General features: G+C 32.2%; 9 protein-coding genes across 11 annotated transcripts; 7 read left to right on the top strand and 2 right to left on the bottom strand.

The window, feature by feature from the left end:
- The first annotated feature begins 4716 nt into the window (after positions 1-4716).
- On the top strand, positions 4717-6917 carry LOC134695942 (uncharacterized). Its single transcript, XM_063557432.1, has one exon. It carries the CDS (start codon positions 4740-4742, stop codon positions 6744-6746), a length of 2007 nt encoding a protein of 668 aa, XP_063413502.1. The 5' UTR covers positions 4717-4739; the 3' UTR covers positions 6747-6917.
- An 8474-nt stretch (positions 6918-15391) lies between these two features.
- LOC134698101 (uncharacterized) lies at positions 15392-17125 on the top strand. The gene is made up of 2 exons (XM_063560393.1): positions 15392-16196; positions 16374-17125. Exons 1-2 carry the CDS (start codon positions 15392-15394, stop codon positions 17123-17125), a joined length of 1557 nt encoding a protein of 518 aa, XP_063416463.1.
- A 5606-nt stretch (positions 17126-22731) lies between these two features.
- On the top strand, positions 22732-24567 carry LOC134698100 (E3 ubiquitin-protein ligase TRIM33-like). The gene has a single exon (XM_063560392.1). The coding sequence runs from the start codon at positions 22732-22734 to the stop codon at positions 24565-24567; it is 1836 nt and encodes a 611-aa protein (XP_063416462.1).
- Positions 24568-43743: 19176 nt separating this feature from the next.
- Positions 43744-56449, top strand: LOC134696615 (uncharacterized). Its single transcript, XM_063558482.1, has 5 exons — positions 43744-43961; positions 47517-47746; positions 48235-48442; positions 50137-50241; positions 54501-56449. Exons 1-5 carry the CDS (start codon positions 43784-43786, stop codon positions 56318-56320), a joined length of 2541 nt encoding a protein of 846 aa, XP_063414552.1. The 5' UTR covers positions 43744-43783; the 3' UTR covers positions 56321-56449.
- A 236-nt stretch (positions 56450-56685) lies between these two features.
- On the top strand, positions 56686-57486 carry LOC134698099 (serine/threonine-protein phosphatase 6 regulatory ankyrin repeat subunit B-like). The gene has a single exon (XM_063560391.1). The coding sequence runs from the start codon at positions 56686-56688 to the stop codon at positions 57484-57486; it is 801 nt and encodes a 266-aa protein (XP_063416461.1).
- Positions 57487-71286: 13800 nt separating this feature from the next.
- On the bottom strand, positions 71287-74633 carry LOC134698098 (E3 ubiquitin-protein ligase TRIM33-like). Its single transcript, XM_063560390.1, has 2 exons — positions 72891-74633; positions 71287-71358 (listed from the first exon to the last, which is right to left on the bottom strand). The coding sequence occupies exons 1-2, from the start codon at positions 74631-74633 to the stop codon at positions 71287-71289; spliced, it is 1815 nt and encodes a 604-aa protein (XP_063416460.1).
- A 1075-nt stretch (positions 74634-75708) lies between these two features.
- Positions 75709-82273, top strand: LOC134697295 (uncharacterized). The gene is made up of 7 exons (XM_063559473.1): positions 75709-75864; positions 76559-76622; positions 77077-77176; positions 79007-79078; positions 79907-80155; positions 81334-81429; positions 82105-82273. The coding sequence occupies exons 1-7, from the start codon at positions 75794-75796 to the stop codon at positions 82110-82112; spliced, it is 660 nt and encodes a 219-aa protein (XP_063415543.1). The 5' UTR covers positions 75709-75793; the 3' UTR covers positions 82113-82273.
- Positions 82274-83655: 1382 nt separating this feature from the next.
- Positions 83656-120400, bottom strand: LOC134697294 (pre-mRNA cleavage complex 2 protein Pcf11-like). 3 transcript variants are annotated; one of them, XM_063559470.1, is made up of 15 exons: positions 120108-120400; positions 111267-111395; positions 104257-104439; positions 101481-101651; positions 99439-100868; positions 95231-98421; positions 94403-94462; positions 93020-93219; positions 92223-92290; positions 91521-91704; positions 89699-89741; positions 88808-88932; positions 88092-88184; positions 87141-87176; positions 83656-86562 (listed from the first exon to the last, which is right to left on the bottom strand). In XM_063559470.1, exons 1-15 carry the CDS (start codon positions 120255-120257, stop codon positions 86347-86349), a joined length of 6279 nt encoding a protein of 2092 aa, XP_063415540.1. In that variant the 5' UTR covers positions 120258-120400; the 3' UTR covers positions 83656-86346. The 3 variants fall into 3 exon arrangements, with proteins under 3 accessions (XP_063415540.1, XP_063415541.1, XP_063415542.1); XM_063559471.1 differs by having other exon boundaries at positions 101490-101651; XM_063559472.1 differs by lacking the exons at positions 83656-86562; positions 87141-87176; positions 88092-88184; ... (1 more) ...; positions 89699-89741; positions 91521-91704 and having other exon boundaries at positions 92219-92290.
- A 6255-nt stretch (positions 120401-126655) lies between these two features.
- On the top strand, positions 126656-134870 carry LOC134697416 (ras-related protein Rab-30-like). The gene is made up of 5 exons (XM_063559679.1): positions 126656-126828; positions 128092-128179; positions 128787-128870; positions 129840-130023; positions 130568-134870. Exons 2-5 carry the CDS (start codon positions 128093-128095, stop codon positions 130819-130821), a joined length of 609 nt encoding a protein of 202 aa, XP_063415749.1. The 5' UTR covers positions 126656-126828; position 128092; the 3' UTR covers positions 130822-134870.
- The last annotated feature ends 9309 nt before the right edge of the window (positions 134871-144179 follow it).

The following is a 144179-nucleotide window of genomic DNA, read 5'->3' as shown; positions in this document are numbered from 1 at the left end:
TTAGCTTCATTTTGTCTAGTACTTATGAGTGCGATCTGTGCAATTCCATCATACAAGTTTAAAGTTTTAGTAGGATAATTAATGTTAGCTTTATTATATTCCAAAAAGTCATTTCCAATTATTAAAGAGTGTTGAATTCTATCAATTATGTAAAAATTCTGGTAAACAATTGGCTCTTTATCAAATTTAAGTGGAAGTTTTACTTGTCCTTTAACAGAAATGCCTTCACCGCCTACACCATAAACATTGTTTATACTTGACAAATTAACTCTTATTTTAGTTTTATCTAGTTTATTGAATAAGTAACTTGAAATACAGGATACAGCAGCTCCTGTGTCAATCAATCCTTTTGTTTTAATTCCTAATATATCAACATTTACAGTGTTTCCTTCAATATTAGTCATTAAATTTATATAGATATTTTCTCTCTTCTTCTTGTGTGGTTTCTGTCTAGTTTTAAAGCTTTTAGTTTTTACCACATTTCTATAAGATTTAGTGAAACAAACTCTTGCCAAATGTCCTATTTTTTTACAATTAAAGCATTCTTTATTTCTTGCTTTACATTTATGGTTTTTATGGTAATATGACATACCACAATATTTACAAGCATAATTTTGCTTTGTCATCCTATTGACTCTGCTATTTCTATATGCATTTACCTGTGGCATCTGATCTTTTATTTTCAAATTTAATGTATTAATTTTCTCAGTTATTTTATCTAGATCTTTATTTTGCTTTATTACATTTAGATTTGAGCAATCAGAATCTTTTATTGTTTTACGTACGTTAGCACATTTTTCAGCTATTATTGCCGCTTGCTTTAATTCATTCAGATTTTTCGGGTTACTCAAAGTTATGCTAGTATTTAATTTAGGAAGTAATCCCTTTTTACCCATGATGAATTCTAAATTTTCAGGTATTTCTAAATCCTTTGCAATTATTCTTAGTCTGTCGAAAAATTCTAAAACAGATTCGTTTTCCTTTTGTTTTACATCTAATTCAATATCGTCTTCATCTCTTGAAAAACGTTCAACTAAACCTATTTCTAAATTTTCTGTACTATTTTGAAAATTTTCATTTAAACCATCAAACCAAACTTTAGCTGATTCTTTCAAATAAAACGGCAAGTAATGACAAGCATATTCATTTGCTATAGAATTAATTTTGATCCATTTTCTAAAGTATAGTAACCAATTTGACGGGTTACCCGAACCATTGTACATAGGAGGTGTTATAATGTTAAAATAATTAAAATGTACATTACCATGTGGTTCAGCCATGTTGTTCTCTTGATATTATTATGTTTTCATTTTCTTTTCTTTAGTTGTCCATCAGTTGACTGCAAGTTGTAATTTGTCGAACTGTGCCGAAGTCCATCTTTACATGTTGTTCATTGTTGTAGGTACCGATGATTTTACCACTCGTCTCCACCAAAATATATTATGCGGGAACTTGGTCCCGACTTTGTGATTCGTGTTGTCGTCTTTCTTTCATGGTTTTATCGATTCTTTTTGCGGGGAACTGCTCACTTAGATGTTACATTGTTTGGGAACTAGTTTGGACTCGGCATGACAACGGGACCTTTAAAAGACAATCCAGTCTGCTAACTACATTTTATTCTGGTTCACAGTCTAGTCATATATTTACAATAGTTACAATAAAGATTACATAAGTTTTCCATCATAGTTATACATCAAATATTTCGCGATATCAATCGAACGATAATACAAAAACCGACAATAGTATACGCGCCATAAATGAACAGTCGTGTAATCTGTTATCTCCCCTTATTTCGTTTACTTATAATATTCAATCAAATATCAAATTAAGAATTGTATTTTCAAAAGTTATCTATACGAATAAGTTAATTCCTTTTTTATATGTTAAGAATATTTTATACAAATCATTTACCTAAATTTTATGTCAAACTTTGTCTCCTATTTATTTAAACTGTACCACGATTTTACTTGTGAATGTGATTAAAATTACTTTACTGGAAAACATCTTTTAATTGTTTAAACTCGTTTCTGCTTAAGTTTAAAAGATAAACTATTAAACAAATTTAACATTTTTACTAACCTTTAAAAGACAATCCAGTCTGCTAACTACATTTTATTCTGGTTCACAGTCTAGTGAACCAAATAGTTTTGCACGACTTTATATAGCAGACTGGACTTAATTTGACACGTAATATTTTGTTACTCATTACAATAGCTTTCTCTGATCTCTTTTAATAAACAATGGATTTTTGTCGGTTAAAGGCAGAATTACTTAATCTTAATTGTTCAAGTCTATTAATTTTAAAAGTATATACAATTATCTTTATGCCTTCGAAGCTGACACATTTATCAATTAGCTGGGGGACATTTTTGAGACAACGTTATCAAAAATGCTTAAAAGATTAAACACTTTACATTTATATTTTTAGGAAATTGTTCTATAAACAAGTTAAACTTTCTTTAATTTATTTTATTTACGTTTATTTTTCTGTCATTTAATTTTACAATTAAATGACAAATATTCTCTTAACTTCTGTGCAATTCTTCAATTATTCACCAACGCTTTACTTGTAATTTATTTATAAATCTATCTTTAAGTATCACGCATTTTTGCATCATTATACATGCAACGGATATGGACGGACGCCTAACGGATAAGAACAGACGTCTCACGGACATGAACGGATTGAAAAAAAGTTATCCGTAAGGCGTCCGTTCGAGCTATCCGGTAAGGTGTGACCGAGGCTAAAAACATTCACTTTACGAAATATACTGTTGAAACTGACTTCTTCGAACTCATTCGGTTCAAAGGGAACTTGCTTTAATTAATCTTACAACCCAATTGATTTAGATTTACAACAACAATACACAAACATTGCCATTAAATTAGAATAACAAAACTGTCTTAAACAACAGTAAGATGTGAGCCTTTATTTATTGTAGAGGACATCATTGTCACATTGATGTGAGGAATAAGAATAGAAGCCTTGTTTCTATGTTTATCAAGATCATATTGGTGCCATGGAATTTATACATCATAAATTGTCTTCTAAAAAGTATGATCAATGAGAAATTATCACTGATTAATTTTCAATTACAGCACTACCATCCAAGAGTATAATTACAGATTAATTTTCAATTACAGCACTATGAACCAAGAGTAACTACAGATTATTTTCGATTACTGCACTATGAACCCAAAAAAAATTTATTTGTACAAGAAGAAAGACATTTAAATATTAGAAAACTGAGAAAATCACACTTCTCTTCATCTTTCAATCAACATAAGAGAGACGAAAGATATCAAAGGGACATTCAAACTCATATTTAAAAAAAAAATGACAACGCCATGGTTAAAAAAGAAAAAAAAGACAAACAGGTAAACATAAGTAAGCAAAACACAACATCGAAAATTTTAGACTGAGCAACACGAACCCCATCAAAAACTGGGGGTGATCTCAGGTGTTCCAGAAGGGTAAGTAGATCCTGCTCCACATGAAGTCCCAGTTGTGGTACCCATGTCAGTACAAACCCGGTAATATGTCTCAATCAGTAGGTGGTATTGTAGTTTGAAACGCATTCGATATCATCAATCCAACTAAGGGATATAATTTATTCAAAAGGGATGACGTTAATTGGTTCAAATTCCAACGAATAAAGCACATAGGATATTTTCATGGGATAATTTGCAGTAATGAATTTTCATTAAATTTTGCAAGCAATATATTTAACAAGTAATTTATTACAAGTAATACACATGTAGTATGGTAACTTGATCATACTTTTCTAATACAAAGAAACAACTCATCTATGAATAACATATCTTTTTAAAAGAAAAAAAGTAATAACCAATGAAAACGCAAATGATGGAGTAAGTATAGTTATCAAAGGTACCAGGGTACCGTTTCACAAAGCCGTCGTAAGTCTACGTGTCATCGTAAGTCCATCGTAAATAAATCGTAGGATTAACAGCCGTTTTTATTTTTAGCCAGGATTATAATTTAGTACGCTAGACGCGCGTTTCGTCTACATAAGATTCATCAGTGACGCTCATATCAAAATATTTATTAAGCCAAACAAGTACAAAGTTGAAGAGCAAATAGTCCTTTTTTCGATGTTTATACATTCCCCGAGACATTTGTTTATGAAGAGTGAAGAGTGTGTTCTTTTTTTGTGCTGTTATAAACAAGTTCCAGGTTAAAGGAGGATTTATCACCATATAACTATTTTAATCCCGCTTCATTCTTTGCGTTTCTTTTCAAAGTTTTAAGTCAGAAGCCTGTTATTCTTCAGTGGTTGTCATTTGTGGCTGTGTTACTTTTTTGTTTTTCGTTTATTATTTCGTAAATGAATTAAGCCGTTGTTTTTCCCGTTTGAATTGTCCTACATTTGTCATTCCATGGCCTTTCATATCTGACTATTTGGTATGATTTTTGCTCATTGTTTAAGGCCGTACACTGAACTATATAGCTTTTAATTTCTATGGCTTTTGTTTAATTATTGTTTCATTGACAAATTATACCATTGTGTTTTTTTAAATATTCATACTTAATGGAAACCCATTTTCAAAATTTTCATCAGCTATGAGACGGCGAGCCTATTAGAAAAGGTATTACTTGTGACACGTCTAATAGATCAATAACTAACCACACTAATATGTGTCCACACTTGTTTATCTAAAGGGGGACAACTATTAATGGGAACATTGATAATACAAGGAAGTCATGAATTACCTGTGAAATGGCTACGGTAGGACAGATCAATAAACAAGATGTTTGCACGTGTCCTATTTGTTTAGAAACACTAAAGTCACCGAAAAGTTTACCATGTTTACATACCTTTTGTGAAACATGCATTGGTGAGTTTATCTTATCCACTGAACAACGCACAGAACAAAGACTTTCGAATTATCCTTGTCCCGTTTGTAGGACAGTTGTTACACCCACCAACCCAAAAGACGAAGCATCGCAATGGGCAGCATCACTCCCAAATAATTTTACAATTTCGTCATTAATGGATAATTCAAAGAGCGTCAAACAGGAATGTCATCTCTGTCAAAGGCGAGACAAAATTTCCGAGGCAACACAATGGTGTCGAGATTGCTTCGAAGCGTTGTGTGAGGAATGCTTGCAGCTTCACGGTCTTATGAAACTGTTTGCTGATCATAAAATTGTGCTCATTGAAGAAATTGATACTTTTGTTTCCGTAGAGGAGCCTGATTTAAGCATGATATCCGATTTGTGTCCAGTTCACACCTCAAAAGTTTTGGAAGCCTTCTGCTTTGACCATCAAGAGCTTTGTTGTGTGTTTTGCCTAACTTTACAACATAGAAAATGTGAAAAAGTCCAAGTAATTGAAGATATAAATCACTCGAAAAAGGACATGATAAAAGCGCTTATGTCTGATGTAGTTGATTTTAAAGTGAAAGTAGAAACAATTATAAAAGAAAAAAGAGTTGAAAAAGAAAAACTTGACGCTGCCTTCATCGGAATAGAGGAACAGGCCAAGAAATTTATTGAATCACTAAAGGATAAACTTGACAACTTATTGAATGTGTTTATTAAGGAGCTGGACATAACTCGAGAGGATTCGGAACATGCATTTGATAACAAACTGAAATCGCTTCAAAAACTTTCAAATTATTTTGATAAGCTACAGTGTACAACAAAAACAGTCCAGGATCATGGTACATTAAACCACATGTTTATCCATTACGAAACATCAAAAACGAAATTAAAGTCGGCCTTAACAGAAGCAAGTATGATTTTGAATGTAAGTTCGATTCGTACAGCTAGATTAGATAAAAGTAAAAAGCTGGATCAAGTTCAAAGGGCAAATGATCTTGGTGTGCTTAAATTAACAAGAACAATTCCAAAAGAAATGAACACATATATAAAACAACTATTTCCAACCAATAGTTCTCTTCATTCAAAAACACTTCCTTATAGTAGTTTTGACAGTATTATTTTGAAACACATTAAAACTATAGATATAAATGGTTTCGATGTTTATGGAGGCGTTTTCGTGTCAGATAACGTAATTGTTTTCGGTGGAAAGGCAGATGAATCGGCTGGAAAAGTAAAGGCTATTGGTATCTGGAACGAGAAAATAATTGACGAATGTTCTTTATCAACCATTGTTAAACGACTAACTTTTGATGTCGAAAGCAAGTCCCTGTTTATTTCATGCAGTGACTCAAAAATACTTCGTTTAAAGTTTGCCTCACTGTTTAATTCTAAAATTACAATTAAAGATGGCAGTCATTTCAACGGAGGTCTATGCATATTGGATAGAGCATTATATGCTATTGTCGAAACAACTATATCAAAACTAAGCTTAGAGAATTTACAAAAGCCTTTAGAAGTTTGTTTTGCTACCAACACATGTTGTTTAAATATCAACGGACTTGAAATTGATTCGAAAAACCATCGTTTCCTTTACACTTCAGCGAAGTATGAAGTTGTGTGCATATCGTTGGACGGAAAAGACATTTTCAAATATAAAGATGACTATATGAAGGAAACAAGAAGTTTATCTGTTCATCCAAATGGAATTATATGTGTAGGAGATTTATCTGGACAGATTCATCTAATATCAGAAGACGGACAAAAAAGACGAACCATATTGAATAGCTGCCACAAACTGCAAGCTGTTCATGATTTATGTTTTGACGAGTCCAGTTCTCGTATGGCTGTTTTTGGACCTGGTTATATAGAGCTGTACGATGTCTGCACAGGAAGTGGATAACCAATTTCGAGTTTGATCAAGGAGACATTCATTAGAAATACAAACGCTGTCGTTTCAGTTCTATACGAAATTTGACAAAAGTTGAAAACATTTAATCAGAATAAATGAAAACTTCTTTGGGAAGGTATTAAAAGAATTTAAAAATAATAAAAATTGTTAGTTTAATCTCGAACGAGCTCCAATAATTTTATGAATAGGACTGGTCTATATCAATAAAACTAGACATGATATATATTTGTCAATGATACAGCAAACCAACGACCCTAAAACAAGACATATACATATTATTAGTTACATGGTGTATTAGTGACCCAATACTATATATATATGGGGTCAGTAAATGTGACCTCTTTTTAATTAGCCTTTTTACATACTGGGTTTGTACGAATATGAGCAACATGACGGGTGCCAAATGTGGAGAAGGATCTGCTTTTCCTTCCGGAGACCCTGAGATAATCTCCAGTTTGTGGCGAGGTTCGTTTTGCTCTGTCTTTTTAGCTCACCTGGCCCGAAGGGCCAAGTGAGCTTTTCTCATCACTTGGCGTCCGTCGTCCGGCGTTAGCTTTTACAAAAACCTTCTCCTCTGAAACTTCTGGGCCAAATTTAACCAAACTTGGCCACAATCATTATTGGGGTATCTAGTTTAAAAAATGAGGCCGATGACCCGGCCAACCAACCAAGATGGCCGCCATGGCTAAAAATGGAACATAGGGGTAAAATGCAGGTTTTTGGCTTATAACTAAAAAAATTAAAGCAAAAATAAATGTTCATCAGGTTAATAATTCAAAACCAAAAGCATTTAGAGCAAATCTGACAGGAAGTGAAATTGTTGATCAGGTCAAGATCTATCTGCCCTGGAATTTTCAGATGAATTTGATAACCGGTTGTTCGGTTGCTTCCCCTGAATTGGTAATTTTAAGGAAATTTTGCTGTTTTTATGCCCCACCTACGATAGTAGAGGGGCATTATGTTTTCTGGTCTGTGCGTCCGTTCGTCTGTCTGTCCGTCTGTTCGTTCGTCCGTCTGTCCCGCTTCAGGTTAAAGTTTTTGGTCAAGGTAATTTTTGATGAAGCTGAAGTATAATCAACTTGAAACTTAGTGCACATGTTCCTTTTTATATGATCATTCTAATTTTAAAGCCAAAGTAAACTTTTGACCCCAATTTCACGGTCCACTGAACATAGAAAAGTGCGAGGTTCAGTTTAAAGTTTTTGGTCAAGGTAGTTTTTGATGAAGTTGAAGTCCAATCAACCTGAAACTTAGTACACATGTGTTCTATGATATGATCTTTCTAATTATTAATTGCAATGTCTAATTATATTGTTTACCCATTTTCATGGTCCATTGAACATGGAAAATGATAGTGCGAGTGGGGCATCCGTGTACTTTGAACACATTCTTGTTTGTTATTATCTTGAATATTATTATAGATAGAGATAAATTGTAAACAGCAATAATGTACAGTAAAATAAGATCTAAAAATAAGTCAACTTGACCAAAATGGTCAGTTGACTACTTTATGAGTTATTGCCCTTTATAGTATTTTTTTTACCATTTTTCGTAAATCTTGGTAATCTTTTAGAAAAATCTTCTCCTCTGAAACTACTGGGCCAAATTAAACCAAACTTAGCCAAAATCATCATTGGGGTATTTAGTTTAAAAAATGTGTCCGGTGACCGGTGACCCAGCCAACCAACCAAGATGGCTGCCATGGCTGAAAATAGAACACAGGGGTAAAATGCAGTTTTTAGCTTATAACTCAAGAACCAAAGCATAAAGAGCAAATCTGACATGGGTAAAATTGTTAATCAGGTCAACATCTATCTGCCCTGGAATTTTCAGATGAATCGGATAACCCGTTGTTGGGTTACTTCCCCTGAATTGGCAATTTTAAGGAAATTTTGCTGTTTTTTGTTATTATCTTGAATATTGTTATAGATAGAGATAAAATGTAAACAGCAATAATGTGCAGCAAAGTAAGACCTAAAAAAAGTCAACATGACCAAAATGGTCCCCTAAGGAGTTATTGCCCTTCATAGTCCATTTTTAACAATTTTCATAAAATTTGTAGATTTTCACTATCATTTTCCACTGAAACTACTGGGCCAAGTTCATTATGAATAGAAATAATTGTAAGCAGCAAGAATGTTTAGTAAAGTAAGATCTACAAACACATCACCATCACCAAAACACAATTTTGTCATGAATCCATCTGGTCCTTTGTTTAATATTTACATAGAACAAGGTGAGCGACACAGGCTCTTTAGAGCCTCTAGTTTATGTTGTGTTTTGTGTTTGTCTTTAGGTACTTTTCTTTAACCATGGTGTGGTCAATATATTGTCGACTTTAAATAAAAATTTAAATATCCCTCGTCTCTCTATTACTAAAATGAATTCGAGATAAACCGGGTTGAAAGTGTAATTTTTTGTAATCATATGAAATGATACCAAAGACATTCATGTTCTACCTAATATTTTGGTTAGCGGAGTTTTCGAAAAAAAAAAAAAAATTCCCCTGGTGGTCATTTCTATTGCGAATTACTAAAATTGTGTTGATCCTTCCCCAAAATGTGGTGGTCAAATCCCTAAGACCACCAATAATCGAAAACTCTGGGTAAGTAACCTATAAATACCGCGCCGACAATACAAGTACAAATGAAGTATAGGAGTAGTCCTCCCCCCCCCCAAAATAAGAAGTAAAATTACGGATTTTATTAGTGAACAAGTGTCTATTTAAAATAAGGATATGTGATATGATTGTCAATGATACAACTACTTAGTAACTAGTATCCGATCACTAGAAAACTACAATTTAGTATCTGATCAAATTCAAATGAAGTGGTCACTGGATGTCAGCAATTTTTGGTAATCGTACGACATTCAACAATGAGAAAACCCATAACTATAGTGAACTTCAAAAGTCATTCATATGAAAAATATTAAACAATTCACTTTAAAAACTGGAGACCTAACTAATTACAAAACAACTTACGAAAAACAGGTATGACAGACAATGAACCAACGACAACCACTAAAATACTTGGCGAGTTACACAAATAATATAAGGGTTAAACTTTTTTGCCGCGATCCCGCCCTAACATAGGACACCAGTTCCGCAAACTTCATTTAATTGCAGATCATATTTCAACACCAAATATGAATAGACAACAACAAAGACCGTAACAAACACAAAAGATTTCAGATAAGACATGCAGAGAATATAACTATGGCTTGGGTCACATAAATTCTTTAGCATCCGATAATTTTTTCATCAGTGTCGAGACAATTTTCAATATATTATCATGCAGTGTCTCTGGAAAGCAAACAAATTTATACGATTTTTTTTTTTTTTTTTTTCAAACATTATCTAAAATATTTTTTCTCTCTCACTGCTAATCAGTTGGAACAGTTTTTTATAGGTAAATTCCGATTACCAACTTACACAAAGCACTCATTATTGTTTAAGCAATTTAGTAAATCAAAACCTATGCATGCACCTATAAGCCTCAATATTATAAACACAACCACAAGACTTTCCAATATGTACTATTGGAAACCACGCAAAACAATCTATATTTACAGTATCAATGATTTATGATGAAAATACTTCAGTGAGACAGCAAAAACTTTAAACATATAGATCTCAACCTCATTCTATATATCAAAGTACGGTCTTCAATACGGAGGCTTGGCTAACACCGAACAGCAAGTTTTAAAGGACCCAAAAAGGACAAGTGTGAAACCATTCAAACGGAAAAACCAACGGTCTAACATATATAAAAAAACGACAATTACTGAACATTAGGTTCCTGTCTTATGACAGGTGCAAACTAAGGCAGCGGGTTAAAACGTTTGAATATGTACCAACCTTCACCTCTATTTGAAACAATAGTGTAAGATCACAACATATAGAAAGACACACTATAAAATATCAAATCAATTTATATTTATATATTGAGGTATCAATACGTAAAATATGGCATGCTTAAACCGTTAGAAGTCTAGACAAAATAATTCAACTGAAAATATTTTCTCTCGTTTCCTTAGAAAAGGCTGGATTAAATCTCAAATTTGGGATTCACTATCTAGACCTCAGGACAGGATGAGTAATTTAAAAGAGACCACAGATCTGTAATTAATAATGATGTTTTCAAATGACAAAAACAATAGGACATTCTGGTTGAGAAAGGAGTTTGAACATGTGACTTAATTGGTATTTTAAAAATATAAACAATTGATAAACTTAGATCATGATGTGGAGGATAATTTTTATAGTTAGTTTTATTTTTTCTATTTTGAGTATTGGAAGATTTTTCTCTCGATTGCCCATTTTGCAATTTTAGTATCATTTTGTTACTGTTTCAATAAAACATCTGCGCCTCAAATAATATTTTGTACTCAAACTTCTCAAAATTTGACACCAAGCCTTATTTAAAGTGTCGAAGTGCGATTTGACAAACGACTCGATTTGTAACTCGTACTTTTGACTCAAACTTAAACTTGACACATAACTCGAACTTAAACTTGACACATAACTCGAACTTAAACTTGACACATAACTCGAACTTAAACTCGAAATTAAAGTTTACGAGAAAATAGATGAAGAACAATCTGATTAAAATATAATAGATCTCGGATTTATTTCGTTATTATACATACATATGAAACTGTTACAGACCATATGAGTATTTCTATACTTCGACAAGCCAAATATCGAAGAATATATATACATATACAACTATTTTATATTGTGATATGCAATTTACGAATAGCTCCTGTGTCACGGCGTTTTATATATTTAAATATTGTCAAATTTTAAAGAACTATTGATTTTTTTTTTTTTTTTTTGTGTCAAAACTCGACGGTCTGGTAAAGTGCAATGATATATACAGCAGGTGCTGTATCCCTTTTCGTAGATGTAAACTCCTCTGGTATATCATACCTTGTCCTTAGGCCTTTACTTTTCTTGTATTTGTCGTTTTACGTTTGTCATTTCGGGGCCTTTAATAGCTGACTAAATGCGATATTGGCTTTGCTTATTGTTGAAGGCATTATTATACAGTTATTATTGTCTGTATCATTTTGGTCTGTTGTGGAGAGTTGTCACATTGGCACTCATACCACATCTTCTTCTTTTATATTTTCACTTAATGATATATTAAGGATGTTATTATCTATATGGAAAAATATCAGAGGCAAGTGATTGCCCCCAAAAATAAGAAACATGGAAATCTCAAAATTGATATTTGCCGTTTGCATTTTAGCTAATATACAATTTTATTCTGCATGGAAAACCATTTTCATATTTCATCAGCTATTAGAAGGCTAGCTTTTTAGAAAAGTGTTTACTTGAAACATTACAAATCGAACAATATTACTACACTGTGTCTAAACCACACCGGCGAAATTTGTTCGGACTCGATGGTATCTAACATCCGGCACAATGACGGAACATTAATAGACAGAAGAAAGCTAGGTTTCTCCTTATTTTCTTATTTTTTATATGATATCGAAGAATATATATACATATACAACTATTTTATATTGTGATATGCAATATTTTCTACAACCGTTCTATATTAACGGAGAAATAAGTAAAAATGCACGTCAAAATGACGAATTGAGTGAACCATGCCTCGAAATTGTTTAAATTCTCGTTAAATTGTTCACATTGTACGTAAAGAAAGGTACGAGAAGATAGATACTGACACGGAGATTGCAAAACTTGTTTTTATGAACATCTCAATACTTGTATTTCTGAGTATGGAACGAAAGAAATGGGTCATGTCAAAATGGAACTGGCCGGTTTCGTCAATGTTTACCACCCGGTTTGGTCATAGATTTCACAATGCATAACCCGGTTTGGTCAAATAAAAAAAAAATAATAATCGCATTGCATTACAATTGATAATTTAACTTCAGTGTTAAAAAGGATTGTTGTTATCGGGTCGTTGGAAAACAAGTTCTTTCACAGGACAACGGCTTATTATTTATATGATTAGCATCAGATTCAAATAAATAATAAGCAAACACTAGAATTCCTACTCCTATAGAACAAATATAATTTTAATTTTACTTTGCATTCAAAAATTTTTAACAGCAAAATACATACAAGCATTAGCCTTTCAAAAAGGGCTAGTCGACTCTTAGCTGATGAAAATGGAAAATGCTCTCGCTTTGTAGATTAATTCATTTACTAGAATAGCCACGTGCATTAATCAACAAATTTTACCACACACGTGAGGTCACACGTTATGAAGTAGTATATATCGTTTAACGTTGTTGTTTACTCCAGAAGATTCGACTATTTATAGATAAAAGTTACCTGTGTAAAATCTAATTGCTAAAATAGAGAGGATAAATCCGATACTCTACGGGATTGAAGGACATTAACAAGGTTTGAATTGCCCTAACCAATCAATAAACTTTGATTATTCACGTCTCGTAATATCTTCCAATCAGGTAGCAAGAAAAATTCACGCACTAACTGTCCAACGTTCAATTCTTAATATCGCGATAATAAATGAAGGTTATAACGCAAATTGAGGTTAAAGCTCTCAAATATGCGTTTCCTATATGAATTATGGAAAAATATTTTTAAACTTGAAATTAGAGTTAAACTTTACGGTCTTAAAAAGTCGAAACACACAATTGATATGTGATTTTCTCGTACAATAGGATGGATACCACCTTTAGAAGTAATCTAATCATTCTATGTATGTAAGAAGATAAGACAAATGTACATATGCATGCAAAATCGACATGGAAAAATGAATGTTTATAGGAAGAAAAGGATTACAACTACCATGCATCAAAGGTGGAGTCGCGGGGGGGGGGGGGGTGCAATCTATACGTCTTCTAGATTCGTCACTTATATTATAAAGTGTATATCGAATTAAAATATTGTAAGAAATAAAAAATAAACATTCTCATTGATATTTTTAAACAAGCGACACTGAGTGATTCGAATTCATAGCGTTTTGAACTACATGTATTTGTATAAAGCTGCATATGTCAAAAGTTAGAAGGTTTGACTGTAACATATACAAGTATGGAACACAGATCTAACGATTTTTTCCCTATTTGCCATATGTCCACTGCCCTTGCCCTTGACCTCATTTCTATATTATTTTTCCTTCTGCCACAGACCTTCACCATAAATTGAATTGTGACCATTTAAGCATTTGTGACAAGTCAGTGCGTACACTTAAATATAAATAATATGTCTTATTTCTTTAATTAAAAACAAACGCCAGTGAAGTTGTTTGCTTTGTCCGATTCGGTTCGTGAAATTTGAAATTTTCAGTTGTTAAACCGTGTTTTTTTCTTAAATTTAAGAACGGTGTAATTTTGTTTGGAATTCTTGATTTTTTTAGCTCACTTGACCCAACAGGAAAAGTATTATTTTTTTCATCACTTGGCACCGGTCGATCGTTGTTCATTATCTTTCAATACATTTTTTTACATAAATTTTCACATCTTAAACTACTAGGCTGCATTTAACAAACCTTATTTAAAATCATATGTCTTTTTTAATTATAATTAGGGTATCTAGTTTTAAAAAGTTTACTGTGACCCCGCTTGTCAACCAAGATGGCCTTCATGGCTAAAAAATAAACAAAGGGGGGCATGCAAGTGCATGATGTCAATCATTTAAAAAAAAGCCGTAAACATAGACAATTCGAAAGGGCCAGATGATTATCTTCAAAATCTTGAGCTCTACCATTTGTCCATTTACTATAAAATTCTCACATTAGTTCTTAAAGGATTTATTGCATTGCCCTTAAATGACGAATTTGAAGTTCCTTTTATCAATTTCTATCTATTTTTTTTAAACATATATATAAAAGTCATATAGGAAAAATGACTTAGGAAGTCAAGAAGAGATACAAATAAATCGACTTGGCCGATATCCTAATAAAACTTTTGACCTTTAATTAAGAGATTTTTTTCATTTCATTGCGTTTTTACGCGCCCGTCAAAATTTTGACAGGACGTATTATTGTATACATCAGTCCGTCCGTCTGTCCTTCCTTCCATCCGTCCGTTCCTCCATCTATCAGTCATTCTGTCCGTCCGTCCGTCTTAGACTCTATCCGTCTGTCCGTCTAACATGTCGCACCGTAACTTGAGAACAGCTTATCTAGTTTTCATGAAACTTAATAAAGTTATTTCTTGAAATGGTCAAACGATCTGTAAACCTTTTAATGAAAATCAAATGTAATCTTTTTGAGTTACAGAACTTTGTAAGTAAAACAGGAGTGTGGTTTTTTTTAACATGTCGCGCCATATCTCAAAACGATTTATCATTTTAACACTTGTTTATATAAAGGGAGACAATTAATGAAATTAAGGAAGTAAATTACCTGTGAAATGGCTACGGTAGGGCAGATCAATGAACATGATGTTTTCACGTGTCCTATTTGTTTAGAAACACTAAAGTCGCCGAAAGTTTACCATGTTTACATACCTTTTGTGAAACATGCATTGGTGAGTTCATTTTATCCACTGAACAACGCGCAGAACAAAAACTTTCCAACTACCCCTGTCCTGTATGTAGGAAAGTTGTTATACCCAACAACCCAGAAGACGAATCATCGCAATGGGCAGCATTACTCCCACATAATTTTACAATTTCGTCATTAATGGATAACTCAAAGAGCGCCAAACAGGAATGTCATCTCTGTCAAAGGCGAGACAAAATTTCCGAGGCAACACAATGGTGTCGAGATTGCATGGAAGCGTTGTGTGAGGAATGCTTGCAGCTTCACGGTTTTATGAAACTGTTTGTTGATCATAGAGTTGTTCGAATTGATGAAATGAATTTCCCATCAATCGTAGAGGAGCCTGATTTAAGTATGATATCCGATTCATGCCCAGTCCACACGTCGAAAGTTTTGGAAGCTTTCTGTTTTGACCATCAACAACTTTGTTGTATTCTTTGCATAACTTTACATCATAGAAAATGCGAACACGTGCAAGCTATTGAAGAAATGCAAAACCTTAAAAATGACAAAATAAGCGTGCTCTTGTCTGAAGTAAACGATATTAAAGCGAAAGTTGAAAAGGTAATGAAAGAAAAGAATGATGAAAAAGAAAAAAATGACACTTCTTTTACAGAAATTGAAGCAGAAGCTAACCAATTTATTTTATCACTCAAAGATCAGCTAGACAGCCTGTTGGCTGCATTTATTAAGAAATTGGGCATAACTCGTGAGGAATCAGAAAATGCTTTCCAGAACAAAGTGAAAACCTTTGAAAAACTTTCAAATTATTTTGAAAAGTTACATTGTACAACAAAAACTGTTGAGGAACATGGCACATTAAACCAAATGTTTATTCATTTTGAAAAATCAAAAGCCGAATTAAAGTCAGTGTTGACAGAAGCAAGTTCAGTTATGAATACAAGTTCTATATCTGAAGCTAGATTAGTTAAAAATGCTAAACTAGGTGAAGTTGAAAATATTGATGGTCTTATTGAGCTAAGCTCCATTAAAACAATTCCAGTCGAAATGAGCGCATATATAAAACAATTATTTCCAACAGATAGTTCTGTTCTTTCGAAAACTTCTCCTGCAATTTGTTTTGAAAATGTTATTATTAAACATAATAAAACAATTGATTTAGATGGTTTCAATATATTTGGAGGCGTTTTTGCGTCAGATGAAGTAATTGTCGTAGGCAGCAAATGTGAAGAATCAATTGGGAAATTAAAGGCTATTAATATCTTGAACGAAAGAATTGTTGACGAACATACTTTTTCAACAGTTGTTAAACGACTAGCATTTGATTTCGAATCCGAATCCCTGTTTGTATCATGCTACGGATCAAAGTTGAGTCGTTTAAAATTTGTCGATGCATTTAATTCTGAAATGAAAATTAAAGATAACAATCATAGAAATGGAGGTATTTGCATATCTGATGGAGTTTTATATGTCATCGTCAATAAAACTGTAAAGAAAATAAGCTTAGAAAATCTACAACAGCCATTAGAGATGTGTTTTCAAACTAATACAGATTGTTATCACCTCAACGGACTTGAAATTGATTCCAAGAACAATCGTCTTCTGTACACATCAGAAAATTATGAAGTAGTGTGTACATCGTTTGACGGTAGCGAAATATTCAAGTACAAAGACGAGTATATGAAGAAAACTACTAGTTTATGTGTTCATTTAACAGGAATTATACTTATAGGAGATGAATCTGGACAGGTGCATCTAATATCAGAAGACGGGGAACGAAGACGAACCGTTTTGAATAGCTGTGACAAATTGAAAACTGTTCGTGATCTTTGCCTTGACAAGTCCTGTACACGTTTGGCTGTTGTTGGACCCGGTCATATAGAACTTTATGACGTACGTGCTGGAAGTGGATAGCAGTCATAACGTTAGGTCAGGTATGAATCCGCGGAACAGGCTGCTGATGCATAAGCTGACTTTTTGTTGGGCACTTTTGGAGCTAGTAAGACATTTCTATCAAGTAGGCAAAGTATTTAGAAATACAAACATTTCCATTTAAGTTATAAAAAACATTTCAGAAAGGTCAGAAATGTAACCAGAAAAGAAAGCACGTTTCGTAACAATATAATTATGAAGAAATTTTGTATTTTAAATAATTAGTTGATGTTTTAATCTGGATTGATCTTGATTTATTTTATTTCTATATGTCGATATAGGTAAACAGAGATGTGTGTATGTCAAACAGCTACTTTAAAGCAAAACATAACGTAATACGGTATTCAACAATGAGTGATTTCTTCATAAACATGATAAATATACGAAATATTACATATATTAGAATAAGTATTCACTTTCATAATTTGATACATTATGAAATCGTCGTTTTTATTAGCCCACCTATCCTGAAAGGTGAAAGTGAGCTTTTCTCATCACTTGGCGTCCGTCGTCCGTAAACTTTTACAAAATCTTCTCCTCTAAAACTTCTGGGCCAAATTTAACAAAACTTGGCCACAATCATCCTTGGGGTATATAGTGTAAAACGTGTGTCCTGTGACCCGGTCAACTAACCAAGATGGCCGCCATGGCTAAAAATAGAACATAGGGATAAAATGTATATTTTGGCTTATATCTTTGAAACCAAAGCATTTAGAGCAAATCTGACATGATGTAAAATATTTGATCAGGTCTATATCTATCTGCCCTGAAATTTTCAGACGAATCATACAACCTCTTGTTTGGTTGCTGCTCCTGAATTGGTAATTTAAGGAAATTTTGCAGTTTTTGGTTATTATCTTGAATACTCTTATGGATAGGGGTTATTTGTAAACGGCAATAATGTTCAACAAAGTAAGATCTACAAATAACTCAACATGACCAAAATTGTCAGTCAAACCCTTAAGGAGTTATTGCCCTTTATAGTCATTTTTTAACAACTTTTCGTCATTTTTTGCAACTTGTACAAAAATCTTCTCCACTGAAATTACTGGGCCAAATTTAACCAAACTTGGTTACAATCATCAATGTGGTATATAGTTTTAAAAATGTGTCCAATGACCCCGCCTACCAAACAAAATGGCCGACATGGCTAAATTAGAACATAGGGGTAAAATGCAGTTTTGCTTCATATCTTTGAAACTAAGGCATTTAGGGCAAATCTGTCAGGATATAAATATTCATTAGAATAGGATATATCATCTCACAAATTTTCAGATGAATCCGACAACCAGTTTATGCATGGGTTGCTGCCCTAAAATTGGTAATTTTAATGAAATTTTGCAGTTTCTGGTTATTATCTTGAATATTATTATAAATAAAGATAAACTGTAAACAGCAATAATGTTCAGTAAAGTAAGATATACAAATGAGTCAACATGACCAAAATTGTCAGAGGACCCCTAAAGGAGTTATTGCCCTTTATAGTCAATATTAAACAACTTTTCGTCATTTTTTGTAACTTGTACAAAAATCTTCTTTTCTGAAACTATGGGCTAAATTTAACCAAACTTGGCCACAATCATTACTATAGGGTTTCTTTTAAAAAAAAAAGTGTCTAATGACCCCGCCTACCAGCAAAGATGGCCGACATCAGTAAATACAGGTGAGCGACACAGGCTCTTGAGAGCCTCTAGTTTTTTTGTGATATGAATTTTAATTCCTATGAAATAACAGTTCCGATTGAACAAATGTCGCACCGGAATAAATGTATTGTTAATTACTAGTAATAGACAACGGGACAGCACGTCGTCAATAAAAGTATAAGAAAAGACAGATACAAAAAACCACTTAACGGTCTTTAACAGTGGATAAATGTCTTCACCTGTTCCATAAGCTTTGCATAAACTTTATTGATAACCGAATATTTTGATTTCGATACCAATTTAATTATATGAGCAGACAAAAACAAATGAAGACAGTAACATACACAACATATTCACTAATAGAGCTAGACATGACGGATGTGACTTAACTTTCATATAACTTTTTACAACTGAATGGGTTGTTTAGCTAACGATATAATTTAGATCAGCAAATTTGTCTCTTGTGTTTTGAAAATGTTGTCGTGTGACAAAAATGAAATGCTACGAAATAAGTTTTTTCAAACATTATATTTGGATAGAAAATATTCTTCTTTTTCATTTTAATAGTTGTATTATAGAAAAAAAAAGTACAAAGATAGCAGAGGGACAGTCAAACTAATAGATCGAAAATAAACTGACAACGCCTTAGCTAAAAAAGAAATCATAGAAAACTAAAGACTAAGTAACCCCAACCCAACCAAAAACTGGGGATGAACTCAAGTGCTCCGGAAGGGTAAGCAGATCCTGCTCCACATGTGGCGTCCGCCGTTTTGACCATGCAATTACAAACCCAGTAAACAGTTTAATTAGTAGTTAGTAAGATACTGATGACTCATGTATTTTTAAAACAAAATGTAATTCAGTGTAATAATTAGTGATGCATGGTCATCTGCACATACTGCGTCGGCTAGCAAATTGTTAAAACAATCATAAAATTTCACAATAGGTACTTTTAAAAACATCGCAAACATTTGTTAAATTTTAAAAAATAGTTTAAAAGGTTGGTGTGGGTTATACGTCAGTGAGAAAGCAACACACAACAAATATAAATTTAACTCTCAACATACAGTCTTCATCTTTAGACAGGTGTCCTTGCAATATGACGAGAAATATATCTTGTTGTGTATGGGTTCAATTTTCCGGCATCGGCCTGAAATATGACACAATTATTGTTCGATTTAGGAAATGAGATATAGTTTAAAAAAAGAAGTAAATGTTCCATTATACTATGAAGGTCTTTATATCAACATTTTGTTAAGAGTTGAATGCTTCTTTTTGTAACTTCATTGGGGTGTAAAAGCGTTGACCGAAGTACATTTTGTATGAAGCGCGGAAGCGCTTCATTCTAAAAATGTGCGCACGGTCAACGCTTTTACAACCCTATGATGTTACAAAAGAAGCATTCAATATTTATGATTACATTTTTTAGCTAGGATCATGAAAACACGATTTTTATGAAGTTTTTATTTAATTAACCTGTGCACTTTATTGACGGACCTCGTGTTATCATGAATGATAAGTTTTATTGTGTAATGCAATTGCTTAAGGATTAACACGTGGTGTGCAGTTAGCCAATCAGAATAACGTATTATAATGAAACATACATCTAATTATTTTCAGATACTCAACGTTTTCGCAATGTTTAATACATTGACGGTTTTATTTGGCTGGGTTATGTTAGCTACAAAGTTGGGGTCAATCAGAAACTATCAATCGAAGAAATACGGACAACAATTGCAAAAAAAGGACTGCCAAAAAAAAAAAACCCACTCCACAAAACATTACAAAAAAAACTTCAGATTGAGCTATATGAATCCTAATGTACTCAGGGCACCGGAAGGTTCAGCAGTTCCTGTTACTTCTGTTGTCCGATAGTGCATATCTAATGATGATCGATGCATTATAAAATAGTGAATATATGTGAATCTTGTCTAATCTTCCATAAATACATTTTTTTTAACATGTTAAATTGAAATATTGTTTCAAAAATTAACTCTTATCGAAATGTGTAGAGCCGAAAAAGATTGAGACTTTTCATCGGTTTAACTTGAACTCTCACTATCTAATATACACTCGTTGAAATGGGATATTTACACAAAAACATCAAAATTGCTTTACTAAACAAGATAATCAAATATTGTCTCATTTGCAAAACCATTAAAAGACGACTCTAGTCTCACCAAATTCCGTATGAAAAAGAAATGCACGCAGATAATAGGGATTATAACTCTTTGAGTTATTTGTGTCGTTGAGGTGCTGTCACATAGACGTCAAACCCACATCTCAATCACAATTTTCATTAGGATCCAAGTGTGACTAATGTTAACTGAAGCCGTTTAAGTGCTATCAATTACAGGATTACCTTCATCTTCGCCGATTATTCTCTTTATTCTTTATATTTTGGCACCCAGTTAAAGTCGTTTTGTTCGATCTAAGAACATTCTCTATAAAGAAAGAAATGACGCATTAATGTCTTTCTTCAAATTCTAATGAGACCATTATAAAATGCCTTTCAATTTAATATATGAACCCGTCTTCCTATATTTTTAAAATATTGATAGCACGTTTGACAACAGAAAAAAGGAGTTTATTAGTACAAAATGAAAGACATTTGAATATACGAAAACTGAGGAAAACACATTGCTTTTCATTTTTCAATCTACAAAAAGTAAAATCACAAAAATACTGAACTCAGAGGAAAATCCAATCGGAAAGTCCATAATCACATGGCAAAATCAAATGACAAAACACATAAAAAACGAATGGACAAGAACTGTCATATTCCTGAATTGGTACAGGCATTTTCAAATGTATATTAAACCTGGATTTATGGCGCTTAACCTCTCACTTTGTTGACAGTCTCATTAAATTCCGTTATATGTACAATGATGCGTGAACTAAACAGACATAATAAATAATATAGTCAAAATATGTGTACAACAGTCATCATCGTGTTACAATTTTAAAAGGAAGAACTTAACAAAACACAAAACCATCTATCTACAAACACATTCATTGATTCGAGAAAGAGAGGCGAAATATGCCAAAGGGACTTTCAAACTCATAGGTCGAACATACACTAGCAACGCCATCGCTGAAATAAGAAGAAAAAAACCAGACAAACAATAGTACACAAAACACAACATAAAAAAAAACTGAGCGACACGAACAAAACAAAAAACTGGTGGTGATCTGAAATGCTCCGTAAGGGTAGGCAAAATCAGCTCTACATGTGACATCCGTCGTGGTGTTTATGTTAGTACAAATTATGTAATAAGCCTAAATCAGAAGGTCACATTAGATGGGATTGTAGTTACAACATTTGGAATATATCGATAATCCGCTATCATCAATCTGAAGGAGGTAATAATTATATACAAAAGACCTATTTCGTAGATGTAAACTTCTCTGATACTTACCGTACCTTGTTCTTATGCTTTTACTTTTCCTGTATTGATCGTTTTACATTTGTCATTTCAGGCCCTTTAATAGCTGACTATATGCGGTATTGGCTTTGCTTATTGTTGAAGGCATTACATTGACCTATAATTATTATTGTCTGTGTCGTTTTGGTCTGTTGTGGAGAGTTGTCACATTGGCACTCATGCCACATCTTCTTTTATATTTGCACTTGATGTTATATTAAGCATGTTATTATCTATATTGGAAAGAAATCAGAAGCAAGTGATTCCCTACAAGAAAACAGAAACAGGAAAATCTAAAAATTGATATTTGCTGTTTGCATTTTAGCTATCAACTATACAATTTTATTCTGCATGGAAAACCATTTTCATATTACATCAGCTATAAGACGGCTAGCTTTTTAGAAAAGTTATTACTTGAAACAACAAATCGAACACTATTACTATCCGCACTGATCTGTGTCCACACTTGTTTATATAAAGGAGACAATTAATGAAATTTAGGAAGTAAATTACCTGTGAAATGGCTACGGTAGGGCAGATCCATGTACATGATGTTTTCATGTGTCCTATTTGTTTAGAAACACTAAAGTCACCGAAAAGTTTACCATGTTTACATACCTTTTGTGAAACATGCATTGGTGAATTTATTTTATCGACTGAACAACGCGCAGAACAAAAACTTTCCAACTACCGCTGTCCTATTTGTAGGACAGTTGTTACACCCAACAACCCAGGAGACGAAGCATCACAATGGGCAGCATCACTCCCTCATAATTTTAAAATTTCGTCATTAATGGATAACTCAAAGCGTGTCAAACGGAATTGTCATCTCTGTAAAAGGCGAGACAAAATTTCCGAGGCAACACAATGGTGTCGAGATTGCATGGAAGCGTTGTGTGAGGAATGCTTGCAATTCCACGGCATTATGAAGCTTTCTGCTCACCACAAAATTGTGAAGATTGAAGAAATGGACACTGCCTCTTCCGGTGTAGACGAGCCAAATCTCAGTATGATATCCGATTCGTGTCCAGTTCACACTTCAAAAGTTTTGGAAGCTTTCTGTTTTGAACATCAAGAACTTTGTTGTCTTCTTTGCCTTACTTTACATCATAGAAAATGCGAACACGTGCAAGCTATTGAAGAAATGCAAAACCTGAAAAATGTCAAAATGAGCATGCTCTTGTCTGAAGTAAATGCCATAAAAGTGAAAGTTGAAAAGGTAATGAAAGAAAAGAATGGTGAAAAAGAAAAACTTGACATTTCTTTTACCGAAATTGAAGCAGAGGCCAACCAAATTATTTCAACATTAAAAGATAAACTAGACAGTTTGCTAGCTTTGTTTATAAAGGGACTGAACATGTCTCGTGAGGAATCGGAAGACGCATTCGAGAACAAACTGAAAACATTTGAAAAACTTTCAAAATATTTTGATAAGTTAGAGTGTACAACAAAAAAGGTCAAGGAGCATGGCACATTAAACCAAATGTTTATCCATTTTGAAAAATCAAAAATCGAAATAAAGTCTGTTTTGACGGGAGCAAGTTCAGTTTTAAATACAAGTTCGATTTCTGAAGCTAGATTAGTTAAAAGTGCAAAACTAGATCAAGTTGAAAATATCGATGGTCTTTTTGAGCTCGAATCAATAAAAACAATTCTAGTCGACCATAACGCGTTTGTCAAACAGTTATTTCCATCAGGAAGTTCTGTTCTTTCCAAAACAGATCCTCTAAGCAGTTTTGACTGTATTTTGTTAAAACACATTAAGACTATAGCTTTAAAAGGTTTTGATGTATATGGAGGCGTTTTTGTGTCAGATGAAGTAATTGTCGCTGGTGGAATAGTGGAAGGGTTTGTTGGAAAAATACAGGCTATAAATATTTTGGATAAACGAATTGTTGACGAATATATTTTGCCGACATTAGTTAAAAGACTTGCATTCGATTTCGAAAGCGAGTCCCTGTTTCTTTCTTGCTACGGATCAAACATGTATCGTTTCAAATTTTTCAATGCATTTCACTCTGAAATGAACATTGAAGATAACAATCAAAGAAATGGAGGCATATGTATATCTGAGGGAACATTATATGTAATAGTTGAAGAAACTGTCCAAAAAACAAGCCTTAAAAATGTACAACCATTTAAGAAGTGTTTTGAAACTAACACAAGTTGTCGTAACCTCAACGGACTTGAAATTGATTCTAAGAATAATCATCTGCTATACACCTCGGACAATTCTGAAGTAGTGTGTACATCGTTTGATGGAGATGAAATTTTCAAGTACAAAAATGAGTTCATGGAGGAAACAACAAGTGTATCTGTTCATTTATCATATTTGTATGCGATGAAACTGGACTAATTCGCATAATATCAAAAGACGGGCAGCAAAGTCGAACTGTCCTGAATTGTTGCGCCAAACTGAAAAAGGTTCGTGATCTTTGTTTTGACAAGTCCTGTACACGTTTGGCAGTTTTTGGACGTGGTTATATAGAACTTTATGATGTGTGTGCTTGAATTGGGTAGCAATCATAACAGTAGGTCAGATATGAATCCTCGGAACAGGCTACTGATACATGAACTGACTTTTTGTTGCGCACTTTGGGAGCTAGTCAGACATTTTTATCAAGTAGACAGAGTATTTAGAAATACAAACATTTTTATTTAAAGTCATAAGAAACGAGTGACCGATGAAAAATAATGTTCTTCCAATTCTTGAACCAATGCATATAAACATCATAAACTTAGTCTTCTGTGCTCGAATTTATCCTTTTTTTCGTGTAAATTTCGTATAATCGTCAATTTTTTTTTCAATCGGTCAGTGCTGTTGTGAAAATATGGCAGGTAATTAAAGTTCGTGTTTTGAAGCCGAAGTTTAACGATTGTCACCTGTTTGTCAACAATTGACGAAAAATAAACAAAAAAGCATGGAAATTGAGCACGTGTTTAACATGTAAATTCAGATAATAGTTTATTTTAAGGACATCCATGCGTATTGTGGTCACCGGATTTTTACGAGATGGGTCACACTGAGGTCACCTTGCATACGGAAAATATGTCGGAGGAATTGCTTGCTGGAAGGAAGCAATTCAAATAAGTAAACTTCTCCTAAATATGAATAAATTAAAGAATTTTCTTGAGAAAAAGGTATTTGTACATAAGTTTTATAATGAAAACTATCCATTGAGTTATAAACAACATATGCATTATTTTTTTATTATTTGAGGTTTCTTATGACTTTAAGTTCTAAAAAACATTTCAGAAAAGTTCACAAATTTTACCAGAAAAGAAAGCTTTTTCTGAACAATATAAAAATGAAAAAAAAACAATGTGTTTTAGATAATAAGTTGATAGTTTAATCTGGACTAATCTTGATTTATTTTATTTATATATGTCGATATGAGTAAAATGCGATGTGGTGTATATGTCAATGAAACAGCAACTCTAAAACAAAAAGCATAACGTCAAACGGTATTCAACAATGACTGATTTTCTTCATAATCATACGAAATATAAATGTATTAGTATTCACTTTCGTCATTTAATTCTTTATGAGATGGCCGTTATTTCTGTGGTATAAATTCCGAAGGAAGATATTTCCTATGAAATAAGTTCCGCCGTAAGAAATTTCACACCGGAACAAATGTTTTGTTATATAATCCCGATGTCAATAGGACTGCACGTCGCCAATAAACGTAGAAGAAAAGACCAAAACAAAAAACACATAAACGGTCTTTAACAGTAGATAATTGTCATCACCTGTTCCATAAGCTTTGCAAGTACTTTATCGAAAATCGAAAATTTTGATTTCAATACCAATTAAATATAAGCAGACAAAAAACGAATAAAGACAGTAACATGCATGGAATATTCCCTAATAGAACGAGACAAGAAGTTATGGTCTAACTTTTGAATAAATCTTAATGAGTTATTTACTTCCGATATAATTTAGATCAGCAATTTTGTCTCCAGTGTTTTGCTGTCCGTATTGATATGTGTTTCTTTATTTTTCATTGGCTAGAAAAATAGGTGGATGGTTTAGATCTCACAAAACATGTTTATCCCCGTCGCATTGTTTCGCCTGTCCCAAGTCAGGAGCCTCTGGCCTTCGTTAGTCTTGTCTTTTTTTTTAATTTAATAAAAAAAATCCAGTAAATAATCCATTGATATTGAAGTTATACTATTGAAAAACGGCTCAATGAGAAATATATATGATTTCTTCCAAGGTTTTCGCAATATTTAACAAAATTAGAATAGATGGTTTTATTAGGATCTGATATATGTTAGCGATATAGTTTGGGTCAAGTTTTATTTTATTGATTTAAAACATACGCCATTTTTTTAGCATTCTTTAATGTTGACTGCTGACATTCACACATTGAGTGACATGTGTGTATATGTTGTGTTCAAGTTATAATTTTGTACAAATTATTATTTGTATTTTGACTTTGTACAAATTGTAATTTGTACAAAAATGCCTTTTTGACGAAAATTCACTTATAACTAGTATAATTATTTATAATAAGGATTTTGTTGATAAAAAGCATTGATACACACCACCATAGAATTGTTACTAAATGACTACACAGTACACCTATTCTGCCAAATACAAAAATAGTTCTTCATCATTCTTTTGAGACAGTAAGTGAATGATGGCATCGGGACTTCCATCATTTGAATCTCACATGTAATTCTTCAACACTTTGCAACGGCTGATTTATGTGAGGTCAATTGCTGTAAACGCTGCTAAAGCTATATATCCCAGGTTTTATTATTTACACTTTTGAGTCATTTGCTCAGTTGATGTACTAGTAATAGTGTAAACATGAGCAGAAGTGTTGATAAGAAGGAGACATTTTTCCAAAATGTTTTGAAGCTAGCAGGGAATCATACACGAAAGAACGACCGTGTGAAAACCAAGTACACGCATAATTGGTTTATAGTTAAATTGAGATTGACATTGTCATTCCTATCATTCTTGCCAAGAAGCGTGCGCTGAATGAACAATAGACCCAAGACTAATATCTTACCAAGAAAACAAAACAGTAAGTTGACTATCAGAACTTGTTGTTTTGGGTTAAGATTTATGACCCCTTCTGTGGCCTGTGAATAAAGAAATTTTCAAACTGCAATAGTATCAAAATGTGTTCAAACCAATCCTCGAAATATTTGCGACATAATTGTTGAATCTTGAGATTTTCGGTACCAAATTGGAACAGCTGAGAAAGAATTTAACAGGATATTTATGTTTAAAAGTTAAATTGAAGCTCTGAAAAACCAGCAACGGTTCCTGGTCTTCAATTTTTGTTATGTAAAGCAGTTTAAGAGCATTAAAAAAAACCAGAATGTCGGGGATATCTTTCATGTAAATGCATAGATGGATACAGCATTTTTCAATATAAATGTGATTATCAAAAGATGTTGTGCTATTCCGGATACCATAATTCACTTACCTGCTGAAAACGAATGATAAAGAACTACTTTAGTGTTGATACATATGGTATACTGTGTGGTCACTTAATAGCTATTTTGAAGTGAGTATCAATGCTTTTTCCACCAAAATAAATATCTTAAATTCTTGTAATAAGTTTATTAAGGCGGTTGATTTTGTCAGCTGAGTCTTTTGTGGCCCTCACATTATGTTTTTTCTTCAATTGTTGACAACAGTATGGTTGTTTATAGTGTTTGCTTACATCGACTTTATTTAACCAGGGGTGGATAGTTGTCTCATTGGAATTCATATCACATCTCCTTGTTTTTTTTAAATTATATTAGTAGGGAAGCTATTCATTTGCATTATGCAGAGACAATATTCGTACAGCACTACGCTATAGGTAAATACATTATGAATAATCGCCGTGCATTACACTGAGTAAATTCTAATTAAATTTTATTAGGTAAATTTTTAAAGCATCGAACATGATACATTCTGATAAGGTCGCCTTTGGTACTTTCTTCTATACCATTAATTTTACACCAGTTAACTAAACGCATTACACTATAAACATTGCTAAAGCATTTCCCTATACACAATGTTATTGTATAACAATACTGGGTATGTTCCTGTCGTAATTGCACTAGATTAGTCGATCTCAAAAGTATCATATTAGATGTATCCTTTGTACTTTTGGGATATCATGCTATTAATTTCAACGGCTCGTATCTCAAAAACGAAAACGGTTACCCCCTTTTTTTATTTCATTTTCTGGTGTAATTTGACAAGAAGAATTCATATGTGAAATTTTTAAAAAAAATCCATTGTGTAGTTTAATAACGTACACTTCGCCTTATGTGAATTTTTGTCAAATTTTATATAAATTGTAATTTGTACAGGCACTTTTTGTACAAATTACAATTTATACAAAGTCAAAATACAAATTATAATTTGTACATTTTGTTTTGTAAACTATAATTTGTACAAAATCATAACTTGTATACAACATATATATAGTTGAAAGTTTTAACTAGACATATGTGTGTCCTGCGAATATGCAACCTAACTGTATTTACACCAAATATTAGAACTGCGATGTTGATCAACAACACCAACTAGTACGCCTGTGTTTTGTCTTTCAGAAGCAAATTTTCTTATCAATTTAGTTATTGTTTTAAATGATCGAAGATACTCAGAATTCTAATGGTTGTTGAACATTTTCTAAACTTAGTTTTTGAACAGTGTTAGAAACGATTGCATACAGTTTGCTATCAGATATCAATATACCTTCATTATTATAATCGTGATCTTTAATGTTCATTATAGATTTTTAAAAATGTATTGACAAAGTTTAAACGATATAACTTTGATCCGTAGCAAGAATCAAACAGGTACTGGTTTTCAAAATCATGTGATAGTCGTTTCACTTTTGCCAAAACAGAACATTCGTCAACAATTCCTTCCTTCAAGATGTTAATAGCCTTTAGCTATCCAACTGATTCTTCCACTTTTCTTAGAAACCACCACTATTTCATCTGACACGATCACGCCTCCATATACATTGAAACCATTTAAATCTATAGTTTTGATGTGTTTCAAAACAATACTGTCGAAGTTACTGAAGGGGTGTATTTTCGAAAGAAAAGAACTGTCTGATGGAAATAATTGTTTGATAAATGCGTTCCGTTCATTTGTAATTGTTCTGGTTAAATCAATCAAACCAAGACGTACAACTGACAGTTTCAATCTGATCCAGTTTTGCATCTTAAACACGTTCAGCTTCAGCAATCGAAGTTGTATTCAAAATTAAACTTGCTTTGGTCAAAACTGATTTGAATTCGGCTTTTAACTTTTCGAGATGGATAAAAATTTGGTTCAAAGTACAGTAAAACCTGTATAAACCAGCCAGCTATGGAACTTTGAACAACGGTTGGTTTGGACAGTGAGACGGTGTATTCAGGTTTCCGTTTTGACCGGAAGTTAATGACTTGTGACGTCCGATATATTACATGTAAATGTTCTGTCTAAATGTTTATTAAATAAACTGATTCATACAAAACGTAATAACGCAATAACTTTGAACTATCGTTGTTTTGAATCTTATTATTCATTGTCTATAGAAATTCAAGAATCTGGTTGTTCCTAGAATTTAAAATATTATGTTGACCTTTGTTTTTTTACATATCCTCGTATGTCAAGACAATAACAATTAAAACCAATGAGTAAACAAAGACTGACAAAACTAAAGGACATTTACATCAACAGTTAAAAATTATAATTAAGAAACAACACGAACTCCACTAAAATCCGGGAGTGAAAACAGGTGATCCGGAAGGGTAAGTATTTCAGATATGATTTCTGACACACTTTTGTCATAATGGCCAATCAGCTCATGATGGCGACCGTAAACTTTCTTGAGTGATGACCTTAATTTGATTAATTCATAGCCCTGTCTTTGTCTAATCAGGAACATATAAATTGGCGGCATGGATGATTTATTTAGCAGTTTCGATAGTTTTTATTTGCTCCTAAACAGTTTTTTGTTTTAATCTGTGGTTGATCAAAATAATTTGAAAGTGATTTCAGTTTGTTCTCAAACTCGTGTTCCAAATCCTCTAGAGTTATGTTCAGTTCATTAAAAAACATAACCAACAAGCTGTAGTAATAAAATAAATATATTGGCCTGAACTCCAATTCCTGTGAAGGCAGTGTCAACTTTTTCTTTATGAACAATCTTCTCTTTTGTCATTGTTTCTACTTTCACTTAAGCATCAGTCACTTCAGACAAAATTGCTTTTATCTTGTCCTTTTATGAAGTGTTTTATATCTTCTTGCACTTTTTCACATTCCATGTGTTGTATTAGAATTCACAATTAACTCTTACAGAATATGAGAGCCGTATATCGTCGAAACAAATGTTAGAAACTGTTTCATGTTCAGAATTGTGTTATCAACTTTCTGATTTCAATTTTTTTAGTAAATATATAATGATGCAAGCTCGATGATATAAATTAAAGCTTTAATAGTAAAATTCTAATGAGTTATTTTGTAAATCATATCATTGTAGGAGATATGTGTGGCAACACTCAATACAGCTTGAGTTCTCTCCTAAGATGTAAAATTCTAATGAGTTATTTAGTTAATCAGATCATTGTAGGAGATATGTGTAGCAACACTCAATACAACTTGAGTTCTCCTCCCAGATAATACCTTATGAAGTTGTTTGACTTGCTTATATGCTCTATAATACGTTTGCAAAATCTACAAACAGATCAATCAATTGTAGATCTGCTTCGGTAAAATACTAGCAGCTGCATAAAGTAAAATTTGTTCTTCATTGCGACCAGTTTCACAGTTCATTTTAACTGGACTCGAAAATTCGACACGATTCCTTATTTAGAAAGGGGTGAATTCGTCCAAACTATAAACATATGTTTTAGCTGAATTTGATTTTAATTTTGGACGATTTTATATTTATTTAAGCTACACTAAAGTTTTAGATGGAAATATAACCGTTTGAATATGATTTATCGTAGTCTAATAGCACATATAAGTACACGGAAATCGACTGACAAATACAATAAAAAACCGATAACGAAGTAGATAAGAAATTCTGGAAACAATAGTAATTTTACCAAAATTTTAAAATTACAGAAATTCGGGATTTTTAGAAATGATAAGATAAATTCTTGGTCTGGGAATGAAAAAAAACAAACAATAACTCACCTGTATATTTAAAAACGGGTATAGTGCAAAAAAAATGATAAAAATCAAATTGTAGACCTGAAAAGGTTAGGATTATGAACATTTTCGTATGAAATATCAAATATATATACTAGTATGTATATATTGTTTTCGATATTCTAATAATCTAATTGACTTAATTATTCTGCATTAAAGAAGAGATACGTCTAATTTCCTTTACTTAAAAATATGTCATAATTTTATAATTTTCAACTAATTTCTGAATTAAACGTCAGTTTTACAAAACCTGCACCGTACGATTTTGTGACGCAGGGCAAAAAAATCAAAGTTAAATCATTATTCTTTCATTTAAAGAAGAAATTAGCCGTATCTTAGGTGGGTGCATTAAAGTCATCAATTTGACACTCGTCTATTATTAGTAACATTATAACGACCCACTGGCATGAAAATACGGATTTTTTGTGTTATCAAAATTTGCTGTTACAAAATATTAGAAATTATTATAAATTAAGGAATGTATCTCCCTCATGCAAAGCTCTGATTCCTTTCACGGATTTGGCTATACTTTTTGGACCTTTTGGATTATAGCTCTTCATCTTTTTTTATAAGCTTTGGATTTCAAATATTTTGGTCACGAGCATCACTGAAGAGACATGAATTGTCGAAATGCTCATCTGGTGCAAGAAAATTGGTACCGTTAATTTTACTACACAATTTTTTATTCATTTTTTTTTTTTTTTTGCTTTTTATGCAGTTAATTATTTCATCTTCATCTATCTGCGTCGGCCTCAGAATTTTAACATAAACTCAAGATAACCAATAGATACAATTAAACACATGCCAAATTTATACATTCAAGCTTAGTGGCAGGATTGAAACAAAATAAAAACCTAAAACATCTTTCATCTCATCATTTATTGACGCGTCTTTACAATATGGCAAAATCGTTGGAGTCTAACACAATGTGAGTGGTTTCGAACTATTTCCCATGTCGTACTTTATCTATTTAATTTAAGAGGGAATACATATATCTTTTATTAACACACATGTTATCAAATGACAAAACATCAGGATATGACGATAAACTCATCATAGATATTACACTAAAAATTATGTATGGATACATCTTCATTTCGATTCTAATTTTGACCATCGTTGTCAATATAATTGAATTTGATGTGAAAGTGAGAGGGTCAGCTAGCCATAAAACCCAGTTCAATCCAACTTTTTCTACATAACAATGACTCTACAAAGTCAGGAAAATGATAGTTGTTATCCATTCGATTGATGTGTTTGAGCTTTTGGTTTAGCCAGAGTTCAGAGTTTTTGTGATTTTACTTTTAACTATTGTGCGTCTTGGGAGGGTTTTTTTCTAACTTGTCCAATTTCATTTTCTTTCAAATTTTATTTTGGTTCTGTTTCATCAAAACATCTGTGCATCACAACACTCTTAAAGGGGCACTAGCTACGAAATATATAATAAAATTCAATATTTTATTTTGTTTGCTAAATCATTAATGAAATGCAAATAGCGAAATAATAATTCGTTTTTAGCAGCCAGTATGGTTCAATTTTGTCAAAATAAGCTAAAAAAATTTATTATGAATTATTCACTTGCAAGTGAATTACTCGACCTCATTGAATCCGTATTAATTTGAACTTTAATTTAACTCCTTAGCTTGAGATGGATAACACATAAATTGTATGTGTAAAGTTATTTAAAGGAAATAATGTCAACATTGAAAGACAATAACAATCAAAACCAATTCGAGTAAGCGAAGACTTAAAGTGAAATAAAGGTAAATGATTTGAGTGACTGATTCGATCCACAAAAAAAACATTATTATACTGTTGAAAACGATGATAAACATTTATTTTTGTATAATAATCCAACAGCATGAGTTTGCTAAATCTATTCATATCTACATTTATGCTTACATCGCTTATATGGCTTCGAATGGATTTAAAGGTCAACTCGATAATTAGTTACTTCGCTTCTTGACTAAATAAAGGCAACAGTACTATACCGCTGTTCGAAATTCATAAATCGATTGAGAACAAAAAAACAAACCCGGGTTACAAACTTAAACTAAGGGAAACACATCAAATATAAGAGGAGAACTAATACACAACACAACAATAAAATGTAACACACACAGAAACGAACTATAATATAACAATGGCCATTTTTTCTGACTTTGTACAATTGATTGAACCTGGTTTTGTGGCTAGTAAAACCTCGCGCTTTTTTTGGCAACGTTAAATATAGCATAGAATGACAACATTACATGACAAGACTACAGTACAAATAAATACAAGAACATTCAGGACACAGAATACACAAATAAACATTGCAATGGGCCATTTCGAAATTCCAGGTACGGTACCATGCTTATCATTTAATACACCGTACGTGCGTTTCGTCTATATTAGAATCACCAGTGACGCTCTGATCGTCAAAAATAGTAAAGAAATCAAAACAAGTACAGAAGATCATTAGAGACCCAAAATTGTAAAAAGTTGTGCCAAATACGGCTAAGGTAATCTATGCCGGGGATAAGAAAATCCTTATTACTAGTATATAAAATAATGCTTACAGTAAGTTTATTAACATGACCATATAATTGATGTTCATGTCAACACCGCAGTGGTGACTTACCACAGAAAAAAATAAACACGTAAAACAAAAAACAAAATCACATAAAACATTTGTAAAACAGTGTAACATAAACTTGCATTGTCACCTACAGAATAACATTACGATATAAAACAACGTCACAGATAAAAGTGACGCCACGATGATTTTCCAAAAGTTTAATAAAGTTCAAAATCAGGTTTGTAATTATGGCATTTAGTGTATGATACAACAATAACAATTTAACTAATATAGTATTGTATTATCTAGCTATCTAGGTATATTTTTTTTATAAACAAAACTACAAAACAAATAAATCGTATACGTTAATTTTCCCCAAACTAAAAAACATTAAACGAAGTTACGTATTTTCGTGCCCGTTCACCTTCTTAAGTTATCTGCTTATTAATAATAGTTTGGATAAAAGTTTTGCATTGTTATAGAATTATAAATCAAATATGAGAATTTGATTAAAATCGGTGAACAATTGATTTATAACATACCAAAACATATATCCAAATCACAATAATTCTGAAAGACACAGATAACAAAGAACTTACTCGGTGATAAATATCAAAATTTTGTGTGTATTTTAGTCTAGACACCATTTTATCAATTATCGAGATGACCTCTAAATTCTGCCGACAGTCAAATAACCCGATATAAACATAGACATAAATATAAATAGATAACGACCTCGTGAAATTAGATATAGGTCCATTTGATTTCACATTATTTTTTAGTGGATCAAATCAGTCTACGAAATGGTTCACCTTTGTTTCTCTTTCAATGTTGACATTCTTTTCTTTTTAATGACGGAACACGACGTATGTATGCGTAATCAATCTCTGTTTAATGGGCTGAATAGAAAGTCACATAACCATGAATTTCATGAGGTCATCAGCGGTACTTCTTATTGTCATTCATAGTTTTCCTCAAAACCAAATAGGCTGCTTAAACAATGATTATTTAATTATTTACTTATTATTATTTATTTAATAAATATGGTAATTAAATAGATGATTTTTACAATATATAAAATGATCATAAAAATAACTCTGCTACATTACTATTGTTTGAACCAAACGAAACCATATCTTTTTTTATATCTCGTAACTAGTGCTCCTTTAAATTGGAATCCAACTCAAATGCGAACTCATACTCAACATATGACCCTAACTCGAATGTACATTGTATGACTCGAAACAGAGGTCGAACTCGGTGCAATTTTTAGCTTTTGGTCGACCTTACTTCAACTTGAACTCTAATTCTATCATCATGGTTAGACACATTATTGACCGATCTCAGCAAACATGTTTAAGAAAGACATGGTGAACGTTTAGATTATACGATTGTTAGATTATAAACCTGGTATCTTTGAATAACTATTATTCGTGTGTTTCTCTGTTCTATATATATGTTCTCCCATTTATTTTTATTGTAGTCCTGTCATGTAATGTTGTTATTTTAATGTAACTTGTAACATTGCCATAACAGCGCGAGGTTTTGTTAGCCACACAACCAGGTTCAACCCATCATTTTTTCTTCTTAAAATGTCCTATACCGAGTCAGAATAATGGCCATTGTTATATTATAGTTGGTTTATGTGTGAGCACTAATGTTTTGCCCGCCCTAATCTGTTTTTTCAAAATCAAAGAACTATAATTCAAATAGTTTCTAAGATGATTTATATAATTTACGTTCCTATTTTTCTAATTATTTGTACTATAAATTAATGACACGCGTAAATATATATAATGCAGATATATTTGTTTAACTATGTATATTCAATGCCAATATAGTCATATAGATACACGTTTATAACTATGGACAAGTACAACAAACATGAAATTTTTATATTTGTCAAAACACTGGTCAAAGTTTTACTATTATTTTAGAACAGAAATGCTATATCAATTTGGAATGATATATCCTCTCTATAAAAAATTATATATGAAATATAACACTTGTATACTGAAATTAACTTCTTCCTCGCTAGAATTGTTAGTAACCCCTTGATTAAAAAATCTCTCAATATGTAGTTATGTTTGCAGTTCCACCTTTTTTTATTATTTAAGGTTTTTTTATATTCTGAGTCTCATCTGCAAGTGTACCTCATTCAGCACCACGTTTTCCCAATTAGTAAGATTATGAAATTCTGTTATGATCTAATTGTTCTTGTTTCGGCCTTATTTGGTTTCGAATATCTCAAGACTATGTGTCTGTTCAATTTCCAACATTACGCTGAATAATTAACTTAGATTCAGATTATATATATTTCTATTTTTAAATGAATTTGAATCGATTTTTTCATTTTAAGAGGGGAGATAATTTCAAGTTTTAATAGTGAATCACGTATACCAGGTAAACATTTGTGCTTACTGATTATTGCACCACACGAGAAAGACGATTTCCCTGTACAATGCTGTACATGTGTCTGTAAGTTTTTCAACTTTTTATTGGCTTCTCTGATAGTTTTTTGTTCATTCTTTGTCATAACTTATTTTAATTTCATATACAAGATATATGTGTTGTTAGGTATTTAACTGTACAAAGATAATTCATTTAAATCAATAAAGCGTAGAATTGCATTTATAACCATGATATACACACATGTATAAATAAGAACGAGTATGCACCATAGCATACCAGATTAGTATGATGAATGAAATCCTTCCAAGGGTCAGTTTGAAGGACATTATCGGTTATTTATGTGTGTATAAAGTCACAAAGAAATATGTACGCTGATCATGTCGGCTACAACTTCCGTTGAGTGTAGTTTTCTTGTTTTTATTGCGTTTAAATGAACTCATCATTGATACTAAATGAGTGAAATGTTGTATGCCAGAGGCCCATTTTATCTACAAAAATAAAACTCTTCACTGACACTTCAGGAAAAACAAAAACTAAAAAGGCAAAAAAAGTACGTTGTTGTAGAGAATTGAATACACAACAGTTCTAAGCGTTTTGACAAATACAGGCAAGGTAATCTATTCCTTAGGTTACAAAAACCTCAGTATTCCCAAATTCTAAGTTATGTAAGCATGTTTTCATGACCATATCAATGATAATTGATGTCAACATAGAAGTGCAGGCAGATAGTAACAAGATTACAAGGAAAAAATTAAGAATTTTTAAACCAAAAAAAAAAACGCCAAAGGAAAAACCAAAACATCAAGTGTTTGTATTACCTGTAAAAAACAAAAGGATTAAAGATTGTTAATGACATCTATACTTAAGTCATTTTAAGAATTCAAAATAAACGTGTCCGAAATTAGTAGAAATACAGTACCAAACGCTAAAAAAACTAAAATAGTATAAGGCTTCCAAGTTTACTGCAACAGATTAAATTTTTGAAATTTTTTGTTCATTATCTACTCATCAAGGTTGCTCCCAAATGTCAAACTTTTAAAAATCTAAAACTTATATAAAGCTGAGAGATGTACAGTTGCAATATCCTAAACAATAAATGCTAATTATCATTGGGCCAGGTGAGCTCTTCTCATCCCTTTGCTTTTGTCGTCCGCCACCACCTGTTGTTATTTAAATTTTACAATAATATTCAACACTGAAACTCAAATTATCCTTGATGTATCTAGTTTAAGACCAACATGTACTACATTGCTAAAATAGTCAAAATTGTTCGACAACTTTATAAGAAGTTGACGCCCTCAAATATTTGACTTTTTTTAATATTTGACTTTTATCTTGAAACATATGATACAAGTAGATAGAGAAAAACTTTAAAAGCAAAAGTTATCACGATTCAAAAATAAGAATAACATTGCAGAAATTGTTTTTGAGAAACATAGGCTCTTTAAGTTCAATTTGTGATTATTAAGTATGATAATGTTTTCCTTTTAAATATACCAACTTCCGTTAAAGGTAAATGATGAAGTGAATTATATGTATCTGCAGATCAACTCGTCATATATACCAGGATTAAAATTTTATAATTACACCAGACGCGCGTTTCATCTCAAAAAGACTCATTAGTGACGCTCGAATCAAAATATGTTTAAAGGACCAAATTAAGTACGAAGATGAAGAGCATTGTGGACCAAAAATTCCTAAAAGTTTTGCCAAATACAGCTAAGGTAATCTATTCCTGAGGTAGAAAAGCCTTAGTGTTTTCAAAAATTCAAAGTTTTGTTAACAGTTAATTCAAATGATAAACATATCAATGATAACTCAAGTCAACACAGCAGTGCTGACTACTGGGCTTGTGATACCCTCGGGGAAATAAACCTCTACCAACGGTGGCATTACATACCATAAAGCTTTATTGTCGAGTCGTTGGTTTGTATTTTTCTAAAATAAAAACAAAGTCACAAAACTACTTAAATTTAGATCAATTTTCATCTTTTTTCTTACTTGAAGAAAAATTATTTTCATTTGCAATATTTAAATAATAAATAAACCTGATATCATATGTTTGTTATAAGAAAAGTATAAGTGCGAATGGGAATTCCCTTCGTACCTTCTAATAACAATCAAATATTTTACTTCATGTTCTGTTTTATGAATCAAAGAAGAATACGGATCAGGCAACAGTCAAAGATCAAACAACACATGATTTCAACAAATAAATTCACGAGGTGTTACCAAATAGGTTACATCCACATTTATTTCTCATTAGAAGTAAAATTTAACAATCCTACCATTACAGGGTAGTACAACAATAGACTATAGGGTTAATTCAGTAAACTATCCCATTGACTTTAATGCTAATCTATGTCTTGAATTAAATTTATACCTGATTTACCTTCAGAAATTAGAAAAAATTATATATCATTCATGAAAGAACAAATGTAGCCCTATCTTTTGCAACAATAAATTCATAGGGTCATGCGGCATTTATTGGGCATTCATATGGCCTTGTTTACAAATACTGTAGATTCGCACTTAATTCCTTTACTGACCCCCATTACTTTTCAACCCTGTAGTAAAATAAAATAGTACATTCAGCAATTTATTTTTCAACTCTAGTGTTGATTCATGTATCAAAAAATATTTATTACAAATAAAGGCAACAGTAGTATACCGCTGTTCAAAACTCATAAATCCATGGACAAAAAACAAAATCGGGGTAACAAACCAAAACCGAGCGAAACGCATTAAATATAAGAGGAGAACAACGACACAACACCGAAACGCAACACACACAGAAACTGACCAATCATCAGACAAAACACCACGAGAATAACAAATATAACATGAAAACCAAATACATGAATTTGGGATAGACAAGTACCGTGCCACGTCTTATCTCAATATCTCAAAAATAAGAGAAAACACAATGGACTCAACGTTTAAATGCAACACACAGAGAAACGAACAATAATATAACAATGACCATCTTCCTGACTTGGTACAGGACACTTTTAAAGGGGAATAAAAGTGATGGGTTAAACCTGGTTTTATGGCATGCCAAAAACTTTATCTACCAATCAGAAGAGCACATGACTTCAGTTTTATACAGAAAGCTCTCCCCTTATTGGGCAGTCCCTGATGACGTATATTTATTTCCTGAATTTACCCTTATAAGGGACTTTTTAGCAGCTTTTACCTCTTTTTTTTTTATAATCATGTAATGTAGCCAATTTTCAAGTTCCAGTTTCAATACAACATTCATAAAATATGCTGAACTTGTAGAGATAATGCAAAATATATACTACAGCCCATACTGCGGCCAATGTATATTTGGTATATAAAGTTGCATATTGGCTGTTTGTAAAATAATGGTGTAAAATTCCGTATAGCGGGTTATTTTCGCGGGGTGCAAATTTTCGCTTATTTTCGCGGACAGAACTTAATCGCCAAAATAAATTCCGCCAAATTAAAAGTGTTCATACAAAGGTATTAATAAAAGTTTTTAATCCGCCAAAACAATAACCGCCAAAATATTTCGTATACCTTGTTCAATGAAAATCGCGAAATCTACACCCGCGAAAATAACCCGCTATACGGTACTATGTTCAATAAATATGAATTGTTTCCTGTGTATGCTTTGACCAGCATTGCATGTACATCAAAAAACTTAAGTTTTGGTGTACTCTTATTTTAATTTTGCCTTATATGGAAGTTTTTAATTAAATACCCTGAAAAGACCACAAAACACTTTTCAAAGGCTTTTTCAAGCAGTTTCATTAAAAAAACAATTATGTTTCATTTAACTAAATCTGTATTTTAATTACTTGTAAAGTTCACAAAATGTCATTGACAATCACTCTGCAGAAATTCCTGTTACCCCAACATCAGGATGGTTTCTTTGCTAAAACTAGACAGCCAGAACTGAAGTAAAAAAATTGCCAAATATGAAAAAATATGACTGGGTATCACCAATCTTTGTATTTAGAAGATTAAACTAACAATTTAGAATATTTAAAAGCAATCATTTAATATAGTAATACAAACATTTCAACACTAGTTCCATAAATGAAGGGCATGTAATCATAAAAAGTTGTGTAGTATTTTTTTTTAAAATAAAGAAAAGCAATGCGTTATGTAAAAATAAATGAATATCTTAATGCGGTCAGAAAATTCGAATGTTAAAATGTTTTGTAAAGTACTTATTTACAACTTAACACAGCTTAACAAATACACTGTCAAAGGGAGGTAATTCTGATTTTCCATAAGATTTTACACATTATGACAAGAAATATGTGCAAAATGTGATGTAAAATGGGGAGAATATTTATGCCTTTTATTGATATCATAACCCTGAAGTATAATTTCTATTGTTTCTTTCAATCTGGATACAAAAACCTGATTTTTACTATATACCCCATGCTTCCTCTCACAATACACTCAGTACATCTTGGATAGCCGAGTTAAACATCGAAATTGGAGTAATTAACAACTTCAAAGGATTCCAACATGCTTCCATTACATTAATATACAAATGAAATGAGTTTTGTGATTTTTGTGTGGCCTTGCACAAGTACAGTGACAGAATGCATGTCTTGAATTAAATTTATACCTGATTCACCTTCAGAAATTTCATATATCATTCATGAAAGTACAAATGTAGCCTTATCTATTTCACCAATTAAAACATAGGGTCATGCTGCATTTTTTGGGCATTCACATGACCTTGTTTACAAACACTGTAGATTCGTACTGAAATTCGGATTTCAGTTTAATATATAAAGCCTTCCCTTAAATAGGCGGTCCCTGATGACGTATATTTATTTACTGAATTTACCCCTTAAGCGTTCTGTTATATTTAGAATAAACCAAGCATGCGTATCATCAAATGCTTAAAAAAGTATGCTGTGACTTCTTATTGACAACACATATGTTGTATTTAGAGGTAGATTTTTGGAACAAATTATCGGCATTCCTTTGGAAAAGAACTGTGCGTCTCTCCTATTCGACCTTTTCTTATTTTCATATGAGTTAGTGCTACTTGTCAAAAACAAGAAAATAAGAGTAGCCAGATCATTTAATTTCACATTCAGATATCCTGATAATGTATGTGTTTTCCATTAACAATCCAAACTCTTCTGCTTTGGTTCTATTAATTATATCCCCGAGAACTGGAAATTTTAGAAACTACAGACACGTCTTCATATTCCTCGAGCATTTGTAGACATATTCCTCGAATTTTGTATCAACGGTTATCTCACTACATGAATCTATGACAATCGAGAGGATTCTAATTTTTAAATTATAAATTTCTTTCAACTTGGGAGCAATATACACGAAGCGACTAAGCATAAATCAATGAGAGAGTGAGGATATTCAATTTTATTTAGATTGTTGTACCTCCGAGCTTCCTTAATTTATAAACAAAAAATCATCTTTTGTTCACCACGTGTATGATGACTTTAGTTATTAATATTTAATATTTATAGATCTATAATTGTAGAATAATGCCCACTTGAGTTGATGACTACATCAAAAGAATGGACTCCGTTTTATCCACATCATTAGCTGTAGTACTGATCATAATAACAACACTGTTCTTAACGGGATGGATCAGGATGTTTTCGACATGGTGTCATACAAGTCTTGTGAGTGTAATGAAAATAATGGAGGGTTTATTTAAACTGTGCGTTTATGCAAAATGCAACACAAACAAGCTTGAGCTGCTTCTAGTAACCCGAAAAAGAAAAGAACATTATTTTCCTCAGCTAAAACACTTTCTGCAGTACTAGCTTTGTGATATTTTGTTTGATTATTTTCGTTGTATTTTGGACAGCATTTTTTATTTTACAATTTTAGATAATGCAAACATACAAATTTAAACATGAAAATGACAATTGATTTCTGAATTTAAATTATTAACTTCAAGCGCGTATATTATATACTTATATATTGAAAATTCTTACTAATGGTTTTCAAATCTGGAGTATGAATCATGTTTTTGGATGCTTAATGCGAGAATAGATGATATGTTATCAGTCATAAAGCATTTATGATGTTGATAGGCGTATTCACTATAATATGAAAAATATGTAATTATTATATATAATGATGAAAGTGAGTTTCTTAATAATTGAGAGATTTAAATTATATAAAATGAATTTTAAATGAACAGTGAAAACATGTACATTTGAAAAAAAATATATAATTTATATCATATTTTCATAAACATTGTACAAGACCAAGTGAATGAAAATTTTGTTTTGAAATGCCGGTTATTTCATTAATCTAATTGTTTTGTTACTTTCTTGGGCAAATGTTATCAGCGTGTCTACATGCTTGTGAGTGCAATATATGTTCTACGTGGGACTATATTCCCCAATATTCATGCAATAACCCTTTTATTAATTAGCCATATATTATTTGAAAATAAAAATTGGTTCAAACTAAGATTTTGTCGTTGATGACATCATGAATTTTGAAGATTTATTGCACTAGTGAAATATTGGAATTAATTGCACTAGTGAAATATTGGAATTTATTGCACTAGTGAATTATTGGAATTTATTGCACTAGTGAATTATTGGAATTTATTGCACTAGTGAAATATTGGAATTTATTGCACTAGTGAATTATTGGAATTTATTGCACTAGTGAAAATTTATTACACTAGTGAAATATTGGAATTTATTGCACTAGTGAAATATTGGAATTTATAACACTAGTGAAATATTGGAATTTATTACACTAGTCTAGTGAAATATTGGAATTTATTGCACTAGTGAAATATTGGAATTTATTGCACGCTAACTTTTGGTTACTTTCTGTGGGAAATATTATATTGCTATATAATATTATAGGGTTATTATAACTGTTTCTCTAATTCTATGGAAATTTATCCCTTTCCGAACCCATTGTATAAAAAAAAATTATCAACGTGTGGTTGCTGGTGATCTCAAAAGATCATTGGATGATTTTAAGAGTCATGACCTTTTTAGCTAACTGGATGAATCAAAATTTGACAACAGGTGTTAATGAAATTGACAACTTCGTGCAATGTGAAAGGCACTCGAAGGGGATTTTCAGTTAACAAAAAAAGAAAATGTCTTTTTAATCATTAGAGAAACAGATTCTTACATAGTTACTCGTGGATTATCGGATTTATCCAATCTCGATAGTTAATTTATAAATTTTAAAGTCCTCGCCGAGGCGGCTCGGACTTTAAAATTGATAAATTAACTATCTCGATTGGATAAATCCGATAATCCACTGGTATCAATGTAAGAATCTATATTTATAAGTTCTAACAAAATAAGATACGATTTTTTCTGTAGACGTCATTTGTCTTTTTTTTAGGTTTATTCAAGGAATTATTTTAGACAACTGAATCGTGCAGAAAATTCATTAACAGAGAATGAAGATAATTTTTTACGAATGTTTCGACTTATGAGTAATGTTGCACCAAAAGCAGTGCGAGATTTGTTCAACCAACATTACAAGCCATCATCGCTTATAGCTACACTTGCAAGAGACAAAGCTAAGATTACAAACCACCTTTTAAATCGTCATATCATCAGTAGGAAACAAATGGATCTACTTTATCCGACATCAGGTATGTAATATAAACCTGCAATGCTTTATGGAAGTTACAAAACTCAAAGTTTAGACATTTAATTTCAATCAAGCTAGATAAGATATACGACGATTTGGTATGAGTGACAATGAGACAAATCTATCATCCAAGTCACAATTTGTAAAAGTAAAACATTATAGGTCACATTACTACAGATATAACACAGTTAAGACGAACACGCATGACGTTTATCTTTATAACCAAAGGGCACAATACTAACAAACGGTAATGAAATAACAGTGCAATGTGATAATATATTCACTACAAAGTGGCCGTGTTTACCATGTATTAATACGTTTGACTTGACTTTATGCAACAGAAGCAACAATTTATAAAGAATGGGAAAATGTTGTTTAATGACAAACATCAGTCACGTATTTTACTGAAGTTTAAAACGGTTGAGATAACATCGTAATCAATATAAACTTATTTGTAATTAACTTTGGTTTTTATCAAGGTAATAGGGTAATCATCATAAGTGGTTGACTTTTTCTATTATGAAAATCATTAATAAAATGTATGTTATTGTGATGAGACGTGACAGATACTTTGAAAAATATCACACATAATGCCTTTTCCGAAACCCGGTGTTTATTTCGGATATGTCTTATTAATACGTTAATGACATACCGTCGTCTTATTAGAGACCTACTAGAGATTGAGTTTTGTTCTAAATGACTGTTTTGCAACCATTCATTCCTTATTTGAAGATTTAACACATGATTTGCATTTTTTGTTACATTAAGTTGATGACCTCATTATCCTGCGTATGTATCTAGTAACATGGAATCACAAGCTCTGTCTTTAAATGAGATTAATAAAGAAACCAGTTTTAGCAACGTAGAATTTTGTTTTCATCTTTTCCTCACTGGCTTTTATCAACTGTATGATCTAGGTATCTAATTTGGCAAAATATATTATAGTTCGAGCTACATTTGACCACAATCACAAACTTTGCACTACCCTCTTAATGAGAGACGAATAGCACCAGAGGGAATTTCAATCTCATCAGTCGAAAATAAAACAAAACATATAATGGCTAAAAAGAATAAAACCAATAAATCAACAGAAGTACACAACATATAATAAAGAAAACTAAAGACTGAGCAACACGAACCACACAAAAACTGGAGGTGATCGAAGGTGCTCCTCCGGAAAGGTAATCAGATCCTTCTCCACATGTAACTCCATTCGTGTTGTTCATATAAATACAAACCCAGAATTGGTCTAATTCGATAGGTCACATAAATGCATTTAACAGAGTCATCACATCATTTAGTGACAAAACATCATCTCTATATATATATATGGATGTGCGTTTGAATATACTTTTTCACTTTTTTGGTCTTTTGGAAAATGTTGTTTGTGCTGTTTTTAGACCCTTCTACAACGAAATTTGTTTGACATGCACACGTAAAAAAATTGCGGTTTTTATCCAACGCAATCATAGGTTTGAACGTGGTTTTCAATTTAGACTCATTTATATTTTTCCGTTTGGGCTTGTATCATATTTTCTCTCCGGTTTATATGATCCGTTCATCCTATATTGACTCTTAAGTCTATCTAAAAATGAGGGTACTTTTTCTAAAAATGAGGGTACTTTTTATATGACCTTTCAAATGCCGTTTCAATCCCTAACATCACTGAAGAGACATTTATTGTCGAAATCCGGATCTAGTGTACTAAAAATATATTGACACCGTGTGTTTGTGGCATAACATCGTGGCCACAAGTTAAAAAAAAAATTCTGTTTAGTAGTTAATTTATATTAAGATCCATTTTTTTACATCTTGTGATCAATTTTATTTAGCAATCGCCAATGGCAGGCAGCAGGGTTAAAGAACATCAGTTGTTCGACCTGTTAGTCAAATGCGTTTTGTTTAAATATACTTTTTCACTTTTTTGGTCTTTTGGAAAATGTTGTTTGTGCTGTTTTTAGACCCTTCTACAACGAAATTTGTTTTACATGCACACGTATAAAAATTGCAGTTTTTATCCAACGCAATCATAGGTTTGAACGTAGTTTTCAATTTAGACTGGTTTATATTTTTTCGTTTGGGCTTGTATCATTTTTTCCCTCCGGTTTATATGATCCGTTCATCCTATATTGACGCTTAAGTCTATCTAAAAATGAGGGTACTTTTTCTAAAAATGAGGGAATTTTTTATATGACCTTCCAAATGTCGTTTCGATCCCTAACATCACTGAAGAGACATTTATTGCAAAATCCGGATCTGGTGTACAAAAAATATATTGACACCGTGTGTTTGTGGCATAACATTTGGCCACAAGTTAAAAAAAAAAATTCTGTTTAGTATTAAATTTATATTAAGATCCATTTTGTTACATAATGTGATCAATTTTATTTAGCAATCGCCAATGGCAGGCAGCAGGGTTAAAGAACATCAGTTTTTCGACCTGTTAGTCAAATGAGTTTTGTTGAAATATACTATTTCACTGGTCTTTTGAAAAATGTTGTTTGTGCTGTTTTTAGACCCTTCTACAACGAAATTTGTTTTACATGCACATGTATAAAAATTGCGGTTTTTATCCAACGCAATCATAGATTTGAACGTAGTTTTCAATTTAGACTCGTATATATGGATGTGTATATACAGCTCGTCTAGACATCAACCCAACAATGTTAGATCTGTAAATTTGATTTCGCATTATTTTTTCCCTCCCCCCACCCCGGGATTCGAACCATGCTACTGAGATATCGTAACACCAAATCGCCTGCACTGTAGCCGTCCTGCTAGACAACACGACCACCTGGGCTTCATAAAAAAATCGGTGGCCGGATGTTACCTTTCCACGTCAGTTTTAATCTAGCGTCATACTACAGTACATGATATATAAGGCGTGAAGATGTTATTCTTACAGATCAGCTACATTATCTATAGTAAAGGATCCTACAAATTAATGTAAGATACAGTCACAGAAAATAATTATATTTATAAGGACGTCTGAGTCAGTGACAACTCTACAACAGATTTAGCCATTGGATCACCAGCAGTGATGGTGAAACATGGCTGTGTACATTATGTATATACAACTCGTCTAAATATCAACCAAACGGGATTCGAACACATGCTACTGACATAAAGTGATACCAAATCGCCTGTACTGCAGCTGTCCCGATGTGGATGTGTATATATAGAGAGCGGAAAGTATACTGCTAACATTTTCCTGTATGAAATCATCTTCAGATGAATAAAGAAACATGTCAGACGAAGGGATGCACAATTGGTTCCCATGATATTGCCGATTGTTTGACTAAAACACGTCCTTTAAACGTATAAATATGTTGTCAATAAAGTAATCAAGCATCTTGATACTGTGAGATTTAGAGATATTTTTTTTGTATGAATCAAAGAGATATTTTACAAAGTGGGTCATGTGATAAGTGATCGTCATAAGTTTCTGAGTGGCTTACTGCACGTTAGAGATGCGTCTTAAAAAGCTCCTGTTAACGTATTTATTTAATTTTAAATGTGATCTCTTAAGTCTTTATAATTCTATTCTCCATTGTAGGCATAACATCATCAGAAAATTACGATATTACACTAATGATATGCTTATTGAGGAACATGACAAATATCTTGCAACCATGCCTTGGCTATGACAAACTACCACCAGTTACAGAAACCAGCGATGGAGCAGATTTGGCTAGAATTAAATACTATAGAAATTTTATGGCCCATACTGAAACAGACGAATTATCCAATGAAGACTTCAACACGATGTGGATTTGTATAACTAAGGTAAAATGTTAGAACAGATTTACATCGTGTATATTATTTAAAGTATAGTAATTATTAATATATTCCGTTTCAAAGTTTGTTTTTTTGTTTCTATGATTGTATATGATTGTATCTGTATGTATTCAACTCTAGTTGCACATGTTAATATGACGGATTGTTTTTAAATAAAGCATATTATAGTGTTGTGTTGTATTGTATTGTATAGTTTAGTCAAATGACATTTTGTCCTCTCCTTTCAGAAAGGTCATTTAAATAAACCCCCAATCAATTTAAAAGTAAAAGAAAACTAAAAAATATAAAACAGTCAAAATGATAAATCCAAAATAAATATATATCTGCTTAGTTGCCAGTGTTGGTGGTGCTTGCATGATTTATAAAATACCTTTCTTAAGTTTCCCTTTACTAAATATAGAGAATGTGTATTTACTAAGATGCAAACTTTCTCAGCCAAACTTATCCTAACTTGATGTGTTTCTCTATTTTATTAGGCAATCATCAGGATTGGTGGAGTGAAATACAAACCAAAATTTGAGGATTTGAGTCAGATAAATCTCAACAGAGACATTTTAACTTATATTCGGCAAGATCTGTGTGAACTTCGTGGCGAAATTTCTAATCAAATAGGGACATTGAAATCACAAACAGCTATAACTCAAACTTCCATAACTCTACTTCACAGTAAATGCAGTGCACAAGGTAATAAGTTGTCTTAGATTGTGCTCAAATGAAATCTAATTTGTCTTTGATATCAATCCGTAATTTTTGTCGAAGATATTACGTTTGAAATATTTTGTCTTTGACAGAAAATATTTTAAAATGTCAGTTATTTATATGGCAGCAGTAATTTTTATAATCTTAAACAAAATTATTAATTATGTATAAATACATCTACATCATTTCTTGATAGAAATAAGACAATGTGACATTTTCCTCTTATGTAAGTCCGGTTTTAGGAAAACGACTAATCACGAGTCAATCGTTTTTGTATGCACTGGCATTAAAATTGGTGCATCTCATTTCGATTAACCATCCCTTTATAATCATTATCCATTAACTTGTCGCAAATGAAAAGCGTACATATGTTTTGCGACTTTACAACTAAAATGTCAACTAGTTGTGGGTAAATCAGTTAATAATATAAATTATTTGAACTCATTTCTGATATTGAAACTTATTGTTTAAGCATATTAAGCTGAGGCTCATCTATATCCCCCAAAAGACTTCAGGTTTTACGTGAAGTACGGAACGTTTTTCCTAGAAAGAAATATTTCAAAAATGTTTCCTTGATTACACTCATATTTATTTAAAATTGGATGTTGAAGAATGTATCAGCTTGGATGCAATATCGCATGAAACAAGCATTTTATGAAAATTTATGGCAATTAATACAATATATTGCAAATACTCAGTAATTGCTCTTCGATTGAAAATACAAGGCTCACTTGTCATACCTAAAGACATTTATTTCCCGATATACGTTTATAATACTTTTTCATTTTTCATTTAGGGCAATTGAAGGTACTTTAAGATTGTTTCTAGTACTCTCTTTTGCCACTTGTTTATTTCTATTAAAACTATTAATTAAGTTAATTGTACATTGCAATCTAGTGTTATAGTACAACTAACGACTGCACAGAATTTAAATTAAGAAAAGAGTGAATGAAAGTAATGTTATTCTATATTGTAAAAGAATAGAAATGTAAAAACAAATCATATGAAACCTAAAATTAAAAAAAAAAATTATGCATATGTTTTTTTATAACAAAATGGATAATTTTCATTATTAAACTTATATAAATATACTTTTTTCTACAGAAAATTCTTTAATTTGTCCACATTTAGAAGAAGAAGTTAACGTTTTCTAATTGCTTGCTACCAGGAAGCAATTCACCGACATATTTTCCTTATGCAAAGTAAATTTAGAGTGAACCTGCTCGTAAAAAAATCCGGTGTTCGCAATACGCATGGATCTGTCACTGAAATTAACTATTATCTGATTGTACATGTAAAACACGTGCTCAATCTCCATGTTTTTTGTTGAATGTTTACTATAAGGTGACAATCGGTAAACCTCGGAGACAAAACACTGCATTTAATGAGCTGCCATATTTGTTAAATCATAACAGACATTGAGAATAAAATAATTGACGGTTATACGATATATTTGCGCACAAAATGATAAAATCGTGCCAAGAAAGCTAAGTTTATGATATATACATGCATTGTTTTAAGAATTGGATAACCATTTTTTTTCACCAGTAACTCGTTTCACCAAAAAAATGACTTTAATTGTAGTTTAGCAATAAGTTTGTCAGGTTTATAATATTTTGTGGACCTTTTATTTACATGAAATGTTTGTCGAAAATGCTTTTAAAACGATTCTATTCCAGGTAAAGACATGAAGTTGATAACCAAAAAAGTTACCACGCAGATAGAAGATTTGGCCTTAGAAATAAAGAAGTATGAAGACGATACTATTCCAAAGAATATAAGGGGTATAATATTTATATTTTTTAATCTCGTTTGCTAAAATTGCATACGTAAATTAAAATATTGTTTGTATGCACATTGAACGACAAATTTATGTGACGTATAAAACTTTCTGACGTCAGACACTCAAATCAATGAATGTGTTTCTTAGATAGTAGATGATTTTGTGTTCTGTTAAATTGTTCCTTTTAAAATTGTTATACGATGATGACTGATGTACCCATGTTTTGACTATTTTATTTATTGTGTCTGTTTATTTAACGCAACAATGTAAATATAACGAAATTTGATGAGACTGTCATTAAAGTGAGAGGGTTAGCGCTATAGAACCAGGTTTAATCCACCATTTTCTACAAAATGCATGTACCAAGTCAGGAATATGGCAATTCTTGTCCATTCGTTTTTGATACGTTTTGTTATTTGATTTTGCCATGTGATTATCGACTTTCCGAATTGATTTTCCTCTAAGTTCAGTATTTTTGTGATTTTACTTTTTTCGTATCTTGAACGATTCCCCGATAAAGAAACACAGGATGGTTCGTATCATAATCTTTCCCCTGATAAAGAAACACAAGGATGACTTTGTATCATGATCTTTTTGTCGATACACAAACATAAGGATGACTTTAAATAGAGTGTATTATAGACAAAACGATTGTATAGAGGAAAATACCAAAGTGATATTAAAAACTTACGATGTAATATAAGTACAAGAGTTACTAACCCTTTCAAGAATCCGGATGTTGTGGATGCTTTATCCTCTTTGCATTACAAATATGTCGTTGTTCCAGCAGATAAAGCCTCCAATAATATTGTCTTCATATGTAAAAAACATATTTTGCAATGTTTCACAACAGAGCTTGGAATAAATAAAACTACTGGTAACCCTACATATTCTTTAACATCATTTACCAAGGACGAAATTTTACAAAATCATAAATCTGTCCTTCTTTCTTTTGGTATCAACATCAAAGAAACCCAAGACAATTTACCTTCATTATACTGGATACCTAAATTACACAAAACTCCATATAAAGAACGATACATACAAAATGTTCGATTAAACATATTTCTCAAGTACTGACAAGTATTCTTCTACAGTTAAAGATGGGTTTCAAAAATATTGTGATGAGATATATTCTACCAGTGGTGTTAACCACCAGATGTGGATTCTCAAAAATTAGAAAGATCTACTGCTTAATCTTCGATCACAATGTTTGCAATTTTGCAGCAACATAAAGACTTTTGATTTTTCTACGCTATACACTGCTATTCCCCATGCTCAGTTGAAAGATCGACTTCACCATCTCATAAAAAAGAGCTTTTTCTATAAAAAATGGGAATCTTAGATACAAATTTCTTGTTTTGGGTTACAATAATTCATATTTTGTGAAGAATCACACTGAATCTTCCAGAAAATATACTGAAGATGATATTATCAAAATGCTGGACTTTTTGATCGACAGGATATTAGTTGATTTTGGAGGATTTATATTTCAACAGATAGTCGGTATTCTAATGGGTACTAATTGTGCACCCCTGCTGGCCGATTTGTTTTTGTACTCGTATGAAGCAGAATTCATTCAAACCTTCTAAAAGACAAAAAGAAAAAGCACCTTACGAAATTCTTTAATTTTACTTTCCGATATATTGATGATGTTCTATCATTGAATAACCCATGTTTCAGCCAATACTTACATCTCATATATCGTAGCGAACTTGAAATTAAGGATACTACTGATACTAGACGGACTGCTTCATACCTTGATCTTTTCCTCAATATTGACGCAGATAGACCACTTCACACGAACATCTATGATAAACGGGACGATTTCACCTTCCAAATTATCAATTTCCCATTTCGCAGCAGTAACATACCCTCTGCCCCTTCGTATGGTGTTTACATCTCACAATTGAAACGTTATTCTTGTGCTTGTTCCACTATACGGACTTCATATACAGGAGTGTGCTCCTTACAAAGAAACTGCTCCAACAAAGTTATGAGGAGGACAGATTAAAATTGACACTCCGTAAATTTTATGGACACCATCACGAATTAGTTGATCCATACGATGTGTCTTTGACCAAACTAGCTAAGGACATTTTTACCACATGGTAGATTGTGGTTTGTCATTACGTCGTCTAATCTTTTAATTACCGAACGTGACTTATTCCCGATTGTGACTGTTTTGCTGAGTGTGAATTTGCATTTCTATAAGAGGTGTCCTTATCTATTCAAAATTCATGTATTTAGTTTGATGTTATATTTGTAATTCTCATCAGATTTTGTCAAATTTGTTGACGTCTTTTCTATTATATTCATGTGTTATGGTAAAGAAAATTAATCACCGCCTTTATTTATTAGATTTGCTTTTGTTGAACGTAATCTATACGATGTTTTACGTTTGAAGTTAAATTCAAAACAAATCGGACATATATATGATATAGTTAATTGCTATTAATAAGTATTGCAATGTGCATTGTATTTAAATGTAATATTAGTATTTAGTTCACTTACAATCTTAAATCAATCATAATTCTATCTTATTTTTGAGATATAGTTTTTCATATATGTCGTCATTTTTGTGCTGTTTTAGAAATTCAAATGTGATGTAATTTTTGAGTCTTTTCACCACTTCGTATGTGACGTCATTTTTATGACTTTTTGCGTTAAGGCCTGGACTAAATAGGGTGTGTCTATTTTCTGTGTTGGTCTTTGTATCATGTATCCAGGTTTTGTTTTCTGTAATTAGTTAAAACTTCAGTTTTATCATGTATATCTTTTATATTCATTTGATAAAATTTACTGTTTGCAATAGCATAAATTGTTCTAAATAATAAGGATGTTCTTGTCCCAAGCAGAAAACCCTAGCCGTATTTGGCACAACCTTTTTCAATTTTTGATCCTCAGTGCTGTACAACTTTGTACTTTTTTTGACACTCGAACTTTTATATCTGGGAGTCACTGGTAAGTCTTGTGTGGACGTATTGAATTTTAAACCTGAGGTCTTTTGTTATCTATTATTCATGTGTTTCTTTGTCTAATACGTTCTCCTATTTATTTGTATTGTAGTCCTGTAATATTAAGTTGTTGTCATTTTAATGTTATACTTAACATTGCCATTAAAGTGCGAGGTTTGGCATGCCACAAAATCAGGTTCAACCCACCATTTTCTTCTTTAAAAATGACCTGTACCAAGTCAGGAAAATGGCCATTGTTATATCATGTTCGTTTCTGTGTGTGTAACATTTTAACGTTGTATTTCCCTTGTGTCTTTTGTTTTCTCCAGATTTGAGTGTGAATTCACATTACTATAAGACGTATCACGGTTCTTTTCTATCCCAAATTCATGTATTTGGTTTTGATGTTATATTTATTATTCTCATCTGATTTTGTCTAATGCTTAGTCCGTTTCTGTGTGTGTTATATTTTAATGTTGTGTCGTTGTTCTCCTCTCTATATTTAATGCGTTTCCCTCAGTTTAAGTTTGTTACCCCGATTTAGTTTTTTGTCCATAGATTTACGAGTTTTGAACAGCGGTATACTACTGTTGCCTTTATTTATGGTAAACTGACACGAAATTGCTAAATACGAAAAATAAAAAGGCAAAAACTGATCCACAAAGCATTCTTTAAAACGAAAAACTGAACAAGAGGAATCCCATCAAATTATTTGGGTGAACACAGGTTATGAAGCTTAATGATTACACACTCTTGTTCATGTGGTAAAAGTTTGGTTTCATTAGACTAAGTTTCATTCGGAAATTGTAATTGTGTAATTTTCCATTTGAATGCATTTATATGGCCTTTACAAATGTACATAAATCAATTTATATGTTTCGCTCATTATGATGTTTTAGATTTATAGCTGGATTAAAAGATGTGTCGGTGATGGTCTGAATTTGCTCTTTATAAAAAGCACGATGATATACAGAATTTACCTTACTGACTTTCATGTTTTACATTTGATATCAAAACATTGAATTAATGTATAATGGGTTATGAGACAAATATCCATCTAAGATTAAATGATAAGGTCAGGTCACATTACGGCCTTAACCAATAACGAACACCCGTAAAACACCCTTAGATGTTAATCCATTAAACAAATGTATAAGTTTAAGCATTTTGGTAATTTTACTATGAAAGTCAATCCCACTTCAATATTCTTTCAAATATAATACTAAGGTTATCAAACTAGTTCATGAAATTTCAATGTAATACACTTTATAATATTATAGATAATCTATGTCATTTTTAATAGCTCAACATCAACAATATTTAGATGAATGGAAAAAGGACGACCACATGTTTGTCGTCACCAAGGCTACAAAGTACGTGAAGTCGTTTCTGAAATATAAAAGAAAAAACGTTGTTGTTGTCACTGGTAGCTCGGGAACTGGCAAGTCGTCAATCATTCATCATATTGCGTTAGAATTATGTTTTAAGTATGGATACGAAGTTATACCGTTTGTAACAGGACCGCAAGATATTATCAACTTTCGAGACCCAACAACGAAACAAGTTTTTGTTGTTGATGATATTTGTGGCAAAGAAGCAATAAATGTGAGTTTAGTGGAGCTGTGGAGAGATCATTCGGGAAAATTAGCAAAAATTTTCGAAGTTAACGAAGAAGGTAAAAACAATCTATCGTGCACACAAATGTCATCTCCAAAATTATTGGTATCCTGTAGATTACACTTATACAGAGATGTTCACGTTAAATTGTTAAAGTTGACACTTTTTAAACGAAGCCAATGCAATTTGCTGTCAACAGAGCTTCGCTTGTCAAATGCAGAAAAAATGAGAATGGTGAAACGATACATTCCAGGCAAAATGTGCTACTCCTGGGGTCGGGAAACGTTCGATTTCTTTCCCTTGCTGTGTAAATTGGCAGTTAGGAAAAATTCTGATGAAATAAAGAAACTATTTTTGTCACCTGTTGACACTATCAAAGATGATTTAACACAATTTATAACGTGGCAGAATAATTATCAGCTATGTGCTTTAGTTTTGTGCATCTTATTTTTGAATGGTTTCAATCCAGATTGGCTAAAATTGGAATACGCACCTATCTTAGAAAGAGACAAGATAAAGAATGTAGTGGACGAATGTGGCATAAATATTAATTTAGAAAGGGAAAGGGAATGTTTACAGTGTTGTTTTGAATCTTTAGAGTTGACATACTTAAAAAAGTTTGGAAATATGTATATAATGATACATGATAAAATAAATGAAATTGCAGCCTTCCTGTATGGGCAATATCTTAAAGAATGCTTCATCAAATATGCGCCAACATCATTTGTTCGCGATCACTACAGATTTCAATCATTTGAAAGAAAAGAAAATAACAAAATAATAATGTTGTCGGAAAACATGGAGGGAGAGTATTTGAATAGACTGATTCGAGATATGAAGCATGGTCACATCGTAAGCACATTAAGTAATAAGAATTTAGTAATTGACACGATTCGAGCAGAAATTATAAAAGCTTTCCAGCATGATCCTGATGTAAGGCTAGCAATGAAACAACATTCATCTTCTATGTATTCAGTACCAATTATGGAAGCCGCAGCTCAAGGTTTTGCTGACATAGTGAAGGTTCTGATTGATTTAAAATATGTAGAATGCGATGTCAATTTCAGTAATTGGTGTTGGGCAACACCTTTATTTGCGGCCTGTGAAGGAGGGCACACTGCTGTAGTAAAACTTTTACTTGAAAACGGTGCTAAATTTTATGGTTATGGTGAACATGGTTGGTCTCTTTTACAGGTGTCCTGTTCAAAGGGGCACATAGGAGTGGTGGAACTTTTGCTTCAAAAAAGTTTTGGATTCTTTAAAAAAAAGAAAAAGAAACGATCTAACCGTGTTACAGCTTATGCAGCAAGAGAAAAAATAGGAAACTATCTAAATTTATCAAAGGTTGACGATCAAGGACGCTCTACATTGTTTTTGGCTTGTAAAGAAGGCCATACAAATATTGTTAAACTATTGCTGGATAGGAATGCTGATCCCTTAAAATCTAACGATCGTGGACAGTCACCGTTGATGTCTGCATGTAAAAAAAAGGTCATCAAAATATAGTGGAATTGCTACTTAAAAAGAATGTTAATGTAAATAAAAAAAGAAAAGATGGACGTGCAGCATTACACTTTGCATGTAAAGGGGGTTATTCAGCAGTTGTAAAACTTTTAATTGAATACAAGGCCAATGTTTCCCAAAGTGGTTGGGCTGGGCAGTCACCTTTGTATGAAGCTTGTGAAGGGGGAAACATAGACGTGGTAACAATACTCCTTAAACACAATGCAGATGTCACACAGAGTGCAAAATATGGGAAGACGCCATTGTATGCGGCTTGTAAAGGAGGACACCCATGCATAGTAAAAGAGTTGCTAGAAAATAAGGCTGACATTTTTCAGAGCGATAAATTTGGGAAGTCGCCATTATACATGGCTTGTCAAACAGGAAACAACGATACAGTACATCTTTTACTTGAAAAGGGTGCAAATGTAAATCAGTGTGACCAACGAAATCAATCTCCCTTTTTTGTTGCATGTGGTAAAGGGTATCTAGACATCGCAAAGTTGTTGCTGAAGACAATTAACTCAATTTCTATATGTGATGTACATGGCCAGACACCCTTACATGTTGCTTGCGAAGGCGGGCATATTGATATAGTTGAGCTTTTACTTGATAAAGGAGCAAACATAAACCAGCAAGGTCGGACTAAACAGACTCCAATTTATTTTGCATGTTCTAAAGGACATATTGATGTAGTGAACGTGTTATTGAACAATAATGCCGATGTTTTAATCCGCAATAAGTATAAACGGTCACCGTTGTATGTGGCTTGTGAAATGGGATATACATACATTGTACAACTTTTACTACAACACTGTGCTGACGTTTTAGGATGTGACAAATTTGGAATGTCACCTTTGCATACTGCTTGCAAGGGTGGCCATGAGGAAATAGTGAAATTATTATTACAGAAAAACGTTGATATTGATCAATGTGATAGTTATGGGCAGTCACCATTGCATATAGCGTGTAGAGGAAACAATAGTCAACATGACCCTCTTGAATTAATTTTATACGATGAAAGTTATACAGATATTGTACATATTTTATTAGAAATGCATGCTGATGTTACATTATGTGACAATCAGGGCTTTACGCCTTTGAAAATTGCGAAAAAATATGGAAACGTTGAAACAGCACGCCTTTTAAATCAAAAACGATTGCAATAGAAATACACAAATTCAACATGTCGAGCTGTATCAATCAAAGAAAATGTTACACAAAAAAAGAAAAGAGTAAAACTTTGCACATTTATTTCTTATCTCAAATTGGTATTCAATTGCAAACACTAATTTACTATGATCAAGAGATTTATTGTTTTCGTGAACCATTGAGTTGAATGTATGATGCAGCTGTGTTTTGATTGTAATCATTTCTAATTAGAGGCCTTATAATTTATGTTTCTGTATGTTTGTATTCTGTTCCTATACTTGCGTGGTCTGGAGATGAATGACGATTTATTGTGTGAGAAAGTCATGTAAGTAGAAAAGGCCTTTTCGATGATAAAAGCGGGTGAATGTTGAGATGTTGGAGACTTGAAGATAGTTAGTGATAGAGAATGGATGTGTTTCCATATAGAACAATGTAATTAAATGAAAGTGTATATATAGAAACTTGTATATAATAAATATGTATATATATGAAAATTAGTTTTTAAAGCCAGTGCCTTCGAATACCTCCGTCACAATACAAGTTAAGGTTACAGTACGTTACATTAATAATACATACCATACTCATATGAAAAGTCGTATTCATTCTTCGGACAGATTGTCAACGTTACAAAAATGGTTACTTATCGAATAATTACTTTTAATCATCGTTTATATAGAGAATAATACATGGCAAAATCCGTATCATATGTCGTATCATCCCGAGACATCAATATCAGCCCGAGGGCCTTTAGGCCCGAGGGATGATATTGGTCGAGGGTGATACGGCATGTGATACGGATTTTGCCATGTATTATACGCTTTATCATATATTTCAACAGAAGAGTTTTATATTATATGAACTGTTTTCTGATCCATAGCACTGGGTTACCTTCAGTTCTGCTTTTGTCTTGTTTCAAAGCTTTAAAATAACTGCTCAATTATTTATACGAAGGTTACCTTACAATCTGTTGTTTTGAAAATATTTTGTTTATTATTGTATTATTGAGTGTTTTGTATTTTTTATAGTATTTAATGTGCCAAAAAAATTGTTGTAAAACTTGATGTTCGTGACGTCACATACAATATGAAAACTTGATGTTCGTGACGTTACATACCAAACAATGACGTCATTTAAAAAATTGACCTATTTTTAGAAAAAAAAATCTTTTTTTTTTTTTAATATTTTTAAATATTTTTTTTTTTATTTTTTTTTTTGTAGAAAAAAAATTCTTTTAAAAGCAAAAAAAACTCCAAAAGAACTGACTTTAGTTTAAAAAAAAAAAAAAAAAAAAAAAAGGTATGCGATACGGGTTTTACCATGCGATACGGGGTATGCGATACGGGTTTAGCCATGCGATACGGGGTATGCGATACAGGGTAGGTGATACAGACTGGACAAAAGAACCTTTATTAGATATACAAAATAGCTGTATTTTGTACTAAATATATGATAAATTCCTTTAAATCACTTCTGAAATTCAGAATTCGGAAAATAAATCTATAACTAATCGATGCAAGTACTCATCTGAATTAAAAAATTGTTTATAGAACTCAAAGGAACTACTAGACAGGTATAACTTTGATTTTGATATATTAACAACTGTCATCCATTTTAAGTCAATAGACAGTCGGACAGTATTTATTTATCTTAACTCGACCATTAAAACGAAAACATTCATTACAAGTGTGCTTTAAAGTAAAGTATAAAGTTTAAATGTTCATTTAATACATTACACTTTTCTTTGGCGAGCTTTCCTATCACTTTGTTATAATATAGCTTTTTAAGATAAAGTAATGTCACGTCCAGTCTTCCTGAAATGTTTATATCGAAACGTTAGCTAAAATATAATCGTTCACAGTCATTACTGTCTTTATCCTGATGTACTTATTTTTCTTTGTTTCGGTCTTTCCTTTTTCTCTAAAATGTCATATTCAGTTTATGCAAAATACAAATTAAAAAGGTTAATTTCCGAAAACGTCATTCATTTCAAATATACCATTTAAAGAAATCGTAATGGAGCATAGATAGATCAGCAATTGTAATGGTCATGTGAGAAAAAAAGTTTCTTGTTTCGGGATATCATGAAATTGTTCAATTCAATAAGTACATTATGATTATACGAAAACCTTACATAGTCTTAAAGCGCGATTAAAACGTAACAAATACTCATCTGTTTCAAACTATCAATCATCAACAAAAATGTTTGACCCTGTCCTAAGTCAGGAATCTGATGTACAGTAGTTGTCGTTTGTTAATGTAATTTATAGGTGTTTCTCGTATCTCGTTTTTTTATATAGATTAAACCGTTGGTTTCCCCCCATTTGAATGGTTTTACACTAGTAATTTTTGGGCCCTTTATGGCTTGTTCGGTGTGAGCCAAGGCTCCGTGTCGAAGGCCGTACATTGACCTATAATGGTTTACTTTTTTAAATTGTTATTTGGATGGAGAGTTGTCTCATTGGCACTCACACCACATTTTCCTATATCTATTTGACTGTAACATATGACTTAGCCAACATCCAAGTTTTCTCTTTGTTTTTGAAAAAATTATTATTAGCGGAAAAAAGTAAAATCACAAAAATACTGAACTCAGAGGAAAATCAATTCGGAAAGTCCATAACCACATGGCAAAATCAAAAAGCATCAAAAACGAATGGACAAGAACTGTCATATTCCTGACTTGGTACAGTCATTTGGAAGAGGGTGAATATTTATAATAAGTTTGTCAATAGAAGAATTGTTTTTAATGTCGGATGTATAATTCGTTTACTTTTTCATACTTACAGCGATTTACTTCTCAATATAATATAAGAATAGTTATAAGTAGAATGCCAGTTTTTTACGATTTTAGGGTTTTGTCCCACTTTTATTTAAAAACTCCGGGAAAAAAACTGACATAATAATACCAACAACCAAATAGCGACAGCGGATAAAAAAACAGATATTGCACAAAAATGCACTGTAAAAAGAGAGTCAAGATCACTGAGTGACAGCCTCAGTTTTATAACTGAACTATCTGTAATTTTGTACAAATAGAATTCATATATATCTTCTATAACCTTTCATATTCGTCAAGCACAAAGACATTTACATTTATGTGTTTATAAATATTTTCAACCAAACTGCATTGGTAATATTTTGACATGATGCTCGACCGCATTCAATAAAGGAGATTGTAGGTTTTTAAAGACATCTAATCTATATAATACATCCAAAAGTGGAAAAAAAACAAAGGAGTGTACCAAATATTTTGATATTAGCATGATAAGTACCGATTATCGGGTTATCTGCATGTTGATATCGTAAAATATCAGCTGCGAGACATAATATGAAGCTTTTTGTCGAGTGAGCGTAGCGAACGAGATCAAAAAGCCTTCATTTAATGTCAATCAGCTGATATTTTACAATATCAATATGCAGATAATCTGATAATTGATTTATATGGGCTATATTTCCGTGTTTCGGAAGTGTTTTCTTTGGTTCACCAGTACACAAAAGATGACTTGATAAGTTGGGGTCAAAGTTATTAACGTCGGTTCAAACATTATGACGTCGCCGATATGTCCGGGTCAAAGTTATTAAGGCCGGGTCAACGTATTTGACGTCACACATGATACGGAATAATATTAAGAGCTGAACAGAGTGATATAGACAGTGGAACGACCGATAATAATACCTTTTCACATACTAGCCTTCGATGTTGGACTGATTTTAGTATTATGTCCGCCATTTTGAATTTTCCCGTAAGAGAGACATTTTTTTCAAATGCCTCCCTATCTGAAATAAAAGAGTAATAGTTAAGGAAGGTCTATGCCAAATTTCATGCTTGAAGCAGGATGTGCACAATTTCTCACAAAGCCTCCGTACTATAATTGGCACATTACAATACTCTTAAAACCTGTTTTCTTTTTCTATTTGGTGTATTCTTTCATTAAGAGCAAATATAGCTTCCTCAACTGATTCTGCATCCAAAGTTTTGTTTGTTTCCTCGATTTTAAACTTTGATTCAGATTTCGATTTGTTCAAATGAATAAACATTTGATTCAACGAGCCATGATCTTGTACAGATTTGGTTATGTTCATCAATGACACAATGCTACCCAGTAAATTTTCGACAGGTTTCAACGTTTCTTTGGAAACACATTTATGTTTATCGCCTGTTATACTGAGCTCATCTAAAAATTATACATTTTGTCGATGCCCACGGCGATGTTTAGTCTTGTGGATTGTTTGTCATATCAACTGATTTATTAACAGGACACTTGAAAGTGTATGCCCTGTTCGACGTTTTGTTGATAGAATAAACTCACCGATACATATTTCACAAACACTGTGTGAACAAGGTATTTATTTAGGAGATTTATATCGGACAAGTGAACATATCAGTTAAATGTATACCCGTTTCCATAATTGATTTGATAGCATAGATAAAAGACTTCAACACACATAACAACTTATCTACCTTAAATGTCAATATAACATTTTCTAGGCTAGGCAAAATACATTTTGAGATGCATAAATATATATTTAGATTGTACTTTAATATAATAAAAGAAACTACAGCTAAAAGCAGAGTCTGTGCAAATTGTACCAGAAAGAGTTAATCTTTTTATCCGGTCCGAATCAAAGAACTAGTATCGATGGTGAGCTTTAAATAATCTCTGTTATATACAGTATATCAAAGCATACAATAAACAGGTTAGTGTGTAGTTTACCCTTGAATTCCACCGAGTATTTTATTTGTTTTTATTAAAATGTCATATATTGATTAGCAGTTGAAAAAAGTTTATTTAACACGTACAGTATTTAAAATAATCAATACCTATTCAAACAAACTGACGTACTTGTAGGAGAAATGTTTAACAAAGTGGTAGACATATGCTTATTTTAATAACATTTATGCAGGAAAATGCGATTCAAAACAAATAAAAAAATATGTTATCTACTTTTGAATAGAATATTTAATTTTAATTCAAAATAACATAAAACATCTAAATCCAGTTTTGTATTGATGAAAAATTAGAGTAGTATTCTACATTATTGCATAGCAATATTATAATAATATTTCCCACAGAAATTAACCAAAGGTTAGCGTGCATTAAATTACACCTAACTGCGACTAAGCTTCGCGAAAGGTCGTGCGACATAATCAGTCAAACAAACTTTATTAGATTAATGCTCTAAGGAACGATCATTTTCATTGGTCAATTCAAACCTTTGAAAATAGAACACACGTACTATAACGTTGAATGGACTGATTTATATTCACGTAGCTGGTCAAGGTCGTTTAAAGCTTCCATCGTCGTATTCGCATACATCAATTCTAGCTTTTATAAATGTGTATGTGAAATTCATTGGTTTTATAATTTTCTGCAATTGGTAGTAAAGTTTAAACTTTAAAATCTTAACAGTTAAAATATTCAATTTAAATGTCTCCTTTAAATCAAGGGACGACATCAAAAGTTCAATAAAAAAAATAATCAATTCACATATTTTTTCATTGACTCCCACAAATTGTTGCTCCTGCCTTTTCTTTTACTCAATTGACTGGATTAATTAACGTTGAACTTGAAAAATGAATCAAACACTTTTCATATTCTTTGACAAGTTTTAGGTATAACTATTCGACATAGGAAAGTGATTTTTTTTTTCTGATTCCGTTTACTTGAAGAAAATAAAATCCCGAAATAGTAAGTGAATTCATATAATGTAACCAACCACGCTTTGTTATGAAAAAAACGGAGATGGCCAATCATGACACAGGGGGTGATTAAATGTAGTTTATAAACTCCAACGATATACTTGAGGTTTTGCTATTCTCGGTAGAAAAACGAACGCAAATTATATATTGTAAATATTAAACCGTTGGTTTTCCATTTTGCATGGTTTTACAATAGTAATTTGGGGCCCTTTATAGCTTGTTGTTCAGTGTGAGCCAACGCTTCGTGTTGAAGGCCGTACATTGAGCTAAAATGGTTTACTTTTATAAATGTTTTTTGATGGAGAGTTGTCTCATTGGCACTCACACCCCTTCTTCCTATATCTATGTAAATAGAAACAACTCTCCACAAGAGACCAAAATGACACAGATGCTAGTATTTACAACTATAGGATTATACGGCTTTCAATAATGAGCAAAGCCCATACCGCATAGTCCCCGAAATGACAATGTAAAACAATTCAAACGAGAATTGTTCCTTATAAACTAAGACATTTCTCACAAGTATTAATTTAGTAATAAGTTCCACACATACAAAAGAAATACTCCTCGCCGATGTAACATTTCAATTTATTACAACAACATGCCCTCACTGAATTCATTCAGGTGCACAAATGATACAATTAAAGTTATTTCGTTTTTATCTTTGGGGGACAATTTCCTCCGTTTATGGTACGCTTATAGCTACTGTGTGTATGTTTTATAGCATGCAAATAATAAAAGCGGAATGTCAGTGCAACCCCTCATTAATTATTGTAATGGATCAGTATTATGAGATACTTATTATTAGTGACAACGACATTGTTAGGATTATAACCTATCGTCAGTATGAAAGAAATCAAAAGTGGTTCATATATTCATCCGTATAAAAGCGGCACATGTATTTTATTTTATCCTTATATTTCTCATCATGCCGGGTTCGAGATAATTGAGTTGCTGCATGCATAAAGAACTATTACTTAAAACAAATTATCAGTATAATATTTCGACCCCACTATTTGAAGTTAACAAAACATTTATTTAATTCTTTTGACCAAAGGTTTGTTAACTATACAAATCATTGTTTTTACGTTCGTAGTAACATAGTAAATTCCATTGTCGGTCACCTGTGTCAATTCACGTGCACACTGACTACATTGTTGATGTATTTAAATCTTTCGGCCGATGCAATGAGACGTAACAAGTTGTTTGTTTGTGATACGTCAGAATGTTATCAATGAACTATCAAACGCTTAAGTTAACTGCATTTGAGTATATATCATTGCACTAGTGTAATAAATCTTAAAAATTCATGACGTCATCAACAACAAAATCTTAGTTTACACCAATTTAGATATTAAAATATTATATTGCTTTACAATAAAAGGGTTATTGGATTAATATTTGGGAATATTGTCCGTCGTAGAAACTATATTGCACTCGCAATTTCGTGCAATATAAAACTCTAATCAGGACAATATTCCCCTATAATCATGTAATAACCTTACATTATAGTGACTGGATCGAATCACAATTCCTTATTATACAAATTGTTAGTAAATACTGGTATTTTGAAAGTTTTAAAAATGCACATGTGTAAAGAAGTTTCTTAAAAATTATGAAATGGGTATCAACTTTGTTTAAACTAAAGAATTGAAAAAAAGTATGTCTATATCTGGTACTGGTGGCCTGGTTAGATTCAATATTCAATTCGTATTCAATTCAAAATTTTATTGCCATAAAACTACATATTTATAGTACATAACAAAATGAAAAATAAAAAAAACAAAACAAAACAGTCGCGGGTCACTCGAATGTTTGACTCCGAACTAATAGTATAAAAAGAAGGTACGATTTATTGCGTGTCATTTGCCATTTGCTTTTAAAATTTTTCAGTGTCATTATAAGTTCGGTTCAAGTAAACAACGTTTTTCGTATAATTTTATACTAAAATTGTTCGGCGAATTTAAACCAGCATGTCGCTGGTTCCTATACTGTTCGAATGGGCTCGAATCAATATAGTTTGCTCTTGTTGGAAGCCGGCAAGGCGCATATCCAGCAGGGCCAAGCGTTTTCGTTCAGGTTGAATAGCCATCCTCTTTAAATGGCAGATGGTATGTTTTTCCAAACTTTCATTCCCACCGAATTGTTTTCTTCTAAATAAATCGAAAATATGTTGCACGACGAACGTACCAATGTCGTACGACAGACAATTAAAGTTGTGTCAGACAATCATGCAACTGTATCAGGACTGCCTTGCGACAATCGAGAGATTGTCGTTCGACAGTCGTGTGACAGTTGTAGGATTGGTTTATGTTGGTATACACGAACAATGTGTTTATCGCTCTACTGTCGAAGGACTTTGGTGAAGCACTCTATCGGTAATGGAGACACTGATGAATGCAAAAATATAGCTAAGTATATAAACATTTGTTTTTTACATAGAATATAAGTGTGAAATTTTTGTTTGCTGCTTATAATGTAAAATGATTACTGATATTTTTTACTCCCCCTTGGAACACATATACTTTGATACTTGTGTAGTATTTATTTTAGTTAAGATTATTTAAATGTTATTCTTTGTTGTATCTATGCTATTAATGATTATGTTCATAATTGAGCTTTCTTTAATAAAATATAACGTATTTCGTATTTCGTATTTCTGTTATCCGTTTCCGCTCATTTAAGTGTCCTTCTTATTATGCTGAACATTTTTTTGTTTTATGCTAAAAAATGTAGCATCAACTTTCAATGATAATAACTCTGATATAAAAATCAGTTGAAACTTTCAGTTATGGTTGACTATCTATATTAGTTAAATAATAAACGAAGTATGTGTCTATCAAATTATAACACTGACATTTGAGCATTAATTTTGTAGTTTGTTCACATGTTTTATCGGATTGAAATACACAAAAAATGTTGTTAAAATCGGGAAAAAATGCCTGATATGATTAGTTTCAATAAGAATTTTCCAACCTTTAGAAAATGACAATAGATATGAAATCAAGTATGAAGGAGAAGTTGGACTGATGCTCGCTGCCCAGTATAGCACCAACCTTATCAATTTGTAAATTCGTTGGCATTAAAAATGTTCTGACACCGGACTCGGACTTCTTTTAACCTAAATTTTTCTGTGCGTATTGTTGCGTGTTTGTTTTTTTCATTGGGCAGAGGTATTTAAGGGGTGAGATCTAAAAACATGTTTAACCCCGGCGCATTTTCGCGCCTGTCCAAATTCATTAGCCTCTGACCTTTGTTAGTCTTGAATGATTTTTTATTTTTGTTTCTTTTATATATTTCGAAGTTAAGTATGACGTCCATTGTCACTAAACTAGTATATATTTTTGTTTAGAGGCTAGCTGATGCATGCATAAGGGTGTGTATTTTCTTGCTGCATTGAAAGCCAATTGATGGCCTTCGGCTGTTGGTATGCGCATGTGCATGAATGTAGATGTTGGTTTTTTTCTGTTCTGATGAAATTATAGTGATTGTTGTGGATTCATACCTATTCCTATAGTCTATTGTGAGTTGGAGTACTTAAATAGTATAAACTATATTCATTATATGTAAGTTAAAGCCAAAACGATATATCAGTGGACAGTTTTGTATATATATAAGAATGGATCCTATGAGTAAAGAATTGGCGGAGCAGTACGTCGAAGAGGCAATGACTTCAATCCGTTTAAGCCGATATTCACGAAGAAAGACCCGTGAGTAATTTTGATAACTCTATTATTGGAAGTACATCAGATTTCAAATACAAGAAAAAAGTAGGAAAACGGCGACTCTCAAATGAAAACAATAGCCGAGACGTGAAAAAGCTGCGTAGTAATACAATGAATGATAAAGTGTATATAATAGAAGGCGATAACACAAAGTCAGTGACAAGTGAACTCATTTCAAGTAAAAGTCCCGAGGATAAAGATCTTAAGGCCATGGTGTTTGATCTAACGGTCAGTATGAACTCGTTCTGTGATAAAATGACGACACGGATCTATAAAATTGAAACAAGTATAACAAAGAAAATCAGTGACATGATTAACAAGAAAGTCGATACCGCTATCGAAAGCTGAAAAACGTTTACAAAATAAGTGGAAAAAAAACAGACGATAACATCATAACTTTAAAGGACAACCTTAAGGGGAAATAGAGATTTTGCGCAAAGAAGTGACGAATGCTACAAACTCTTTAACACAATTGCCAAAGACAACCGCTGAAATGCAAAAAAGAACAGATACGCGTTTAAATGTTATTATTCGAAATTTACCGGAAACAAGGGGTGAAAATATAATAAGTAAAGTCACCGGCTTAATAAATGATGGCCTTATACTCAAAGACGTAAAAATAAAATCAGCAGAACGCAAAATAAGCAGACAGGGCAATGTTACGGGCATCGTGTTGATCGCATTCCATTCGAGTGATGATAAAAGAAAAGCAATGGAAGAAAAACGAAAACTTAAGGATAGCAGAAACTTCAAAAACATTTTTATCGAAAATGGTCATTGTTACATCATAGTTCGTTTCTGTGTGTGTAACATTTTAACGTTGTATTTCCGTTATGTCGTTTGTTTTCTCTTAAATTTGAGTGTTAGTTCACATTACTATAAGACGTGTCACGGTACTTTTCTATCCAAAATTCATGTATTTGGTTTTGATGTTATATTTGTTATTCTAATCGAATTTTGTCTAATGCTTAGTCCGTTTCTGTGTGCGTTACATTTTAATGTTGTGTCGTTGTTCTCCTCTTATATTTAATGCGTTTCCCTCAGTTTTAGTTTGTTACCCCAATTTTGTTTTTTGTCCATAGATTTACGAGTTTTGAACAGCGGTATAATACTGTTGCCTTTATTCATGGAACATGATCTACTGAAGTCTCAGCGAATGATGAATTCAAATTTGAGGATCATTGTTCGAACAATTGGGAAACACCAACTTGAACTGAGGGGCTCTAGCGTACAAGTTAAAACAGCAGAAAATATACGGAAACAGAATGACTACAGTGATGGAAGCCAGCGGCACCACGAACGACAATATGAAAACCGATCAGAACAAGATAATTATAATAGAGATTCAGATGAATATTTTCAACGCCGTCCACGCGGGAACTATCAACACAGAGGCTATAACCGAAATGGAAAATATTAGTGGCGATGTGGATTGTGGAACGTCAGAGTCTAAACAACGTAGACAATAACCCAGATATACATTTAATACGTGCCACTTACGTGCAAAGATAAGGTTTTGATTAGATTGAAATTGCAGAAACCCATCTTAAAGGAGACAAAACTATTAACCTACATGGTTTGGTCACAATAGGACTGAAATACATAAGCGTGCATTAAATGGCTCAGGAGGCGTAGGCTTTTTAGTGAAGAATGATCTTCTCTCCTTTTATGATATATGCATTCTTGATAGATCAGTCGAAGGTGTGATGTGGATAAATATAACCGACAAAGATGGAAAATTTCAGTTTAATGCCTGTGTTTGCTATTAACCACCTGTAGGTTCTACCCGTAATGTTGACGCCCAAGAATTAGTCAGATTCATACATATGGAAAAACGGGTTTGTTATTTATGTGCGGAGACCTGAACAGCAGATGTGATGATATGAAAGACTTTATTTATTCCTTGGGTTGATGATATTATAGAGCGTGACGTCATTGATTACGTTTCAAATGCATACAGAGAAATTTATATGATTTCTTCATAAATTGCAACTGTTGTATCTTAAACGGAAGAAATACCAAACGTAATAATTATACAGATGTGTCGACTCGCGGTTCGTCCGTTGTAGACTATTGTATTGTGCCATATGAAAATGTATGTCGATTTTCCGATTTTGAGGTTTCTACGATGTCTGAGCTAATGCAAAACTACAATTTGTTTGACTCAGTTGACCAATGTGTTTCAAATAAAGGCAACAGTAGTATACAGTAAAAACACAAAAATACCGAACTCCGAGGAAAATTCAAAAAGGAAAATCCAAAATCAAAAGGCAAAATCAAAAGTCCAAATACATCAAACGAATGGATAACAACTGTCATATTCCTGACTTGGTACCGCTGTTCAAAACTCATAAATCCATGGACAAAAAAAAACAAAATCGGGGTAACAAACTAAAACCGAGGGAAACGCATTAAATATAAGAGGAGAACAACGACATAACAGCGAAACGTAACACCCACAGAAACGGACCAAGCATCAGACAAAACACCACGAGAATAACAAATATAACATGAAAACCAAATACATGAATTTGGGATAGACAAATCCCGACCATTCTCTTCTAGCGGAGAATATGTGTTTGACAAATTGACAAAGTCTCATGATGAAAACAAAAGTAAAGAAACAGAAGTGAAAAAGTTCGATTTTTCTAACATCCTAAGCTCTTTTTTGGATAATCGGTTACGAGATATTGAAGATTTAATTCTACAGTTGTATATGAACACGGTGAATCAGAAGCATCAATAAATTGTATGGAAATTTTGTAGATATACTAAAAAACGAAATGAACGATTGCCTAGACTACAAAACTGTTAAACTATATGATGGACTAAGTAGTAAAAAGAGGCGCACAAAGAAACCTTGGAGGTCCGATCAACTTACTGTGCTTTGGAACAAAGTCTGTGAAGCGGAAAAAGACATAATTAAATGTAAGATTACGTCGAGAAAACGCGAGTTTAGAAAAGTGTTCATTTTGAAAAGGAAAAATTTTGACAGTGAAGCACAACGTAAGAGAAATAAAGTATTGAGAATTGATGAACTTGAAGGTGGTAAGCAACGCGAAATCTGGAAAGAAATTGAACGAATCGGCGTTGGACAAGAACGACGTAAACTTATCCCAATGGAAGTACAATTACAGAATGGAGAAATCACGAATGATAAAGACAGTGTTCTATCAGAATGGAAAAATGCGTTTTATGGTTTATCAAATGCAAACGATGACAGTAATGCACCGGAAACATTAATAGACTCGCAACGTATTCATGAGCCTGATATCGAATGTAGAGGATTACATGAACTAAATGATGAAATAAGTATCGATGAAGTGCAGCGAGCAGTCCGTAGCTTGAAAATAAACAAAGCAGTCGATGTGGATGAAATACCAGCTGATCTTTTTAAAAATGTCAGCGTGATACTGTTCTTGCATAAACTTTTTAACAAATGTTTTTCACGGGAATAATTTCAGAGATTTGGGCTAAAGGAATTATACACCCTATTCCAAAATCGTCTACAGGAAATGCGCGGGATCCGATGAATTAAAGAGGGATTACGTTGGTTCTTGTATGTTATAAGCTTTATTTTCATGTGTTAAATAATAGACTGAATGCATTGGAATCCGAGAATAACATTTTATGTTATGTTCAGAACGGTTTCCGGAAAGGACGGAGCACTATTGATCATGTTACCTCGCTCACATCAATTATAGAAACAAGAAAGTGTAATCGATTATCAACATTTGTTGCATATATAGACTTCCACAAAGCATATGATTGTATTGATCGTACCATTTTATTTCGGAAACTTAGTATTTGTATTCAAGGGAATATATATAGCGCTATTCAGTCCTTGTATAAAAGTGTGGAATGCTGTGTGAGGATAAATGGTTGCAAAACAGACTGGTTTAATGTGAGTTGCGGCCTAACCAGGGCTGTTTATGATCGCCATTAACTCTTCAATTTTTACATTAATGACCTTGCGACACATTTAATTAACATCTTAACATAATTTAGGAGTTGATATTGGAGGTGAAAAAGTTTCGATGTTATTATATGCTGACGACCTAGTGTTATTTGCCAATGCTGAAAACGAACTGCAAACGTTATTTGATTCAATGATATATGGTAGGTCAACAATAATATGACAGTGAATGGAAACAAGCCAAATGTCTCCGAATTCTTTACCAAGATCTGCAGCAACTTTTAAATGTAGAAATATAACTTTTAAAACAGTCGATAAGTATACATATCTTGGACTCGTATTAACAGAACATTTGGACTACCAGATCATGGCTTAACATGTTGCAGCTGCCGCAAACAGAGCTTTATGACTTTTAATTTCGAAACATAAATAGTTTGGAGGTTTTCCGTTTCGAACATTTTCTAAACTATACGATTCAACAGTTTGGAGCACTATCAGCTATGGAGCATACGGCGATAATAGGTGACTCGGGATGGATACTGGTCAGCTATTATAAAACAATGGAACAGTGTCAGTAACCAGTGGTGTAGGCGAAAAAAAATGGACCGTAATAGATTTAACTACAAAATTTTTGAGTGGTCAGAAGTTTGTAGCTTGAACGGACGTAAATGTAAAAACTGGAACTATAGAATACGTCAACAATTTTTATCAGCAGACATGATGATCCTGTATAACACCAAAAATGTGGATTAAGCCTTGGTTGAGAATGTACTGTATGACAGACTTTTATCTCAATTGTACGATGAATGGTCCAACTAACTCAATAAAACTGTATCTCAAAGGAATGGTAACGGTGGAAATAAGTTGAGGAAATATAGAACTTTTAAAACGTCATTACACACAGAGGAATACATGCACAAAGTTATAGTTCCATCGCCTAGAAGAGTATACGCGCAGTTTCGATGTGGTGTTGCACCGATCCGCCTAGAGACTGGACGATGTGAGAGGCTACCCGTGCAACAACGGACTTGCGAAACTTGTAAAAACATTGTTGAAACTGAGGAACGTGTCTTGTTAGAGTATCCGTTGAAGGATCATCTGCGAAATGAACTTTTTAAAATATTTTGTCAGAACACTCAAACTATTTAATTTTTCCAACCTGAATAAATTGTCTATTGTTCTAGCCAGTAACTGTGATAGTATTATTATTTATAGTGCCAAAATCTGCAAATTTATTTAAGATAGAAGACGTCTAGGTGTACAGTGATATTTATTTTTAATAATTTTTTAATATATATATTTTAATCCTGTCTCTCATAACTAATTTTAGAATGGCATTAATATTTTATATTTTTGTATGTATTCGTGGATTATAATGGTGAGACGTAAATAAACTATTTGTATTGTATTGTATTGTATTGTATTGTATTGTATAGTATTGTATAGTCTACTCTTTGGTCGGGTTGTTGTCTCTGACACATTCCTCATTTCCATTCTCAATTTTATGATTTGTAATATGCAGCGAAGATAAAGTTTCATAACCAACCCTTTAATAGTAAGATTTCCTTTTCCATAATGAAATGTAATATATCATTTTTGTCTAATATTAACTATATCTATTTTATTTTTTCGTAAACAGTGAATTTGTATTGTTTATTTAAAAAAAAATATAATGATTTTTTTATATTGTTTTAACGTTTATATATATATATATATATGTATATCAATTTGTAGTTATTAAAGTAAAATGATTTACTTTTATCATCATAATTATAATGAAATCTACAAATGTTTTATCTTTTATTTAAAAGAAAAGATATCATATATTTCTATGAAATCAGGTCCACAAATAATCGAACGCGTGTTCGATTTGTCTAAACAGATATCACAAATGGGTACTACTTTATGGCATTTATTGACAACTGTTCTTTTTTGTTTACCGTCTTTTGATAAAACGTGAACCGATCCACTCTTATCACCTATTAATATTTCTCCGTTTGAAAAGACAGCTACGCAATAAATTTTCATATCTTTTTCTTTATACGAAAAGATTTGCTCCCCCTCTAATGATGCACATACCACCTCATAAGCTGAAGATGTGTATAGCACACGTTTGTTCTTGCAGTCGATGTCCAGTCCGTTAAGAGATTTACAGTCGGTATTAGTTTTAAAACATGTTTTTAAAATGGCTTCTTCCTTTGCCTTTTCGATGCCTACTTTTTGCAAGGCATTATCAGCGACGACGTACAGATTCTTTTCAAAAACACATGTAGCACCAACATTTTGTGCCATTGTTTTAATATTTACTGGTGAGTTTAAGTCTTTGGCAAACTTCACACTGAGAAGTTTAGAATCATAGCATGAAATAAAAAGTGATTTACTTTCAATATCGTACGAAAGTCTTTTAACTGTTTCTTCAATACTGTATTCAGATGTGATAGATCCGTTTGTTATGTCGAGAACCTTAACTTTTCCTTTTTGCACTCCCATACAGGCCTCCCTTCCACCCAAAACAACAATGGTATCCGAAGCAAAAACACACCCATAAATGGCAAACGCTTTTAAACTAAACGACTTAGTCCGTTTAAGCGAAATGTTGTCATAGCAAAGTGGAGGCATACTCTTAACTAGTAAAATACTTTTAGAAGGGTATAACTGTCTATCAAATGTATTCCTTTCAATCGAGATAGATCTTGAAAACTTTATTATGCCGAGAGAAGAAACATTTGATGCTTGTTCCAGTATTTTGCAAAAAGTAAATGCAGCATTATCAATTGACTCTGTATTTATTACATCCCTTGATTCCTTTACTACAGCTTTGATATCAGTTTTGGATCGTTCGAAGAAAATAAATGTTTGATTCAAATTGCAATGATCTTCGACAGTTTTTGACGCGTTTTGTAACTGTTCAATATAACTTAAAAGTTTATCAAATGCATCCATCTTTTCTTCAGAAGAAACTCTCTGCTCTTCGCGTTTTAAGTTCAGTTCTTTTACAAACACAGCCAGGAGACTGTTTAGCTTCTTTTTCAAACAATCAATATTTTTTCTTGCGTTCAATTCCATTTCGGTGAAAACAACGTCGAGTTTTTTCTTGTGAATACCTCTTGTTGTTTTGAATTCATTGACTTTATTTTTCATTTCGATTAGTTCTGATTTCAGTTGAGATAATATAATATCTTTGTCAAGATTTTGAATTTCATCAATTGCATGAACCTTCTCACATTTCCTATGTTGCAATGTTAGACAGAGCACGCAGCACAGTGTCTGGTGGTCGAAACAGAACGCTTCCAAAATTTTAGATTTGTGAATCGGACATGAATCGGATATCAAACTAAAATCAGACTCGCCTACGCTGGCACACTGACTAATTTCTTCGATTTTCACAATCTTGTGATCTGCAGAAAATTTCATACGGTTGTGAATTCGTAAGCAGTCATCACAAAAGGCATCACTGCAATCCCGACACCAGTGTGCTGCTACGTTTTGATTATTTTCTGTTTTGCATAGATGACACTCTTGTTTCTTAGATTCTGATTGGTCCATTTGTGATGGAAATGATAAATTTTGCGGGAGAGTCGATGCCCACTGTGATGTTTCGTCTTCTTGATTGGTGGACGTAACATCTGCTCTACAAACGGGGCATGGGTAACTCGAAAGTTTATGTCCCGTCCGACGTTCTGTCGATAAAATAAACTCACCGATACATACTTCACAAAAGCTGTGAGAACACGGTAAACTTTTAGGAGATTTAAGTTTCTCTAAACATATAGGACAAGTGAAAATGTCAAATTCTTGTTCACCTGTTGCAGCCGTTGCCATATCTAACACGGGTTAACAAACAACTTCCTTGTTTTGAATAAACTTAACTCCCCTTATTAATCAACTTAAATGTATCACGGTAGGTATATTGATAAGCTCGGGAAATGTTTTTATCGAGGTTAATCGGATTGTGTCTATCAGAGTTGGACCAGGTTTTTTTCGCGTAAATAAAATACAAAATATAAACAAACATACTTAACACCAGACAAAGGCACCATTTCGTATTTGTTATTGTGCAATAAACTAGATAATGCACAGCTGAGGTGTGCTCTTAAGGGGCATTAGCTACGAGAAATTAAAAAAATATATATTTATATGATTATTGTTTCAATAATCAATGAAAATCAAATAGTGAAATGATGATTCGCTTTTAGGCCTAATTAAGTATAATAGGTACGTTTCCTATTTCCCTACCTACCTGATAATCAAAGATTAGAAATATAGCCTACGTTAAAGGGTATTTTTTTCGGCATTTCAAATAAGCACTGTTAAAGCCAGAATGTTTCTCCCATAGACTCAATGTAAAAAAGGATTGTAAAATAAAAACTATTCCCTATAAACCTAACCTCATTTTTTCAAAGATGTAGAAGGAAACACAATTTTATTTTATGTGGCCTTAGTTAAAGTTTTAGGTACAGGTTTGGTTCAGTTTTGTCAAAATATTCTTTAAAAAACATCGCTTGTGAATTATGCATTTGTAAGTCAATATTAATTGGTAGAGTTTGGAAAAAAATCCCGTTTTGCTATTTTATCTTTTTTTACGTTCAAAAATTTCCGAGTGGGGTATTTCGGCAATCTTCCACTGCAAAATTAAGAGAACAAAAAAAAATAAACAGCACAAACATAAACACAAATAGAAAAGTTGAAATTAAGATAAAAGTACAGTCATGTTTTGATCATCTTGATTAAATTGACATTGACATTTGTTATCTTAAAACCCCGCCCACCCGACCATAAAAAACCACCCTGTCCCCCTTTCTTGTTCCAAATATATTTTAAGATATTACGATGAACAAGGCCGTCAGTTTGTTAGATTGCGTTACATTCGTCTGTCTTTATGACGTGTAACGTTACTTTTGACAACGTCTGAGATTTTCGGGAGATTATATATTGACTGAGGACGATTAGAGACGTAAAATATACAATCGAGAAAGTTAGAGATGCATTATTCCCTTATCTTTCTATGTTTTCTGCTCCAAGCGACAACCGTTCGTAAAGAGTCATTGCTTAGGTATGTAGACACATTTTCCTTTTATACTTTTATCGAATTCTTGGTGTATATATCTTTAAAAGGAATATTGCATATTTTTGAAACTACCTACTTCAATATTGCAGCGATTGTAATTGAAAAATATAACTACAACAAAAAACAATCATACTATAGTTCTTAAAATTTTTATTTCATGTATTTATATAAAGTAAGTAAATTATACTATCATTATTATCATTATTTTCTTATATTTATTATCATTATTATTATTTTTATTGTTTCATTCCATGTAAAAGTTCAGCAATTCAAAGGATAAAAACCTACGACCTTTCCTATATGAGGTTAACACTTTACCACGGGACCATGCACCAACTATATATGCTCGATAAAATCTAACTATTAGAGAAATATGCTTTTCATTCTGACTTACATCTCCATTCAAATACAAGTAGAATCTACCATAGAAAGTTATTCATATATTTACGGATCACAAACAATATCTCAACCGTTGGGTTTCTATTTCTTTTTAAAAACAGACTATTTATCTTGTTTATGTTTTTTTTTTGTATGAACCAAAAATTTTTTGACACTATGGGGTGTGAAGAAGATCTGGATTTAGACCCCTAAAGTTAAATCATTTAATGGTTGTTCCCTTATAAAACGGACGGTTTTAAATTAATTTTATTTATTTATTTCGTTTTCTTTTTTTTTTCAGATCGAAATTCCTTGAAATCGATGGTTTGCTAAGTACTGGTAATGATGTTGTAAGACATATTGAGGTAAGTATATGATTGATTGATTACTGATTGCTTAAAGTCTATAGTGGTAATTACGAAGAAATGTATTAACTTCAGATACCTAATAATATGGGAAAAAAAACGAATAAAACAACTTAAAGCAATTGTCAAAACCAAAGCAAAGAAACGATAGTTAATTGCTATTCTTCATCTCAAAGTCACACTGAGGCCTTCAACACTAAGCAAAAGTGACACACCATTGCAAGACGAGTTTTGTTGAGAACAGACATTCCATACGCATTTATATTTTCAAATCAATTCGAGCGTACATATACCATGTATACATCATATAGATTGAAAGATAACGATATAAAAACACAAAATTAAATTAATAAGATTAAAGAAACTAATTCGGAAGCACATGTTAACAGTGCCCCCTATTGACCTTCAGTCTTGCTTTAAACTTCATGTTTATGCTGCTCTTATTACTTTTTAGGATACCATTGATCCCGTAGATGTCGCTTTGGTTTTTATATGTTTTATGATAGCTTATCTTGTCCGCAAACGCCGTCAACTGAATGGAAGGCTAATAAAAGGTTAGCTATATAAAGCATTTAAATCATTGAAGGAATAATATTTTAGTATACTTATTCATCATGTTCATGTAGACTGTCCCTAAAGTAAGATATATTTTTTTATCTAAAGTAACGGGAAACCACGGCTTTTTTAATCACCATTGCGTTGAATTTTTAATAGTTTTGCGAAGCACCATCACCACTGTTTCGGATTTTTGGATTAATAACGATATTTGTAATTTGACGGTGTTTAGGATAAAAACGGTACTTGACGGAGTTTGGGATTACACAATACTTGACGGAGTTTGGGATTACACACTACTTGACGGAGTTTGGGATTACACACTACTTGACGGAGTTTGGGATTAAACAATACTTGACGGGGTTAAGGATTAAACAATACTTGACACAGTTAAGTTTTAAACCATACTTGACGGATTTAAGGATTAAACGGTACTTTTTCATATAGATTAGACCATTGGTGTTCCCGTTAGAATGGTTTTACACTAGTATTTTTTAAACCCTTTATAGCTCGCTATTCGGTGTGAGCCAAACCTCCGTGTTGAAGACCGTACCTTGACCTATACTGGTTTACTTTTTTAAATTGTAACTTGGATGGAAAGTTGTCTTATTGGCACATTCTACATCTTCCTATATCTATTTGACGGAGTTTGGGATTGAACAGTATTTAGCGGAGTTTGGGATTGAACAGTATTTGACGGAGTTTGGGATTAAAAGGTATTTGACGGAGTTTGTGATTAAATGGTTTTTGATGGAGTTTGGGATTAATTGGTATTTGACGGAGTTTGGGATTAAATGGAATTTGACGGAGTTTGAGATTGAACAGTATTTGACGGAGTTTGGGATTAAATTGTATTTGACGGAGTCAGTGTTGGATTAAATTGTATTTGATGGAGTTTGGGATTAAATGGTATTTGACGGAGTTTTGGGATTAAATGGTATTTGACAAAGTTTGGGATGAAATGGTATTTGACGGAGTTTGGGAATAAACAGTATTTGACGGAGTTTGGGACTTTTAAAACAGTATTTGACGGAGTTTGGGATTAAACGTTATTTGATGGGATTCGGGACTAAACAGTACTTGACGGAGTTTGGGATAAATGGTATTTGACGGAGTTTGGGATAAATGGTATTTGGCCGGAGTTTGGGATTGAACTGTTTGTGACGGGACTGATTTTGGATTGAACGGTGTTTGATTGAGTTTTGATTAAACGGTACTTAATTGACGGAGTTTGGAATAACCGGTGCTTGACCATGTTGACGGACATTGTGATTAAACAGTACCTGACATGTAAAAGGTGGTTTAAACACAAGGACAATTGAAGCATCGCTACTCATCTTTGTCTCAAAGGCATTGGTTAATTTTGAGAAAAATAGACCGAAATATAAAGAAAATGGTCTAAAAATGTAAGAATAGAGAATGGAATGCCCTCTTTCAAACACTGGCGCATTTAACTTCACAAGAGGGATTATGGTGTTTTGTCTGTCGTGGGTCAGAAATGTTTTAGCGCGAAATTTTTTTTTTTTAGTTTTTACGCTATCAATCTATTTTCTTTCAATTTTTAGCACTACGAGGTTTGGGGGAATCAAAATTCAGATTTTTTTTCTCATCTAATTGGCCAGATCACTAGTATATATTATTTTTTTTTATCAAATTGGGGAACAGAATATTTCTATTATTTAGAGACACCGTCCACTTTTTTAAGTCGAATGGTCGTTCCCTTAGATAAAATACACTACATGTAAATGTACAGATTTAAATTTTTAAAAGCAGTTAACTTTGGTCTCTGAGAAACGTATTTTATGTGTTCATCTTATTTTTCTTTGTAGAACTGGCATTTATGAAAACTACATGTATTCAAAACGATAAAGTTATATCTGGATTACAACCATATCTTGAAGGTAATACTACATCTTTTGTAAATGACCAGTTAAGACAATTTTTTTCTTCTTTTAAAAACCGATAAGATACATCAAGCTTAAAAGCACCGTTTAAATTCCGTTACACCGCTTCCTGTGTGTGAAATAAATTTCTGATACTTGACTGATAGGTGATAGAAATACAAGCTTGATGCATCTATAATTTCTCTATTATTAACCAGAATATAGTCTTTAAAAATTGTTTATGTCATAACTTGATTAAATGATTGATAGGTGATGAAATCAGGGTTAGACAACTGTCGATTCTTTATGTATTTTATTCCAGAAAATAGGTACATGTAAGGTATAGAGCGTAAAAACACATAATCCGTTATCTGAATACACTGGCAATGGTATTTTTGAGTAAATACAAATGAACATTACAACTGGGGACATGTTTTAAAGTAATATGGATATAAAAAGAGGGACAGTCAAACTCATAAATCGAAAATAAACTGACAACGCCATGGTTAAAAATGAAAAAGATAAACAGGCAAACATTAGTACAATGACACAACATAGAAAACTACAGAATAAGCAACACGAACCCCATCAAAAACTAGAGGAGATCTCGGGTTTTCCGGAAGGGTAAGCACATGTGACAGCCGTCGTTTTGCTCAACAAATCAGGTTTTAAGATTCTCGGTTATTATTATTTTTATTATTGAGATGCCACTATGAAGGTTTGCCAGATCTGGTGAAAAACCTCCGTAATCTTAAAACACTTTTAAAAGTATTTTTAAATACAGAGGAAATACAAACGAACAACTGGGATGTTTTTAAAGTAATATTTATATATTTATGTATCTAGATGCTAGAAGTAAAAACTCAACCCTTGAGATGCCGTTACGGAGACTAGCAAGATCCTGCGGCAAACTTGATCAAGACGTGGATCAAAAGATGGCAGAAATTGAGGGGCTGTCTGTCCAATTTTCCCGTTTTAAGAAAAATTGGAATAATGAGGCAGCCCCTTATTATGAGACTCCACTGATCACAATGCTTGCTCATGTCGAAGAGACAAAAGTTCACGCGGAACTAAACAGACTTAAAAAATTTATTGGTAAGATTTTATAATTTTGAATAAAACAATGATTGAGTATTATATAATTGATCTAAAGATTGACAATTTGAATTTGATTTTAATAGTTGAAGAAACCAAGCAAGAATTAATTGATTAATTGATTGATCGATTGATTGGTTGATTCATTGTTTCTTTGTTTGTATGTTTAATTGAGTGATCGATTGGTTGGTTGGTTGATCGATTGTTTGGTTGGTTGGTTGATCAATGAATTGATTGATTGTCTCAGAAGCATGTTTAATTTATTGATTGATTGATTGATTGATTGATCTAATGGTCACCTTTAAAAGGAAATCAATAATATGTGATTCATCCTGAAATCTAATGAAGAATTGTATTTGGCAACTTCAAACAAGTTGAATGTTCAAAAAGAAGATGTGATATGAGTGCCAATGAGACAACTCTCCAAAAGAGACCAAATGACTCAGAAATTAACAACTATACAGCCTTCGACAATGAGCAATGTTCATACCGCAAAGTCAGCTATAAAAGCCCCGAATGACAATGTAAAATAAATCAAACGAGAAAAACTAATGGCCTAATTTGTATACCAAAAAAATGTAGGAAAAACACATATGTAACATATCAACAAACGACAACCACTGAATTACAGCCTTCTGACTTGGGACAGGCACATTCAAACAGTATGTGACGGGGTCAAGCATGTTAGCAGGAGCCCAATCCTACTATAACCTGGGACGGTGGTGTAAAGGTACAAAATAAGAACGAACATTACATTCAGTTGAAGAAGGCTTAACTCATCAGATAAACCCTGCTTCATCGTGTATTTGAGTGGATGTTGTTGAATACTTTTTATCATATTTTGTTTTCTTTTGATTTATTTTTCTGTAAATAAATCATTTTTCTTTTTGGGGGTTTATCTTCTTTTGGGGGGGGATGTTTTTGTCATGTTTTGGTGGCTATACATTATAAGATTTGCTCCTTGTTATCGTGCAAGGTGAACTGTATTTGCTTACATCCACGTCCTTTGGTCTATAGTAGATAGTTAACTCATTAGCTATCATTTCACATAAATATATCCATATCTTATTTACATCATTACAATGCTAGTAGATCGTTATACGTTATGAAATTTGCATGATTTCTCATACAAATAAAATGAATATAATCTTCAGAACTTGTAAAATTTTATTTAACAGAGAGTGAGTTGAAGTCATTGAAATCAGTAAATGAATATAATAGTTACTTATTGGACCAAGCGGAAGATGATGTAGACAGATTACTCATTGTTGAAGGTAATACTACTTGGTTCAATGGAAGCTCAATAAAACATCTTATTATTGAGATTTCTGCTCTAACTCTGAATGTCAGGCCTAGGATGTACGAAAGAGCGTATTTCAATAAACGGGAATACAATTTTGGGCGGAGCGAATGGGAAAATGCTTGAACAAGTTCATATTAGAAATGATATATTTTCCAATGGAAAGGGGACAAGGGGACGTACGCTCGCCTTCCCATATCTTATTGCAGTGTTTTTGTTTTTGCTGAAAATTGATTGATCTAGTGTGTGTGTGTGTGTGTGGGGGGGGGGGGGGGGGGGGGGGGGGGTCTAAAGGTAGATTTTTCTTTAAAAAAATAACAATTATGTAAACATTTTATGGTGAGCCAGGGTTGAAACCTCTCCCCTTATACAAAATGACCGAACCTGCTGGTTTCATTACTGATTGAAAAAAATCATTTCTAATTTAAATTCTTTATTAACTAGAAACTATGGCTCATCAAATACAATATATACATATGGCATATAATTTACAATAATATATAAAACAATACATATACAAATAACAATAGGTGACATCAGTAGTTATATAATTACAAAGTGAAACATCTTTAATTTACAAAAACGGTCTTTATTCATAAGAGAAATACATATTATATGAATGCTTTAATGCAAACTTTTCTCATTTCAGGTCTGTAAGAAGAAAGTACTATTTATAAAAGCGTAGGAAGGTGTAGCCATGTGATCCCAGTCTAGTATGGAGAGAGAAGAAGATAACATTATTTTTTTCAAGGTTTTTTTATTTCTTTTTTTTGTTTTATGGAATTTTTTTTTAATGTTTTTTGTTTGTTTTGTTTAATAAAATATGATTTTTTGTTCTCACATGATTTCAATATTTTGCCGATATGAAGACCAGATGATTAACAGTATTGTAGTTAGTCTAGCCAACTGATTTTTATAATTGTTTCAATTCATCTTGAACATTTCTACTAAGTTTTGATCAAATTTCTAAGATGTTTCAGTTATGACAGTTATCAAGGTTTTTGCATCAAATGAGTTTTTATGGGAAAGTTTTATGCAGTTACTTTCTGTAGTCCTTTGTATATCAGTCTTGTATAGTGGCTGCTAGCCATCTTGAATTACAGACGACCAAAAAAACACAAAAACATACTTTTTATCATGTGATCCTTCATACATAATAAAAACCATGCATCAACATGATCAATACAATTTGATTTATGGAAGTTTTTCCTAGGCATGTCTCTTTGTTGATGTAATTTAATGTAAGTTAGGACAACCATGCTTGTTGGTTTGGAAAAATGTTGCCCCTTTTGAAGTAAATCTCTTTGGGTAGTCATAGATTGATCAGTGTTTAACACAATTTTCTTTGCTATTTCCTGGCAATAAGTTTTAACTGGTAGATGAAGCCAGAGTGCCTGAATAGAACCATCCACCTTCAGTAGGAAAACCAATAATGCTAGTCAATTAAGATTTTCAGTTGACAATTTCCACTGTGCTGAGCATATTTTTTACAAGAAGACTGCCTTTGTACATATTGCCCTTTGATCAAGACTTTTTTCTGACCACCTAACCTAAAAATTAAATGGGGAATGTGTCAATGGGACACAGATGATGCCCCCACTTGCACATCATATAAAGTTATAAAGGGACAATACTGAAGAACATTAATCAAAGTCCTTGTAAGCACCGAAGATTAAAGATTATTTATAATTTTTTCCAGTTGACAATGTATAAAGCCTTGGTTGTAGGTAATTCAACTACAATTATGGACAAAGGAATATATCTCCAATTTTAAAAAACACTTTTAATGAATACATTATTGATATTTTTAGAACCGATATCCTTTTTTCCATTTGTAAAGGAGCATAATTCTAGAGCGGTTGAAGTGAAACCACCAAAATTCAAACTTGATATGTATTTTGTGGTAATAAGCTTTGTGTATAAGTTTAATAACCTTTGGTTGAAGCAAACTAAAGTTCAAGAATGGAAACCAACTTTAAGACGCAAGTATAGACATACATACAGACAGAAAAGGGTAAAACTTGAGTCCCTTCGCTAAGGCAGGGGCAAAAAAAAATTGACCTAAAGCTCTGAGGAAACAATTTAACCAATGATAAGTTCTGGTAAAAGTAATTTAGGTCAAACAGCTGATATGAATGTACTCTGGAGGATGATATCAGAACAGCAGGTGTGTCAATAATCAAAGTAACAAACACATTTATCAATTTTATATCCTTTTATTGCCTCCTTTGTAGGATAAGATTGTAAAAAATATATCAACATTCAGACATACAAACTTTTCATTCACAGCATATATATTCAATCTTCCATTCAACACAACAATAAAATAACTAACACTTTCAAACTCATCATTTAAAACAACAATTTACCTTAAATACCTTGTTTCTATCCTTAACTGATTAAAGCTTAGTTTTATCTTTATAATGAATAAATCAACTAATGAAAACTTAGTTTTATCTTTATAATGAATAAATCTTAAAATCTATAAAGAAATTATCCACAAGAATTTTCATATCATACAAAAAGTTTTTTTTATAGATTATTTTAATCAATAATAATTTTAGTGTTGATTTGAGTCATTTATCTACTTTTTGATTAAATTCATTTTTTCAGTGAAAAAGTGTTAAAAGAAGAACCAGAAAATAAATAGAATTCGAAACCAAATTTGTACTGGTTCATAAATATAAATTTCCTCTGCCAATAAATAGAAGATTTTTCAAAAACAATTATCTTTGTCAATGTTTCAACCATCCGAATACAATTTGCTGATTTTAAGAATTCAGTTTAAAACAAAAACAATAAGTATCTTAAAATAATTCACATTCATCCTACATTCATACAATGGAAAAAATACATGAAAAAATAAACTCTGAATTTGTGAAAAATAATGAATTATTGTGACAATTGCTAATGTCTGATTAAAATGAGTTTTCAACTGCAAGTACATGTATAAAAATAAAGTAAAAAATCAACTCATCAAATAACTACTTACATTATTGCACTTTGTTAAATACCAAACACTTTTAAATGTAAGTCTACTAATTCACACAAAACAATGCTAACTCTGCCTCAACGCATTTTTTTTTTAATAATCCAATATTATTTTATGACATAAATTATCAACAATAGCATTTTTTTCTCTTTGTTAGAAATGCTTTGTTAACTTTACGTTTTCTTGAATTTATTAATTTATGAATAATATACTAGGAATTTCTTCCCAAATACCCTTTATAAATAATGCATTCTGCAACCCAAAATTTTTCAAATGAATGATTTTATTTTGAACTTGATAAATGAATGATTTTATTTCGAGCTTGATAACAAATGGGTTTTTTTCCGTAATGAAAGTTCTGAAGTTTTCAACTGTTTTCGAACAAACTCAATTTAACATGCATAACAATTATAGCAAAAGTGTTTTCAACAAATAAGCCTTATCACAAGAATTTTATTAACCATGACAAAATTTATTTGACATGTACTGTAAGTGTTGCAACAATGCATAATGTCCAAAAATAACCCAACATAGTTAAGTATCAGGTAAGAATGCCCTTTCATACACTTATTCTTTTGGCCCCAAAAAGTATATTTTTTTCACTGTAAATAGAAGCAATATAAATTCTGTACCTAGAAACAACAATTCTAACTCAAGACAAATACTTTGTACATTTTTTTTGAATCTTTCCTTGAAGTAAATTTGCTCCAGGAATAGTTCTGGAATATTATCTGATTCAACAATAATAATTTACAAATCAAAACTTTATACAAATAAATTAATTCATAGCACTTTATTTTTGGAATGATAATGAGAAAATGATAATGAGAAATGAATGTTAATGTATATATCCTTTTTTTCTGTGTTCCTTACACCATTTTTCAAATCACCTCCCTCATTCTTGTGAACCTTGCCTTTAAATGCAACTTCATATGCCATTTTTAAGCATTTACTTTTCAATGTAAGGACAATTTTATCACATATCAGTGCATATTAGGAAAACAACTTCAAAACCACAAAATATACTGGATTTTTAACATGTATAGGAAATGATCACGCAAATGGTTCAATGAAATGTATGTATTTAAATTGACAAAAAAATCAAATAGCCAATAACATCCCACCTTTAGAATACACTTTTCTTTCATATTTTTACTTTTTTTGTAACTTTTGTTTTCTCAACATTTTAAACAATCAAGTCACAATAAACCTTTTACATAGCCATTTACATGAATTACCAGTATAATTTTATAACAAGTTTGTGACACCCTTGTAACAAATAAATATTGTTTACAAAATCAACAGAAACTGATCTCAAAATGAAGTGTTAACAATCGATGCTTTCAAAACAAAAATTTGCAATTAACAAAATGAAAAATATCATGTACTATAATACAATATTTTGAGCTGAGACAGTAGAACATCATACTATGACTATTACACTGAAAATTGACCAATATCAAGGCCAGCTGTCATCACTTTAATAGTTTACACTGAAAGGTATCGCTCGGACCACCATACACCTTCAATTCTTTGCTTAAGAGCTAAATGGAACTAGTTTAAAACTGTATCCCTGGTGTCCAAACTGTCTTCCACAGATAACAGCCTGATCCATTCAAAGAACTAGCTAGAAAGTCAGGTGATCCGCCGTGACTTTTAATTGTGTTGTTGTTCCTGTTTCCAAGTTCACAAACAAATTTTACTTTCTGTACCATTCATAGAATGCATAAAGAAATCATACAAATTGCCTAGCAATGAAATTTCATAGTTCAAATCGTGGAAAGCACTTCAAACCATTCTCTCTTCTTCAACTCTTTTTCAACATCTTCACAATATCTATAAAAGAGTACACACAGAATCACAGATAAGGAATGACTAGTTTTGTTTTATCAACTCGGGTCATGACGGAGCCATCTCCTCTTTGGTGGTAGTGTCACCTTCCGGTTCAGGTGGTGTATCAGGATTAATATCTTTGGGCGTATGGTCGTGTTGTGAGACCGAGATCACGTTAGCTGCGGGGAACGAGACAACAGTGTCGGCAGGAATCATTCCAAGTTCCTTCTGTATTTGTAACATCATGGGATTGGCGCCTGGATCTTCTTTTGGAGTAGAATTCTGAAAAAAGTGATAATTGTTTAATTTCTATCATATACATCTTCTTTCAAATTTTAAACTAGTCTATCTAATTAACAATTTATCTATGGACAATATCTTTATGGAAAGGGCATAATGCTATCAATATCATTTTAGAAAGTTATAAACTTTATCATGATGTAAAACAATTTTTTTTCATTAACTTTTGAAAATCTCTTTTAAATGTAGAGATAATGTAGATATACATCTGGTGCCATATCTACTAACCATTCTGGAACACAAGAGATCACCCTTGGTTTTGGTGTGATTAGTGTTGCTCAGTCTTTCATTTTCTTGATCTTTTTCGTCGTTTATATTTTTTGACATGGCATTGTTGATTTGTTTTTGACTGGTAAATTTGAATATCTTTTGTTATTCTCTATACCCAGAAATTTTTCGACTGTTTATAATTTTTTTCACTATAGGTACTACTTGTACCGGCATTGTGGTTTTTAAACTGTATCAGCTAGTGGTCAAAAATAGAAAAATTAAACTGCCTAGTTGATATTATTATTTCACCTACATAAAATAAATTTAAGTATTTCTATTATATTACTTACTTCTTGAGCATCCTCATAACACACTGGGTGGTAGGTCTGAAAAATTAAATGTATAAAAATTATTTTTGAAAAATGTGCAAATATTCAGAGTCAGATAATAGTGCTGTTCCCTGCCTAACATAAAATATTTTATATTTTTGGGAAACACCCCCAAGTCATACATTTTGGCAGACCCATGTTCAAGTCTAGCTAAAATATTTAAAAATAAACGGAGAATGTGTACCCATGGACACAGATGTTGCACTGCTTGCTTACAACATTATAAAGGGACATAACTCAAGAACGATAAAAGTGACGCTACCCAAATATGTACTTGATATGAGTTTTATGACAATGAGTATTGTGTGTAGTTTTCATGTTTGGTTAAGGAAGACTTGAGTTGAAGAATGGAAAAAATTTGCATTTTTTTTTCATTTATAAAGGGCATAACTTGATACTTGTTAAAGTGATGCCAGCAAAATTCAACTTGATATGTGTTTTAAGCGGTGATAAGCATTGTGTATAAGTTTCATAACATTTGGTTGAGGCAAACCTAAGTTGGAGAACGGAAAACATTTTTTTTGGTAATTTTTCCATTTACATGATTTATAAAAGGAATTCTAGAACGGTTAAAGTGACACCACCAAAATTCAAACTTGATTGGTGTTTTGTGATAATCAGCAAGTTTCTTAACATTTGGTTGAGAGAAACTCAAGAGAAAAGAAAACAATTTTGGGACGTATGTAGAGATAAGGGTAAAACTTATTGTCCCTTCCGTTACAGCGGAGGCATTCAAAAATAGAATTATTAAACAGATTGATAAACAAACCTAAGAGCCAGGAAACAAATCAAAATATATCTGCTGGTCTATCAACTTATTTTTTCCCCTACATAATAATCTCATTTCCAATATCCTTACAATTATTTCTATGAATAAATCTTAGTTTCTTTTAACTATTCTATTTGAATTACCTTGCCAGCAGACCGTAATGCATTCTTTAAATGCCATTCTTCAGATTCCTCATCAAAGAACTGTTCAAAAACATCCCCACACACAACACACACCTAAAATATACAAATAAGTCAATAAAACATCCCCACACACAACACACACCGAAATTATAAAATATGTTTTTATAAAAAAGGAATTAAGAAGAAATGAACTTTAATTTATTAATCCAATCAATACACTTCAAGAAATAATACTGATATAGGTTTTAAATTTTGGAGCTTATAGACAACAAAAAAACATTATTTTTTGTAATACAATTTACTCTTGTAAGAATAATACATTATTACTCAAAACTCATACCAGTTCAAAATTGAGGTTGACTTATTTGTTACATTTTCTTACTTATGCTTTTTTTTTACCATAATATGAGGTTTTAAAACTAAAAATGAAAATCTCAAAATGCTTCAGCTTATTTTTATAGCTGGCTTAAAAATTTGAACTTCCATGAAGAAAAATGGTAAAACAGTCAGCTCTAAACTAAACCAGGGAAAGATTGCTTTTGACACCCATCCCCAAATGAAAAAAAAGTGAGAAGTTAACATGTGTGCAGTCAAAACCTGCATGTTGAAAAAGAAAACTAAATGACAAAAAAAGAACACAAATTACATGAAAGATTGAGCAAGAAGAGCCTAATTGAAAACCAGATGTGAACTCAGGTGATTAGCTAAAGACTTACATCAGCAGAATCCTCCCCTGTAGCTGCAGGACAATGTAGAATGTCTTCTCCCTGAGGTAGTGCAGACTCTTTGTCTGGTGTCTCTTGAGCCTGTGCTGCCAATTGTTCAAACAAGCTTGAATGTGCTGGAAAATAAAACGAATCACATATGTCAAATTGAGAATTCAAAGATTTGACTTTTTTTATTAAAACGTTTTTTTTTATCGTAATTATTTTTTTATTCATAAATTTGGCTTTATCATATTTATCGTTTTTTTATGTCAATTAATTTATTACAAACATAATAAATCTATTTTGTTGCTAATTGATGAAGCACATACAGCTTTGTCCAATCCAAACTTTTAGTTTGATCATGCGCTTTCTATTTACCAAATAAAGACCGGGTGCAGTGAAGATCCTGCTTTGTTCATATGAATTTGTGCCCATTTAAGTAAGGCCACTCTTTATTTTTGACTGTAGCGATGAGATTCAATCTATTTTAACACAAAAACTGTAAGTTAATGTAAGAACGCTTGTATTTAACATAATTTTCTGTTGATACTATAAAATACATGTTAAAGTGGTACCAAACACTACAGGGAGATAACTCTGTAAAATCAGCTAAATGTTTTAATGACGTTGTGTAAGGGAAAATTAAGCTTTTCAAAGATGAAAATTAGTGTTTGTCAAACTGCTATATAACCAGTGTAATTTTTCTGATAAACCAGTTGGTTCAAATTTTTTGAAATTTTTATATTTTTGTCAAAGGGTCAAAGTAAATACTTTATCAAAATTTTAAGAAAATTAAACGAGCCAAATTTATTTTAATTAAAGTGTTGGGTACCACCTTAATGCTCAGTAACTGGCCCTTTTTTTTTTAAGTATTTGTAGTATAGGTGAAGAATAACCTACCTCTTTCTTCAGAATCACCAACATCTTCATATTCTAACCAATCCTGTAAAACAAGTAAACAATCAGGAATGAAATAAGAGACAGAAATTAAAAACAGTCTTATTTATTTGTTCGATTGAAAGAAAAACCAACAAAAATGAAAAGTTCAGATAAAAAGACTGATCAAACACATAGCTTATCAAAATATGAACTATTTAATCCTGCTGCAAATGTTTGCACCTGTCCTAAGTCAGGAATCTCATGTACAGTAGTTGTCATTTTAATATGTACTTTATACATGTTTCTCGATTTTTATATAGATTAGACCGTTGGTTTTCCTGTTGGAATGGTTTTACACTAGTAATTTTGGAGCCCTTTATAGCTTATTGTTCCGTGTGAGCCAATGCTCCGTGTTGAAGGCTGTTTATTGACCTATAATGGTTTACTTTTATAAATTTTTATTTGGATGGAGAGTTGTCTCATTGGCACTCACACCACATCTTCCTTTATCTATTAACTTCTTTTTCTTTAATCTAATTTTGTATCAGCTTGTAACAACTAGATCTTTCTTTTATATAAAAATATGGGTTATTTCATGAATTAAACTTGGTGGTTAAGTATTTGTTTTGTTGGTGCATTAAGCAACATTTTGTAATGATGTCAAATACTTATGAATAGGTTTTTAAGGCCTTTTTTTTTTAATTAGTTGGTTTACGGATCCGCCGACCCGATTTTGTTTAAAAGTGAAATAAAATTAAAATTTTGATTTCGTGTTGTTTTTTATTCCGCCGACCCGATTTTTCGAGTGCTGTGAATAAAAAAATCCGAGGCGTTCCAAAACGTTTTGTCTGTGTCAATAAAGCGTTTGTAGTGAACGGCGTATTTTGAAAAGCTTCGAAATGACACAGACGAATTCAAAAACCCAACGAGGGAGGACCATGGAGTCTGACGGCTTCATCTACTTTCAGTTGAATATTAACTTTGATGGTCAACGTACTGAGAGCACTTTTATCAAATGCAAACCTAAGCAAACAATCGGCGATGCCATATTCAAGACTTAAAAATTGGTATCTGCTGCTTCTTCGCCAAGCACCCTGCAATTGCAATTATTAAAGGAGTCAGAATAATGTGTCTGGGTAAGGTAACATATCTTTGGGGGAACTGTTACCTTGTGAGCTAGCACATTTAAATTCTGGCTCAGTGTGTCAGTTTAGCATTTCATTTCTCATTATCATATTCTCATCCTAATTATGCATCTGATTAGCCACTAGACATTAAACAACAATTGACCATCCATCCATCAAATGCAAAGCATATCAAGATAAGAGCTAAACTATTTCTCCTCCTCAACCCCTGTAATGTCATGAATGAACAGCATTTTTTTTTTTTTTTTTCCTCCGACTCAAATTTTTCAGAACAGTTATACGTGAACAAAAAAAAAATCTAAGATTGCTATTTTATTTTTATTTTTTTTACCTCCTCCGACCCTAACCTTTGACACTAGTTGTCCGTAAACCAACTAATTAAAAAAAAAAGGCCTAAGTGTGCTTATAAATTAAGATGAAACAAAATGAGTCCATAGTACACCCAATATTTTCTATGTTCAATGGACTATGAAAATGGGGTAAAAATCTGTAATTTGGCATTACAATTAGAAATATCATGTCATAGGGAACATGTGTACTAAGTTTCAATTTGATTGGACTTCAACCTCATTAAAAACTACCTCGACCAAAAACTTTCACCTGAAGCGGGGCAGACAGACGGACGAACAAACAGATGAAAGGAAGCACAAACCAGAAAACATAATGCCCATGAATGGGTCATAATTAAAATAACATACAGCTAATTCATAAAACCAGGATCTGTATCTTGAAATCTTAGCTCCCTTCTTTTCCCTCTGATTCTGTCTGAAGTGCCAGTCTAAATGTTCCCTGTATAGTGTTGTCTGCGATGCCATGAACCTTGTACCACATGACGTACACTGGATACCAGAGTACATCCTTTGAATAACACCTATATATTGCCTGAAAAGTAAAAAAAAACATAATTAATGATTCATGGTATTGCATTTTAAAACTGCCGGTTGCAGATGCATTTTTAATTTTATTTTATTGTTGCAATTTTAATACTGCCGGTAGCAGGTAGCAGATGCATTCATTATTTTTTTTTATTCTACAGTTGCAATGAAAATAAATATTGTGTGTCTGAAGCACTTTTCTGGGTAAAACTTCTGGGTAAAACTTTATCAGGACGACTCAAACCTAAATATTTGATAGTAACTAATATATATATATAGAAAAATGAATGTTAGGAGCTATTTAACAAGGGGCCTGATGGGTTATTTTCCTTCTTCGTGATTTGCACATTTTCGCTATCGTGATCCTTTTTTTACAGATTTTTTTTTTATATTTTTGTGATCCGTGATCATGGAAATTTATTTTCTGTGACTCGTGACTGACAAAAAAATCAACTCGTGAATCGTGAGGAGACACACCCCCCCCCCCAGTTTAAGAACAAACAGTATTATTCATGTTATACTTACTTTTTAAGGATATTGCTTTTCATTTCTGTTAAATCAGGAATCTTCTGAGGTTTTGAAAGTTTAAGTCTCTGAAAACACAAAATATATTTATAGTATACAAGGCGTCAATAAATGAATAAACACTCTGTAAATCTATAGAGCAAATTAAATGTTTAGTTATAAAGTAGATTATTTAGTACTTTATAAAAAAAAATCCACAACTGGTATTGCTTACTATTTATAAGTTATAAACTGAACCCTATTTGTTCTGATTTGAATTTTTTTATATAAGTGTTTTCGTAGCTGTTAATAGCTTTCTATGTGGTATAGGTTTTGCTCAGTGTTGAAGACCATATAGTGACCCATAGTTGTTAAATTCAACATAATTTGTCTTATTGGCAATAAAACTACATCTCCTTTTTTTGTATAAATACTGTGCCCACTTATCATTATTTTCTTATTTTTATTTATATCACACCTTATTTTTCCACACCTTATTTTTATTTATACAACACCTTATTTTTCCACACCTTATTTTTATTTATACAACACCTTATTTTTCCACACCTTATTTTTATTTATACCACACCTTATTTTTATTTATACCACACCTTATTTTTCCACACCTTATTTTTATTTATACCACACCTTATTTTTATTTATACAACACCTTATTTTTCCACACCTTATTTTTATTTATACCACACCTTATTTTTATTTATACCACACCTTATTTTTCCACACCTTATTTTTATTTATACCACATCTTCTTATTTTTACATATAATGCAACATTTTTTCATTCTTAAATTCACTTACCACTGGCTTCTTTTTCTCTTTCCCATCTGACGACTCTTCTTCTTTCTTTTGTGGAGATTCACTCTCTGATTTCTTTTCCTCCTTTTCCTTTTCTTTTTCTTGTTCCTTTTCTTTTGCCTTTTCTCCAGATTGTGCAATCAGACCGACTTTGATAAGTCTTTGTAGTAAAGACTCCACATTCAATGGCTCAGGTTGCAATGCTAAAATATAAACAAACATATGTAGGGATAGTTTAGTTCTTTTGCCTTTTCTCCAGATTGTGCAATCAGACCAACTTTGATAAGTCTTTGCAGTAAAGACTCGACATTCAATGGCTCAGGTTGCAATGCTAAAATATAAACAGACATATGTAGGGATAGTTTAGTTATCTGTGTCATATTTTATGGTCATTTTTTTTCCTGTTCATGATGCGCTTCTTTTCAGAAAATGGTAAGGCCATACTTAAAAATATTTTGGTTTGCCCAAACCCTATCCAAAGGTTGAGACAGTGAGTAGATAGGTAGGCATATTCTTTCTTTTTTTTTTACAAAGAGAAATTGAAGTGTCAGATGTCTTTAGTCATGCCAATCTGATTAAAAATAAATCAAATCAAGGCAATAAAAGATTTTGGATTTTAAGTAGGCAGCTTTTTTCTTGGTAGGTAGGGTTAGGGCAAACATACATATTCTTTTTTATGGCCTTACTTGTAAATAAACTTGCTTAATTAATAATAAGACATCACACAAGTTAAACTGTTTTCCTCTTACATTGTCCTATACAGTTTTTGGTTGAACTTTTGCAGCCACAGCCCATGTACTATTTTCTTTTAATTCTGTATATTCTGTGGATTCTTTATTTTTGTGAACAATTTCCATGGATTGAAGAAAACTTGCATATTTGTAGATATTTAATTTTGTGGTTTTGGCAAAGTTTGTTTACATTCCTTTAGAAAATTTGCAATTCCTTGAATATTTAAATTCGCGGTTCCCTTGTTTCATGAAATCCATGAAAATTGGTATTCAACTTATATTAATGTATCCACAGTAATCTATTGACCTGATAGAAATTTTACCAGCACGGGCTGACAAGACTTTTGGACAAGCAATCAGTTTTCATATAATATTTTCAAATGTGGTCTACACCAGGCCTCACGGCCATAAAACTTTTGAGCACAATTTTTGTACTCAGAATCGAAAATCAACCAATCGAATTGCTGGATTTCATGTTTCGAGCATGATTTTTGTGCTCCTAGCACTGAGCAAAGTTTTATGCCTTCAAGGCCTGGCAACAATCATATACTGAGTTATTGTGATCATCAGATTTCTAAAAACTGCCTATTCAAAAGTAAATTTGAAACAATTCAAAATTAAATTTGAAACAATGAATTTAAAATGTTAAACTTACTTGGTGGCTGTTGGGACGGCATTAGATTTGGTGGTCCTCCAAGTGGCTGACTCATTATTCCTAAAACATACAAGTGCTTATAGTGAATCAGAATTAATCAAAAAGATTACGATCACCACTAGAATTGAATTACAAATTTAAAGGATTCATTTATTTTCAAGGGTATTTGATTTCATGGTTTTACAAGAATTTGCAAAATATATATACTGTAAATTCAGAAATTATTGCAATGTTTTTATTATTGCAAAAACAGCGACAGGGTTTTAATCTTTTAATTGCAATAATTAAGCCTCGCATTTTGAATTTTTTTATATGAATAAAACAGGTTTTTTCTGTATATCGCAAAAAATAAAATCAAATTTAAGTCTAAAATGACAAAATCGCAATAATAAATGCATGCAATAATTTCTGAATTTACAGTAAATAATTGTTACTTCTTTTGACATTAAATTTGTTGTTCACGTTTAAACTGGTAAAACCCCCAAGAATAATAATGAATCCATGGTATTGTGAATAGGAATCTATTAAATAAAGTCTTTTTCAATAAGTAAATACATAACAAATAGTATATCCAAATTCTCATAACTGAAAGACATGTCCTAGTGTTTGATATTTAAAATGTAAGCATTTCGGTTAAGAAAAAAAAAAGTTTCTGGAGTTTCCATATTATTTTCAAAATTTACCAAAAATTGCACCTTACTGCAAGTTGTTGTTGACTTGTATAGAACACTGATTTGAGTTCTCTCTGTCACTATTCCCCCCCCCCCTAGTAATATGGTTGTGTTTTTTCTAGTTTAAAAACATATTTCTTAAGTTTATTAGACTAACCTGGATTAATTGGCTGATTCATGACACTGATTGGAACTGATCCTGGTGGCATCATTGGTTGACCTGGCAACGGCTGACCTGCAACAGACACCGGTGGACCTTGAATAGGCATAGGTTGACCTGGCATAGGCATAGACTGACTCATCACTGGCATATTGGGTGGCATACCAGGCATAGACTGTAATGGCTGGCCTTGAGGACCTTGTTGAAACATTGGATGTGGACCCTGAGAACCCTCATCTTGCATCATAGGCCTTGGGCCCATTTGGAAAGGTGGCATAGCTCCTGGACCTGGCATTTGCTGATTTTGACCTGGTGGAAAAATCTGATTTGGTCCAGATGGAAATGGCTGATTTGGACCAGGCATAAATGGTGGTTGATTAGGACCTAGTGGGAATCTTTGATTTGGTCCTGATGAAAATGGAGGCTGATTTGGACCTGGAAATTGCTGATTTGGTGGGAATGGTTGATTGGGTCCAGGCTGGAATGGCTGATTTGGTCCTCCTTGATTAAACGGCTGACCTGGTATAAACGGTGGTCTAGGCTGAGGTGGACCAGTTTGATTCATGGAGGGTCCATTAAACTGATCATTAATTTGTGGAGAACCTCCTCTTCTGTCTGGACTATGTCTCCTATGTCTTCTATCTTTATGACTATCTGGACTTCTGGACCTTTCATCATACAGAGGTGATCCCTTTAATCTGTCCTTATTCCTAAGTCCTGGAGGTTTTGCAATATCCATGTCTAATATGGATACAGGCTTTTTTTGGCCAAATGATGGTGAGTTTCTGTCATCTGATCCATGTCTCTTGTCACGTTTGCCTCCACTCTTCTCAACATCAGGTTCTTTAAGGGTCTGATTTTCAATTGGGTCTAAGATTTTCACATCTGGTGGTGGACACGGCAGCCCAACCAGGAGCCGTTGATTTCCTAAAGTTATTTCTCTTGGGGGTCCATTAAACTGCAACTCATACCAATTTCCATCTATAATAATTTCATGAGAGGGACCTCCAAATGCTACCATATGAAATATTCCATCAATGCAGACCTCAACTGCCCTGTCTGTGGGAATTAAAAACTTCTGTCCGTTTATTATTACATCTCTAGGGGGTCCATCGAATCGAATACCCCTTGCAACACCATCCATTACAATAAAAGGAATTTTTCTATCAAGTCTTATCTGGCATTGCAATCCATCAATGACTATATTTTTAGGCGGAGGAGTAAATCTCATTTCTACTCTTTCATCATCCAAACGAACAAATCTTGGCTTCCCGCCATATGTTCCATATTCTTTTTTGTCTATCAATAGCATTCCATCTCGCCCATCTATCAAAACTGTATGTTCCTTATCACGGAATCGAATTATTTTAGGTGGTGCATCTATGCGCAAATTATACAAAAATCCATCAATCCACATGTTCCTGGGATTTCCATGATAAAATACTTGAGCTCTTTGATTAGGACCTGGGCCCCAGAAAACTTCCTTCACTGGGTCAGCAACTTTGTATACAGCAGTACCATTTATAAGAAGCGTTCTTCTTGTTTGTTCAATGAAAGCTTCCAACTGATCCCCTTTAAAAGGAATGATACGTTTTGGTCCTCCCATTCTGTAATGATGTGGCTGACCATTTACAACAATTTCTTCAGTGCCATCAGGGAATATATTCAGTACTCCGTCTTTTATCCTCACCCCTCCTGGCATCATCCATCTGTCATCTCTGTCAGGGTCATAAATAGGTTTAGGAACTAGACGTGGTACTCTTTCATCTCTAGGAGGTTCTCTACGAATTTCATCTCTTGGAGTATCTTTACGATTTTCATCTCTAGAACCATCTTTACGATTTTCATCTCTTGCAGCATCCCTTTCTCTACGTCTATCATCTCTGGGTCTGTCTCTACGCCTTTCATCTCTGTGACTTTCATTTCTTCCATGCTCTCTATGGGATTTTGATCTTCTTTCTTCTTTCTGAGATCCCCTATGAGTTTTTTGTTCACGGTTTTCTTTTGCAGGAGCCTTGAGAGCATCGGGAACTACAGGCTTGGGCATAGGTGCATCTTGTGAATTATCTGGAGAATTTTCTGATCTCAACATTTCCAACATTGCTCCTACAGCCAGTCCAGCACCTTCTTTCTTCTTCTCTTTAGGTTTAAAAACTTTCTCTTTTTTCTCTACATCACGTTTGACAGGATCTAGTTTAGGGGTAATCAATGGTTCTTTCTCCTTTAAAATAACAGGTCCAGGGCCTAGAAGACTTGGTTTTACCTCTTTGGGTCTATCTACTGGTGACCTTCCTACCTCAACATCAGGTCTCCTATCTATAAGTGGGCCTCTATCCATTTGAGGGGGCTTTCGGAGGTCCACATCAAAATTCATAGCAGGGTCAGGACCAGGGATAGGTCTGTCTCTATCAGATCCAATAACATCCGGCTCTTTATTCAATCTAGGACCAGGTCCAGGTCCAAGTAAGCTTGGTCTTACTGGTTCCTCTCTTGGACCCCTGTCATCTTTTGGTCTATCAGGTCCTCTAAACTGGTCCCTTCTTATATCTGCATCATGCTGGTGACTTCTGTCTTTTCGAGGAGAACTGTACTCCATCAACGGTTCATTTTGTCGAGGAATAGGTGCTTTTCCAGGTGAGTTATACTCCATCAAAGGCTCGTTTTGTCTAAGTGGCAGTACTCTTTCATCTCGTCTATGAATTTCAGGTTCTAGAAGAGGCGGTTCATGTCCTGGATGGTGATGTCGTTTTTGTTCTTGCAGAGTATCAAATTCAGATAAGCTTCTTAAAACTGTTTGAAGTTCCTGATGACTAAGTTCTCCAGACTTTCTTCTCATTTCCATTTTTCTTAATATTTGTTCTCGATTCTCAATTCTCAATTCTTGTGGTACATCCTCTTCAGAAGGAGGCTGTCCAATCCTTTGCACTGGTTCATTATAACCAGGACTTCGACCTGGAGGTCTACTGAAGGGTGGTGTTCTGAAATCAGTATCTCTTGGAACCTTGGGTGCTTGGTGTCTCTGATCGAGTGGATCTTGTCTCTGATCTATGTCTTCTATACTTGATCTACGACTGTCGAAGTCCTGTGGATGATCAGCCTTGTATCTTGCCCATCCTACCTGCCCACCTCCTCTGGGCGAAATTGTATCAGCGTGTCTGTAATCCTGGTCTTCATTTCCAAATAAGGCACTGAAAAAAAATAACAAATTAAGAAATTGTAAAAATTCAACAATGAATCTTTAGAATGTTTAGAAGTTGATAATTGCTTTCATCCAGTTCAATAGAACTCTGGTTGATAGCTGTCTCATTTGCATTCATACCACATCTTATTTTCTGTACTGGTGCAGATGCAGGTCTGTTATGGGACAGTCAGTGATTCAAAACAAGAATGTTTGTTATGGAATATTTCACATCTTTAACATTGCACTTTTAATTGTTTATTTTATTTGTATTTACTGAAAGCTCTCTTGGAAAGATATTCATACTTATGATATCATGCTTATTTCTTCCTTTGCATTTTTTTTTATGTTCTATTTGATTTGTGTCTACAGTTTGTATATCTTAAAATTAACCTGATTTTATTTATTGTGAGTATCTACTGATGTTACAAGCAATTCTGCTATTTATAATTGATCAGTTCTAATTTTTTTAATGTTGCTTTAATCTTTGAAATTGGTGATGTAATATTCCATTTCAAGTTACTCGTCTGAGAATGGTTTTTAATATCTTAACACATAGAGGCAAGAAGAGTGAGAACACTATGACGCCATAAACTAACGCTGTCTAGGAATAAACATGCTATCTACAGGCTTTTATCTCATGGCTGAGAAACTTTTCTTTTTTTGAACCATATATAATTTATGAGGGTCTGGTTGGGATTAACAGAATAGATAATACTTTACAAAGAAAAATTAAACAAAAACAAATAAGTAGAGAGTATAAATGTTGTGCTAAAGTATAAATTATACTTGTGGAATACAACAGAAAGTAGGTATAAATATAATAACAGAAATAAACAATGTATAGCATAAAAAAATCACCCAATTACAGAATACCAAATAACTAAAATGTTTTTATGAGCATTGTACAGGTTATGTTTAATATTTTTTAAAAATAAATAAAGATGTAGAAATTTGAAGAATATTGAACTTAAGAACCCCAGTCAAAGCCCTCATCTATAATGTCCCAATAAAATGTTCTGCTCACCTTAAATCTTCATTTAGCTTGGTATGAATGTGAACTGGTTCCATGGTAGGAACGCCTCTTTCCTGACTGATTCTGGCTTTTTTACTGTTTCGGCCAGAGTCTCCATCTCTATAATCGCGTCTTTCATCAAGATCCCTTTTATTGGAACCAGAAAGTCGACGTTCATCTTGATCTTTATCCTTTCTTCTTTCATCAACATCTGTACCGGTACGCTTAGGTATCCTTGGCAAACTAGATATGGGTTTTCTATGTTCAATTTTATGTGTTTCTTCCATGGGTTCTTCATTCTGAGTTTTGGTGTCCTGTTTTAAATCAGTCTTACTTCTACTTTTACTACTACGCGTTTGAACTTTAGATCCTTTTACGGTCTCTTTGACAGGAGACCTTGACCTTTCTCTGCTCTTTCTTGGCGACTTACTCCTTCGACTACGAGTATCTTTCCAACTATTTTCTCGTTCTCTGCTTTCGCTTTTTCCATTTCTTTCTTCACTTGTTTTCCGATTTTCACGTTCCGAGTCTCCCCTAGTCCGTTTATTTTTACTATGTTGAGTTTCACTAGGGCTTGATTTACTTTTTACTTTTTCCTCGTCATTAGGTGATTTCCCTTTATCATGAGTATCTTTGTTTCTTGCTCTGCCCTTATCATGATTTTCATGGCGTGGTTTAGTGTCATTATTTGTGCTTCTAACTTTTTCCTGACTTTGACTACTCGTTGCTTTTAAATTTTTTACCTCTTGGTCCTTGGATTCTTTTACTCTTGTTTCACTGGCAGCCTTTCTCGGGTCTAATTTCTTTTTTCTTGGTGATACACCTAGACTTTTTTCAACTTTCACTTTAACTGTGCTTTCTAATCCTTTTGGGCTAGAATTCACTTTTTCCGGAGTAATTTTTTCCTTTTTGACTTCTACATCAGGCTTTGGTTTATATTGTTTTTTCGGACTGAATGTATTTTGTTCCATAGGTTCATGTTTCATACTTGGTATGGCTTGGTTATTTTGATTACCAAACTCAGATAAAAACGGTGAAGCGGTCTGCATTGGCCGTGGCAATAAGGCGCTAGGCATTGGAAACGGCAACATTCCTGTACCAGAAGTCATGACAGGTGGCTGATGTGTAATTTGAGGTGGCATAGCGGATTCACTCAACAATGTCGGAGGCTCTGTTTCCCTTCCACCAAACTGATTCAACGGAACATTAGTGCTGGGACCAAAAAAGGTCAACTGAGGTTGTTCCTCACTACTAGGGAGAAGTTCAGGCTGTGCTGGCTTTGACCTCATTCTTGGATCCCTACATACTCTGGGATCTCTTAGACGAGGATCTTTTTGTATTCGAGGGTCTTTTTGTATCCGAGGATCTCTTGATATAGAAGTTGTTGTCTCAGCTGGTGCTTCTACACCAACAAATAAGTCAGTTGAATCTGATGAGTCAGGCTAAAACAGAACAACAGAATATTATTAATAAAAGGAGACATTGATAAATGGTTGTTGTTGGGTTATGTGTCACATTCCTTTTTTTTTACTGCTTTGACCAGACTCACTGATTTTTCTTAAAATACATGTCCTGAATTAAAAGTAATAAAACAGGCTTTGTTTTTCATTTTTATTGCTTGACACTTTTATGTCAGGTTTTTATTAATCCCACTATATAGTATGGGTTTGTCTCATCGTTGAAGGGTATACAGATGACTCTTGTTGATAGCTGTTTCCTTCTCAGTCATCACACCTTATTGTCTGTGATATCAATATTAATGAGACAGCAACTCACCAGTGCATATAACCAAAACATCAGATGAAGAAAAGCAATAAAAGCGCTGTTCCTTTGGTTTCGGTGTTTTTGTTGTTGATGCTGAGCATGTATTAATTTTGTGTTTTTGATGGATACCCCATATCCTCTTTTTCTCTATTAATATATAAGTTTTTTTGTGCTTTGGAAAAAGCTTTTTCACAGTCAGTCTAAAAAAAAAATGAATAGCTGCAATTTCATCAAAAGTTAACAAATTGCAGATGTTTTGTCAATGGATGCATTCAGTTTTGAATACGTACCGTTTTTACCTGAGATTTGAGACGTGCTTCAGTTTCTTTCAGTTCTAATTCTAGTCTTTTCTGTTGTAATTTCAATATTTCTGCTTGCTTGGCAATCAGTTGTCTCCTCATTTCAGCTTCATCCTCATCATCTGGCTCCTCAGGCAAGGGTAAACCTTGCTCTTCTTTTTGCTAAAAACATAATCAATGATTTAAGGTGGGAAATTACATTACAGGTAGATAACTCTGAAACAAAAACAGCTGGCTCATGTTCTTTCATTGTGGAAATATCAATCTTCTCAATGATCAAAGTTTGTCAAACTGATAAATATCCAATGACATTTTTCCAATAAATTATGTGGTTCAAGTTTGTTTTTTTTGGGTTTTTTTTGTATGTATTTTTTAATGAAAATTAAATGAGACAACTAATTTTTGTCAAAGTGTTTGGTGACAGAATATTTATATAGATGCATTTGCTTTTTGATGATTAATACTTAAAAATTTGTAAGGGTTCCGCAGAACCCAGTGTCTCGCCTATTTTTGCTGTAAATCGCAGGCTCAACAATAATGAGGAAAAAAATCAATAAAAATATTCCTCTTGTTACTATTTTATGATTGTAAGAAAATCTAAGTCCATTTAAAAGTAAATTACAGAAAAAACGGAGTAATCTTTTTACAAACTTTACTTCTGGATACAATCTTATGATCATAAATAAGCTTCTGTCCAAGTTTGGTACAAACCCAGGATAGTTTAAGAAAGTTATTAAAATTTTAAAAACTTTATAACCACAGAGTGAATGTAATGGTTCCCAGCAGGAAAACTAAGTCCATTTAAAAGTAAAATATGGAAAAAATGGATTTTTTTATTTACAAAATTTACTTCTGGATACTATCTTATGATCATAAACAAGCTTCTGTCCAAGTTTGGTACAAACCCAGGATAGTTTAAGAAAGTTATTAAAATTCTAAAAACTTTAACCATAGAGTGAATGTAATGTTTCCCAGCAGAAAAAACTAAGTCCATTTATAGTAAAATAAGGAAAAAAATGGAATAATTTTTTACAAAATTTACTTCTGGATACTATCTTATGATCATAAACAAGCTTCTGTCAAAGTTTGGTAGAAATCCAGTATAGTTTAAGAAAGTTATTAAAATTTCAAAAACTTTAACCACAGAGTGAATATTTGTTGACGCCGCCGACGACGACAGAATGTAGGATCGCTTAGTCTCGCTTTTTCGACTAAAGTCGAAGGCTCGACAAAAAGTAGACGAAATAGTATTGTTATATACATGTATATAATCATGGATCTACAATCTGTCCAGTATCTAGTCATTGCATAAGGTTATGTTTTCCCCTGACTGTTTACAGTCTTTTACACTAAATCCATTGGATGTTGGATGCCTCCTAATTGATCATTTGGTGTTTCAAAGCATGTTATTCCATATAGTCAATGGTTGCTGTCTGCCAGATTTGTTTTTAGTTAAAGCATAAATCCAGTTGTTGGTTTTCTTGTTCAAATTGATTTACATTTTATCAAGGCCTTTATATAGCTTACAATATGGAAAAGTTTTCCTCACTGTTGAAGGCCATACCATGACCTACACTTGCTTACATCCTGATCTTTTATGTCTCATTGGCAATCATACATACATTATTTACTTTCCTGTTAACTATAAAACATGCAACATTTATTGAAGTGCTATACTCCTTACATGTGTTTACCTGGAATAACTTACAGAACATATATTCTAGTGTGACAAGTTATGAAAGCCAAAAATAAAAACATTAAAAAGGCCAAATTGAACAGACAAAATAATCTAAGGGCAACTTTTTCAAATTTAAAGAAATAGCCACCCTTCTTAAATTATTTCAATGTTGTTTTTTAAAGGGTTTTTATGATAGAAAAGATGCTTATAAAACCCGTCAGCAACACTGGGCTTTTCATCAAAAGTGTTATTATTACTTTGCATTCAAATTTGTGTGCAAGGACAGTTATAGAAAGGGGGTGTAGATTCCTGTATCCCGTAAACATTATGTACTTAACAATTCTCATTTTTTTGTAATTTCCCATGTCCTGCCAGTCTTCATTTCACGTTTTCACTGCACAATAGTTTGACTTTCACGTGTCACACTTACAAAAATTTGGCAATCCTGCATAACCCTGACACCCCAATGAGACCCACTAGAAGACACCCCAATGAGACCCACTAGATGATCCTACATTATTCAATATATGTACTAAAGTATGTTAATTTTTCTTCAGTATCAGAAAGGCTTCTCAGTATTTGTTGAAATATTTTTCAATCTTTTATTTTAGTCATAAACTAATCAAGGAGGGTGGGGTCCTGATCCTAAAATCCAGGAGGTACAGAATTAATTTTTTTTTAAATCCAAACATTCCGAATAAAGAATTGCCAGATTGTGAAAAGATCGATCCAGATTTTATAAACACTCAAACCCAACGTCCAAAAATAGGTCCTGGTCCCACCCTCACCAAGGAGATGGACCTTATTTATCAAAGAATTGATTTTGTTACATGCTAGAAAGTAAGTACTTGATGAACACCAATAAGTTTGATTAAATCCTGCATTTAATTTGATTATTATATGTTATTACTGACTAACTTCCTTACTAATAAACACTTGACAAAATGTTTTCTTTATATCAAAATTTAGCAAATCATATGAACTTTGAACCCCTTAATATATCAAAATTATGTTCAATTTAAATTAAAAGGATGGAAATGAAGCACATAAAAATGAGAAATGAGTGGACAGCATTTGACAGAATCCTACCTGTGCAAGAAACCTAGGATTGACATGGATACTACTGGACATACTAGGTGGTGGTGCGGTCAGTGGCCATGCATGGTCAATGTTGTTCACCCTAACATCCAAGGCATACATCCTTCTACTGGAAAAATGTTGATTCCAGGTCTGTCGTACTTTAAACATACACTGTCTAGTCTTTTCATCTACCTATTTTTTTGGATCAAATTATATTGAAAATTAACGGCAATGTTACCTGAAGGTGAAACCCGTTTCCACAATTAACTGGTGAACACAAAAACAATTTTTATATACGGCAGCAAGTTAATGCTCACATACAAGCGCTCTTTTTCCAGGATATTTCCAAGTAAAGAAATTTCAACCAACATCATGAACATATTCAGATTCAAACACCATATCCATTCAATAATGAATGAATGCAAACCTGCAACCTTAGAAAAACACCTACATGAATATCCTTCAAATATTCAAAATAGACCTTAACTCCTGCAACATGATTTAGTCAATAAACCCAAAATAGCAGTGCAAAACAAGTCAATGAGACCAATTCTTTGAACTCTTAGCAAAATAAGTTGGTTTGTAAGATTCACCAAGCAGATTTTAAGAACTTCACCTAATGTGATTATATAAGCGTGGCAGGCATCTTGGCTTTCAAAGTTGAATTTGTTAAAATATGGTTGAAAAAACTTGTCTTCCTCTTTCTTTGCTACAAACTCAATTTTTCTATCAGCATACTAGTATTAAATTCTCCTTGGTCTTGTTCACAGAAATGTATGATTGATTGGTTGGTCTCTGAAACCACTTACAATACTATCAGCCAAGTTGTGGCAGTCATTTTGTTGGTGGAGGACCCAAGGAATCCTGACAGAGCTATCCAATTTCAGTACAACTGAAAATCTGTATAATTTGATTTTGGAGTCCAACACAGACAGTGCAAGTGTGAACTTATATCCTCACCGACGTAATATTAATGTAAATGATAAATTGGATCAATTACTTTTAAACCAAGTGGGAGCCCCCCTCCCCACACGATGAACAAATCTGCCACATAAAGTCAGAACTTATCAGAATTTGGATTTCAGTGCCAATCAAGGCAATGTCCCATTCCCAGCATTACCTAGTTTGACAGACCTGGCCCCCTTTATTGGAAATCATGGATTTGCATCAGTTTTTTTTTAAAATCTTCAATGAAAGAAGTTATATCACAGTGATAAAATTCAATGCAAATTTGACATCAGTTACACATGAGCCATTTGTAGGTATATATTGCACAAGAACAATGGGTACAAGTGAGGCAAATTAATATTTCACATAAAAATCATAAAATGGTCTCTGGGAAGTTATGGTATTTTCAGAGGAGATAACAAAGTGCTTTTCATCTCAAATGAAATTCAACACATCTTTAATGCAATCAACCAACCTAATTAACCAGAGGTCCTATTAGGGTAACCACTTCCCAATAAAGCTTTATTTATTGCAAATGCAAGACTTTTGCCAGTTCCCATTTCACTTAACTCCATCCCTTTTCATAATCCTTGATCCACATTTGATTACAGTCATAGTAATATACTGGTTAACCAATAATAAACTAGACATAATGAAATGAATGTTCCCTTTTTGAATTTTTTAAACAAGGCTATAATAAACTGATGAGTAGATTAAAGCATAAAGTCCTCTCCCTTCAATCTTACTATCAAAAATTTGGGAACCCACTGCATTGACAGTTCTCTTTTTTCACACTTACAATAAAAACTTGCTAGGAAGTTATAAACAGGACTTTCTCCCGGTCATGACAGCACCAAAAGCACTCATTTAAAGCATGGTTAGGGTTGGGTTTTTTTTCATTTTTTTTAATCTTGTGTACATTTACCTTAATTTTAGCTATTACTTATTAAGGTTTTATTTGGGGGAAAATCATCATTAAAGGGCAATAACTTCAAGAGATCTGGTTTGTTGATAATTTTTCTATTCAAAAGTTCAAAGAGCAAAAATTTAAAAAGTGGAAAAATTCAACATTTTAAGGGCAATCAGTCTTGAAAGTTAAGGTCAGACAGTTTTGAAATAATGTCAGTAGGATGAACTCAACATCTTAAGCAATGTTTGCATTTTGTCAGATTTTCTGCATCTATATGAATTTTAAAGATAATGAACACAACTTAAAATTTTCTATTTTTTACCCCAGTTACTCTAGTTGGTTGACAGGCAGGGTTACATCCAAACATTAACATGATTGGAAGGTGATCTTTGAAAAAGTTAACAGATGACGACAGATGCCAAATGCTCACATTGGCCATTGGCAACATTAATTTATCTTACATTTTCAAATGATGTTGGTACTAGTTTTAATAAACCAACAATTGCTAAGAAAAACAATCAAGATCTGAAGGGCCCAAGTTGTTGCTCTGAAAGCTATTATCTCTAATTGTAATGACAAAATTGAACAAACTGACAATGATCTTGTGCTGCAAAAAGTGACTTTTGTGTCAATAAATGCTTTCTTTTGAACTCTTAAATTGTATAAATATATAAGTGCAAAATTTAGGTGGCAGAATCCTATCCAAACTGAAAGCTTACTTCAAAGTGAGGACCAATCCAGCTTTCAAACTTTGAGGAATTGTCCACACATAAATCTTAGCCATAAACATATCAAATACTACACAAATGAACTCAACAACTAACTTATGAACCAAAAGAATGTTTGAAATTATTTTTTCCTATCTCTTTTTATGAACTATTGACGAGAAAAAAGATTGGGTCATTGTTTCAATGGCTATTAGTATTATAACACTTTTATTTATCATGTTTATTACCAAGTAAATGATTACCTAATATTAACCATGAAGACAATATGGATGCCAAGTGAAGCATGGATAACAAATTACAGAAAAACAAACAATTCTTTTCAGATTTGATCTTTATTTCACAAAATATTTTTGTTGTTCTGCCAGACTGTCTTGACGGGAGTTTTTGCACTTTAACTATTTTCATGTTGTTTTTTTCTCTCCAACTGCAGTAGCAATCAACCAAAAGTTTGAAGATACCAATAAAAACTAACTTGAACCTGATTGTTAATACACATGTTTTAATCTAAAATGTTATTCCAATTGGTTTTCTTGGAGCAGGATTTTTGTTTTTGTCAGATCTTTTTAACTGTAGTCAAATTATTTTCCTAAAACGGACAATCTATCTATATTAAAAAACATTGCCGTCTATAGCCTTTAACATGTTTCACAAATATGAAGAGCAACTTTTGTGCTGGTACATTGAATCATTTGCAATTCAGACAGTTGTTGGCGAGACAGATTATCTAACATTTGTCAATGGAAAGTGTAATGAACAAAACCTCAATTATTGTCAACAGCATGTTTGGCTGAATATAACCATGATAACTTAGTTAAACTTCCATGCATTTTGGCCGAACATGAAAAACTTGAGAGATGCAAATTGATGGAAACTGAACCTTTCTCTGTACATTACCACTGATGTTGTCATTCAACTGAAAACAATAAACTTCTACTAATTAGCCCAAGATGGATGCAAGTGATGCCATGGCAACAGATGCAAAGTGATGCTCAGACGATGGATGCAAGTGATGCTGCATTAAATTTATAATCATACAATGAATAACATTATGATGCTGATCAATAGAATATGCAGTCAGCATGGTCAGTCTGAACTTGTCAGAAATATCCATTAATTTTCTGCTTTTCTCCCATCAGTTTTTTTGTTCATGGTATATTTTTTTTTACCCTGTTCTTCACAAGTTGTATCTTTATAGTACGGCAAAGGTTTTTGTGCTAAATTTGTGTTTCAAAACAGTTTTTTTCTTTTTTGAATTGACATAGATACAGGTGTTGAACTGTTTGGTCGATTATTTTTTTACACCAGATTCAATCAGTACAAAGTATACTTGGTACAAATTTCCATATAGTTAGAAGCACACAATCGATTTTTTTCTATCCAGTAAATAGTCCATTTTGTACATGTGATGCAATAAGATTGACAACTTGATAGCTGTGAAATTGTGGGTACATGTATATTCAAAGTAAAATGACCAGAGTCAAATGTTTTCCCTTGTTCTAAACAATTTCAGTCCTTGCTTTAATTAATCCAACATTTGTGAGTAGATTTTGAATGAAACAGTCCAAGAGGCATCACACTAAAATTGTAATGTTTAAGGACAACATTGGCATGTACATAGTAGTGGTACCCTGATATGTAGTGTACCACTTATCTTGAATTTGGTGCAAAAAAGGGGAGACGGACAACGTGATTTGTTTTAGTTGAGAAATTTATGACAATTTGAAGTTGAACAATTTTCTAAACACAGCAGGTTCTACAGGTAAAACAAATAATGTGTATTTTTCAAAAGAATAATTAGAATATTAAAAAATACCAGTGCAAGAATATTATAAAAATACATTGTACATCAGGCTTTTTGTTAAAAGTTGAAAATAAAAAAAATCATTTTCACAAAGTCTAATTGCAGCTTTTATCCAGAATATTCAGCTTCCCTTTTTTTTATAAACTGAATCAGAAGCTAGTTTATACATGTATGAAGTAATAGACGTTTAAAAAATGGTGAATATACAGAAAATGCTGGTAGAAAAATTTATGTCCAAAAACTTTACAGGCTTTAGTGTAGTCAAAACCTTCAGCCAGATATATATCTGTTATATGTAATAATCTTTCAATGGTATTTTTCAAGGATAATATTTAATATGTTTGTATCTTATTTTGTGTAATATTTTTTTTATAGTGTGACAACTTGGTTTAAAATGGTTTATTCCAGACTTCTCTTATACAACTATACTACTGTAAATTCAGAAATTATTGCATACACCTTTTTATTACTATTCAAGGACCCCAAATCACATGAGGTTTTAATTTTGTGTTTTGCATAAATACCCATATTTTCTAGAGTTATTTATAGTTGTATGTCAAAGTTGTTTCTTTTTTTTTTATAATAAATAAATAATAATAAATTGAATGCACATTTCTCCACCATTGACACATTACAAGAGAATATAGAAATGACACAAATTTTTCACACCACCTTTAGGGATCGAGAAAATTGTGTGAACAATTGTTGTGTGCTATTGATTAATAAATGTGATATGTGTATCAGCAAATCCAGCAGGAATTCATTAGATATATTTGTAAAAACAATTATTTTCACCCATAGTGCAAGTAAAAATATATACTGACATCAAATGGACAAGGGGGAAATGAAAGTATGTTCAGATATTAAAAGGCAAAAAAAATATAGCATTAATTTCTGAATTTACAGTATATATTTTACAACTACCAAATGCAAATGTGTCATTTTCATGTTGACATACCAGTTTTTTTAGATTGTTATATTATATAAGTGTAATAAAAAAAAATATTTCTAAACACACGTTAAGAAACCATCAACTGTACTGTCATCTATTGTATTTGTGTATTTTATGTTTTGTGTAAATCTTAATGTAAACGTTTTTAAATTAAATATACTTTCTTTCACTATTGTTACAAGATATATCTGCTACAAGTACATGTAGACATTAACTAGCAGCCATCTTCTCAGTAAATATTTTTTTAGTTTTGAATTCACCGACACTTATAACATTCTCATATAAAATCATTCGATTTTCTTTTCTTCTATTTTCAATCACTTTTCCTTTAGAAAATAGCCTATTATCTTTCAAATAGGAATGACCTGTGATTCGAATTTTCTTTTCACTATTAACAATGCATTAGACAATCAAACGTCCTTAGATGTGTTTTTTTCCATTTGAAGAATAATAGTGTAAGTGTTGCCCTCTTCTTCTAATATTAGCTCCTTGGAGATGTTTAATATTCACATTTCTTTTCTAGTTTCCTTCTGCTCTCTTAGCTGACTTTGTAAACAATTATTCAGGTGTCGCTTATAATTTTCCAGCTTAAACTGTTAAATGAATGTTGTTTTTGGTCTTTATATAAAATCCATGAAGATTGCTGTAAGATCCTAGCCTCCTTGCTTGTTTTTTATTTGTTAATCTTTAGGAACACAGCCTCCTTGAATACATTCTATTTGCAGTTTCAGTCTTTTTCTATCTTTTGCTTATTGTCACCGAATTCTTCATTTTCAACTTGATCCTAACACCACTTCCATTTATGAAGACGAAATATGCAAAATGGTGTTCAATATTCTTATTGCATCCTTGAATATTTCACAGATGAAAACAACTTTTTATTTCACATATCTTTTCATTTAAATGAAACCATTTCATTATAACTTCTAGAAATATTCAGAAATTTTCCATGTACACAATATTCCGTTTGAATTCTAGTGACACACATATAGGCTTGTAACAATAGTGAAATAAAGTTAACAGGTAAATAATATATCTAACAATGCCGACAATGAATGCCAAGTGAAGTCATTCACATGCCCAAATTATGTTTGTTATTCAAACTGTTAACACTTTGTACATCTGTTGTTTGTTTGTTTCCTTTGCTTGACAGAAAATCAGAATTTTAAGTATGAATATTTATGAGATGTGAACTACTACAGTAAAAAAAAATCTAAATTGAAAACTTATGAAAAGGATAAGACAATAGTATTAGCAATTGATCAATTCTCTGGTATCTTTAAGAGGATCATTTATATGAACTAGACTTTTCTTTTTATATATTTCATGGAATAGTCAAATATTTTTCAAAGAATTAAATGTCAAATTTTACAATGCAATTCTTTAAAAAAAATAATGAAAAAAATCAAGCTAAACTAGCAATTCATATCTCAAATACATGCAAACTTAAAACTCCACTTTAAAATATCAGACATATAAAACATGACCATCACCAGTACATAATAATTTTCAAATACACACTCTTTCATAAAAAATTAACAAATCGTCACAATAAAGTATAAATTTAAATAATAAGTAATCCTGCTTGAAACTTTATTGGTTATCAAACGGATTGTTTTTCCAAAAATATTTTTTTACTCTTCACCATAAAATTTTTATCGATTAAAACCTGATGCTAACCTGTTCAAACATATTACAAAATATGTTGACTATATTGTGCGAGAAGAAACTGGGATAAGTAGATTTTGGGAGGTTCTTTATAATGGAGTCGATCAAGTATAATGTTGGCAACTTCTTGGTCGCGTCAACCTGTAGCGAGAAAATGAAATATGATTCTCTGTCAAAAGTTGTAAGTGATCTGAAAATAGAAAGCAGAAGAGCAGGCTGTTCCAAGTAAAATGTGCTAAATAAGTTTTAATGCAACCTTGAATGAGTATAAGTTACAGTACATTTCATAGTGCTTAATTTTCAGTTTTTAATTTCATTGAGCACAAATTTTGAAAACTAAATAATCTTGCATTTATTTTATTTTAGAGTCCCTTAAGCTTCTGTTGCATTAAAACATATAGATGCAAAGTAATTGTTCATTTGCTAGTGTCAATGGCACTTGAAGTACACAAAAAATATTTCAATATAATTTGTAAACATCAAATCATAGATTGACACAGCAAATATTTAATTACATTGCTACACTTCTCAAATTGAAATCTTACAGCACATTTTATGGATCAGCCCATATTGAGTTTCATGTCTTAATAAAAACATTGTACATACATGACATATATTATTAAAATAATATCAAATGCACAAATCAATAAATGAGTGAATAAAAAGTTAAGTGCAAAACACATCCTGAAATTAAAATGTAAATTTAAAGCAAATCAAATCAAATCAAATTCACTTTTGTTAGATACATGTAATAAAGTGTATTAGGTGTGTTTTTCATACATACACGTGTAAATAAGTTGTTGATTTTATGAATTGAAATTTTCTTGAGAATTGAATGCATAGATGTTTCAGGTTGACGTACTGTCATACTCTTTTGCAAACATATCATTGGCTACACGTCCAGTTACCAAGTGTATAAATTATTTTGCTGCTCTGTAAAATTCTAATTCATTCATTTTTTTCCTTGTGTACATATAATCATGTCAGACGGTTAGAAAGCTCAACATTTGTTCTTATAAAAATTGTGACTTGGATCGATGGAGAGTTGTCTCATTGGCACTCATACCTTATCTTCTTTTATCTATATGATGATATTATCGCACGAGATGACTATCATGTCAAGAACTATATGTGTAAATTTTATCTAATGTACAAATGGCACTGAGTTTTCAAAAAGATATCGTTAACATTCAATATAATATATAACTATTATTTTTGAACATTATATGAATATATAAATTTTCTTTAGCATAATCCAGTTTAATTAAGTGGTGAAGTCTTCTACACAAACACTTGTTGATAACAGATCAAAACCCACTGACCATTGAATATATATGAGATCAATTCATTATGACTTAAGACCCAAATGAGCTTCAATTAAATGAAACAAACTCTCATTCTGGGTCAAAAGTATGCCAAATAATGCCTGAAGGATGCCTACGGGTACCTCACTACATTGAAGACCCATTGGTGGCCTTCATCTGTTGTCTGCTGTAAAGTCGGGTTGTTGTTGCTTTGACACATTCCCTATTTCCTTTCTCAATTTAACTTGTTCCAAATTAGGAACTGGAAATGTACAGAACTAATCCACTAAAATATGAAACACATCAACATGTGCCAGTGTGGGAGACATAACAACCATTCTTTACTAACAACAATCAACAACACAAACGGCCAAATGCGATCTCCATTATCTGCAGGCTTAAAGTCAATTTTGATACTACGGATATTAAAATAATCATATCTACGATGTATATACTATTGTGAATTATATATAATTATGTGCTTGGCAATGAGCTACAGCAAACAAAACGGATATGCATATGTACGAACAACATACATTCAAATTTGACAGTAAGGCCATGACTTCTTTTAATTTTAAATCTTGTTGAAAAATTTCATGACCATTGCATATTACTGTAATCAAAGAAAGTTCCTGGACAAAGCTGAAATCTGAAGGAAGACATGATGACCTAACTTGACATATTATTCATCCACTCTTAAATGCAGAGTTATTGGCAGACAAGAAAACATTTCCATCTTAGGTTTGACCAAAATTGGCCATTGAAACGAACTGTCCAATAGTTAAGACCAGGAAAAATCACATAATTTTCTCATTGATTCAACAGCAAATTTGTGACACAAGATTGATATCATAACTTGTAGGTGTTTTTTTAAAACAATTTAATCAATCTGCCTAATTTCAAGGCTACTATATATACATGTATAGTATATTATTTGTCATGTTTGTGGAGAGAGATTGAGCGATTGTAAAAAAACATTTATGTCTGTGTGTGAAAAGCAGTTGAAGATAAATATTGTCCGAAACTTTTGATATTCATGAATGAAAAATATCAAAAACAACATCTCTTTTGAGCAAGAGTCTGCATCCAAAGGTCAAATGAAGGTTATCTTTTTTCTTGGTCCTTTCATCTCTTTCAAAATTTGATCCTCGATGAATTATTCTTATCCTTTAATGTGTCTGTTCAAAGCCAGAACAAGCTCAGGAGTCTTCTATCTATTGTTTTCCCCAATTGGTAACCCTTCATTGCTGTTATAGTATTTTTTAAAGTTGGTTTTTGGTGGTGTAGCGCCCTACCATGTTTTCTTGAAACCCCTTCCCATTTTTGTAAAAAAAAATTGGCAGTGTCCTTTTTCCATTGTATTATTTGACATGCTGCAGTCCAGTACTAGTCTATCCTTTTGCACTGAAGAGATCAGAAGTCTTGAAACCAGTCTAAATCATCCAAGTACAAAGCAGCTAGCTTTTAAACAAATATCAGTATCCAAAGCAATGGTTTCTTGATGTCTTTCCAAATGTAAAGGCATTTAGAAGTATTGTTGAACAGAAAAAATTAGAACAGTGTCGTTTTTATTGTTTATGCATATCCCAATGGCGCATGCAGTTTACATGGTTTCGTGCATAATGACAGCATTTATAGATACTTTAATCTTAATATTTTTTTGTTTTTGATCTTGTTTATGTGTTGCTAGACATATCCATTTTCATGGGGCGTTGTCTCCATGATAGTGATCAAACAAATTGTAATCTTCTGACACACATTTCACCATATAAGGTCACAAATTTACACATGAATGTGTTATTGTCTATGATAATAAATAATAATTGCTTTGTTGTTTACTTTGTTATCCGCTGGTATCTAGTGCCACTGTAGATAGATGTCTCATTGGCAATCATACTATATATTATGAAAATTTGTTTTAGTGTGTATTCATATGTTAATATTTTCACGTAAATTAGTATTATAAACAAATAAGTTTAAGTGTTAAGCAGCAGTTTCACAGAATGCATCCAATAACAAAACCTGCAGATCGAATGTAAAGTTATCAAATCCTATTTTGAAGAGTTCAAAGCATTTTGGAACTTCAAAGAAATGTCTTGCGAATCATGGGCCATGGCTACTAAAACGGTCATATATTCTGCCAGACAGTTTAAAATTTATTACGAATGTTTGTGCATGTAAATTCTTCAGAATGAGATGAATTAACACTTGCGTTAAATTTTGGTTTAATGCCATGTTAAAGCTGACGATAGCGGTTATAATAAATTTCGGAATCCAAGTCATCCCAAATCTATTATGGTCCTTTCTTTATTCATTGCTTCAACGTACAGTTACACATTGAGAAATGCTATAGAATTAACCACATATATTTAACATTCACGAGTATATCTAATATACAGTTGGCCAATTGCTAAGCCTAATGGTATCGAAACTTAACCAATGAACTATGATTTAAGGACAAGGTCTGAAGAATTTTGCCAGACAGACATTGCACCTTACAATCATTTCATGCACCAAATACAGCTAACCTTTAAATAATACTATATAGTACAGATAAAAATACAAATGTACAAATATATCTTCCAAAAGAACCAAACTTAAGAAACAAAAAAAAGTACACTAAACAATTATTCTGTACACCAAATATAGTTTATCTGTGTTTTGTCGAGGCTGGAATTCAGTGCTTTCATATTTCAGCACTGAGCTATCGAGCAGACAGCAGGGCTATTGTAAACTCCACCAATTGCTTATTGTATTTGAAAAACAGATTCAAAAGTTCCCTTTCAATTCAAGCCAATTGGAGTACCCCAAATGTATATGGGACCATTCACAAGAGTGTCTGACACTGGGCAAAGGTCAGTATAAATGTCCTGCTAGTTGGAGTCTGGTCCAGTAAACATGTTAAGAGCGGTTAATTAACTGTACCAAACGTCCAGTTGAATTTTCAAAGCCTTTGGAACTAGTACTGCGAGACTTTTACTAACATTGAACCCATAAACAGTATAACAACTCAATAACAGGAGGTACAGTCAAGACAGTTTAATACACAAACAAACATTTATGGAAACAAAAACAATATGACACATGTGCAAATTGCAATGAGAAATTCAAAGTGCTTTATACCAGGACTTGTCAAAAGAATTTTTGAACCTAAGCAATGTTTTTTCTATCATTTTCTACCGCTACATGTAGTTATCAACTTCTCATTTCATATTTTAAATTTAAATATGACTAAATAAGAGTGGTATGGTTACCAATGTGAATGTGACAACTCTCTACCAGAGACTAAAGGATGAGGACATTAACAACCATATGGGTATGCTCATTGTTGAAGGTCAATAAGACCTCCAGACGAAGTTGGTTACATTCACATCATTTGGACTCTGGTTAGTAGTTGTCTCACTGGCAATCATACATGACCATATATGAAATATTTGGTCATGTGACAATCGTTAAGTATGCCAGGGAAACTTGGTTTGCGGAGTGTAAATGTAGCAAGTCCTTACACGAAAGATGGTGAACTATGCCAGAGAAGGACAATGTCTGACAGAGGAAATCTCTTGGAGGTACGTAGCGATTCCGACGTGCAAATCTTTCGGTGTTGTCACGGTCACTGTTTTCAGTTGATATATATCACGTCTTATTTGAAACAAACACAACCACAATTACTACGTAAATGATGTGTATAATCTTTATCTTCAAAAAAGGTAATCTGTGAGAACCAAAGTAAAAAAAAGACTGTATCAGGATTTTCATCTTGATCGATTGATTGCATCATGAAGTATTTTGAACTGTGCTTTTGTATAATATTAGGTTCATGGTTGCATTTCATCAACAAAATAAAAGGTTGATCACAATGTAACAGTAAGTCCATCGCTATTTGTTTATCATCACATAGGTTTTTCCAGATAATACTATGTATAGCACTTCAAAAACTTGCTCCAAAAAGGCATACATGTAGTACCAAATATTTCTATTTTATTTTTGTGAGAAAGTAAGGAACTGTTGGGTAACTGGAAATATACATATTTTTTTAGGTCAAACAATAGACCTAATTTTTTTATCAGTATTTGACTCAAAAGCATATAAATCTTAACAATACATGTCCATGATATATAAATATATACATGTACATGTATGTTCCCAGATGAAAATGTTTTTTTTTTTAATTTTCAAATGAATTGATTGCCCAATCGATGTTAAACCTCCCACATTCCAAAAGTACATGTTTAATGCTTTTAAAAGAAAACAGTTTTATAACATAACAACATGTTTTATTGACACTGATAGGGTTGCAGTATACATATATATATGTAATAATTTATATTGCTGCAATGAGCAGAATTTGACATGATATTATGAATATTCATGAAACATTTGTAGCCTGTTTTGTACTATTTTTGGGGCCCTGAATAGCTTGCTTAAGTGTTTAATTGTTAAAGACTGTTCTTACATTGTAGATCTATAATGATTAGACTTTAATCAATTATGACTTGGATGGAATGTTTCATTAGCACTCATACCACATCTTCTAACACCATACTATATGTTAAGTATGGTTTTAATGTGATTGTTTCCATGGTGTTTTAATCTCATTTCAAGCCAACTACATGTAGACTTTGCTTTGACTCATTAATCCTTGAAATTGTTTTAGTTCATACTATAAAATAGCATTTTTAATAACTCAAAATAAACAGCTGCCCCATGAACACATAATACGCCCATCATGATGATCCCGTTTTAAAAGAAAAACATTCAATAACTTCTCAATGTCATAACAGAAAATTTAGGGGAAAAAAGGTATACCATTACCAACACCCAGTAAACTGAAACTTATTGTTAGCTTCCTGACGCTTGAATCCTGGTAAAAAGGGATTTGTTGTGAAAGGGTTTAAGCATCATTACCCTAACCCTGGTTTTCATCATCAATGACCTCAAGCAGTAATTAAAGGCGAACTGTCTATCGACATTAGGCCAAATGAAGATATATGTCATAATGTGTGGTTCCAGTTACATCCTTTTTAAAAATAGGATTGGAAGCTACATGTAGGTCTGCAATTTTGTTTTTTCAAAAGATAGTCAAAATCCAGAAAAAATCTGTGTGTTTACTGAAATTGATTCCGGTATTATACACTCCCATTCTGGAAGTTCACCATTTTACAGAAGTCAGGATGTAAAAAAGTCAGTTAATTTTGATGCAATCTGTTATGAATTGTCGCCTTTTAGTCATAACAGATACTCCTGATGGAAATTCAGATGACAGAAATCTATGAATTTAATTTATTGAAATCGAAAGTACAATCCTCAAAATTTGATTGTTTGAAAGTTATTTCTTCAGAAATGACAACAAATGGTTCTAGTTAAGTCTGTGCCAAAAACTTTTTCAACTTCTAGTCCAGACACTAATCATGCTAATCATCAAAATTGTCTCTATATGCAGTCTTCAAAATGAACTGGTAAATCTACAGGCCCAGAGCTCAATTTTTATTTTTTTTTAGTTAAGATTCTGTTAGCCTGTAGAGTGTAGATATTATTTTACAGGCCCAAGAGCAATTTTACAAGCCAGTGCTGCCACTCAGCCTGAAATGACTATATAAAATTTTGAAAATTTACATGTGACGTCCCAATCAATATTTACTAGTCTGGGGCATCGGACTAGTGGCTAAAGGTGCAGACTGCTAGTAGGGTCAGTCGGGTAACTGGAACCACACATATATATTAAATTTTCTTTTGCCTTATTTAAGGTATAAATATTCTTTAAAACAAAATGGCTTAAAAATATGTTCGACAGACTTTTTTCCTCAGAATCTATGTTGCAGAAAGTATTGAACCATACAAAACTTTTCATATGGATTTCAATTATCTGCATAGATCATTAAGGTTGTTCAGAATTTAAAAGGTATATATTTGTGTGAGGGCACTAATAAAAAAAACAAAAATTAAAGTCAACAAAACATTTAATGTACACATATGCTATATATAAGTATCTTTCAATCCTGAAACACAAATTTCAATTTTAAATTTTATTACATTTCAATGGCTATGAAGAACTGAATCCACTTAAAGACCTCGGTATGAAGAAACCTTTGGCCAAGAAAAACAGTATGTGTGTTTACTGTACCCCTACCTACCCTAATTTTTATCCCATACCTTAATTTTTTTTGCCATTTTTTATTAACTACTGTTTAAGTCATAATGTTGCTCCAAGGACCAACAGACCCAATGTAAAAAAAAATCCTTCTGTATCCTTTTTTTTCTGCATGTGACAGTAAACACACATAATACTTTTTTGTTTGGGCCGATGGTTGTATGTTAAGCTTCAAAATGAACTAAAATGGGGTAAAGATGAATCTTTTTTTTTTTTATTTAAATAATATTTCTTTGAAGCAATAAAATTTGCTTTAGGCATGGCAAAATTTTAAAATCAATTTATTAGTACTTTTGATGAAAAGGAGCATGTAATATGACCTACATGTACATTGAAACTTACAAAATGATCAGATCATATCAAAATTAGCTCAGGCAATAGCTACATGGCACTGTAGACAACATAACCTCACTTACAACGACATGGGATTTTGGGTACATCACTTTTGTGTTAAAATAAATATGTTTTTCTTTTGTAATGATGTCAGTGTTGTGCATATATGCCATAGTTAAATAATTTTCAGCAAGTGTAGTTTTTGTTTATATGATAAATGTACATTCTCCCAATCTGAGTATTCAATTGAGGAGTAGATTGATGTTATATGGATGAGTAAAAAAATGTAAAGGACATTGGATACAATGTACATCTGTTTGGGTATGTGTATAACTTTGAAACTTCATAAAGGACGAGCCATAAGGTTACAAGAGCGCAATTTAGTGTTTCCTGCAGCTTTTAAAAAAGGGAAGGGTAATTGTTAGCTCAGAGGGCACATTAAGCGCGATGGGCAAATTATTTGTTTACATTTTACCGTCTGACAAGTTTTTTACCCCAAGATTGAACTTAAAAAAGAATCCTGTACGGCTTCTGATTGGTTAATACAGGAATTGATTGGAATTACATATAATTAAAAGCTTATCCAATTAGGTTTGAATAAAACTGCCGAAAATCATATTCACATTTTACAAAGTATAGAAAATATCTTCAATTTCTGCACGTCGGAGCATTAAAAATGTGCCTATATCATTAAGCGAAAAAGTAGATTTTTTTCAACTGCATTTTAAGTCAATTTGAGCTGCATGACCCTATATATTTTTTGGGATGTAATGCTACAGTACACTGGCATTTCTTGTAACAGGAACTGCTACCCGTTTTTTCCCTAGTTTGTGTAGTCATCGAGAGAAAAAATACGGAAAACTAGTGGTACCCTTTGGAAAATGCATTACGAATAAATGCGCTCTTGAAACCATAAAGCCAATATCCTGAAACTTGTTCTGGACAGGTCAAGGTCATAGAGACCATATGGGCAATGATCTCATTTCACATATAACAATGCAGTTACTTTGTTATAATTTATGATAAAATGAATTGTAAACAAAAATAATGAAATGTAAAGACTTAAACCTCTTGTAAATGAGTCTCTATAACTTGAACTATCTTGGCAGCGTGTATTTCGTTGTCTTCCGCCAACATGGTCAACATATTTATCAACGGTTTACTATTTTGCGTGAGATCCGCAAGGGAATTTCTGTATTCTTCGGTAACGTCCTCCATCGTATTCTCTGGAAATGTTTATATAAATGTCTGTCACAATAAATGTTCTAACATATTCTTCATTTTAACTTCTTCATGTTCGTGTATGTGTCTGTTTTACAAATGGCGATGGTCAGGTGACTACAACGTAATCGATTTGTTAAAGAAATTTTCATTGGATAAAAGGAGGAAGTTCTGAAAGCTAATTGAGTCACGTGTTACATTTATTTACGCTACACTTTTTCAATTAATATTTTTTTAGGAAAAAGGAAATTTATACGGAAATTTCCAATAATAAGTTATTTTGTAATTTGATTTTCAAGTAATTGAGTTTGTTTATGTCCCTATAATATTAAATGACCAAATACCACAAAAACATTATCAAATTATTGAACTACAACGGCTGATTATAACACTTTTTTTTTGTCAAACAATTATAAGATAACAATTAAATTCATTATTGTCACTTCAAAGATCTTCGCCACAGTACTTAGTTTACCTTTCCTCATTTGTTCTAACGGGCTTTGTTATTTCTGTTTCTCTTTTTTTTTTTTTTTTTATCTCACCTGTAAAAAATTGCCGCATTATATTAAAGATTTACCAGTCTAACAAATATTTAAAAAAAAAGAAGACAATAGTCACCATGGTCAACTTTTGAACTAAACTTAAAGTCATAAGAAACCTCAAATCCAAAAAAAAATAATACATATGTTTTTTTATAACTCAATGGATAGTTTCATTATAAAACTTATGTACATATACTTTTTTCTGAAGAAAATTCTTTAATTTATTCATATTTAGAAGAAGTTTACTTATTTGAATTGCTTCCTTCCAGCAAGCAATTCTCCCGACATATTTTCCGTATGCAAGGTGACCTCAGTGTGACCCATCTCGTAAAAATCCGGTGACCACAATACGCATGGATGTCCTTAAACTATTATCTGAATATACATGTTAAACACGTGCTCAATTACCATGCTTTTTGGTTTATTTTTCGTCAATTGTTGACAAACAGGTGACAATTGTTAAACTTCGGCTTCAAAACACGAACTTTAATTACCTGCCATATTTTCACAACAACACTGACCGGTTGAAAAAAAAATTGACGGCGATTATACGAAATTTACACGAAAAAAATGATAAATTCGAGCACATAAGACTAAGTTTATGATGTTTGTATGCATTGGTTCAAGATTTGGAAGAACATTATTTTTCATCGGTCACTCGTTTCTTATTACTTTAAAAGGGGGAGGGGTATTGCTTATCATTTATCTCTTTTAGTAAGTCCATTCCTGTTTTTTTTATGTTAAAATATACTGTTTGGTTAGCAATAACATTCGTTCCATCAATGAACATTGATGAATGTAATCTAAAGACTGAAGTTTGTTCTTGGTCAGTATTATTTTTGCAATAAGACTGAGTGGCCGTGGTCGAAACCAACCGTTGAAGTTTCTCTTAGCGCAGTGAAGTGTCTTTACGGATGGACAGTCGACACTATCAGTAAGCAAATGCTGTCCCTGTCAGAAAGATGTGAAAAGTAATTATATTATAACTTGATCTTTCAGTAGATTGTTAAAAACTGAATTCTACAGTATACCTAATTTAAATGAAGAATAAGATCAGTATAGGCGATTAGTTTATGGAAGTATTTATTAAAAGCCTTGTGGTAATACTAAATTACAGTAACTTCAAGCACCTGAGGTCACCCCTAGCTTTTGGTGGGGTTCGTGTTGTTTATTCTTTAGTTTTCTATGTTGTGTCATGTGTACTATGATCTACTATTGTTTGTCTGTTTTCCTTTTTCATATTTAGTCATGGCGTTGGCAGTTTATATATTTTCGATTTATGAGTTTGACTGTCCCTCTGGTATCTTTCGTCCCTCTTTTTCAACTGAAGTCTGACTGAAAATTAAGCAGGTTTATGTCGAACTATATTTTTTTTAAAGGAAAAATTATAGATACAATGCCAATGGAACAAATATCAGCATGTAACACCAAATAAATACACCAAGGAGGCTGCCCACGCATATTTTTACAAAAATCAAGACACATATCTTAAAACTTTAAAATAGAACTAGATAAAAACAGTTATAAGTCTTTAAAACTGAAACTTTTTTTGTAATATGATTTTATTTATATATACATGTGTTTTTTTTTAACCTGACAGATCAATGATCATACACAGACATGACATTTTGTGAATAATAACAACAAATGGAAGTTTTTAACGACCTTGACTGGCTATACAGCCCTTGCACGGTCGGTGTGAATAATAAACTATGTCATTATGATATATATATGTTCCAGACCATATGAGTATTTGGACCGTACGCGTACGGTCCGGACCGTATACGTATACTCAAAATATGACTATGATAAACCTTCCGATATATAATTATCTATTACTCTTTGTTTAAATTCACTCAAAAAATTATTCACTGTTTCTGATCGTTTCTAACTCTCTGTGTAAACCAAACATCACTGAAACCATATTTACATAATATATCTCGTATTTTACAATGTACAAATCTCTTGATGTGTAATAAAACAAGAAAATGTGCATTTACATGCGAATTTGATAATTAATTTCCAGTTATTAAAATTAAAATTATGTCACCCGATCGACAATGTCGGGTGACATATTGCTATTCCTCTGTTTCTTTTTCCCTATTATTATTTTTCATCCACCTAATTTTGTCCGCCCGCTTTCTGGGAATCAAAGGAACCAATCTAAATGATAGTTCACTATAACAAGGAACCCTGACTCTCGAGTTGCAGTGCAACTTTGAAACTAAAAAATGGCTGCCGTTACCATGGAAACAGAACAAATGTGAAAAAATCCAGTTTTTGGTTTAAATGAATTATTTGGATTATCTTAAACTCAGAATTATATTTTGATAAAATGCAGGTGCCCAATATATATACTGATTTTGGAGGATTTTGGCAATCATTGGAACTACTATGTTGCCATGGAAACTACACCAAAAGTTTAAAAAATATGGAAATGGTCCAATTTTTTTGAAACTTTACAGTAATGATGAGCAACATTAGTAGATGTGGAATTTGACGTTAGAATTTCAAAAATGTCTGCTGTTACCATGGAAACAATGCAAAACAGGTCAAAATAGTTTAAAAACCTTAAAGTGCCATTTACTTTCTTAAAATGGTAGGTCAAATTGATCGAAACTTTAATGGTATGGTCCCTCCCATGTACTAATGTGGTATATGCCATTAAGTATTAGGAAGGGTCTCTGTTGCCATAGGAACCAATCAAAATGTCAAAAATTTCAAAAATTTCAAAATGCTCCAAAATTGTTGAACCTAATAGGATTGTTGACTGTCAGGTCTGCATGAGACTTTTGAAGTTGGATTTTCCAAAATGGCCACCGTTGCCATGGAAACTGAAAAATGTCAAATGTTTTCAAATGCCCCAAACTTAATTTTCAAATGCCCCAAACTTAATGAAACTGAACATTATTGTAAACTGGCATGTATAGAAAAGACTTTCGAATTTGAAACAATCAAAATAGCTGCCGTTACCATGGAAACAGCAAAAATATCATGTTTTTAAAATGATCTAAATGTACTGAAAATTAATAGAAAAATGTATAGCCATGCAAATATGTGCATTCACTGTTAAAAGTTTTTGAAATGGCTGCCGTTTAGTGGCAATGGGGGAAGGGTGACATCCGCTATTGCTTGCAAAAGCAATTCTAGTTAATATTGTGTTTTCGAAATATTATATGCTAAGGGTTAATTCTCTACAGACGTTTCGGACACAATACCAAATCCAGTGTAGGACAGTCGGGCCAGCCGAAGGCTGGCCCGAAAAATTTTTTTTGGGCCAGTAGAAAAATTGCTTCACAGGCCCAAAATGCCAATTGGTAGCCCAATTATTTTACTCAATTTTTTTCCCGTGTTGAGCCATAAAAAATGGAAAAAACCCATTATAAATTGATGTTCTTAACTTTTCAATCAAACCTTGCCGACACATAACCCTAAAAAACACATTCACAGTCTTCATTGTCACTGAATTAATGAAACCTCACTGTCCAGTGCCTAATATAGATCAATATAGGGTTTTGAAGAGGAAAAAGTGACTACTCATTCCATGAGAGTAGCAAGAAGAGAAGTTCCATTACCGTTTCGATTGCATAGTGATGTCGTGCCCATCGATGAAGATTTTGTTGTTGCGTTTAAAATTAAACAGTTTTCTGCGAATTGATCTATTGAAATTAGTACTGGGAATTTCCGCGATATTCTGTCCGGTCAGTCATTTCAAAAGTTTGTATTTCAGTACAAAATGTCAGTGAAAAACAAAATCAAAACATTTTATAAACGTAATATTTTCTTATATCACAGTCACTTGTTTCTGTACTTGGGGGTTCGTATGAAAAAAAATATTTTGACAGCTTCTCAGTTGTATCCGTGTTTGGAGTTTTTTTTCCATAACTCCCGTGTCCTTGTTTGGTTTAGTGCGTCAGACGAGATTTTACTGTCAATGACTGTCGTTATCTTTTATTAAACACATTTTGTTTAGCGACCACCATTGCCAGTAAAGCCTTATTTGACCCACTAAACATGCAATCGAGCATGCAATATCACGCACGACGTGTTTGTCATTCCCAATGTTAGAATTCTACTGCACTTCTTCTTCTTCTATATGTATATCCTTCCAATTATGGAACACCTCCTCAACTTGTACGTTTTAAAGATTTGATCAGAGGATTTCCGAAAATGATTTTTCCGAAGTTGGGGTGTGTTATTTAAGGAGTAATTACGATTTTGAGAATAATAATGCACTCGCCCAATGATTTATTTTTGGGTCAGTAACTATCTATCTTTTACAGTTTCTAATCGCCCAATCAAGGTTCTGGTCGCATTTGGCGACCAGGCGACCGGCTGTGTCCTACACTGGAATCTGCAAAAGCCGTTTCGAACACAATACAGTACTGAATCTGCTAAAGCCGTTTCGGACACACGACAGAATTTGCCACAGTCGTTTCGACCACACTGTCGAATCGGTTAATGCCGTTTCGGCCACAGGCGTTCCGGTCATGCTGCCTGTATGGCCATACTTTATCTGTAAAGTCGTTTCGGTCATGTGTTTTTTTTCTTGATATAAAGGGACGAAAATATAGATCTAGTTGTTTTAAGAGAAGAAATAATACAAAAATAAATTTTAATAATTGATCTATATCAAGTCATATGTAATTGCATTGATAAAAATAAAAATCTGTTTTATATTTACAGCAGATTCCAACGAGTATGAAGCAGTAGGTAGATTCTTTGCTTAGCTTCCTTGTTAGCTCAACCATGAAGTGATTTTTATCTTAAATTTGAGAGGAGCATAGTACCAATTCATCATCCAATGAAAACACTCATATAAATGGCCCGTTTATAATATGTATGTTTCATACAAACAGGTTAACCTAAACATATTTGCAAATTAAATTTCATTTCTTATAGTTTTTGATTGAATAAAAAAATTCTTTGTATTACAATAAAGTGAAAAGCGGAGTTACAGTTTATGTTTTGTTCAAGAGGGTTTTGATGACGTCGCATGATGACTTTTTCGTACATTTTGCTTTTTCAGTAAACAGTCCATCTGTTGATAAATACTGTGAACGTTTTGTGTATATCTAAATATGTTTACCTATGTTGAAAGACGTGCATAGTATCAAATCATAAACATACAAATTGTTTAGTCTCTATGAAATCTTGTAAGATTTCCGTTGCTATTTTTTTCTAAATAGGTGCAATGTGGGTACTCGGTGCAATTTGGGTACCCTTACGTTATACTAGGATACTGCGGTTTCAAGTCAATAAAATAATATTTTTGTAACAAGATACGATTCAGTGTTAATGAAAAGCGCAGTGGGATTATTATACTAATTATATATATATATATCATATATATTATTTCAAAGATGAGAAGTGATATATGATCATATTTTAAAAATATTCTAGTACCATGAGTACTATAAACGGCAAGATATGATAATCCAACAAAATCATTTTCCGCATTGTCGCAAACCACCCAAGCATACTAGGATCAATTTGAAAGAGTATGACCGAATCGACTGTGGTCGAAAAGTCTGTGGTCGAATTGTTAGCGTGGCCGAAAAGTCTCGATTTTTTGTATAATTAATACAAAAACAATATTTCCATATTGATCACATCTTTGATAATTAAAACAAACTACTTTTTGGACATATTGTCTAGATCTTTGCGACATTAACACTTGTAACTTTGGTTTTATGTAGAGTTTTGTAGACTTTTATTTTGTTTATTTTGACATTGGTTTTGACTTAAACTTTTGACTCGTGGTTGTCCTTTTGGGGGTAATTGTTGCATCTCACTTTCTTAAATTAAAATTAGGTTATTGGGTAAATCATTGTTATTGGTGAAGAGTTATGTCCCCTTGATGATTAAAAACCAACATAATGACGGGGAAGATATACAATCAAAACTTTTAATGAGTCATTTCTAAATTAATATAGGATGAGCCCATAAATAGACCATTTAAAACCCAACACTTTAGTTCTACAATATATGGTTCGATCAATATAATCTATACAAAACGTTATAAGGTGAGCATAAATTATTTCCCGTCTGACACTTGAAAAATGTGAAATAACATTGTTTTTCTTATAGAATAATCATTTATTATTTATTTAAAATGTATTACATTTGACCAACTGTGTTATGTGACTTCATGTACACGGCACAGAACTTTAGAATCTTGATTAGTCGTGGACCGAAGAGCCAGCAACTTCCTCAAGACATGCAAGAGTCTTGTTTAGTCTGTCAGATAGGGTTTTATTGTAGTTGCTATTTTATATAGGATAGTGAGCACCAATGACAGTTAAATCTAGCCCTTTTATGTCTGAATCGACTATCTGGGCCCTCTCAATATTCATTCTTCAATTATTGAAATATAAAGAAATATTAATCCTGTAAATTAAGAAACCACAATGTACAAATGTAAAGTACACCATTGTTTTTTTTCTCATTCCATGTGGACTAATTTTATCAAAACAAAATGTTGGTTTTATTATTAATCCATCAAAGACCATTTTTTCAAAGAACATGTCACTATGATTAATAATAAATATTTCCATGAATTTCAAGATTTTATATACCATGTATACATTTACCATATAGATATCTGATAAGGCTGATTATACTTTAATACCATAATACAAAAATTTTTGAATAAAAGTGGGGAGAAGTAAACCTGGGCAAACAGACTCTATGGGTGAACGGACTGAGTGAGAATGGACCCAGGGCGAACAGAACCGGTGCAAGACCCCTCTATAGTAGAGCTCTGGGGAACTGTAGCTCAAAGTTCCTTGATGTTATTTTTTACTATTTGCAGACAATCTATGGTCCGCCAATAGTAAAAAATAACATAAGGACCTATAGCTACGGTTCCGCAGCTACGTGTACTTCTATCTATAGCACATTAATATATTTGGTGCAAATTTTTATACATACATTTACAAATTTGTTCAGAAATTTACTATTGACCATATTCATAATATTAATTGTTGTTCATAAAGGTCGATAATTAAAATTATAAATGAAATTCAGAATAATAAAACTGGTTATAATAAGTTGATGGTTAGTTGTAATAAATCTGTGATGATGCTCACATCTCTCTTGCAGATGTTCTTGTACCCCCAGGGTGACATGTGCACAGTATTTTGTTTTGTGTCAAAATGTATTATTATTTTTATAATGGGTATTTTAATTTAGAAAGCAGCTTTCCTGGTATGGAACTTGCACCAATGTTTTTTTGTATGATACAAATTTGATTTTTATCTACACGATCTATGTTATATCTATTTTAGCATGGAAGATTACAAGTATTTGTTTAAAGTGGTATTGATTGGTGAAGCAGGTGTCGGGAAGACTTGTCTTGTTAGAAGATTTACACAGGTATATTTACATAAAAATATTGTGTGAGACTCTATTTACCTTGGTCATTATTCATTAGATAGTTAGCCTTTGTGTAAACATGATACATGTAAATAGATGAAATATTAAACAAAGTGGAGAATGGAAATGGGGAATGCATGAATTATGTCAAAGAGACAACAACAATCATGACAATGACTAAGTTTTATGAGGTGATAAAAAATCATTTGTTTTGTCATTAATAGATTACCTTACCCATGTTTAAAACTGTTGAATATACATAAATAATTGCTGATGTCAAAAGTATTTTGCTTAACAACAAATTTATGGTATCGAAAGGTTTGAAAAATTAAAAGGTTGCTCACATGACGCACAGGTAAATTTTCTCTTATTCTTCTAGCTCTCCATTGTAGATAAGAATTGATGTTCATCATAAGGGAGACAACTAAAAAAGAGATCTCTAATTACAAGTTCAATTATGGGAATTGACAAAAAGACTAATGTCATAGGCATATATATGCCTAGTGAATTTCTGGTCTCCTTTATACATGTATCCCTATCCATGAAATGATCTTTAATAGATACTTTATTATAAATGACTGATTTCATGATTATTTGTTTATTTCAGGGACTATTCCCCCCAGGACAAGGGGCTACAATTGGAGTAGATTTCATGATAAAAACTGTTGAAATAGATGGAGAGAAAGTAAAAGTAAGTATTGATTATACCCCTTGGTTTTTGTGCTAAATTATAGGTCATGGGAAAGGGTTGGAGCATTGGTTATGCTGAAACTAACATGGATGCTTGAATAACAATGAATAATCACAATCTAATTAAAATTAAATCTCTCACTTGTGCAGCGACCAAGCATTAAAAAATGAGCGAGTGAGAGATTTAATTTTATTTAGATTGAAATAATCAAATGTTGGTATGAATTATAGTAATTGGACTTAGCTATAGATATGTTAGAGAAAGCATGTAATTTTCCATGCTATTTTGATGCTAAAAACAATATCTCCCCACCCTTAAAAAAATCATAAAAAATTGAATTGACCAATTTATTTTACTAGTGGCAGGAAACAATATATATACTTTTTTTGCCTAAAGCAAAGTTATGAAGTATTAGATATACACAATGTATTACAAATAGGAGGTAACAAAGAAATAGGTCATATAGTTGTTCTGCAAAGTAGTCAAGTGAAGGTTGGAGGCAATAGTAAAAATAAAGTTATTGATGTCAACATAAATATTTTTGAATACACGTTAAAAAAAAAAAGACACGAAATATGTTAGTGAAACAAAAATTTCAAATCTAAATGAAATTTAAAGTGCCCATGAACTCACTGATCATGCACAAGTTAATCTTATCATAAAAAGTGTCAATCATCTAAAAAGTGTCTGTAACACATGTTAAAAAATGAACTGTTCATACCAGTAGCCAGGGGGGTTTGGAAACTTGAAAACAAATAATCATAAATGACTGTTAAAGTCAACGTTCTGTTCGAATTGTGACTGTTAAAGTCGAGTTTTTCAGGCCAAATAACCAAACTTTGGAAATTCCTGGCTACGGGCCTACTGTTTTTCTACAGCTCTGCTAGGGGCAAAGTCATAGAAATACTGTAAAATCATTTAAAGAAAACTCTTCCTGTTTTATTGTTTACGCTTACTTTCTATTTTTAGCTACAGATTTGGGACACAGCTGGTCAAGAGAGGTTCCGCTCCATTACACAAAGTTACTATAGATCTGCCAACTCTCTTATTCTAGTTTATGACGTCTGCTGTCAAGCATCTTTTGATTCATTACCCACATGGATTCAGGAAATAGAAACTTATGCCAGTACAAAGTTTTGTGGTTACTTAGTGGGTAGGTTATAAATTACACAATGTTTAAAAATGCCATTGTTAATCAATATCTCATAAGACTAAGAGATGCACTTTATTTTTACTTTGTTTATTGTTAAAGGCAGTTTGTTGACCAATGGCTGCTGAATATCACATCATTTGGACTAGGATGAATTATTGTCTCATTTGGCATTAAAATCATACCACATCTCATATACATTATATCAATATTATGTTGAATTTGAATTGTATTACAAACTACAATAGAAAATATGTTTGTCAATATTGATTCACTTCATACAAATGTACAAAAAATAACAAGGTAACTAACAGCCTGATTAATGAACAACACAATAAACCAAAAACATATACAAATGTATGATATGCCTACTTACTTAAATTTTCTGATTTATATTGAAACCTAGCTTTTTTCAATGTTGAGGTTACTGTTATAATTACTTTTATCCTATTGAATAACTTGCTGTTAATTTTCACTCTTTTTTGTGAATCACAACCATGTATGTGTATAGCTGCAGAATGTATTATAAATGTTTATTTATTTTCAGGAAACAAAACAGATAAAATTAATGACAAAGAAATACCAACACACATCGGACAACAATTTGCCGACAGATACGAAATGGACTTCATTGAAACATCGGCAAAAGAAGCTGATAATGTTGATAAACTTTTCTATACTATCGCCAAAAAATTGTCAAAGGAAGCCAAACAAGGGGAGTTAATTTCTGATGACACTACAAAGTTCAACACCGACAATACAACCAGTATTTCAAACTGTAGTGGGTGTTTGAAATTTTAAAGTATTCCAGTGAAATTGTGGAATGGAATGATCCAGTGATGTTGTGAAATGGAATGCTCCAGTGAACTTGTGAAATCGAATGTTCCAGTTAAGATGTGAAAAGGAATGTTATACATTGTGATTGAATATGTGAAAAATGAATATTTTAGTTTGAATGATAAGAATGAGAAATTTTGTAAGGCAATTGAAATATTTTTTTTCTGGTTTTTTTTCTGGTACTGCATATAAAACAATGTAAAAGTACAGATTGATATTTTTTGCTGGTTTTAACAAAAATACACTCACACAACTCAACATGTATAAGGACACACAAAGCAGATATTTACTTGATATTGCTAGCTGCCAGTTCAAACCAATTACTTTTTTTAAAAACATTTTTTTAATATTTGTTTTTACTAATATTGATTGAATTTTTTAGTGCCCGAATTCTAATTATGTACTTTTTATATTTTTTAAAACCAGATGTAATTTTTATTAGAGAAACAGTGCATTTATTTCAACTGCCTTATTATGATTAGGTTATTAGATGAATAATAATACTGTTAATAATAGTACTTTTATCCAGAAACTTTCTTTCAAGAGCTCAGTTTCACTTTTGAAAGTATGAAATGTTTATGTAAATTGTTGGTGATTTTTAAGGCTTCAATTGAATAAAAAATATTTCAATTTATATGTGATACAATGTACATCATGCTTTGATTTTTAAACATTGAAGATATATGTGTAACTTCATTTAAATCTGGTGTTGTAAGTGACTCATGAGTAAATTTTCAATCTTTACTTGTAAAAACTGTGATAGTCAGAACGACACATGTAATTTAAAAGATTTTATGATATTTACATTGTGTGATGTATTTTGGGAATGATTAGATTGAAAACAGTTTTGATATTTTTAATATCTATTCAGCTATTTTTAAGTTACATAGTCAGTCACTTAAAGTAGAAAGACGTACATAAATGAATTTGTGTTGAATCATAATGTATACAATAGTCTGACAACTGGGTTGGAGTACTTATTTGTACTATGTGCAATTTATTACTGAATAGTATGTTAAAATATATATTTACATTGTAAATAATTACTTCATTAATGTCTTTCATTGAATTGTATGATCTGATTGGTTAATATGTTGTCATATGGTTTCATCTCTCCATCCAATGGATGTGCAAAATGTAGTACACGTTTGTCAAAAGTTTATCTTACTTTAACTGACTAGATACCAAAGGCACTTTATATTTCACTGTTTGATGCATTTAAATTTTAACTTATAATTATATTTTCTACTTCTTAGATGATAACTACCCATAGAATTAAAAAAAAAAGCAAATTTAATTAATTCTATAGCAGCCCTCAAAAATCTTTAAAAATAGTTTGAATTTAAATTTGCTTTTGAATGTTAAAGTTTTCAAGTTAAAGATGAAATTTAGTGTTCATGTGTTAAATGCCTGTAAAAAAGATTTGTATTTCTATCCTTTTTAATTTATTAATTTATGTCTACTATAGATATAAATTAAAACTTGGGTTGAATGTAGTGTATATAGGCAGGTACTTTTAATGAGAATTAAAATGATTTTTGCTGGTGTGTATCAGCTGTTATGTTTTCAAGCAACATTTAATAGTGAACACTTTTATTCTTTGGACAAAGTTTATACAAGGCCACAAACGCTGTCAAAGCATACTTCCAAACACAAAGAAATATATATGTGCAATATTCATTGAGTTCATAAATTACATCTGTATATTGATATTGAATATTCACCATTGTTTACTAATAAATTGGGTATTTATTGTGCCAAGTAGTTTTATTCATTTCATTGTAATAAGCTTTAAACATACTTCATTTGTTGTACACATTTTCTTGCTTATCTTAGAATAAGTATATACCTATATGTATGGTAAAATCACAAAAAACATGTGTGTTTGCTGTTGAAAAACTTTACCTAAAATTTAAAGTTGTACTTGTAAACTATTGACATTCATAATAGTGTTATAATATTATCTTGCACCATGCATGAAAGATCAATTTGAAAAAAAATTCTAGAGTTTTTTTAAAACTTGTTAGGTAATGAAGAACCATATAGCTGAAGCAATATATGTTTATATAAAAGATTAATATATTTTGTAGACTTACCAACTTATTGCTGTTCAGTTTCCTCAACAGAAAACACACAAGAATAATAGTTCCTAATAAAATATTATTCAAATTTTGTAAATTTGAAAATTTTATTTGTTAATATATTTTGTACCATTCAATTTATACACATAAGGTAAAAAAGTTGTATTAATTGTGCCATATTTTTTTCCTACAATGAATATAGTTACATTAATAACCACATTTTATCAAATTTTCAACCAAATATATAAATATATCTTTACAAAATGTATTATCATCAATTTTTTCAGGTTATTTTCAAGTTCTTTAAATTATTATTTTTTTATTCTCCATTTTTATAGGATGAACATGATGAATAGGGAATTGTAAGGTATTGAAATAATACTGTTATTTAAAACCTTTACATCGAACTCAAGTTTGAAATATTCTACGCTAAAATGCAGTAAACCAAGGGTATATATCAACAGTTCAGAATATAAATGGTTGTATATGTATTTTATAAAAATTATATAAACAAGTTGCAATACAAATATATCTACATCATGAATATATATATTTATGTATATTATAATAGTTATGTATATTTGAAATCTACAAATGATGATCATACAAATTGTAGCTATCACATGACAACAAAAATGCCACATAGATCCAAATCTTAACCATGAGCATGTCAAACAAATTAATATTTGACCTAGTCATCTAGCAATCAAATAGGATGATATATGTGCCAAGAAGACAACCAATAACATCAACGGTTTTTAAAAGAGCATGTTAGGATTTTTAATTTTATAGCATAATTAAATTTAACCCTATTGGACCCTCTGTTCATTATTTAATATAAATATCATTCATTTATCAATTGCTCAGTGTATAGCTAGCATCTTCATATTTCATATTTTTTGATAAATTTTATCTTCAATTTTATTTTGTATATTATGGAAAGTTCTACTGATACATTGTATATCATTTAAGTATTTTATGATAATTTCATGTTTTTTGTTGAATGTTTTTATCTTTATAGTAAATACACATCTACCATTTAATTCAGAAAGATACTAGAGAAACATAAGAAGGCCTCTGCCCAAAATGTCTTATAAATGGTTTATTTACTACAATAATGTAAAGTATGTTCCCTTTTGGAATTTCTACTCATTGAAGAATGTTTTTATTTAATTTTGTTAGTCCACCCAGAAGCTATTTTGTCCTGGTTAATGACTCTTTGTATGCCATAGTAAAAGAAACATGAAGTTTTGTTTTAACAGCATTTTTGCTAGAGATACTCCTTTAAGTAAATGTTCATGTAACATAGTAAAATTGTTTGCCAAATCCAATTGATGAACTTGAAAGTTATTGCTAACTGAAAAAGATTTAGCAGCTTAATAATGTTTGTTTAGTCAGAAAGAGGACTTATATTGGTATTTATAAGCCCAGTTTAATCATGTCAAGAAATAGTATTTGGTTTTAACATGAGTTTTATCATGAATTCAACAAAAAGTAGGACTTCATTTTCTAATTTTTAGCTTATATTTTTATGGTACCAAATACATGTTGTAATCAGTAAAGTTGGAAAGGGTATGCTAAATCACATATCCCTTCTTGAGAGGATATCACAATATCTGCATCTTAAAGAACAATTGAAATCTGTAATTTTCTTATGGTAACAAATTTACATCAAAACCTGGAAAAAGATACCCATAAAAGTTACATAAAAACCACAGAATAAAGAGTTTTCTTGTTATCAAATGGAATGAAATTAACAGCAATTGAGATAGGAAAAAGATACCCATAAAATTATATAAAACCAGTGCAAAGAGGTCATGTAAGAGTTTTTTTTTTTTTTTTTTTTAAAGTATTGACATTTACATAAATCTGTTGATCTGATATTGTTGCAATTTAATGATAGTTTTTACATTAAAAATATTCAAATATTGTGTATTTTGCATTTAGTTTCCTCCCCATTTGGTGGATAGATAGAAAGTTTTGATGAACAATGATTTTCTTGCTGTGTTGACACTTTTTTTCAGATTCATAAATAAACAATGGTGAAAAACTCTTAAAATTGGTGTAATTGGATTACAGTGCATGAAGTAATAATCAAGCAGAAGATTAGCAATAAAAGAACTGCTTCAATCATAATTTGTCTTGCCATAAGTATTTCATGAAACTGTCTTGATTGTCACCTTCTCATATCCTTTCTCTACCAATGTTGATAATCTCCACTCCCTCAAATAGGAATACAGCTCGAATTTGGCAAAAACAGTAAAACAACAAATGCAAAAATGCTGATAACAGTTAACACAGGGGGTTAAAAACAGTAAACAGATTCAATATATCTCAGATAACAGTTAACAACATCTTGAAAAAGGCCTAAACAGGTGAACATAAAAAAGTTTTGCCCCCCCCTCCCCCCTAATGTGTTAACATCCTCACAGACTATTTATATGCAACACTTTGTTACTCTACATACATACTGAGAATACACAACACATCTCATCTTTTTCATAGACTAGTCATTCACACTCAAGTCAGGATTCTACTTTGTCAAAATCATCTCCAGTTCATTTTCACAATCGTAGAAATGGAAGTCATTGTAGGGATGGCGGTCTACCAATTTTGCTCATGGAAACCGATAAATTTATCCACATTGCACCATTACGATCCTTATATGTCAGTTGAATTTTAAAAGACAAATGTATCAACTAGCTAATGAGCATCAGCTACTGATCTTGTCTCCATTAATTCAACTTAAAACTATTGTCTGATCGGTTGTCATGTGGAATTTTCAAAAATTCATAAACATTAAAAAAAAATCTAATTAGATCTTTCGTGGAAGGGCAGACTATATTTTTTTAGTGGTTGAAGACTATAAACCCTAGTTATCACACACAAAAAGTAATAATTTTTCGAAGATATTCATTTTCATCCTCCAACTTGAAAGACTGTCGTCAAATACTACTGTAAGAAAATAGCTATTGGAACACACCTACTCTGTTTTTGTGATTCTTAGATAGGTATTACACTTGACCCATATATTTCATCATTTAGTACTCTGATTTTTTTATGTTATAAAGTCAACCTGTAGCTTTGATATATAAAAAGGATAGCTGAAGCGAGACGATGTATGAAATTTTCTTGCTTGGTACGATATCAAGACAAAATATTCAACTCAAACACGTCCTAACATAAAAAGGTGCAATAAATTTTCTCTTTTCGATACAATTGTTACCCATTTTTTTTAAATCTTTTCTTGAGTCGCATAAAGACATGAAAATTACGGAACTAATAGGTTGATATGTTTTCCGTCCATGGTAATTTTTTTTTAAATCGGAGGTTATGCATTTTCTACATCCAACTTGAAAGATACCCATGTCGTCGACTTATATCTAATTGTTCTGCTTCACTATGCACTAAATAAATTGAAAACTTATGCAAATGGTGTTTTTAAAATAAAACATTTCGTAATTGAGGAGAAAATTGTAATTTTGATTGTTTCTATACACTTTTAAAATTTTTGTCACTATAGTAAACATTACAGTAAACATTTCTCGACTTCTCTAACAAAGAGCTTCGATTCTTTTGTTCTTTTTCAACCGGGTTTCCGACTGCACTATGAATTACACTCCTTACAGAGTGGTAATACACACCACATGTTCCAAGTCAGGAAAATGGCAGTTGTAATCCATAGTCTGTTCCAATGTATGTATGTTGCATTGTCGTTTGTTTTTTGTTACACTTCAGTCTTTCTGTTGTTTCGTTGTTATGTCGGTTTTGGATTAATAACCAGGATTTGTTTTCTCTTAATAATCGATTTATGACTTTGAACAGTACTATTGCCTTTATTTACACTCCTGACAGACTGATTATACACATTGTTACCAATTTGTATAGTATATTTACACAATAATTACTACACTCCTTGCAGATTTATAATGCGCAACACATGTCACCCTAATCACAGTCTAGCTGGGGATATTCAGCACTTTTTTCCCTCTGTATACTTTTCCGTTCTTACAAACTCAATGTACACATCACTTGTTACTCACAGACCAATTTTGCTCATGGAAACCGATAAATTTATCCACATTGCACCATTACGATCCTTATATGTCAGTTGAATTTTAAAAGACAAATGTATCAACTAGCTAATGAGCATCAGCTACTGATCTTGTCTCCATTAATTCAACTTAAAACTATTGTCTGATCGGTTGTCATGTGGAATTTTCAAAAATTCATAAACATTAAAAAAAAATCTAATTAGATCTTTCGTGGAAGGGCAGACTATATTTTTTTAGTGGTTGAAGACTATAAACCCTAGTTATCACACACAAAAAGTAATAATTTTTCGAAGATATTCATTTTCATCCTCCAACTTGAAAGACTGTCGTCAAATACTACTGTAAGAAAATAGCTATTGGAACACACCTACTCTGTTTTTGTGATTCTTAGATAGGTATTACACTTGACCCATATATTTCATCATTTAGTACTCTGATTTTTTTAAGTTATAAAGTCAACCTGTAGCTTTGATATATAAAAATGATAGAATCTGAAGCGAGACGATGTATGAAATTTTCTTGCTTGGTACGATATCAAGACAAAATATTCAACTCAAACACGAAGGTGCAATCAATTTTCTCTTTTCGATACAATTGTTACCCATTTTTTTTTAATCTTTTCTTGAGTCGCATAAAGACATGAAAATTACGGAACTAATAGGTTGATATGTTTTCCGTCCGTGGTAATTTTTTTTAAATCGGAGGTTATGCATTTTCTACATCCAACTTGAAAGATACCCATGTCGTCGACTTATATCTAATTGTTCTGCTTCACTATGTACTAAATAAATTGAAAACTTATGCAAATGGTGTTTTTAAAATAAAACATTTTGTAATTGAGGAGAAAATTGTAATTTTGATTGTTTCTATACACTTTTAAATTTTTTGTCACTATAGTAAACATTACAGTAAACATTTCTCGACTTCTCTTACAAAGAGCTTCGATTCTTTTGTTCTTTTTCAACCGGGTTTCCGACTGCACTATGAATTACACTCCTTACAGAGTGGTAATACACACCACATGTTCCAAGTCAGGAAAATGGCAGTTGTAATCCATAGTCTGTTCCAATGTATGTATGTTGCATTGTCGTTTGTTTTTTGTTACACTTCAGTCTTTCTGTTGTTTCGTTGTTATGTCGGTTTTGGATTAATAACCAGGATTTGTTTTCTCTTAATAATCGATTTATGACTTTGAACAGTACTATTGCCTTTATTTACACTCCTGACAGACTGATTATACACATTGTTACCAATTTGTATAGTATATTTACACAATAATTACTACACTCCTTGCAGATTTATAATGCGCAACACATGTCACCCTAATCACAGTCTAGCTGGGGATATTCAGCACTTTTTTCCCTCTGTATACTTTTCCGTTCTTACAAACTCAATGTACACATCACTTGTTACTCACAGACCAATTTTGCTCATGGAAACCGATAAATTTATCCACATTGCACCATTACGATCCTTATATGTCAATTGAATTTTAAAAGACAAATGTATCAACTAGCTAATGAGCATCAGCTACTGATCTTGTCTGCATTAATTCAACCTTAAACTATTGTCTGATCGGTTGTCATGTGTAATTTTCGAAAATCTTTAAACATTAAAAAAAATCTAATTAGATCTTTCGTGGAAGGGCAGACTATATTTTTTTAGTGGTTGAAGACTATAAACCCTAGTTATCACACACAAAAAGTAATAATTTTTCGAAGATATTCATTTTCATCCTCCAACTTGAAAGACTGTCGTCAAATACTACTGTAAGAAAATTGCTATTCGAACACACCTACTCTGTTTTTGTGATTCTTAGATAGGTATTACACTTGACCCATATATTTCATCATTTAGTACTCTGATTTTTTTATGTTATAAAGTCAACCTGTAGCTTTGATATATAAAAATGATAGAATCTGAAGCGAGACGATGTATGAAATTTTCTTGCTTGGTACGATATCAAGACAAAATATTCAACTCAAACACGTCCTAACATAAAAAGGTGCAATCAATTTTCTCTTTTCGATACAATTGTTACCCATTTTTTTTTAATCTTTTCTTGAGTCGCATAAAGACATGAAAATTACGGAACTAATAGGTTGATATGTTTTCCGTCCGTGGTAATTTTTTTTTAAATCGGAGGTTATGCATTTTCTACATCCAACTTGAAAGATACCCATGTCGTCGACTTATATCTAATTGTTCTGCTTCACTATGTACTAAATAAATTGAAAACTTATGCAAATGGTGTTTTTAAAATAAAACATTTTGTAATTGAGGAGAAAATTGTAATTTTGATTGTTTCTATACACTTTTAAAATTTTTGTCACTATAGTAAACATTACAGTAAACATTTCTCGACTTCTCTTACAAAGAGCTTCGATTCTTTTGTTCTTTTTCAACCGGGTTTCCGACTGCACTATGAATTACACTCCTTACAGAGTGGTAATACACACCACATGTTCCAAGTCAGGAAAATGGCAATTGTAATCCATAGTCTGTTCCAATGTATGTATGTTGCATTGTCGTTTGTTTTTTGTTACACTTCAGTCTTTCTGTTGTTTCGTTGTTATGTCGGTTTTGGATTAATAACCAGGATTTGTTTTCTCTTAATAATCGATTTATGACTTTGAACAGTACTATTGCCTTTATTTACACTCCTGACAGACTGATTATACACATTGTTACCAATTTGTATAGTATATTTACACAATAATTACTACACTCCTTGCAGATTTATAATGCGCAACACATGTCACCCTAATCACAGTCTAGCTGGGGATATTCAGCACTTTTTTCCCTCTGTATACTTTTCCGTTCTTACAAACTCAATGTACACATCACTTGTTACTCACAGACCAATTTTGCTCATGGAAACCGATAAATTTATCCACATTGCACCATTACGATCCTTATATGTCAATTGAATTTTAAAAGACAAATGTATCAACTAGCTAATGAGCATCAGCTACTGATCTTGTCTGCATTAATTCAACTTAAAACTATTGTCTGATCGGTTGTCATGTGTAATTTTCGAAAATCTTTAAACATTAAAAAAAATCTAATTAGATCTTTCGTGGAAGGGCAGACTATATTTTTTTAGTGGTTGAAGACTATAAACCCTAGTTATCACACACAAAAAGTAATAATTTTTCGAAGATATTCATTTTCATCCTCCAACTTGAAAGACTGTCGTCAAATACTACTGTAAGAAAATTGCTATTCGAACACACCTACTCTGTTTTTGTGATTCTTAGATAGGTATTACACTTGACCCATATATTTCATCATTTAGTACTCTGATTTTTTTATGTTATAAAGTCAACCTGTAGCTTTGATATATAAAAATGATAGCTGAAGCGAGACGATGTATGAAATTTTCTTGCTTGGTACGATATCAAGACAAAATATTCAACTCAAACACGTCCTAACATAAAAAGGTGCAATCAATTTTCTCTTTTCGATACAATTGTTACCCATTTTTTTTAAATCTTTTCTTTAGTCACATAAAGACACGAAAATTACGGAACTAATAGGTTGATATGTTTTCCGTCCGTGGTAACTTTTTTTTAAATCGGAGGTTATGCATTTTCTACATCCAACTTGAAAGATACCCATGTCGTCGACTTATATCTTATTGTTCTGCTTCAAAATGTACTAAATAAATTGAAAACTTATGCAAATGGTGTTTTTAAAATAAACTACTTCGTAATTGAGGAGAAAATTTTAATTTTGATTGTTTCTATTAACTTTTAAATTTGTTGTCGCTATAGTAAACATTACAGTAAATATTTCTCGACTTCTCTAACAAAGAGCTTCGATTCTTTTGTTCTTTTTCAACCGGGTTTCCGACTGCACTATGAATTACACTCCTTACAGAGTGGTAATACACACCACATGTTCCAAGTCAGGAAAATGGCAGTTGTAATCCATAGTCTGTTCCAATGTATGTATGTTGCATTGTCGTTTGTTTTTTGTTACACTTCAGTCTTTCTGTTGTTTCGTTGTTATGTCGGTTTTGGATTAATAACCAGGATTGCTTTTCTCTTAATAATCAATTTATGACTTTGAACAGTACTATTGCCTTTATTTACACTCCTGACAGACTGATTATACACATTGTTACCAATTTGTATAGTATATTTACACAATAATTACTACAATCCTTGCAGATTTATAATGCGCAACACATGTCACCCTAATCACAGTCTAGCTGGGGATATTCAGCACTTTTTTCCCTCTGTATACTTTTCCGTTCTTACAAACTCAATGTACACATCACTTGTTACTCACAGACCAATTTTGCTCATGGAAACCGATAAATTTATCCACATTGCACCATTACGATCCTTATATGTCAGTTGAATTTTAAAAGACAAATGTATCAACTAGCTAATGAGCATCAGCTACTGATCTTGTCTGCATTAATTTAACTTAAAACTATTGTCTGATCGGTTGTCATGTGTAATTTTCGAAAATCTTTAAACATTAAAAAAAATCTAATTAGATCTTTCGTGGAAGGGCAGACTATATTTTTTTAGTGGTTGAAGACTATAAACCCTAGTTATCACACACAAAAAGTAATAATTTTTCGAAGATATTCATTTTCATCCTCCAACTTGAAAGACTGTCGTCAAATACTACTGTAAGAAAATTGCTATTCGAACACACCTACTCTGTTTTTGTGATTCTTAGATAGGTATTACACTTGACCCATATATTTCATCATTTAGTACTCTGATTTTTTTATGTTATAAAGTCAACCTGTAGCTTTGATATATAAAAATGATAGCTGAAGCGAGACGATGTATGAAATTTTCTTGCTTGGTACGATATCAAGACAAAATATTCAACTCAAACACGTCCTAACATAAAAAGGTGCAATCAATTTTCTCTTTTCGATACAATTGTTACCCATTTTTTTTTTAATCTTTTCTTTAGTCGCATAAAGACATGAAAATTACGGAACTAATAGGTTGATATGTTTTCCGTCCGTGGTAATTTTTTTTTAAATCGGAGGTTATGCATTTTCTACATCCAACTTGAAAGATACCCATGTCGTCGACTTATATCTAATTGTTCTGCTTCAAAATGTACTACATAAAATGAAAACTTATGCAAATGGTGTTTTTAAAATAAACTACTTCGTAATTGAGGAGAAAATTTTAATTTTGATTGTTTCTATTAACTTTTAAATTTTTTGTCACTATAGTAAACATTACAGTAAATATTTCTCGACTTCTCTTACAAAGAGCTTCGATTCTTTTGTTCTTTTTCAACCGGGTTTCCGACTGCACTATGAATTACACTCCTTACAGAGTGGTAATACACACCACATGTTCCAAGTCAGGAAAATGGCAGTTGTAATCCATAGTCTGTTCCAATGTATGTATGTTGCATTGTCGTTTGTTTTTTGTTACACTTCAGTCTTTCTGTTGTTTCGTTGTTTCCGTCGGTTTTGGATTTATAACCAGGATATGTTTTCTCTTAATAATCGATTTATGACTTTAAACAGTACTGTTGCCTTTATTTACACTCCTGACAGACTGATTATATACATTGTTACCAATTTGTATAGTATATTTACACAATAATTACTACACTCCTTGCAGATTTATAATGTACAACACATGTCACCCTAATCACAGTCTAGCTGGGGATATTCAGCACTTTTTTCCCTCTGTATACTTTTCCGTTCTTACAAACTCAATGTACACATCACTTGTTACTCACAGACCAATTTTGCTCATGGAAACCGATAAATTTATCCACATCGCACAATTACGATCCGTATATGTCAGTTGAATTTTAAAAGACAAATGTATCAACTAGCTAATGAGCATCAGCTACTGATCTTGTCTCCATTAATTCAACTTAAAACTATTGTCTGATCGGTTGTCATGTGGAATTTTCGAAAATCTTTAAACATTAAAAAACACAATCTAATTAGATCTTTCGTGGAAGGGCAGACTATATTTTTTTAGTGGTTGAAGACTATAAACCCTAGTTATCATACACAAAAAGTAATAATTTTTCGAAGATATTCATTTTCATCATCCAACTTGAAATACTGTCGTCAAATACTACTGTAAGAAAATTGCTATTCGAACACACCTACTCTGTTTTTGTGATTATTAGATAGGTATTACACTTGACCCATATATTTCATCATTTAGTACTCTGATTTTTTTAAGTTATAAAGTCAACCTGTAGCTTTGATATATAAAAAGGATAGCTGAAGCGAGACGATGTATGCAATTTTCTTGCTTGGTACGATATCAAGACAAAATATTCAACTCAAACACGTCCTAACATAAAAAGGTGCAATCAATTTTCTCTTTTCGATACAATTGTTACCCATTTTTTTTAAATCTTTTCTTGAGTCACATAAAGACACGAAAATTACGGAACTAATAGGTTGATATGTTTTCCGTCCGTGGTAACTTTTTTTTTAAATCGGAGGTTATGCATTTTCTACATCCAACTTGAAAGATACCCATGTCGTCGACTAATATCTAATTGTCCTGCTTCAAAATGTACTAAATAAATTGAAAACTTATGCAAATGGTGTTTTTAAAATAAACTACTTCGTAATTGAGGAGAAAATTGTAATTTTGATTGTTTCTATTAACTTTTAAATTTTTTGTCACTATAGTCAACATTACAGTAAATATTTCTCGACTTCTCTAACAAAGAGCTTTGATTCTTTTGTTCTTTTTCAACCGGGTTTCCGACTGCACTATGAATTACACTCCTTACAGAGTGGTAATACACACCACATGTTCCAAGTCAGGAAAATGGCAGTTGTAATCCATAGTCTGTTCCAATGTATGTATGTTGCATTGTCGTTTGTTTTTTGTTACACTTCAGTCTTTCTGTTGTTTCGTTGTTTCCGTCGGTTTTGGATTAATAACCAGCATTTGTTTTCTCTTAATAATCGATTTATGACTTTAAACAGTACTGTTGCCTTTATTTACACTCCTGACAGACTGATTATACACATTGTTACCAATTTGTATAGTATATTTACATAATAATTACTACACTCCTTGCAGATTTATAATGTACAACACATGTCAGCCTAATCACAGTCTAGCTGGGGATATTCAGCACTTTTTTCCCTCTGTATACTTTTCCGTTCTTACAAACTCAATGTACACATCACTAGTTACTCACAGACATA

The sequence above is a fragment of the Mytilus trossulus genome, chromosome 14 (assembly GCF_036588685.1).
Source record: "Mytilus trossulus isolate FHL-02 chromosome 14, PNRI_Mtr1.1.1.hap1, whole genome shotgun sequence".
NCBI lineage: Eukaryota > Metazoa > Mollusca > Bivalvia > Mytilida > Mytilidae > Mytilus > Mytilus trossulus.
This window is presented reverse-complemented; position numbering and strand designations above follow the sequence as displayed.

Bases quoted from the DNA above. Each gene is read 5' to 3' on its own strand.
- LOC134695942 (XM_063557432.1), top strand. From the start codon at position 4,740: ATGGCTACGGTAGGACAGATCAATAAACAAGATGTTTGCACGTGTCCT.
- LOC134698101 (XM_063560393.1), top strand. From the start codon at position 15,392: ATGGATAACTCAAAGAGCGCCAAACAGGAATGTCATCTCTGTCAAAGG. The intron at 16,197-16,373 runs GTGAAGTTGAAA...CAATTGATTTAG, and splicing joins AGTTAAAAATGCTAAACTAG to ATGGTTTCAATATATTTGGA.
- LOC134698100 (XM_063560392.1), top strand. From the start codon at position 22,732: ATGGCTACGGTAGGGCAGATCCATGTACATGATGTTTTCATGTGTCCT.
- LOC134696615 (XM_063558482.1), top strand. From the start codon at position 43,784: ATGTTTCGACTTATGAGTAATGTTGCACCAAAAGCAGTGCGAGATTTG. The intron at 48,443-50,136 runs GTAATAAGTTGT...ATTCTATTCCAG, and splicing joins CAGTAAATGCAGTGCACAAG to GTAAAGACATGAAGTTGATA. The intron at 50,242-54,500 runs GTATAATATTTA...CATTTTTAATAG, and splicing joins TATTCCAAAGAATATAAGGG to CTCAACATCAACAATATTTA.
- LOC134698099 (XM_063560391.1), top strand. From the start codon at position 56,686: ATGGCTTGTCAAACAGGAAACAACGATACAGTACATCTTTTACTTGAA.
- LOC134698098 (XM_063560390.1), bottom strand. From the start codon at position 74,633: ATGGCAACGGCTGCAACAGGTGAACAAGAATTTGACATTTTCACTTGT. The intron at 71,359-72,890 runs GTATGTGCATCA...GTTTTATAATAG, and splicing joins CATCTTCAGCTTATGAGGTG to CTGACCAGTATCCATCCCGA.
- LOC134697295 (XM_063559473.1), top strand. From the start codon at position 75,794: ATGCATTATTCCCTTATCTTTCTATGTTTTCTGCTCCAAGCGACAACC. The intron at 75,865-76,558 runs GTATGTAGACAC...TTTTTTTTTCAG, and splicing joins CGTAAAGAGTCATTGCTTAG to ATCGAAATTCCTTGAAATCG. The intron at 80,156-81,333 runs GTAAGATTTTAT...TTTATTTAACAG, and splicing joins CAGACTTAAAAAATTTATTG to AGAGTGAGTTGAAGTCATTG.
- LOC134697294 (XM_063559470.1), bottom strand. From the start codon at position 120,257: ATGGAGGACGTTACCGAAGAATACAGAAATTCCCTTGCGGATCTCACG. The intron at 100,869-101,480 runs GTACGTATTCAA...GTTCTGTTTTAG, and splicing joins TCAAATCTCAGGTAAAAACG to CCTGACTCATCAGATTCAAC. The intron at 88,185-88,807 runs GTAAGTCTTTAG...TGTATATTTTAG, and splicing joins CAGGGGAGGATTCTGCTGAT to GTGTGTGTTGTGTGTGGGGA.
- LOC134697416 (XM_063559679.1), top strand. From the start codon at position 128,093: ATGGAAGATTACAAGTATTTGTTTAAAGTGGTATTGATTGGTGAAGCA. The intron at 128,180-128,786 runs GTATATTTACAT...TGTTTATTTCAG, and splicing joins TTGTTAGAAGATTTACACAG to GGACTATTCCCCCCAGGACA. The intron at 128,871-129,839 runs GTAAGTATTGAT...TTCTATTTTTAG, and splicing joins TAGATGGAGAGAAAGTAAAA to CTACAGATTTGGGACACAGC.